Source organism: Vombatus ursinus, unplaced genomic scaffold (genome assembly GCF_900497805.2).
Source record: "Vombatus ursinus unplaced genomic scaffold, bare-nosed wombat genome assembly UNPS02000577.1, whole genome shotgun sequence".
Classification (NCBI taxonomy): domain Eukaryota; kingdom Metazoa; phylum Chordata; class Mammalia; order Diprotodontia; family Vombatidae; genus Vombatus; species Vombatus ursinus.
In genome coordinates, this window is record NW_020940355.1 from 1,501,008 (window position 1) to 1,645,186 (window position 144,179).

Consider the following 144,179-nt stretch of genomic DNA (forward strand, 5'->3'; position numbering starts at 1 on the left):
GAGAATATATTATGTTTCAGCTGAAAAAAAGAAAGCAGGGGGAGCAGTCCTGTTCTCAGACAAAGAAAAAGCAAAAATAGATTTAATTAAAAGAGATAAGGAAGGAAATTATATCTTGCTAGAAGGTACCATAAACAATGAAGTTATATCAACACTAAACATATATGCACCAAGGGATATAGTATCCAAATTCTTAGAGAAGTTAAGTGAATTATAAGAAGAAATAGACAGCAAAACTATACTAGTGGGGGACCTCAACCTCCCCCTCTGAAAACTAGATAAATCTAACCATAAAATAAACAAGAAAGAAGTTAAGGAGGTGAATAGAATTTTAGGAAAGTTAGATATGGTAGACATCTGGAGAAAACTGAATGGGGATAGAAAGGAATATACCTTTTTGTCAGTGATACATGAGACCTACACAAAAATTGACCATGTATTAGGGCATAAAACCTTAACAATCCAATGCAGAAAGGCTGACATATTAAACGCATCCTTTTCAGATCATGATGCAATAAAAATTACACGTTATAAAGGGCCATGGAAAGATAGGCTAAAAATTAGTTGGAAACTAAATAATCTAATCCTAAAGAATGAGTGGGTCAAACAACAAATCATAGAAACAATCAATAATTTCATCCAAGAGAATGACAATAATAAGACAACATATCTAAACTTATGCAATGGAGCTAAGCAGTTTTTAGGGGAAATTGCATATCTCCAAATAGTTACATGAATAAAATAAAGAAAGAGGAGATCTAGGAATTGCCCATGCAACCAAAAAACCTAGAAAAAGAACAAATTAAAAGTCCCCAATTAAATACCAAATTAAAAATTCTGAAAATCAAAGGAGAGATTAAAAAATTGAAATTAAGAAAACTGTTGAACTAATAAATAAAACTAAGGGCTGGATTTAAGAAAAAACAATAGAATAGATAAATTTTTGGTTAATTTGATTCAAAAAAGGAAGAAAAAACCAAATTACCAGTATCAAAAATGAAAAGGGTGAATCCACCACCAATGAAGAAGACATTAAAACAATAATTAGGAGCTATTGTTGCCAACTGTATGCCAATAAATTTGACAATCTAAGTAATTGTCTTTAATCTATAGACAATATAGACTAATCTATATTTACAAAACTATAAACAGAAGAGGAAATAAAATACTTAAATAATCCCATTTTAGAAAAAGAAATTGAACAAGCCATCAATGAAGTACCTGAGAAAAAATCCCCAGGGCCAGAAGGATTTAAAAGTGAATTCTACCAAACATTTAAAGAACAATTAATTCCAAAATTATATAAACTATTTGGAAAAGTAGGTGTAGGAGTCCTACCAAATTCTTTTTATGATAGAGACATGGTGCTGATACCTAAACCAGGAAGAGCCAAAACAGAGAAAGAAAATCATAGACCTATTTCACTAATGAATATTGATATAAAATTTTCAAATAAAATATTAGCAAAGATATAATAGCAATTTATCACAAGGATAATACACTATGACCAGGTAGGATTTATACCAGGAATGCAGGGTTGGGAAAACTATCAAGGTAATTGACATATCAATAACAAAACTAACAGAAATCATATGATTATCTAAGTAGATGCAGGAAAAGCATTTGACAAAATACAGCACCCATTCCTTAAAACACTAGAGAGCCTATAAATAAATGGAGTTTTCCTTAAAATGATAAGTAGCATCTATCTAAAACCATCAGCAATGTAATGGGGATAAGCTAGAAGCTTTCCCAACAAGATCAGGAATGAAACAAGGATGTCCTTTATCACCACCATTATTCAATATAGTACTGGAAATGTTAGTTGCAGCTGTAAGAGAAGAAAAAGAAATTGAAGGAATTAGAATAGGCAATGAGGAAACAAAGCTATCACTCCTTGCAGATGATATGATTATAGAATCCTAGAGAATCAACTAAAAAACTACTTGAAATAATTAACTTTAGCAAAGTTGCAGGATATAAAATAAACCCACACAAATCATTGGCATTTCTATATATTACTAGGAAAGTACAGCAGCAAGAGATAAAAAGAGAAACTTTAAGAAGTTCTCTTCAGCAGATTTTTTGTGCTTTTTTTCCACTTGACCAATTATACTTTATAAGGGGTTCTTCTCTTCGGTAGATTTTTTGTGCTGACTTTCTGAAACATATTCCATGCTTACTATAGAGGGAGAGCAAACATTCACCTTATTCCACCCTGGATCTGTGAACTGTAACTGGTTAGTGAGTGACAGAGGTTCCAGATGGCTCTCATTCCTACATCCAGCAGTAGTTCAAGGATCAGTTAGAATCTATTCCCTAGTGACCAGTCCTGGCTGTCTTTCCATCCCTCAGTGCTGAAACGCTCTCTGCTATTGGCATAGAGTGCTTCTGCCCAGTTACTGTCTATAATATCTGTAGACCTCTCTGTCTATGTTTCTAAGCTTTGCTGGGCTTGAAAAATAACTTATTTTGATTCCTTCTTGGCTTTCCTGATGAAAATTCAGTCTGGAATATTTTTTAGATCTTTTTCAATTAGGTTTGAGAATGTGGGAGGGGAGAGTTAGACTCCAATGATTCTTCTCATTCTACCATCTTGGCTTTCCCTCTACTATTAAACTTTTCAATTTATAGTGTCTGTTTCAGATAGTTTCTCTGCTGTTCGGGGTTCCCTGATATTAATATTTACCTGAGCAGACTCTTTAAAACCCTCAATCTGCAGCTCAGAATTTGATATAGATCATAAAACCAGATAAATAAATGAATTAATTACAATTGTGTGAAAAATAATAGTAGAGAGTTTCTTGGGTTTTGAGAATTGCTCCCATGTACAGTGTGTGTATATGTTTCCATAAGTATTTTCCCTAAAGATTCCATAATTTTAGCAAATTTTGTGATATCTACTTTACCCTTTCGAAGATTTAATTTAATTTGAATTTCAATGAAATTTAATTGGTTATTATGTATCAATTGAATGAATGAAATCATTAAAGAACTGATCATGAGCATAGTAGAAATACCAAATCATCTTTATCATGACTGATTTTGTGACATAAGTAGGAAAGACTTTGTTTATTGAAAGATTTACCATTGGCCCATTTCAAAGAGTTGTGTGCATTTGGAGTTGAGGAGCAAGAACAAGATATTTAAGTTTAATATATCATCACAGTGCTAACCCTTACCTGTAACATTGTGTTATGTGCTTCTGTTCTACCATTAGCAAACTATATGTAAGACTTTTTACAGTTATATATCCCCAAAATGCCCACTTTGTGACCAGTTAGGTGGCACTGACCTAACCAGGCCTGAAGTTAGGAAGATCTGAGTTCTGATCCATCCTTAGACACTTACTAGCTGTGTGACCCTGAGCAAGTAACAATCCTGTTTGCCTCACTATACTCTTCTGTAAAATGAACTGGAGAAAGAAATGATACTCAAATATCTTCACCAAATGATACTCAAGTATCTTCACCAAAAAACAACAAGAACAGCAACAAAAAACATAAACAAAAACAAAAAGAGTTGTAAAGTGTTGGACATGGCTGAAATGACTGAAAGACAACAAAAGAATACCCATTTAGTTGAATGAATTAGATGAATCAGGGCATATACAAAACTTCTCTCTCCGCATTTGTTCCTTTTATCTTCAACTTCTGAAGCATCTGTCTATTACTGATAATGGTTGAATAAATAAGCACTGACCTGTTAATTTAGCTAATGAAATTAGTAGTCACAAGTTTCAAAGTCCTAATGTTACTACAAGCAACATTTTTTCAACTTTGATAGATACAGGCATATGTGGTAGATTGTTACAAATATGGACAAACTTTATTCCATCAGCACTCTCTTTTTCCTTCTCTCTTCTTACACACACACACACACACACACACACTCACACACTCACATATACTATATACTTACACACACATATATCAGAAAAATATATAAAATATATACATACATTTATATCTACCAGAAAAAAATGAGTAGATGTTTATATGAAATAAAAAGAAGGATTCTGAAAGACCCCTCTGCTATAAAATATGTAACTCCCCTCCTCATTGATTCTGCCATGATTGCTGAAGTTCTTACCATTAGATTAACATGTGGGGCTGTACAATGCTCTCTAGAAAGGCCCTGTTAAAATCCAAACATCTCTTGGTATAACAATTATTAACACTCTAACAGGTATTTTCTTTGGCAACACATATACCGAAATTTAAATAAGAGCAACAAAAGAAAAAAAACAGTTTACTAATATCAAGTAATGTTATGAAGACATGGAAAATAGTGAGCAAGCTTTAATGATGTAGCAGAATGAGTAGAAAGGGCAGATCCAGAACAGGGGGACTTGCCCAAGTAGACTAGGCTATTAGAGAGAGAAATTTTGGAATGCTGAAGAGCAGTTTTAGTCTACTGAATAATCTTAGGGTACAGGAATTATGAGGAGGGAGAGAACGAAATGAGATTCAAAGACAAATTTTGCTTATTTGATAATTTTGTCTTATTTATTCTGAAATCTCAAGCAGATGTTTTTATGTAACATCAATCATTTCCTTTCCAAAATATTTTAAGAGCTCATATCTTATTATTGCATTTAGTTTAAAACTATAGTCAGTTTTGTGTGAGAGTATAACCTAAAATGGACTAAAAGTATACCCAGGGTTCTTCTGAGAGTTACCAAAATATGTTTATAAATGGTCAATTATAAAATACTTTCCTCCCCCTCCCTCAGAGGACTTGAGCATTTTGGCAGTTGCAGTTCAGGATGTTGCCTTTTTTAAACGAAGCAAGATGGGTCCAAAGAGAACTCCACATGAAAAAGAGCCTTTTTCCAAATTTCCAAATGGGCTTCCGGATATTGTAACTCACCTTTGAACTGAGCTGTCTCCTTGGGCACTGAGACATGAAACTTAACAACTCAAGCCCTGCGGAGTTGCTGTTACTACTCTCGCTCAAGGGAAAAGTTAGAAGGATGATTACCTACTATTGGTTACGTGTTTTCCTCTCCTTATGTGAAGGAGTGGAGGGAGGTACAGACATGAAATGTTTATTCTAGGTTTCTAGCTAACGTCTCAGTTCTGACTATGATGATGGTCAGAAAATTGGAGCCAATTCTTTTTCTTTTTTTTTCTATTAAATAACAGAATCATGAACTCATAGCTGGAAGAGACCTTAAAGGTCATGATCTCCTACTGCACATAGAAATACCCTACAAAGCATTCTTGATAACCTCTGCTGGAACACTTTCAATGGGGAACTCTGGAGTCAGCCCATTCCAGTTACAAAGTTCTTTGTGTTGCCTTGAAATCAACTTTCTTTTAACTTCCACTCACTGATCCTCATTCTGTTGTGTGAGGCCAATCAGAAGAAGAGATCAGCCATGTGATTTTATTGGCACAGGGAAACCTCAAGAAAAGAAATTCTCTTTGGCAAAGTGGATCAGAGCCTTCTTTACAACTTAGAGTCTTAGAATGTTACTTAGAGTGTTGATAGGTTCAGTGAATTGCCTGGGGTCATACAGCCAGTATGTGTCAAAAGATGGAATTGAACTCAATTCTTCCTGACTCTAATATCAATTCTCTATCTGTTATGCTATGCTGTTTCTGAAGGCAATCACACTATTTCTAATTTCTCTTCCCACAGGAACCCCTCAGTTATTTGAAAGCAATCATTTCCTTCTTATGTCTTCCCTTTACCTTCAAAGCCACCCCAATTCCTATAACCATTATTCATATGTCATGATTTCAAGTTCTTTCCAATGACCTTAGGATAAAATATAAACAATCCCTTGTATATAATTTTAAAGACCTCCTCAATCTGAATCTGATGTACCTTTTCAGTTTAAATTCACATTACTTCTCTTCATTTATTTTTTGTTGCAGCCAAACCGTTCTACTAGTTTTGCCCTTAGTTCTACATTACGTCTTCTATTTCTATGCATTTACCCAAGCCATTCCCCATGCCTCAACTCCATTTCCTCTTCATATCCGTCTCAACATCCTTCTCTTTTTTCAAGGCTTACTTTAGGTACCATTTTCTCTGTGAAATGTTTCAATTCCCTAATTTCTCCAATCATTAATATGTCTCCCTCCTCAAACAAACTTCTATCTACTTAGCTCTGAAGATACTATACATCTTCCCCCTAGTCAATAGAATGTTAGTTCCTTAAGGGCAAGGGATGTTACAGTTTGATTTTTCAGTCCCTAACACAGTGCAGAGAATGTAAAAGGTAGATGATTAATAAATGTTTGTTGATTTGAATTAAATCCAAAGCCTTAAGTCATTTTGAACATGAACTGTTGCTATTTTGAACTTGTGCAATTGAATGTTTGAACGTGAATATGTGATTTTACATTTATCCCTATTTCTTTTCATCTTATTAGATTTGTCTATCAGTCTGCCCTGATAATATATTTTTGGATAATAATTCCTTTATCCAATATCTTAGTTATCCTTGTCAGCTTTACATCATTTTCTGCAAATCTAATATGTGTGTCTTTTGGGCTTCCATTGGAGTCATTGGAAATCCTAATGTATATTTTTTTTTCAGAAAAATAAAATTCCCCTTGCCTAGCAACATGAAGGTTTGCTTACAAAATACAAATGAATAAGTAAATTTTAAAATGAGGCAATTTTTGTAGTAAATAGCAATAAATAACAAGATAGAAAATAAGTACACAAAATTCAACAGTATTTCTATAGGAATAACAAAATCTAGGAGGAAATAATAAGAAAATTCCATTCAAAATAACCACAAATTTCATAAAATTTTAGGGGACCAATAAGTATATATAACTATGGTCACAAAGCATTCTTGAAATTTTGACAAATCACTTATGACTTGGATATGCCATTATACAAAGACATTACATACATTCTTTTTATAGATTTGGCACTATACTAATCAAATTACCAATGGCAAAGAAGAAATAACAACAAAAGTCATTTGGAATAATAAAGAGTCAGGAATATCAAGGAACATAGTGAAAAAATAAAGAATGACGTAAGAGTAGCACTTTCAGACACAAAACATTAGCCTTTTTAATCTCTCTTAATTGTAGTCTTCACTCTCTGTTAGTTATTTCCCTTGTATGGTTTGTATCTAATTTTATCTTATTTTCTCTCCCATTAGATTGTAAGCTCTTTGATGGCAGGAATTGTATTTTGTCTTTCTTTGTATTGCCAGTGCTTAGTATAATGCCCGGTAGTAGGTGCTACATAAATGCTTATTAGTTGACTGACTGACTAAAAGTATATTGTAAAACAGTTATCATTAAAACTATTTGGCACTGATTAAATTTTTCCTAAGTGATCAGCAGAAGAAATTGAATAGGAAAAATATGAGAAACAAAAACAACTATGCAACTTTCAATAAATATGAAAAAATGGGAAAATTCACCTTTTTTAAAAAATGATTAAAAATTAGATAATTTGGTGGAAACAAGGTTTATGCTTACATCATGGACCACTACAATAACTTCAAAATGGATCTGCTACCTAAATATTACACCATTAAAATGAAAAAGATAATCAACTAAGGTATTTTTCATTGTTATGACTAGGAAGAGATTTCTTTTTTAGCCTATTTTTTAAAAAAAAATCTAGTTTTCCTTAACTCTTTTTTCCCTACCTAATAGTATTTTATTTTTTCCCAAGTACATGTTTTCAACATTGACTTTTATAGGATTTTGAGATCCATTTTTTTCTTGCATCTTCCCTCTTCACCCCTTCTTCAAGACAGCAAATGATCTGATATAGGTTACACATGCATAATCATGTTAAATATATTTAGGAAAAGAACTTTTAACCAAATACAGAACAAACCAATTACAAAAGAATGTTGAATACATCAAATTGTAAGTGTTTCAAATGAACAAAATCGCTGCAGATAGGGTAAGAATGAAAAGTGTCAATTAGGAAAACATTTGCATCAAGCTTCTCTGATGCAGGTTTTCGTATCCAAGATATAAAGGGAATGAGCAAAAATACATGAGACCAAGAACTACTTACCTAGTGGATAACTCATAGAATGATATGAATAAATATTTCCCAAGGAAATGCAAATCAAATAATTCTGACATTTTACCTTATAGTTATCTTGTTGGCAATGATGCCAATGATTGCTATGTAACCATAATGATCAAATGTGGCTCCAACAAAGAGTTGAAAAAATCCACTTTCCTCTCTTACTCAAAGAGTTCAGGGATATGGGTATGAGATGTCACATATATGTCAAACATGTTGATTTGTTCTTTGGTTTTCTTTAATTGATTATTTTTGGTTCCATTCATTCATTTATATATCTATATTTTTATGTATCTATTTGCTTTAGACATCATGTTGAGTAGAGGATGGAGGAGCAATGCATTCATAAATGAATGTAATGATAACAAAAAAGAGAATATATCAAGAATTGAGGTTAAATTAAATTGTAGTGGGTTTCAATCATAATTTTAAATGAACTTTTTTTTTAGGATGTTCAAAGTACACAATGTGTGTTGTTATAATGAATAAAACAGAGTTATTTCCAACTGCAGGTGCTCTAAAACAAGACCAGGCAAGCAGAGTGAACTTGACTTTGATTCCTAGGAAAATTCTAGAAAAGATTAATAAAGACAAGGTAAGCAAACATCTAGAAAAAGCAATAGTCGTCATAAAGAGTCAACATAATCAAGAACGGTTTGTTCCAGACTAAGGGATTTTTTTATGAGGTTGCTCAAGCAGGGTATCAGAGGATATCTGGTATGAGTGTAGTTTACCTAGATTTTTAGAGCAAAACATTTGATAAAATATCTCATGCTATCCTTCTTTAATTGGTGGGAAGATATTGGGTAGATAATAGAACAATTAATTGGATCTGGAACTGGTTGAAAGGCTAAACTTAATGAATATCCATTAATGGTTGAGTGGCAGTTTGGCAAAACTTCTACAAAGAAATATTAATGGAATCTAGGCTCTGTGCTGTTTAACATTTTTATCAGACTTGGATAAAGCTGCAGATGACATCCTCATCAAAGCTATGATAACACAAAGATAACACGTTGGATGACAGAGGCATCCACTTGAACATTGGAATTAAGGTAATAAGATAAAAATTTCTAAGTATAAATATAAATCTATGTAAGTGATATATCTATATTATATATCACATTAACATATGTTATTGATTAATTAAACTTGATTCTCACTAACAAGGATGTTATTTTATACACTATATATTATGTAAATATATTAATAATGAAATATGATTATATAACAAATATTTTATAGTAATATAATAAGAAATCATAAATATATTTAATAACATTATATGCATGTATGTAAACTATATTTATAAAATACAAAAATGGACTTCACAATCAGAAAATGTGGTAGATATAAGTAGATAGTGATTTGTATGGGAAAAAAATTGAAGGATTTAATTTGGCAGTAACTTCAATATGAGTCAATAATGTGATAGGCAGAAAAGGTAATGTAATCTTGGGCTACTATACACAAGATATAACTTCTGAGAAGAAGGAGGTGGTCATTCCATTGTATTCTGACCTAGTAAGTACCCATCTGTGAGATTATATTCAATTTTGAGGAAATATGGAAGAAAAATTGTAAACTGGAGAGTATCCAGGGAAGGGCAATCAGATGGTAGAGAACCTTGCATCCATTCCTTATGAGGATTACTTGAAGAAGGTGGAAAGGTTTACCCTGGAAAAGAGAAGACTCAGGGAGGAGATGATAAATGCATTTTAGTATTTTTAAATCTATGGAGAATGAAAGAAATTAGAATTATTCTGTTTGACCCCCACAAGCAGAAATAGGAATAGTGTGAAAAATGAAAATGGTCAGATTTAAGTTTGGAGTCAAGAAAAACCTTCCAAACCATGAAATCCCTTGATAAGGGTATAGAATACCCTCTGTAATTCACTCATTTGAAGTCTTCAAGCAAAGACTGACCACTTCTCACACAGATTGTGGCGGAAACTCTTTGTGGGGTGTGGATTAAAGTCATAAACTGCTTAGTTTTCCTGCAACTCTAATTTGATTACTCAATATCTTTGTATATTATTCCCCTCCTAGATTGGAAGATCCTTGAGTACAGGGATCACACTTTGTCAATTTTTTTTTAACAATAGAGAGATCAAAATTCTCCCTATATTAAGTGCTTAATTGATGTTTGTTGTTATATTCTTGCAACTTTAAATTCAAAGTTGTTTCCATTATATTACATATTCTACCATACAGAACACTATACACAGTAGGAACTTAATAAGTATTTTCATTGATAATAATCATGGGACCCAATTTTATTTTGTTAATTCAGGCTACTAGCAAGTGACTCCCCATTCACATCTACTCCTGAGATTAAACAGTTCTGATTGAACTCATTGCTTCCTATTAATAAAATTTCAAATATTCCTTTGCTATGTGAATTAAAATTCCACTGTGAATCTACCATGATAAACATCTAATTCTAGGTTTTAGAAGTTAATTAGAGACAGTCCAGTAGGAAGTGTGTCATTAAATGCACCTATGAGATTTTAGTAAAAGTGGCTTTTCTAATCTGACAGGCAAATGGAGCTTTTAATTTATGTAGGCCTCCAATTTATAAAAGTTTTAATATTTAATTTTTGCCAGAGGCATCTGCCATCATATTTCTGTTGCTTTATAAGCTCTGGCTGACCTTATTTTTTTAAGAGAGGTGAGGACAGAATGGCAGAAAGAAGTTAAGGATTTTGTTTGGAAAGAAGGTTTAAAAGAGTTTCCTCATACATCTTTGAATCTGCTCAACTGTAATATGAGTAATCTCAGTGCTCTCTAGGGTCCATTGTAGGTTTAAATTTCTATGAAAAAAATTAAATTTTTCTTTTATGTATTATATTGATATTATCACACATCACATTTCTGATTGACATGAATACTAAACAGCTATTAATAAAATGATAGTCTAACACATTGAACATTCATTTTTAATGTAAAGAATGTGTGTTAGATTTAAAGGAAGTATTATCCAAATTCACTATCTTAGTAATCTTAATGTCCTCCTGGAAAAATAGAAGATGATTCAGGAAATTCCTAAGTGATGCTATAACTGGCCAAACAAATTCTGCTGAGCCACTAGATTAACTCATTTCCATCACTTAGTTCATGTCAATTACTTCTGTGCAGATATTCCACATGGGTTCTAGGTCATCATATTTCTACATATAGTATGTATTAATCAATTTTTAAAAATCTTTTTCTGTTTTCTTTTCAAATTAACTTTGCAGACCCCCATAACTAGAGTGATCAGTTGAAAAAAAAAACATACAACCTTAATTGCAATGGTCTATTTGAAACAGGTTAGGATTCTACAATGTATTAGTAGTATTTAGTATTATTAGGATTCTGCAATGAATTAGTATTATGAACTTTCATAGCCTCTGAATTGAATCATGACGTGTTTGTCTATGTTTGTCTATGTCATTAAAAAAGAAAGAAAAGAAAAATAAAACAGGCTAAATCTTATATGACTCTACTGACACTCATAAATGTATCTGGTATTGAAGGAGAATTTAAGTACTGAAAACAATTTGCCACTTACAGTGTTTTAAGAGAAGTCTGAAAATCATTTACATAAAGAATGGGGCTGGGTGGGGGTGGGGAGAGAGAATCACATTCTGTGTAATTGCTAGCACAAAGGCTACCAGCAAGGATGAAGCACTGGTTCTGCCATTCTTAGAATGCAGGGGCAGCATGACAGTTAGGAGATTTAAGAGGGATGAGTACTACCTGCTACAATATATAATGTCGCAACCATCCTACATTTTGGGGGGATAAAATTAGATCTGGTTAGCTTCCCCTAAATTGGTAATGTGTATTCATATGTGTATTTGTGTTTGTTTTGTTTTTGTTTGTGTGTGTGTCTGTGTCTGTGTCTGTGTGTGTCTGTGTCTGTGTCTGTGTCTGTGTCTGTGTCTGTGTCTGTTTTTCACTGCATATTGCCTGATAGAAATGCAAAGGAAGGGAGAGGCAAGATGTTTGGTTTCTGTTTCCTTTCTCCAGACATTTTGTGTTTTCTAGCTGTATCTGTGACCCCCAGTAGTAATAGGTGGAAAAAGATTTCCTCTCTATTTCCTGACCACCACCAGCAACTCCCCCTCTCCTTTTGAACTCATTCTTATGTATTGTTTTTCCCCATTAGAATGTATGCTCCTTGATGGCAAGGTTTGTCTTCCTTGCTTACATTTGTATCCCTAACACATAGTAAATGAGTGCTTCAGAAATACTTGATTTATCTATATGTCTGGCAGGAATACGTTTTTCAGTGCAGGTGAAACTGGGATGATAAGATCATTCAGAGGCAGCCTCAGTGTCATTCCCCATGTGGTGCTTGCTCTAAGACCTCCCCATCATTCTAAGGTCATTTTAACATCCCAGATAAAACAATGACTATATCTATGACATACAGAGTTCCTCAATATGATTCTGCTCCAAAAGCATCCGTTGTTGTAGAATCCAAATGATTTAAAGATTAAAAATGTGGTTGGAAATAGAAATCTCTTCTGTCCCAAGAGGTTTTTAATGTTACTTTTTTATCTCAGAATGCACTCAATCACATGCAACTGAACCCCTAATTCCTCCTGTAGTCTAAAAAAATGAAATGTCTTGTTGAGGCCACCAAACAAAAGCCCTATTAGCCTCCGAAATTGTCAGATTGTAAGTGAGGCTGATTCAAGGGAAAAGAGAACCTTCATTACCCAGCATCAAGTTAGAGGCTATGTAGGCCTTCTTCACGAAATGATCATGGGCATCAGAGATCCAGACCTAGAAGGGAAGTCAGAGGCCACATAATTCAACCTTTTCATTGAAGAGGAAACTGAGGTCCAGAGAAGTTGTAATCATAGTGGTACTTTAGTGGCTAATGGAATGATTTACTGTGGTCCTGGTTGGAAATTCTCAATATGAGTGGAATATAAAGATCCATCTGCTATGTACATATACAAATCCAAATTCATTATTTATCCCCAAACTCTTCCCCTACTTTCCTACTTTCCTATTTCAGTTAATGTTAATGTACTAAATAATCAGACTTAAAATACAGATGTCATCTTTGCTGAAGATACTCCCCATTGATTCTAGGTCATCACATTTCCTCCTAAAGTATACATTAATCAATTAAAATCATTTTCTGTATTCCTTTCAAATTAACTTTACAGATCCCCATAACTTAAGTGAGCTGTTAAAAAGAACAACAAAAAAATCAAACAAAAACCCCCATAAACCTGAATTGCAACAAGCTATTCAAAACAGTTAAAGCTACCACAGTAATTTAGCTCAGTTCTCATATTCAACCACTTGCCATGTCCTGTTGACCTTACCTCTAAAACATCCTCCCGAGATATCTTCCTTCTTTTCCTTTCAATTGTCATGATCTTAGTTCAGATACAACATCTCTCCCCTACACTATGAAAATAGCATCCTAAAGCATCTTTCTACTCACACTCTTTCTTCATCCTATACTCTGTTGTCTGATTAATAAGACAAATGTATATCTCTGATCATGTTGTTCCTTCTCTCAAAATTTTGATTGACCCATTGCCAAGTGAGTGAAACCAATTGCTCCTTAGCCTAATATTTAAGGGTCTCTGTGATTTAGCTCCAACTCTACTTTATGGACATCTCACAATAGTCTCCTTAAAGGGAATGAAAAATAGTGAGAGTATTAGACCTCTAGTCTTTGTATCTGACCTAGCTCTTATACTTACAAGCTATACGACCTTACTCAAATCCTTATCTTCTCTGATTTTCAGTTGCTCAGTTATAAAGTGAAAATAATAATTGCCCTCCCTCCATCACAGAACTTTTCTGAGGAGGGTATTTTGTAAACATTAAATTGCTGTACAAAATGTCTATAAGTTTTATTATTCTCTGTTTCTAGTTCTATGCACACTCCATCTCTCAGCTCAGGGTATACTCTCTGGCTGTCCCCCATGCCTGGAATGTTCTCCCTTCTGCACTATGACCACTGACCTCCCTGGCTTCCTTTCAGTCCCAACTAAAACCCCACCTTCTACAGGAAACCTTTTCTAACCTCTCTTAATTGCAGGGCCTTTCCCCTGTTAATTATTTCCTAAATATGTTGTATATAGCTTGCTTTGTATATGTTTGTTTTCGCGTTGCCTTCCCCACTAGATTGTAAGCTTCTTGAGGGCAAGGACTATCTTTTGCTTCTTTTTGTATTAGCGCAATGTCTGGCACATAGTAGGTGTTTAATAGATGCTTATTGATTGATTATTGGTTGATTGATGATGTATTAGTCATTTTTATTCAAACTTGTCCCACCCTATCATATTGCTCCTTATACCTAGAATGCATTACTCTCTTTTTTCTCATCCTTCAAAATGTTTTAAATGCTGCTTCCTCTAGGAATTCTTCCTTGATTGTGTAGGTGAAAGCAATTTCTCTTTTCTCATGAAAAGAGCACTTTGATTTCCAAGCATTTTGATTATCTTACTGAGCACTCAACTGCTGGACATTGTATTGTACTTTATGGTGATGTGCATATCTGTCATCTCCCATTAATAGACTAAGTGAAAGGACTGGAGCTTGTTTGTCTTTTGTAGCTCCTTCAGTACTTAGAACAGTGCAGGTGCCCAATTCAATTTGTCAAAAAAAAAAAGTTAAATGCTCTATAAAAATCCTAAATTCAAGCCTTGCTACATACTCAATTTATATAGGAGGGTGATGATGGTCAAATGAAGAGTAGCAAAGAAAAAGGAAAGTTTCAAAAGATGCTGAAAAACAAGGGAATAAAGCAATAAAGGAGTCTGCTATATAGTGGAGGAAACCAAACCCCTAACAGCACAAACCCAGCTTTAGTTAAAGAACCCAGCGTAAAGATCCTTATAAACTACAGTCATTAAGAGGGCAAGATTTACCTACTGGCCTAGTAATCAACCCCCAGGTTGTAGGCATTTTTCAGAACCATACAAGCACTTCTTATGTCAGGGCATCGTTGATTATGGAGCTCACAGCACCAGACCTGGAAACAAGACAGTCAGACTAAGATTCAGGAGTTCATTAAAAACCATAAAAATAATACCGAATACAAACTGAACTGGACAAGAGAGAGGCAGCCTGACAACATGGACAGGGTACTGGAAGTTTGTTCAAATTCAGACTCAAATGTCTACTAGCTGTATGATCCTATTGTTTGCATCAATTACCTCATCTGTTGGACTCAATGGCTTTTAAACATATGCTCTAAATATACAATTTGTGATTTTAGAAGCTCTTTTCCATGAACCAAATCTAGAAACTCCTGAGGATATGGTTAATTCAGTCCATAAATAGTGAATAACCTCTTTGAAAAAGAACTATTATTGCTATTTTGAAAAAGTTTTCTTAAATTGACTCACTGAAATGGCAACAACTGAACACACTACACTGCAATGTATTCCAGCTTACTGTTTAGTTATCTTCATCTTAAATAATTATATATGGGTTTTTGTTTGTCTTTTTTTTTTTTCAGTGGAGGGCGGTAGATAGAGTTGGAAGGATGGGAAGAGATAAAAGCAGGAAGAATAAAATGCTCCCCTTTAAGAAATTGCATCATCCCAAGATTCTTCTTGAAACAAAAGGTCGATGTTTTTAATATGAGTATTTTTCTGATAATGCTGTATGCTATGAGTCATACAGAAATAACATAAACTCCAAAATTTAAAGTTGTAATTCATTCTAAGGACAAAGAAGGGATATATAGCAGGCACGAGTAGGTGGCGGTATATTTCCAATGAGGAATTTATTGAAGAGAAGCGGCATAAAGGATATCAACAGGGAGATGCACAACTAAGGGAAAAATAGGTCAACGATATGGAGAGAATGGTGGATAACCAATGGAAATCCCAAGTGTTCCATTGTCTTATTCTGAAAAGTTATTTTTGAAAAAGAAAGTGGACATTGAATAAGGGATATTTCAGTTCTAATTCTAAGTCTCCATTCCCTAATTAGAAAAGTGGAAATACTACCATTTGCAGGGTGATTGTGAAGATTGAATAAAATAACGTAAGTGAATTGTTTTGTAAATATTAAAGCACTCCTATGGCTTGTGTTAGTTATTATTATCTATGCCTCTCTCTCTCTCACCTTCTCTGTTATCTACTTTGTACCAAGTATATTAGTTAAACATCTTTCAGCTTATGATCACCATGAACACTCCAAGATGACTGAACAAATGTGGAAAGAAATTCTATTTCTGGCAGTTTTTGGATAGACAATGTAACTAGATCTTCTAGCTCTTCTGTTTGAAAGACAATGCGTGAGCCATCCTTCCACATAGTTTCTATTTCCTCTTCTGGTTCAATTATCTTGAAAATAGCAAAATTGATGTGCTTCTGTCATTTTAATGATGTGTCAGTTCATTGGTCAAAATGGTAGCATTTAGTGCACTTTAAAGTTAAACTAATTTATATGAGCATTTCCCAAACCTTATGATTATTAGCATCTTCTGTCCCCTTTTCTACAATTCCACCTCTGTTGTCATGGATGGGGACTGCAAGTCTTTGAGGTTTTTCATTTTTGATTGTTGTGTGTTTGTTTCCTGGCTTGCCATAGCTAATATCCTCACTTATAATATAAGACCATTGGTGATAAAACTCCACCTGCTTTTGTCTTCAGAGCAGTTTTAATCTCTTACCAGCATTGTGCTCCATTCTTTCTATTGGGGTAAAACATGTTCATACCATCCTTGGCATAGCCCCCAAGAACTCAGGCTCACCTAAATACCATAGGAAGAGCTCTGTTTTAGATTGAGATTTTGAATTAATATGACAATCTGATTTGCTTGGTCAAACTATTATACTTGGTCTTGACACACATGCAGGAAATGCCACCTTTGAATCTGAGTAACAACAATGATTAAAATTAAATGTAATTTTTTAAAGTTTAGTTTTTCCCTCCATAAATTAGAGCATTTTAATTAAAGTTATATTCTTTTAGAACAATCTGAATTTCTTCATCACTTTATACCACTATAAGACTGATGTTTTGTTTGGTTTTTTTTGTTACTTTATTAGCATGAAACATTATGTTTCACCTGTCAAAATACTCATTTAAATAAAGAATCCATCTCAGAAAAAAAAAAAAAACTCAGCCTAAATGATAAGTAAGTTATGTTAGGACCTACTTCCAGTGGTCACTTAGTTACATGCAGCCACTTTGACTCTTGCAAGTTTAGGTCAAACCATTCTCTATGACTTGTTCCTGTCATAAGGATACATATATGAAAACAACCTAAGTGAGGCAGACATTGTCTTAGAATTAGATTTTGATGAATAATATTAATGACAACTAGCATTTCTGCAGCACTTTAAGGTTTGCAAAGTAATCTGCACGTATTATACCTTTTGACCTTCACAATAGCCCTGTGAGATAGGTGCTATTATTATCCCCATTTTATAGATGAGTAAATTGAGGGTTCTGATTGCTGGTATTTTGCCTTAATTTTTATGTCTACCCGAATTTTAGACTTTTTGTCTATCCTATTTCCCTATGACCTAATTCCAGTATTTCTGACTTTGATTCTCTTAAAGTCAGCATTCAGACGCAGGTCTGTCTCTGACCAAGCAATGATTAATAAAATAGATCCAAAGACTTCCACCTTGAGCAAATAATATTAAACATGACAATACTATTGTACTATAAGAAGTGATGAGCATGTGGATTTCAGAAGAACCTGGAAAGACTTACACAAACTGTTGCTGAGTGAAGTGAAAAGAACCAGGAAACATTGTAGAAAGCAACAGCAACATTGTGTGATGGTTAACTGAATGCTTTAGCTCCTCTCAGTAATACAATGATCCAAGACAATTCCAAAGGACTCAGTATGGAAAATACTATCTACATTCAGAGAAAGAATTAATGCAGTCTGAATGCAGACTGAAGAATACTGTTTTCACTTTTTTTTGTGACTTTTCCCTTTCATTCTGTTTTTTCTTTTACAACATGACTAATGTGGAAATGTTTACATGATTTGACATATATAACCTATGTCAGATTGCTTGCCATCTTGGGGAGGGGGGATGAGAAGGAGGGAGGAAGAAAAAATTGAGACTCAAAATCTTATGAAAAATGAGTGTTGAAGAACTTATAAAAAGACTTTAAAAATCAAATGAGAGAGATTGAAGAAAAATAAAAAATAAGAACAAGAAAAACAAAAAGATTATGAAAAGAAAGTCAACCAATTAGAAAGGAGATCTAAAATCTTAAGGAAGGAACACCTTGAAAATTAGAATTGGGCAAGGAGAAGCCAGTGAAGTTATAAGAGCCCAAGAAATAACACAACAAATATAAAGAATGAAAAAAGAAGAGAAAGTGAAACATCTCATAAGAAAAACAACTAATCTAGAGAACAGATCAAGATGAGAAAACATAAAAATAATTGGATTACCTAGAAGCTATGATAAAAAAAACATCTTGTATAATAATACAAGAAATAACTAAACAAAATTGTCCTGAAATATTAGAACAAGAGGGGAAAATACAAATAGAAAATATCCACCAATCACCACCTGAAAGAGATATTGCAAAGAAAACCTACAGGGATATCATAGGTGCATTCCAAAACCCCCAGGTCAAGGAGAAAATATTATGAGCAACAAGAAAAAAAATTCAAATATTCCAGTACCATAATTAGAATCATACAAGACCTAGAAGCAGCTATACTAAAAGACTGCAGGTCTTAGAACACTATATATCAAGGAGGAAAAGAACTGGGGTTGGGACCAAAAATATCATACCTAACAAATTTAAACATAATCCTGAATGAAAAAAAAAGGATATTCAATGAATTGTCAAACTTTCAGGATTTTGTACCAAAAGACCTGAAATCAATCAAAAATTTGACATTTAAGATCCAAGAGAAATACAAAGTATATATCAAAGACTAATTACAAAGGACTCAATAAAGACAGACTGTTTACTTTTTATATGAGGAAATGTAAATCATGTGTCTAAGATTGTTATTAGTAATTGGGTAGTTCGAAAGAAAGATTGGGGTACAGCTAAGTGCGATGTGATACTAAATAGTAAACCATCTAGGAAAAGGTAAAAAGTTTAATTATGAGGTGCAAGAGGAAGAACTGACACAGAGGAATTAGATGGGGGAGGAGGGCTGGTAGTTCTGGAACCCTACTCTCATCAGGAATGGGTTCAAGAGGGAACAATACAAACACATATTTATATAGAAGAACATGTAAGTCTTCTAAATTCATAAAGAAATAGAAGGCTAAGGGCATAGAGAGGTGGAGAGGAGAAGTTTCAGGGTGGGGGAGAGGATAAGGGAGAGATCTTTGTTGGGGGGTAGGTTAAGTAATAGTAGGGCAAGGTAGCAGGTAGAAGTAAAGTAGATGAGTCAGGAGGGATACACACAAACATAAAAAAGATCAGGACTAGAATTTATTAGGGAAAAAAAGCAGGGGCACTAATCATGATCTCAGACAAAGCTAAGATTTAATCAAATGACAATTAAAGAGAAACTATAATATATGTTAGCCACATTAATCAATATTGCTTTGGACTATTTAAAATAACTAAACAGTATAAGGTTGGAAGATTGCTGTGGTATAGGAAATGATGAATTGGTGGACTTAGAAAAATAGGGAAGAATTTGGACCTCTGAAGGAAGATGCTATCCATCCTCAAAGAAATAGAGGACAAACAAGTATAGTATGGTATTACATAGATACATATTAATGTTTGTCTATATGTGAGTATGATTATATATAAGTATATATATGTACATATGTTTGTGTGTATGTGTATATATGTATGTATATATATGTGTGTGTGTATATATACATATACACACACAGTACACACACATACCTATATCATCCACACTTAACTGTAGCCTTCTTGGGGGGGAGGCGGGAGGGGAAAATAGAACAAAGTAAAAAGCACACAGCAAAGAACAAAAGAAAACTTACAAGGAAGCAAAGATGGACAGTTCAGAACATAATGTGTAGTATGTTTTACATAGGCTTTCTTGAAATGGAAATTTATTGCTGTACATTTTGAATGCTCTCTTACATTCTGTTGTGCACATAACAATTTTTTTTCTTTTCTTATTTTCCAAGTTTCAGTATTTAGGTTTATGATATGTTTCTTTTTCTTTTCTTATTGTACGTTTAATTTTAAAATAAATTAAGAAAAAAGAAAAAAGAATGTTGAAAACTATCTTTATGTGTAATTAGAAAAAAATAAAATACTATTTACCAAAAAAAAAAAAATGACAAGAAGCAAACAGTCCTTTCTCTAGGGATAGAGCTAAACTCAGTCTTTTAAGTGTTCGTTAGAGCTGTAACTTCTGACATACTCACCAGTTACACTTTAGAGATCCTACCCACTTACACCTCACAGTTGATTTTTCTAGATTTGACCTCTCACCTGTCTAGACATGTAATATCTTTCCCATTCTGTTTATCGCTCTAATTCTACTTCTTTCCATTTGACTTGAAATACCTACGTGCTTCTTACTATCCACTTGGCCTCCTAGTTATACACCTTCCTGGTCAGTCCTGTCCTTCCATATATGTCACATTGTAACAACCTTCTTTTCTCTTAACATAGAATATCCACATCAATTTCTAAACTTTCAGTTTTGATGTTAGTTATTGGGTGTTCCTTAAATTGCATCTTGCCTACATAGATCCTTTATTTCCTGCCTATAACGATCTTTGATGATTATATACCATCATAACACTACCTAAGACTCTGAGATAAATGTACACCTAAGAAGGCATACTCCCTTTTCTCCTGAAGACATGGGTATGTAAGATTGACTTCACTACTTGTATGGGTAATGGACCAGTCAGTTCAAACAAGTTGTTCAACCTAATAGTCTGATGTATATACTTTGATTACATAGCATACCTCGTTATTATCCAACATAATCTGTTAAAATGCATCCTTGTTACTCATTGTTTTCTATTTCTTATTGCCCGTGATGGCCACTAACATAGTATGCCACTGATTATAGTGAAAAAACAACAACTAAATAAAAATCATGATTATGGTTTGCTTTCCTTAATGTTTTCCTTTCATAAATGTTCACAGGAATTAATGTCTAAAGGTGATAAATGCCATAATTTAAGAGCTCATTGAAAGTATGATTATTTTCTAAAAACATGTTATAACTGCCCTTTGAAAGCAAATCTAGGTATAACCTATTTACCATTCCCTTTTTTAAAAAAAAATATCATTAATCCTCCTGAATTAGGTTAAGAAGTGTTAATGAGCTGATTTGGTGGTACAAAAGAGAAGTCAGAAGCAAGAAAAGATGGAAGAATCAGATAATAGTTGAGCCTCTACCTTCTTTTAAAAGAAATGGATGGGTGACAGGTGCTTTCAATAAATATGAAATAAATTAAATTGTGGAGAAATGTTTATAGACAACATAATGATAAAATATATGGAATGAGTTTTGTACAGTAATTGTATTTCAAACTTGTGTAGGTTTCTTTCATGTAATATAATTTTAGTGGTGAATTGAGGTATGTTATATATGTACACATGTATGAACATGAAGCAATGGTCCTTTGAAAGAAAGTACCCACTTGACTGACATTGACTTTGAAAAATTATGAGAACTGCACAAACAAGCTTTGTTATAACCTATTCACTGAATATCACATAGAAATGACTATATCTTTTAGTGTTGTCATCAATTTTTCCCCATTTTTTTAAAAAGGAGAACAGTAGAAATTGTACATTCCTTATAGAAACCCTTACCAAATTCTCTGGGAATAGTATTATCCCCTTCAATATACAAAAAATTACCTATATTTGAATTAGCAAATGTAGACATTTTAAAGTGCTGACGCCATGATTTTGAACTTAGCATATATAATGAATAATAGGAAAACAGTTGTGAATTAATGCTTTCATCAATGACTGTGTGTTCTATTATAATTGAAAATCATTTTAATGTTCTACATTCTCATATTAATAGTATCTACTATCCATTTGTGAGCAGACAAATATTCAAAATCAAGAATTCTAAGATTTTAGACTTAGAATTATAAGGAATCTCAAGAATGAATTAGTGAAATATCAATGCAAATCATTAATCCCATCTGTAACATGTCCAATAAATGGACGTCCAGGACTGTCTAAATGCCTCTGTTGATGTAGTATGAATTCCATTCTCACTGAAGCCCATTCCATTTTTAGAGTACTAATTGTTGTGAAACTTTTCCCTATGTTGAACTGAAGTCTGTCTCCCTGCAATTTCCACTAGTTGTTCTAATTTTGGCCTCTTGGGCCAAATAGAATGAATTTAATACTTTGTCCATATCATAACCCTCTGAACATTTTAAAACAATGATGTCTCTCCAAAATCTTTTCTTTTTCAGGCTAAAGATGCCCAAGTACCTCATCCAAATCTATGATAGCATGTTAGTACCCCACCCCCAACACTATTTTGTTAACCTTTAAAAAAATTCTCTAATTTAGCAATGTCTTTGAAAATATAACTAGACACATCTCCAGATGTAATCTGATCAGGATTGATTTGAGTTTGACTTTAATTTCACTTTCCCAGGACACTATACTTTTATTAATATAATCTGAGTTTTCATTAACTTTCTTTAGCTGGTCTACCGAAATATTGAACTTCCATTACCCTAAAATCATTGTCCCTTCTCTCACAAATTTCTTTCATTTCTAGCCATGTATTCTAGTACTTATTATGTTCCAGGCAGGCATTACACTAAGCTCTGGAGAAACAAAGAAAAAGCAAAAACATTTTTTTTTCCTTCAAGGAACTTACAATCTAATGGAGGAGACAATATAATATAAATAGGTAGATGTAACATACATAAAGTAGATGGGGATAAAATTAGAGCAGAAGAAACTAGCATCTGGGGTTTAAATCAAAGTATTTTCATTTTACAAATGTGGAAACAGTCTCAGAGATAAGGTCACAAAGTACTAAGTGGGAGAGGTCTTCAGAGTAAAAGTCTCTATGCTTTTCAACATTGCATGCTGTCTGGCATATTGCCTTAGATATGGTTTACATTACAGTATTTCTGCATGCCTGTCTCTCTTTTTAGTTACATATCTTTCTATTCTACATCCTCCTAGTTTTTTTCTTTTTTTTGGTAAGGGCTTTAGGCAGTTCTCAAGGATATGATTTTATTATCTATGACTCAGTAAGGTCAGAATTTACATATATATTATATATACACATATATATATGTATTGGCTACTAACAATTATGGGCCAGCCCATTATATCATTAGCATGGGTAATTAGCACAGGTAAATTATTGCTTGCTTTGGAGCTAATCTTAGATTTAACCTAACTTATAAGCCTAGGAAATTCAAAAATTCAATTCAACTCAGCAAACTTTTATTGCATACCTGTTATGCCCAAAGAATAATCCTGAGGGATACAAAGATAACAATGGGAGGAAAAAAACATTTCCTGCTCTCAAGGATCATATATTCCACTCAGATTAAGAGAATTTTAACTAGACCTATGAGAGCTTTACACCTACAAAATGTAAGCTGGCCATTAATATTGTAGATATTACAAAAGAGTTCTAGATGTCATGGAAACATAAACAGATTCAATAATTTGAAAGTCAGAAGACATAACTAAGAAACATATTACTCTTAGACTCACAAAAAATATTCCATCTCTGTGGAGTGGAATGAAAAGACTATAAAGCAATGTCCTTGAAAGGACCAAATGTGTGGATTAGATTATAAACATTTAGTTGGAGCATAAATGAAACCATGGAGGTCAGTAGTCTGAACAGAGGGAAGAGAGATTTCTAGGCATGGGGGGGCAGCCAGAGAGTGTGCTCAGAGAAGAAATAGTCTCTTGTTTGTGGAAGATCCAGGAGACAGTGTCACTGGATCAAATAGTACCTATTGGGGAGTTCTTACTAGACCTTGTAACCTTTTATAGAAAGACTGGAAAAGTAGGAAGGGTCCAGTTTATGAAGGGCTTTGAATGCCAAAAAGAGGATTTTGTATTTGATTCTAATGGCAACAGGAAACCATTCAAGTTTATTGAGTAGGGTTGTGACATGATCATACTTGCATTTAAGGAAAATCACTTTGGTGCCTCAATGGAAGATGGACTGAAATGGGAAAGACTTGAGGCAGATTGAATCACCAGCAGGCCATTGCAATAATCAAATTGTAAGGTGATGAGGGCCTGAATTGAAATGGTAGCAGTGTCACAGGAGAGGAAATCAGTTAACTTTTTCTCATGATCGTTATTATGATATTTTAATTTGAATTCTACAGAGGATGTAGAAGATACTGAATATTGTATTGAGTTTGTACTGGTAACAGGACATACTCAGGAGATTTAAAAAATGCCTGATAGGAACGTGTAATTAAAAACAATATTCATGTAAATATTTAGAAATAAACAAGCAGATAAACAAACAAATTTATAACAATGAAGGAACAGATAAACAAACAGATAGATGAATGAATACATTAATGAATGAATGCATAAATAAAAATTTGCTTCACCAATCTCTACCCATTGCTCCTAGGACTTCACTGTAGGGTAAAACAGAACCATTAAATCTTTTTTCTTTCTTTCTTCTTTTCCACTGTGCCTCATTCCCAGAACAATGCCAGTTCTTGCAGGTGTTAGAGGACACTGCCCCATGATAGAACCACTCCCCCACCACATCTTTCATGATGCAGCCTACCACTGATCTATGCCCTTGCCTAGTTACCTTTTCCCCTCATTTATCTCAAAATCCCCTCACTGGGTTCGTGTTTTCCCATCCCCACTTGTACCAGTTTCCTCCAGGAGTTCTAACTTTTACTCCTTCTAAGGTAGTTCAACTATACTTTTCAAGTACCAAATTTCCCACATCACTCCAAATGTAAGGTCCCCATTTCCTTTCATAGATCATCACTCTTGGCCCATAAGAAAATTCATCAGTAGAACCCCCCATCACCAAAGCAAGGCCTTTTTCTTAATTCTCTTTTTCAATCCTTCCCCCTTCTCACCCACCCCCCACATATTCATCTCTATTCTCTTGTTCTCCTTTAATGTAACAAGCCATATTGTAATCTTGTCACCCTGCCAAAAACAACAACAAAATTGATTCACTTATATGCAAGGTGCCCCTGATTCTGCCCATAATGCCCCATGCCTCCTTTTTCACTGTTTCTTCCATCTGACTTCTGCCTTCACCCCTGCCTCATTGTGTACATTTAGAAATAATTTATTTTTACTTTTTTTTAACTTATCCCTTACATGTAGTCTTATATTAACCCTAATGTGGAGCTCTTCACAATGGAACACAAGGGCTCAGACGCAGGATAATCTCTTCCAAGTTGGGAGAATGGGAAATACTTAGTCATGCCAATGAGATCTCCCTAAGGATTCCCAGGAAGCTCTTGGATGTTTTGAAATAGAAATACTCTGTTAGGAAAATCATTGACTAAAAATTCTTCGCCATCAAAGTATGCAACTCTTAAGGTTGTGGTATCCTACTAAAGCCATTTTAAAGAATGGACCTCTTCATAGAAAATAATCCTTTACATGTAGATACAAGGGGCCAGCTAGCCTTGTCTTATACAAATTTCAGCTATCATTCTTACTAAGTCTTTGTATTATATCAAAGGTAAATCCATGCGTCTTATGTCAGAACAGGCCTCTCTCTATCTCTCTACCTCATGCTACCTCTTTCTTTCTCTTTCAGTTTTTCTGTCTCTCAGTCTCTGTATCTCTCTTAGTCTCTCTGTTTCTTTCTGTCCATTTGTCTCTTTTTTGTAATTCCAAAAAAATAAAAATAAAAAAGAATCTTTAGACTGATACAATCTGTGTTCATAATCTGTGACAAGAATAATTTAGGAAAAAATCATCCTTTGAGATGGAGAAGAGTTCTTGCAATGTTCCAAATTGTTCTTGAGAATGAAGAAATTGTTCAGAACTCCATTTCAATCCATGAACGTTCTGAGCAAATAACTGTAGGCTATTCAGATACTAAATGCTTCTAAATTACTATCCTCTTCTGACACTGACCCTTTTAAGGCCTCTTCTTACTGTATCATAGCTGGCAAGAATTCTTAATTGGTTCTCGTAGATGAACTGGCAGGATTTGAGAGCAGGAATATCAAGGCAGGTAGTAAAGAAAGGAGAACTCACATTGGAACAGCTTAACACAATCATGATCTCTGTATACTCAGTGAAATACTGCATGGAAAACACTTGGAAGCTTTTCCTCCCAGTGATAGCTGTTTAAAATGGTGCACTTTGAAGGAAATTCCAAATCTGTCTCTGTGCACTGATGTCACATTTGAATGTGAGTTGTTCTCTTTGTTTCCATTCTAAAAGAGGCTACAGGATTCCCTCCTCCCTTTTCTTGTTGCCAGCTCTTTTGAGATTTGCCATGATAAACATGTATATATATTTTGTGTGTCAGATGATACCATGAAGTGCTGTCCTACTAAATCTATGTCCCTTGAGAACAAAACAAGAAGGAAGATTGAAGGTTGACGTTTGGCTTGATATACTGGGTGTATTTAATATTTAAAGTTCCCAATAGGAAAGCTATAGGATATTTGATATCAAATTGCCAGTGTACAATATCTATTATTTCATTATCTTATCCGAAGAAAATGGGGCACAAAATGAAATATACTACAAGGCAAGAAACAATTGGAATGAAACAAATTACTAATTGCAAACCCCTGTTTTGCTTATCTCCAATTCCCTGTATTTTATAAAGGCTCAAATGATAATTGTCACTCAAATTTGATTGTAGTGTTAATAAATTTTATAAAAGCTTACTTTTTCATACTTCTCTTGTGCATTATTAATGCAAAATAATACTGCACTACTTCTCTAAGTGTGCAAATATTACAAATTGATTCTGAGAGCATTTTAATGAAGTATACTTTACATTAATTTATCACAATGTCTCAATCAGGCAATTAAAGCCAATGGCCAGTCATAAATATTTTTAAAACAATTGTCAGAATAGAGTAGGAAAATATTTCACTGTGTAGAAAGCTGGCTTTGGAGTCAGGAAGGTCCAAGTTCAGATTCAGCTTCTTCCTTATAATTTCAGTCTGACCTTGCTTAAAGGAGCTACATTCTTAGCAGCCAGCCACATTGTCTTCTAGGGAAGATTTCTTCCCTGGGTGCTTGTCATACCCATGGAACCACAGATCTGGACATACACACACACACACACATACACAGAGGCAAATACACATATACATACAAATATGGAAGATTCAATAGACACACCTAACATGATAATAGTGCCTGGCACACAGTAGGTGATTGAAAAGTACTTCATGATTAAAATACATACTTATTGATTGATCACTTCAAAAGAGCTCTGTAGATAGAGCAGCAGACCTCAGGTCAGGAAGATGTGAGTTTACATCTTTCCTCAGAAACTTAGTATCTTTCTTATCCTAGGCAAGTCACTAGATTTCTGTCAGCTTCAGTTTCCACGTCTGTAAATAAGAATAAAAATAACACCTACTTTCCAGGGTTTTGTGAGGATCAAATTAGATAACACGTGTAAAGTGTTTTGCAAACCTTAATCTACTATATGAATGCTAGCTATTAGTATTATGTGGCTAGTGTATTTGTACTTTGAAAAAAACCTAGAAATAAATAAGATTGACATTGAATTTAATGATTTTTTTTCAAAATTCCATTAAATATTCAAAGTAAGTCGTGTTAACTTCTTGAGTTAGGACATATGTGGACATATAGTTATATATGTGGGACTGTCTCCAATAGTCTTACATTTCACATTCTCAATAAAATGAATCTGATTGTCTCACAGCACGAGAAGAGTCAATGTGATATAGCAGAATGAGTACTGTAGTTGGAATGAAAAGGCCTGGGTTTAAATCTTAGCTCCACTGCTTTCTAGCTGTGTGATGGGTTTTGATGGTGGGACTATCTGACCTTCACTTTCCATCTCTCTACAATGTGGATGTAAATACTACTATTCTTGTCTCAGGAGGCTCTCAGGAGAAAAGTTCTTCATCACTGTAAAATTCAGCCTAAATGTGAGCTTTTATTATGTTCAGAAATGATAGTCAGTATCACAGATAGGAAGCTCTGGGTACTTTGTGAAACTTAAATCACAGGGTATGCCAAAAATCTTAGTGCAGTTTTCAGTTTGGATAGTTTAAAACTTCACTAAGATTTTTGGGACACCCTGTATAGGAATCTCTCATCTCTTTTCAAGGGGAGTGGGTCATTGTACTTCAGTACTATTCAGACTTAGAAGATGAAGATAGTTGATCATAATCTTTGAGCTTTTCAGGAGTGAGCTACCCCTCAGACTGCTTTTCCAATAGATAAAAGCCTGATAGAAGGGAAATGTCAGGATGGTGGAAAATTACAGCATATATTCTCCCTTTCATGTCCTCATGGGAACAGGAAGAAAAAAAGAAAATGGTGACTTCAATCGTACTAGGAAATTAAATTCGTCCATTAAGAAGCATTTGGAGGTTTAAAAGGCATAATCAATTACTAGTAATAGAAACAGGGACCTGCTAGGCATGTTTATTCACTTTTTGACACAATGTTAGAAGCAAAGAACTAATTTGCCACCTGTCTACTACAAAGCTCAGACAAAGTTTTCCTTGATGATGGATCAGTTGACCCCAACTGGTCTGAAGGTTTCAGGTGTGTGATGGCATTTTTCAAAATTAAATTGGATAAGCTATTTCTATCTTCTATGATTATGAAATAAAATTTAAATATATGTAACATGGGGTAATGGAAAGACCTTTGGATTTGGAATCATAGGACGTGGATCTGAATCCCATATATTCTACTTGACACATGTGTGACATTGTGTAATAAACCAATCAACAAATATTTTTAAGTGCCTACCATCTGCCAGGCACTATGCTAAATTCTGGGAAAACAAAGTCAAAAGGAAAATAATTCCTTCCTTTCAGGTTACATTCACATGAAGAAGGGAATAGCTATACAAACAGAGGTATACAAGATAATATTCAGAGTAAAGAAAAGATAATCTTAGAGAGGAAGGCATCAGCAGCTGGATTGGCTATGAAAGGCATCTTGTAGAAAGTGATGTTTAAGCTGAGTCTTGAAGAAAACCAGTGATTCTAAGAGTAAAGAGGAAGAGCACTCCAGTCATGGAAGAAATTTAGAATGAACAGAAGGGGAATATCAGTGAAGGGATAGTAATTAATCAAATATGGCTGGACTTACCATGCGTAGAGGGAGAGTAATGTGTAAGAAGCCTAGAAAGGCAGGAAAGGACCCAGTTGTAACGAGCTTTGAATACCACAGGAACTCATATTTCAGCCTGGAGGTAATAGGAGCCACTGGAATTTATTGAGTAGAGGAGTGACACAAGAAGAACTTCACTTTAGGATATGCACTTTAGTGGCTGTATGGAAAATGGATTGGAGTGAGAGGCTTAAGGCAGGGAAACCTATTAAGAGCCTTCACGATAGCACAGGTGAGAAGTTTTTGGTTCCTGTGCAAAACTGGTTGTTATGTACATGGAAGACAATGAGACCTATAAAAGAGAAATGACAAGATTTGGCAACTGATTGAATATTTGTGGTAAGTGAAAGTAAGGAATGAGACACTCTAGGTTTCAGTTTGCTCATTCATCAAAATTCAAGAGTTGAATTAGATGATTCTAAGGTCTCTTCCAACTGAAAACATGTGACCCTTATACATTTTTCATGCAAATTAATTCGCATACAGAAAAAAAAATAACACTTCATGTGTTCCATTTTTTGATTCAGAAATAACACTGTACATAAGCCATAGCATGGAGGTGGGAGGGACAAAATGTAGGGATTTCATTCCCTTTTACTCCTTCACATTTTCAGTGTATTCATTTCCTGTGGTCATGGGGGCAGGAATCCAAAATTGTTTCTGTACTGATTAATTTCAATGAAATCAGTGACTCTTCCTGTGCTTTTGTTATCAATACCTTGAATTTCAAAAATATTGTTTTCATGTCGTTTTTCAAATGTGTCTGCAGACTCAAAAAGCATCATAAATGAATTTACGGTAGATGGCATATACTTCCTTTACACTCAAGGGAGTGGTCAGAATCTCTGTCTTTCTCGACTCAACACTATGTATTGGCTCCAGTCTGGCCTTGAAGATACCTTTCCAGGTCATTACATGAATAATAGGGAAAGGGAAGAATAGGAGCATGAAGGAAATCTCTTTTAAAATCCTATTGTGTGGCAGAAGGACTTTAAAAAAGAATTCATATGATGAAAGTTGAGATTCCAGCATCTTGGTTGTACTACATAAAATCCAAAGTATACTTTGCATATCTCCCAAGGGTGGGACTCAGCTGGAGGTATACAAACATGGGCTAAATGAAATACAAGCACTGGGAAGGTCAGAAGAAAAGACTCTCTTTATGAAAGATCATTTCTTTTGAGATAGGTGGGGAGAAGAACTTCTCCCCTTGAATCCAATCTAATCCCACTAGGAAAGGGAACCTCAATTTCCCAATGCCCTATAAAAATAGGGACAAACAGATGGATGCTCCAGGAAGAAGTTCCTTTTTCAAATATATATTTGGGGCTGGAATCCAAGAAAAGAGTTTGTTTAGAAATATTGGTGAATAAAGATTTTTAGTTTGGATTCACTGTGGGCTATAATTAATCTTACATCAGTTCTCATTTTTCATAGTTCACAAAACCCTAGATTTAGAGCTCAAATGTACCCCAAAGGTTATCTAATCCAACCCCTTCATATAACAAATGAGAGAAATGAAGTAAAGAGAGATTAAGTGACTTCCTCTAGGTCCTCTAACCAGTAAGTATCTAAGACAGCTTTTGAATTCAGATCTACCTGAGTCTAGGACCCTCTCTTCTATCATGCTGCCTCCTAAGACACAGCTAGTGTAGCCTCCTTAAAATGTCAATAGTCAATGATCCACATAGTCAAAGGAAAGAGAGGATGGCCAAATCTCACCAGAAACCACAGCTTCTGTGAAAGAGCCTCCTATTCAATGAAGAGTTACATCTAAAAAGTAATATAAATTTAAATCACAACGTTTTCCCCATTCTTTTTCTGAAGGTACCTTGGATTGACCACAGTAATCCTACTTACCAATTAAAAGCAGGAATCACCACATATCCCTCACTGTCTTTTGTCCACACACCCATCCTTATATAATCTTTCACCTCACCCATTTTCTTCTGTCCTCTTTTATTTTTTCTATAATTTAATAAAGACTGGTTGGTCTAATTCACCAAATCCAGTACCCATATGTCCTATAGACAATGATGGAGTGAGTGGGAAGAATTTTTGGTTCTCTGTGAATTTACCCTCTCTCTAGCCTACATAACTTACCCATAGTAGGTATTTTAGAAATGCTTATTGAATTGAATAGAGTACCATTTTTCTCAATATCAAGTAGAATTTAATACTTCTGGAAATGAAATGGAGGAAAAACAAGTAGGAAATAGAAAGGCAGGAAAAAATAACTTTTGTGGATTATTTTGAAGTTGTATTTTCTTTTCTTTTTTAAAATTACCTTGTTAGATTTAATGTAAATAGATTTTTTAAAAAACTGTACATAAAGGAAATCAAAATTCAAATGCAAAAATCACTCCTGTTCTTTGTATTATTGAAATGATTGTATATGTTGATATTTTCCTTTTTTTAAAAAATGTATTATTTATTTCTTTTAAACATTCTTTTCTTTTGAAATTTTGAGTTCCAAATTCTTTCTCTCCCTCCCAATCTTCCCCCACCCACTGAGAAATCAAGCAATATGATACAGGTTATAAACATGAAATCATACAAAACACATTTCCATATTAGCCATATTAGAAAAGAAAAGAAAAGATGGAAAGAAAATGAGAGAAATTGTACTGTGCCAAGCTTCAGGCTTTTTTGGGGGGGGGTGCTGTTCCAGAGTTAGTTCTGGGGGGGGATCTACAAGTTTTAGGTGCTTCTGAGGTAGTGTTATCTTGGAGAGGTGTGGTTACTTCTCTCCTGGTCTACACTCTTATCTTTACCCAGGAAGAGCCCTATGAAAATACTGTAGCCTCAAGTATTAATGTCCCTTTCCTCCCTGGAACTAACCTAGAACTTCTTATGAGCACTACAGTTTTCAATCAGCCCCACCTGCACCTAGTGCCAGCAAAGTGTCCCCTGTAATCTGTTTCTGACCTATCATCTGACTCCTTTACTGTCTCTGAGCTAAAACCTCTCAAAGCTGCTACTGCTGCTGCTGTCATAGCTGCTTCCAAGACCCATCTCTAGTGCTCCTGCCTCTCAAGACCTTTCCCCACCCCAGTGGTACAGATCTCTCCTGCCAACCTCTTAAGCTGTTTAGGCTGGAAAAATATCTCCTCATCTTTTATTGTCTATGCAACTCCAAAATTTGATTTGAGACATTATTTTAAAGTTGTTTGGAGGGGACTGTTGAGAAAGTTCAGCTGGGTTCTAGACTGTACTTCACCATTTTTGTTTGCACATTCTTTAATTGGAGCTTTACAGTGGCTCTGTGAGGTGACGACTACAAGTCTTAAAATTCCTGTTTTATGGATTAGGGAATTGTAACTTGCTGAGATTAATGGATTTATTTGCACAAGGTCACAGTTAATAAGTGCAATGGATCATTGGACCACAAATCATCCGAAATCTGAGTCCAGTCTATTAGACTTTGTTTCCTCTTCAATTAAAGTAGCAATAGTATAAACAAGGAGTGAAATTGTTGGCATTTAAAAAGACTAATTTTCCTTCTTTGTTGCTTACAGAGTTTGGCAAATTAAAGTCTTTGAATTAGATTCTGTCCTACTTATACAAGTATAACTTCAACTATCTTTACTAAATATCTATTGAAAATTCATTTGCATGATTATCATTTTCAATTCAATTCAATAAATATTTAATAAGCCCTTAATATGTGCCTGGCACATAGTAAACTCCGGGGATACAGAAAGAAGCAAAAGACAGTCTCAGAGGTGGAGCCAAGATGGCGGAATGAAAGCAGGGACTCTCCTGAGCACTTCCCCCAAACACCTTCAAATATCTCTAAAAAGTGGCTCTGAACAAATTCTAGAGTGGCAGAACCCACAAAGAGACAGAATGAGGCAGATTTGCAACTTAAGATGATCTGGAAGGTTGACAAGAAAGGTCTGTTGCACCAGCCTGAGAATGGAGCATCCAGCGTGCAGGCCACAGTGCAAACCAGGACCCAGAAAAGCTGGAGCAGGCCTGAATCACTGGCAGCAGTGGTAGTTTCCAGTCTTCTCAGGCCACAGATGCCAGAGACAACTTAGATCAGTGGGAGGGGTTGGACCAGGTAACAGAGAGAAGAACAGTCCAGTGCAGGACTGCAGGGTGGGCCAATACAGCCCCAGCCCCAGCAAACAAGGAACAGGCCTTGGGAATGACTGAATCAGCAACAATATTGGCAGCAGCAGTGGCAACAGCAGCAGTGGCTGCTCCTGGAGCTATTAGCCTACAGATTGAATGTTTGAAAGTCATTTATTTCAACTTCTAGGAGCCAAGATGATAGAAGAAGGTGTAAGTCACTCTCACACTTCCTTATTGACCTTGAAAAACTCAGAAAATATTGCCCCAGGAAAAATCCTAAAATAGTGGGGCCAGCAGAAAGACAAGGTACAACAGTCTTTTAGCTCAGGAGGTTAGGGGGATTATCCGAAAAGAGCCCTCTTGCTGTGACTGAAGGGGACCAGTACAGCAAAGAAGATGTCCCAGCAAGCCAGTGGCAAGCCCCACCTCAGAAAACCAGTACAAGAAGTTTGGGACAGTGCCTCTGTGCCCCAGAAGCAGAGATCAATTTTAAAAGCCAGAAAAAAGGCAAACAACATGAGCAAAAAGCAACATAGAAAAACAATAACAATAGAGAAGTATCTTGATGACAGGGAAGATCAAAACACAAATTCAGAAGAGGACAACATTGTCAATATACCCACATCTGAAACCTCAGAAAGGAATGTGAACTGGTCTCAAGCCCAAAAAGCCTTCTTGGAAGAGCTCAAGAAGGATTTTAAAAGTCAAATAAGAGAGGTAGAAGAAAAATTGAACAATTCCTTTAAAAAATACACTTGACAAAATAGAAACAAAAAAGTACACTGAAGAAAACAACTCCTTAAAAAGTAGAATTGGCCAAATGGAAAAGGAAGTACAAAAGCTATCTGAAGAAAACAATTCACTAAAGATTAGAATTGGACAATTGGAAGCTAATGACTATGAAACATTAAGAATCAAACAAAATCAAAAGAATGAAAAAAAAATAGAAAAAAACATAAAACACCTCATTAGAAAACAAACAAACAAACAAACAAAAAACAACTGACCTGGAAAATAGATCCAGAAGAGATAATTTAAGAATTATTGGTCTACCTGAAAGCCATGATTAAAAAAAAGTCTGGAAAGCATCTTTCAGGAAATTATCAAGGAAAACTGTCCTGATGCCCTAGAACCAGAGGGTAAAATGGTCATTGAAAGAATCCCTCGATCATCTCCTGAAAGAGATCCCAAATTAAAAACACCAAGGAATATTGTAGCCAAATTCCAGAATCATCAGGTCAAGGAGAAAATCATGCAAGCAGCTAAGAGGAAACAATTCAAATACTATGGAACCACAGTCAGGATTATGCATCTCTACATGGGAAGATGATACTTATAACTCTTGAGAACTGTATTTTTATTATTATGACATTTAGAGGGGATATACATAGACAGAGGGGGAAACGTTTAAGTTGACTTTGATGTGATGACAAAAAACCTAATGAAGTGGTAAAAAAGAACTGCAATGGGAGAAGAGGAAAGGAAGAGGCAGAAAAGGCAGAAATTGCATCACATGAAGAGGTACAAAGACATATAACAGTAGATGGAAAGAAATGAGGGAGAACTTTGAACTTTACTTTCATCAGATCATTTTTGTTTGAACTTTACTTTCATCAGATTTGGCTCAAGGAGGGAATAACATACTCAGTTAGATATAGAAATTTAGCTTGCCATATAGGCAGTAGGAGGGGAAAGAGGAAAGAAAAGGAAAGGGGGAATAGAAAGGAGAGCAGATTGAGGGAGGTGGTGGTCAAAAGCAAAACTCTAATGAGGATGGAAAGGGAGAAAAGGAGAAAGAAAAGCATAAATGGGGGGGGTAATAGGATGAAAAGAAAGACACAGATAGTGATCATAACTGTGAATGTGAATGGGATGAACTCTCCCATAAAACAGAAGTGGATAGCAGAATGGATTAAAAACCATAATCCTACAATATGTTGTTTACAAGAAACACATTTGAAATAGAGGTATACACACAGGGTAAAGGTAAAAGGCTGGAGTAGAATATATTATGCTTCAGCTGAAGAAAAAAAAGCAGGTATAGCAATCCTGATCTCAGACAAAGGAAAAGCAAAAATTGATCTAATTAAAAGAGATAAAGAAGGAAACTACATCCTGCTAAAAGGCACCAACGACAATGAAATGATATCATTACTAAACATATATGCACCAATTGGTATAGCATTCAGATTCTTAGAGCCGAAGTTCAGGGAGTTAAAGGAAGAAATAGACAGCAAAACTACACTAGTGGGGGGGCCTCAACCTCCCCCTCTCTGAACTAGATAAATCTAACCACAAAATAAACAAGAAAGAAGTTAAGGAGGTGAATAGAATTTTAGAAAAGTTAGATATGGTAGGCCTCTAGAGAAAACTGGATGGGGATAGAAAAGAATATGCTCTTTTCTCAGTGGTACATGGCACCTACACAAAAATTGACCATGTAGTAGGGCATAAAACTTTCACAATCCAATGCAGAAAGGCTGACATATTAAACGCATCCTTTTCAGATCATGATGCAATAAAAATTACACGTTATAAAGGGCCATGGAAAGATAGGCTAAAAATTAGTTGGAAACTAAATAATCTAATTTTAAAGAATGAGTGAGTCAAACAACAAATCATAGAAACAATCAATAACTTCATTCAAGAGAATGACAATAATAAGACAACATACCAAAACTTATGGGATGCAGTGAAAGCAGTGCTTATGAGAATTATGATATCTCTAAATGCTTACATGAACAAAATAGAGAAAGAGGAGATCAATGAATTGGGCATGCAACCAAAAAAGCTAGAAAAAGAACAAATTAAAAATCCCCAATTAAATACCAAATTAGAAATAATGAAAACCAAAGGACAGAGTAATAAAATTGGAATTAAAATCATTGAACTAATAAATAAAACTAAGAGCTGGTTTTATGAAAAAAAAATATATAAACCTTTGATTAATTTGATTTTTTTTAAAAAAAGAAGAAAACCAATTACCAGCACTAAAAATGAAAAAGGTGAATTCACCACTAATGAAAAGGAAATTAAAATAATAATTAGGAACTATTTTGTCCAACTGTGTGCCAATAAATTTGACAATATTAGTGAAATGGATGAATATTTACAGACAGTCTCTGCTCTCAAGGAGTTTAAAATCATCATTATCATCACATATTTTATAGTATTTTAGGTTTTTAAATTTTTTTTATTACAACATTCCCTTGATGTAAGTTATGCAATTTAATAGAGAAGAAACTGATGAGATAGAAAAAGACTAAGTATCTTACCAATGGTCATACAGCCAGTAAGAGAGATAATAGAGTGCACAATTTTCTTTAGAATCTAATTAATTGCAAAATTGAGTAAAAGTCTGAAATAAGAGAGTATTTTTTTCTACAAGTATATAGAGGCCTAGTTGTCTAGGGGATATGTATTTACTTTGAATTAACCATTACTTTCAATAAAATATTATTAGTTTTATTAAAGTTTAACTATTATTTTAGGTTATCAAGGGAAGTATTAAAAACTACAAGCTTGGGGTTAATTCATTACTATTTACATAAAAAGGTTTTAGAGGATGAATAAAAAGTAATTTGTAAAATCATTAACTATATCTGAAAACCTTAATAATGATAGCTAATATTTATATTGTGCTTAATCTATCCAGAGGTGGGGAAACTGCTATCTTGAGAGCGTATGTAGCCCTCTGGGTCCTCAAGTACCGCCCTTCAACAACTTCAGTCAAAGCACTTGAGGACCCAAAGGGCCACATGTGGCCTTGAGGCCACAGGTTCCCCACCCCTGAGACTATATACCATGAACTGGGCTACAATACTTTATAATTATTATTTCAATTGATCCTACAAAAAACCTTTGGATGTCAGTGCCCTTATTATTCCCATTTTAAAGATAAAGAAACTGAGGTAAACAGTGGTTAAACAATTTACCCAATATTATACAGCTAGTAATTCTCTGAAGTTAGATTTGAACTCAGTTCTTCCTGACTCTAGGCCCAGGACACTATCCACTGTACCACCTAGCTGCCCCTAAAACTCTATATGAGATCAGTCCTATATTCCATCAAGAAAGAGACTGTGGCAGAATGCATTATCCTGTGGCCCTCTTTGAGAGTTGGTTTTCCTCAGGTTTTTCCTTTTTATTTTAGAATATATATTGAATATTTAAAAATAGAAAGTGCTATTTAAAGAATGGCCAGATCATTTATTTACACATCAGAGAGTCTTCATGTTTTCCTCTTTCCTTGTTTTGTTTCAATGAAAAAAATAAACTGCTAGTAACAAAATTATACTAAAAAAATTATTTCACCATCAAAAGTGCTGCATTCACTAGCAGAAAGTAACTTTAGCACTGAGGTGAGTCTGGTTCTCTAATGTGGCCTCAGACACTTAGTATCAGTGTGATTCTGGGCAAGTCGCTTAACCTCTATTTGTCTCAATTTCCTCATCGATAAAATGGGACTATTGATAGCACTTACTTCCCAGATTTGTTATAAGGATCAAATGAGATAATAATTTAAAAGCACTTAGCACAGTGTCTGGCACATAATAAGCACTACATAAATGTTAGTTATTATTATGTAGTAACAGTTACACCAAAGGGTAGTTGAATGCTGAGTTTTGTGATTAATTAAGCCCTCACCTTCCACAGAGACTGACTGGAATTGCAGCTCAAAATATAATGCTTTTTCTAAGCTCTTTCCAGGATTGTTTTGAGGTACATACTGGACTTGTGATTTCTTTTATGTAATAATAATAATAACTTATAACAATAGAATTTGTAGAGTGCTTAAATATTTGCAAAATTATTTATAATTATTATCTAATTTACCCTTATTCAAACCTTTGGGACTAGGTGCGACTATAAATCCCTTTGACCAATGGAATCACAACTACTAATTGTTATTCAGAGTTGACACAATCATTAAGTACACAGCTTATTATTCTGAAGGAAGGTATATGTGACATTGGTGAGAGAGAAACATGACCTATGTCTGGTTTTCCAGGTTTCCTGGAAGTCACCTTAATGGGCTGTAGGATCTCATTCAAATGGCCTAGTGGGTTTATTACAAAACACTTCTCAAAGTCATTGGAATACTTCTCAAATCATTGGAATAATATCCAATGCTCATGGATGGGACATGCTGATATAAAAATGATAATGCTATTTAAATAAATTTAGGGAATTAATTCTATCCAAACAAACTATCAAGGGGATTCCATTAAAGAAATTCACAAAATTTATTTGGGAATGAAAAATCTAGAATCTCAAGAGATATAATGGAAAATTGTTGGAATTAAAGGAGGTTAGCACTTCCAGACCTCAAATTAACCACAAAATGTTAATTATCAAAATCATTTAGTGCTGGATAAAAATTTAAGGAGATTGGTGGATCAAGCTAGATAAACAATAATCAGAAACAAATGAATTTGATAATCTAGTATTCAACAAATGTTAGAACATAAATTACTTGGAGGAAGAACTCCACATTTAAGAATAACTGCTGGGAAAACTGGAACGCAGGCTAGCTGAAATTAGGCTTAGAATAACAATTTATACCACATGTTCCAGTAAGTCCAAAATGGATATGTGCCCTGAATATTATCACATAATTTAAAAATATTAGAAGAGGACTATAACTTATGCACTTTTGGTTAGGGAGAGAATTCTCCTGCAAAAAAGGGAAGCAATGATCATAAAAGATAGAGATAAGGGGAAAAAATGAGAAAAATTCTCTGTACATTATTATTATCAAATAAGATAATAATTTAAAAGCGTTTATCACAGTGTCTGGCACATAATAAGCACTATATAAATGTTAGTTATTATTATGTAGTAATAGTCACACCAAAGGGTAGTTGAATGCTGAGTTTTGTGATTAATTAAGCCCTCACCTTCCACAGAGACTGGCTGGAACTGCAGTTTGAAATATAATGCTTTTTCTAAGCTCTTTCTAGGATTGTTTTGAGGTACATACTGGACTTGTGATTTCTTTTACATAATAATAATAACTTATAATAATAGCATTTGTAGAGTGCTTTAATATTTGCAAAATTATTTATAATTATTATCTAATTTATCCTTATTCAAACTTTGGGACTAGGTGCTATTATAAATCCCTTTGACCAAGAGAATCACAACTACTAATTGTTACATATGTCTATATGTAAGTATATATATATATGTATATATATATGAATATACATATATATATATGAATATACAAAATATTCACACAATAAATTGAAAATAGGATGAAGGACAGGAATCGCATCTGGGGAGACAGGAAATGCTTTATGTCAGAGATGATAATTGGGTTGAGTTTTGAAGGAAAAAAGAGAATTCTAAAAGGTGGAGACAAGGAAGAAACACATTCCAGGCACAGACTACAGTACGGCCAGTATGCAAGCATTGAGACAAGAGATGTAAGGAACAGCAAGAAGGAGACTGGCTGCCCACAAAACTGGAAAGGTAGTTTGGGGTCAGGTCATGTAGAACATTAAAAGTCAGGTGGAGAAGTTTACATTCGATCCAAAAAGTAATCAGAAGATATTAGTATGTATGAAACATGAGATTTACCTAGTTAGACCTACACTGTAGGAGAATTGTTTTGGTGGTTCTGTGGAGGATGATCTAGAGGGCAGGGGGAATGACTGGAAGTAGGGAGACTAACTAGAATGATATTGGAATAGTCCAGGCGAGAGGTGATAAGGGTCTAAACCAGAATACTAGGCATGTGAGCAGAGAAAAAGAGACAGATGGGAAAGGTGATATGAAGGTAGAAATCATCAGCTTTGGCAAGTAAACAGATATATGATGGGAAGGAAAGCAAGGAGGTGAGAATAATATCAATGTTTTGAACCCTGAGTGTCTGAAAAGATAGAAGCACCTTTGAAAGAAATAGGGAAGAAAAGAATAGTAATACTTTGGGAAAAACATAATGAGTTTTACCTTGGCAAGATAAAATACATAACTTCTTTAGTATGAAAGTGAAAAAAAATTCCCTAACAAAATCAATGCAAGAGAAGATATGTATTGGAAGAAAGATATGTTTACATCATATATATTTGATAAGTAGGCAAAGGATGTGAACAAATAATTTTTTTTGACTGTTTCTAGAAGAAACCAATTTTTTTAAAATTTTTTTATTAATTTATTTTGATTTATCAATAATCACTGCCATATGTTTTTGAATTTAAAATTTTTCTCCCCCTTCCTCCCCACCACCCTCCCCAAGACGGCGCACAATCTGATATAGGCTATACATTTACATTCTTATTAAACATATTTTCACATTAGTGATGTTGTAAGTAGAAATTAAAACCAATAGGGGGAACCATCAGAAAGAGGAAACAAAACTCAACAGAAGAGAAAAAAAATAACAATTCGGCTTCCATAGTTCTCTTTTTGGGTATGGATAGCATTTTCCATCACAAGGCCTCTGGAGATGTCTTAGATCCTTGTATTGCCAGGAAGGGTTAAGTTTATCAATATTAGTCATCACACAACGTGGCTGTTATTGTGTACAACATTCTCTTGGTTCTGCTCACTTTACTCAGCATCAGACCACACAAGTCTTTCCAGGTAACAAATAATTTTAAAAGAAGAATCTGTGAACTATTGATAGCCATGTGAAAGACTGTTCCTAATAATTAATAATGAAGAATACAAATTAAAAATCCTGGAGGTTCCCCTTCATATCCATCAAGTTGAAAAATATGTTTGTCATTGGAATAGTCAGTGTTGAAGGGACTGTAGAAAGACAGGAATATTGATGTTTTGCTGGTAGAGATGAGAAATAATCCAACTAAAATGAATAGCAATCGGGAATTTTGCTTTTAAAAAGTGACCAAAATACCTTGTAACTCAGAGATCCCACTATTAGCCATATATCCCTAGTATGTAAAAAATGGAAAAAGGGTTTCATGTACAAATAAAAATGTATAGCACAACTTTCTTTACTGCCAAGGAACTGGAAATAAAATAATGCTCATAAAATGGAAAAAACAAATTGTACACAAATTGTGATAAATGAATGGAATGGAATGGAAAAGATGGAAATGAAGACTACAGGGAAGCATAGGAAAATAAATATGTTAATTCAAAGTGAAAAATAGAACAAAAGGAAATAATGTTCACAATTACAATAATTCAAATGAAAAGAACAACAAAAACTACATTGTTTAAATATAATTACCAAGATTGGTCCCAAAGAAGGGATGAAAAAATGAATCTTTCTCCCTTCTTTGAAGATATGGGGAATTATAAGTGAAGAACTTCGCATATATTGTCATATTCAATTGATGTGTTGATTTATTTAGCCAAACTGCTTTTTCACTGTCTCCCACTTACTCTTGTTATGAGGGACAGTTCTCTGGGTAAACAAAAGCGGACAGATGCATATGGAAGTGAGGATGATATGAAAATGAAAGATCAATACACATCACACACACACACACACACACACACACACACACAGACATGCACACAAAACACATAAACTCACCACATTATGAGTGCTCAAGCTGTCCATCTATTCTCACTTATTTTTTCTATCTGACCATCTTACTCCTTTTGTTATCATACATTTCCTGTATTATAAAATGTATGCTATCATCTGTACACAAAATGATCACTAATTATATGTGGCAGCTTATTTAAACCAGTCATATGGTTCTCCTTTGCCTTTGAATTATTTCATTTTGTTTTTTTCCCCAAAATTTGTGTTGTTCCATGGTTTGTAGCTATATAACATTAACAAATGAATAGTGGTAGTAAAAAGATGGGTTTTATGTCAGAAAGAAGCATGCCGACATTAATATTTATGCACTGTTTCCCAAGTGCAATTCACCTTGTTTTCTCCATATTTATCTTTTGAGAGCAGTTCATTGCCCGTCTACAGTGCCTATGCAAAATATATGTACTTGTGTATTAATTTAGCACTCTGTCCATCTAAATGCATATACCAGCATAAACAAAAGTTAATTTTCAGCCATTTGCTTTCTCCTATGCAACATGTTAAGCTCAGAATTTTTTGATTATTTATGCATTTCATTGAGACAATAAGTCTCCTATAGTTTGATGCAGTCATCTTCAAAAAGGATTATTTGGAGGACCTATTATTTCTCTTTCATTTGGACTATGGATTGGATAAAACCAGTTTCCTGGTCATTAAAACAAAAGGTTTGGATTACATGGTCTCTAGATCCCTTCTATTTCTACATCTATGATCCTATTATCACCAACATAGTAGTAAATATGACTATACTATGACTATACAGCCTCATTTGATACTGGCTGTAAGAGAAATGTTAGCCAATATTGTCTCTGTGGTCATATTTCTTGGTAGGAATCTTTTGTTGACTTAACATATTCATGCATGACATCTCTTCTTAGAAGATTACTTAACATTGAATTTTGCTCCTCTGAATTAAATCTGAGTTAGCTAATTCCTCTCATGCTACAGATTACCCAAAACATATTGAGGCAATCAGGTCTGCCTCAGGCATTTTTCTTTACCTGTTCCACTTACTGCCCTAAATTGACATTAAGAACTATGGTAGTGCAACTATGAAGTTTGGGTACCATAGTTCCTTGTTGAATCACACTTTCTTTGTGCTTCTTCTAGAATGTTTTACTCCCGGAATGATGACATCCTTTGTATTTGAATGAATATTCTATCCCTAGTTATCATTGGCTGAACTGAAAAGACAATCTCTTCCATGGCCAGTAGATTGTACTTTAGCTCACATTACTAACTTCAATCATATCACATCATTTCACTCAGTATGCTTTGAATAATAACAGAATTTCAAGGGTTGGAAGTGACTTCAATGATCATTCATCCTAATTTGTACTTTCCAAAGAATCTCTCCTGTAATACGGCCAATAAGTGGTCATTGAACTTTTGCGTAAAGACTCCCAATGAGAGGGAACACTTTACCTCCCATGGCATTATCATTGTACTTTTAGATAATTGTTAGGAAGTTCTTGCCTCTGCAACTTTTAAGCCTTAATACCATTCCTGATCTCTACGTCGAAGTAGGACAATTCTAAATGACCCCCCCATTTTGTTCTTCTAAGAAGGATAATAATAATCAAATCATCCCTGAGCTTTCTCATCTCTGGACTAAAAATTCCCATTTCTGTCTATCAATCCTGATATATCATTGACTCTAGGCACCTGTTTTCATTCTAATTAACCACTTCTAGATGTACTACAATATATCAATATTAACCCTAAAATGAAATATCCATGGCTTCATTCTTAGGTAATCAGAGGTTTGTATTCCAGGGTAAGAGTGTAAATAATACCCTGATTAATGGATGTGCTATTTGTATTTTTTTTTTGTCATTGTAGAGGCCATCTAGTGATTGCTGCCCATCCTATAACATTCAACTATTCAATCACTACCATTAATCAGAGATTTGTTGGATGGAGGACTCCATTAGATTTAGGTTTTAGTTTATGCAATGTATTAAAAAAACTTTATTCCTTTTACACTTGGACTTAAAAATTCTTTTTGGGGGGTTTATTTTTCAATGTGAATAAATTGTTAATTAATTTAGTTTTACTTTGTTCCAAGTATATATTTTTATTATTTGGTTATGGGATGGATGTGAACTTCTTTTGTTTCTACAATTCATAAACTTTTTGAATGGTAGATATTTATTATCGGCAACTATGAATATACTTTGTGTCACTTTTTAGGGATTTACATCTTTTCAAAATACTCAAAAGAAAAAGAAAAACAGAAACAATTGAAGCATGTAAGTATGGACAAAAACATACAACATAAATAAAATACATATTTTTACATTAGAAAATCAATTTCAAACTAATCACATAAAGAAAACACAACAGAGCAGAAATAGTAAATTGGTCTAGATACAATGATAGATGAGTCAAAGCATAGTTGAATCACCCGGATAGGTAAGAGTTAGCGTATTTTGAAATAAAAATTGGTTTAACTTAGTGTAATCTGGGCATGTCTAGGCATTCTCAGACACCCTAAGGGGGCTTGCCTGAGTAGGCCAGATCTCCTAAGATGGAGGCACTCTTTGGGCTTTACCATGTGGTTGAGCATTGCCATCTTTGATTTTTGCTAACTAGCTCTAGTTTTAAACCCTTTTATCTGTTCTTTGGTAAACAATTCACTTGTAGGCCATCTTCATTGTAACTAGTTTGTGTCATCTTCAGTTCATTCAACTTCCTCAGCTCAACACATGTAGGGCATACTTCAGTGACAAATTTAAGCGTAAATTCAAAGAGGAAAATGCCAAAAACAGACAAACAAACAAACAAACAAACAAACAAACAAAAAACAGTATCTAGCCTAATTATGGGTAGTGAAAACCAGTCATCATCTGACATTTTCTAACCATTCTCCTTCACCTAGAAAGCAAAACTTGTACATGGAGCAGTGAAAACAAAATACAACTAAAACATCTCTGGTTGAAACTGGGTCATCCACAGCCTGCAATATCATTGATTGGAAAACTGCCTGTCACTCACTGTCTGATGCTGTCTTCTGTTGTGAGTTACTGAATGGCCTGCTGGGGATAGCAACTCTTATAGATAAAGGACCCATCACTCATCATACCATAGAAAGTAGGATGTTGGTAGTGGCAAAATGAATACTGTTAATAACAATGGCATTTTATATTGGAATAGAGGTCTACTTATGACACAGATAAAAGTCTGTGTCAAAATTGTCTTAAATTTATAGCACCTCAGATGAAGGATGTGCTGATGTTTATTTTCATGCTACATGTAAGAAAAGGTCTTCTAAAGAAATTTACTATTAAAAAATGTTTACAGAAAGAATGTTTAACAGAACAAGTTATTTTTATTCCTTAAGCCTCCATGGCAGGAGCTATTCAAGTGATGGTGTTGTAGTTATGAAATAATATCATTATAAATTAGTCCTATCTATTTATCAGGATTACAAGGGCATTGATTTAGAACTAGAAAGAACCTCAGCAGTTACCTCATCATAAAATAACAGATTTAAAGTTGTAAAAGCAATAAAGGCTATGTAATGCAACCCACTCATTTTGGAGATGAGGAAATAAGGCCCGGAGTGTTAAGTGACTTGCCAATGTCACACAAATAGTAAGTGGAAGAGCAAGGATCAGAATCCAGGTATTCTGATTCTCAATCTCTCTTTCCTCTGTACCATTCTGTCTCCCCAGTGGATATATGCTAGTACCTTTAATTTGTGAGACTTTTTTATCCCCTAATTTGAACTGTAACTACATAATTTAGCAAGATTGTATGATTCGCCAACTTTACATATTTATATTTTCTTTTCCTCTAAATATTCCAAGTTTGGGAGTGACTTTTTTTCTAGTTTTCTGGAATCATAACCATATTCATCAACATCATCATCACCACCATCATCACCATCATCATCATCACCATCATCATCCCTATTTATTTATTCAACAATTTTTGGGGGGACCTGCTCTAGATATTAGGAGTATGCAATCATCCCCATTTTATCTGCAAAGGAATTGGATGAAAGGAAGCAAGACCATGAGGGGAAACAATTCCCTTATTGCAATGAAATATAGTACTGTTAGCTTTCATAAACTGAGTCAAGATCATGCCATCACAGATCAAGAACTGGAAAGGGATCACTGGTGGTTATCTAGTTCAAATCCCACATTTTAGGAGTTAAGCAAATGATAGCCCAGAAAGGTTAAATGATTTGGGTCCACTGTCTCCAGGCATTAAGTAGCAGAGCAAGGATTCTCATTTAGGTCCTCTCACTCCGAGTTCAGAGTTGATTCTTCCTCACTAGGAATCATGAATATGCTTATTTGGTCAGAGGAAAAGAAGCAACAAGGGACACAGGAGCTGAATAGAGTTCTTTTCAGTTAATGGTTCCCTCTTTTTTCTCCTATTAGTCATTTGTAAAAGGCAAGTGAAGCAAGGTTTTGAGACCAGTGATATGAACTTGATGTTTGTCACCTTATGATAATACAATTTCTTGTAAGCTATCATGAGTTTCTCAAAAAGAATACTTGTAGGATTATGAGAACACATTCTTGTAGTGCTTAAAATGTACCCTCTTCTTTTCACTCTTCTGTATTAGTATTATCTCTATGGAAACTGCCATTTGGGGTCTAAGACCCAGGAGAATTGTTTCATCTCTTTATCCTCTGAGGAAGGAGTCAGTGTCTATGTGACTCATTGTGTGTGTTTGGAGAAAACTGTAATACTGTCTATTTTTACTTTTTTTTTATTAAATTTTATTTTTTCAAAGATCTATCTTCCCTCCCTCTCACTTTCATCTTTCAAACTTGGAAAACAAAGAAAAACAAAACCCCTGTTATAAGCACATATAGTCAAGCAAAAATAAATTCGCACACTGGCCATGTCCCAAATGATTATCAAAATCTGCACTCTGGGTCCATCATTACTCATCACTTCTTTATCAAGAAATGGGTATCCTGTTTCATCATTAGTCCTATGGAACTGAAGTTGATCATTGTGATGAGCAGAGTTCCCAAATATTTCAAAGTTGATTGTCTTTATAAAATTATCATTATTATATAAGTTGTTTTCCTAGTTCTGCTCACTTCCTTTGCTTCAGTTCATTCAAGTTTTCCCAGGTTTCCATGAAACCAACCCCTTTATCATTTCTTATAGTACAATAGTATTCCATCACTTTCATATAAATTCAATCAGCTATTTCCCAATTGATGTGCACCTCCTCAGTGCCTTTAGAAACAGATAAGGAGTTCAAATTACTACTGACTGTATTTCTTTACCTCTTACTCAAGAGAACAGCACATATTATCCATGCTATAGAAGTGTAGGGCCAAGGGAAGGAGAGAGTACCCTCACCAATGTATGAGGCATGCTGAGAAAGTGATATGGTTTTCATATCTCCATAGTAAGATCAAATTCAATAGCACATCCTTCCATTAAGTTTCTAACCCAATCACTCAACAAAATCAAGTCTTAATACTTCACCTACATGTATTTATTGCCCTAACATTAGTTTCCAAGGAACCCTTCTCTCTTGATTTGCCTCCCACCTTTCTGATTACTTCTTTAGTATTTCCTTTGGCAGGATATCTTCTCCCTGTGCTCTTTTCCCTATCTTATTTTTTTTTCTTTCTCCCTCATCTCTTGTGAATTTATTTCAGTGGGGAGTTGATCTAGGCCCCTCTTATTTTCCCCAAGAGATTTTCTTTTACTTTAGAGTCACAGATAAATTACTCTGGGTTTCAAATATTCATTTGTCCAAATTTGTGTGGTGCTTTTATAAAAACAGCAAAAATGAGTATTTAAATTTAGCACTATGACACATAAAGATAGGGCCTGATACAACAAACTTCCTTAGTTGTCTTGTTTAGAATGCAGGCCCCTTTAGTGTAGAGAGAGTGACATCCCTTGTATTGTATAGAGAACCCAGTGCCTTGGAGAGATTGTTTAATTTATTTAATTTGTTAAAACTGTCCTCATGAACTCTTTGAAAAATGGGATGATTATTACATTTCTTCAGCAATTATCCAGAGATATTAGGAGCTGTAACTCTTGAAATCTCAAAGGGATAAGTAGGAATGATCCAGCTGCTCACTTAAGATGAGAAGTTTCTTTAGAGAGCATTATTTTTGAGTGAGACAATGGAAGCCAGTGAAAAATTGCTCAAGTGCAAAAGATGATGTGAATAATGCACTAGGAACACAACATGAGCAATGGGAAGGAATGAATATAACCTCTTCACAGGATAGTGAGGATGATGGGGTACAGGCTCAAGCTGAGACCTTTTTCTCTTACCTCAAAAGAATTTGGATCCCATTTGTTTGAGGGGAGAATGACAGGGTACAGGCTTTGGAAACCCCCTCCTTGAACTCTCCTTGAATTTTCCCACTTCTCATCAAGGAAGTCTCTAGCATTTGCCTGAGGCTATAATCCACTCAACTGACCTTTTATTGTACCTACACCCAATTTCCTAATCCTCCTTTATCCTTAACCTAGCCCAGACCCTCCATTGTCTGTTACCTAGGGATGGCCCCTGGTTATTTCCAATTTCCTTGATCCTATCTAGACCCCAGCCTACTGGCCACCCCCATCAAGATGCTCCTTAGACTCCTCCTTACAGTCATCCCAAACTAGTTGGCCACCTAGATCCCTCCCACAGTATTTCTGTATATAAGGCCCATCTTGTCTCCATTAAGGTGTTCAAATTCTTAAAATCTAGCCAATGGCTGAGATTCACTCTAGCCATTTATCAATAGGAGTTTCACAAATGTTCAGATTTCTTAAGAGTCTGGCCAAAATAATGAATCTTTAATAAATCTTGTCTTTGACTGAAAGAAGGCTTGGGTCAAATTCATTTGGGCAGGACTCGCATGTCTCTATTTCAGGGTCCTAGTACCCTTAAACCTCAACAAGGAGAGTGGCCTGATGGAAGTAGATAATTCATATTGGGGAGGAGTTGGAGATAAGGTTGGAAAGGTAGATTGGGGCCAGATTGCGGAAAGCAAAGAAGATTATACTTGGCTCTATAAGCATTGAGAAATTTAAACCTTTCTCTAGGAATTAGGTCTTGCCCTATGGATCTTATGGATTTTAGTGAATTTATTGCTCCATGGCCATCACAAATCTGACCTGAGTTCAGAAGTATAACTGCAGTGAACCATGCATTTGAGTTTTATCTTTGAATATGAAGGGCCAGTGAATGAATAGCTTTTAACAAAGAGAATGGGAGCAATTCCTTCAACTCCCTCCCATGTGGTCTCTCTAGCCCTGACAAAAGTGGCAAACTTGTTCTAACCTTCAGTAGAATCCATGGCCTTCAGAAATGAAGATTTTTGGTATCTGTTACTCTCTATATTTTATATTTTCAGCCTGAGAATAGCTACTATATTGCTGCTGCTATTTGGATTTAAGTGAGCAAGGGCTGTACAAGTCACCAGGCTTACTTTCTCCTCCAGAGCCATTTGGGTCCAGTGGCAAGATATAGATCAGGATGACTGGAGATGGCCCAGGAAGCAGTGGTGGTGAAGAGGTTCAAAGGTTTGGGGTGCTCAGACTCCAAGATTGTGACGTGGGCCCTGCCTGAATGAATTCAACTCAAATCTTCTTCCAGCCAGAGAAAAAGTTTATTAGAGATAAAACATGTAGGCCAGACTCTTAAGGAATATGAACATTAGTAATGCCCATAGGGAGTCTCAGCCTTTTGGGCATGAGAAAATCTCAGCATTTGAATGAGAGCCAGGGTGGATCTTATATATACTAAAGTAACTTTGGGTGGCCAGAGGAAGGGTGGGGGTGGTTGGTAAAAGGGTCTAGGTGAGAATTCTGTTTGGAAGGTCTGAGAGATTGAATAAACAATGGGAATAGATAATGAAGGCAACTGGAAGGTAGAAGTTTGAAAGGAACAGAAGGTGGGGTTAGGGCTTTCAAAGGGAGATAAGGGGAGTAGATAAGGAACTTAAAAGTTTAGACAAAGGGAGCCAGATTCTTTTTAGGGCTAGGGGCAAAGGTGCATCTGAATAAGATCAAAAGACGGAGCTAGGGCTTTCAAAGGGAGATAAGGGGAGTCTATAAGGAATCTAAAAGTTTATAATGGGAGCCAAATTCCTTTTGGTGAAAAGGGACAAAGGTCTTGGCTTCTGAAACTGAATGGTGGGCCCATAACCCTATCAGTGGACCTTGGCCATTTCAAACTAAGGTCTTTAACAGGTCTCAGTTTGACTAAGGTAGTGCCCATGCAGGGATTATGGCTTAATAAAAATGAAGCAAAGAATGGCTTCTTTTAAAAAAAATAGATCTGGGAGAGGAAGATGCTCAGGGTTTCTGGCAAAAATAGAAACAATTGTTATTTTCATTCATTCTGAGCCACTCAGAGCCTAAACAGTGACCAAGTTTGGTCTGGGATTGGAGTGATTTTGGGTTAAGGCTGGTCTTTAAGAGAAAGAAAAGGGAAAACAAGAAAAAAAAAGCATCAGAGATTAAAATTTACATTCCCTTTGGGCAGAACACCTTCAGGTAGGGGTATGATACCCTATATGGAGAGAGAAGAAAGAAGAAAAGGAAGGAAGGAAGGAAGGAAGGAAGGAAGGAAAGAAGGTAGGAAGAAAGGAGAAATACCAGAAAACTGCGGGACCAAGAAGTGCCACCCTGCTTCCAGTTTGCTCATGCAGGATGAGGAGCATTCTTTCATACCAAAGTACTGAATCTGAGAAGAGACCATTAATTCTTTATCTTTATGACAGCCCTCTTTGCCCTACCAACAAAGAGTCTTCATAAACGTGCCCAGCGGCCAGGAAGAAGGTAGACAAGTATTGATTTTGCAAAAAATAGAAGATACTGATGTCCTTGATCTCTTTTCAGACTTTGAAATCTTCAATCTCTGTCTCTGTCTCTGTCTCTCTCTGTCTCTCTCCCTCTCCTTCCTCTCTGTCTCTCTGTCTCTCTCTCTCTGTTTCTGTCTCTGCCTCTCTGTCTTTCTCTCTCTCTCACTCTCCTTCTGTCTCTCTGTTTCTGTCTCTCTGTCTCTAGATCATTGATCCTCAAATATGACCAAGGTTTTCTATGAGAGCTATCATAAATTATCAATATAATACTGTGAGAGGGTGAGAGATGGTAATCTCTCAGACGTGAAGCATCCTCAAAGGGTTAACAGTTTTTATTAATAGTTCTCACAAAGGGCAGCAATTAGGAGATCACTGGTCATTTGGAGAGAGATAAGGTCAGAAACCAGATAGTAAGAGAGTGGGAGGACAGAAATTGGAGGCATCTGTTGTAGATGACCTAATTGTATTGTTGAAACACTCCCTTCTGACCTTGTCAAAACCCCTCAAGACCATGTTTTTAAGCACGAAGCAGAAAGAATAGAATAGCCTTAACCCCAACCTACCCTTGCAAGACTTCCTGCCTTTTCTTGTCTCCAGGCAAACTTGTGTACTCTGTTGCTGGGGAAGATTTCTGTGAATAGATTGTGTCCCCTGAAGCTCAGCCAATGGGAGAACGGGAAGGGGGTTTTGGGAGGAGGATCTCGCTAGGATATAAATAAGCCTTGCTTTCAGTAACCAACTTGTACCTATATGAGCCATTAGGGCGATGAGTATCAATATGTGGGCTCCCTGGCCGCGCCATTGGGGTGACCAGGGGCGGTAACCCTTTCTCGTGAGAAAGCAATAAACTCTTTTCTGCTTTCAAGGTAACTAAGTCTTTGTTTTGAATTTGAGTAGTTGTCTCTGTCCCACACAATACAAAAAAGGATCACTTAAGAAAACTGAAAAGACCACTGTCTTCCTGATAGTCTATTTCTTATAAATCCCAGACCTGAAGTGTGCCCTCAGAAAAAGTCTTCATAGTGTTTTTCTCCACAAGTCAATGGCCTTTTCCTCCTCCTGTTTTGTAAGAATGCTCGCCTTTGAACCTGCTATACATATAACAGCAATTAAAAGGATCATGGTGGCAGGCCTCCCATGGAGAGCCTTTTTTCTTCTTGGAAATAGGTGGACACTTTTTAACTGTTTTGAAAGTCATTTCAAAGCTTACCCTCCAAGCAGCTGAGAAACAACTTCAGGAGACTCTTAAGACGGCATAAATAAATATCACTTTTTGTAGCAAGAATCCAAAGTTATTTTGACTTCGTAAAAAAAAAAATTTAATTCAAGGGGGATAAAGTTTACATTTTAACAACGCAAGTCCAAATCAATCCAAACAAAATGTCTGAGGCAAAAGCAATCTAATAAATAAATGGCAAAACATGGATTATGGGAAACTCAGATTTGTACTGCAGAAAAATATGACAGGCTATCAGAGGCATTTCTGTTCTTATTTCTGAAGTAGATGGTAAATAAATAAGCCTGACTACCAAATCCATTTTATGACCATGCCTCTAGAGAATAATTCTTGATGTGTACTCAAGATTAGAGCGTCTGAAAGAAAAACAAGATCTTCCCAGGAAAGCAATGGTGGATAGACATGGTAGATAATCAACCCCACAATCATTTATTGCAAGCCTATTGTGTGCCAGGCATGTTACTAGGGGAAAGGGCTACAAAGACCAATATGAAAGAGCTTCTGTTTGCAAGGAGCTTCTGGTCTATAGAGGGATGGAGAACGCACATATATAGGTGAAGAAAAAATATGCAAAATAAGCACAAGACTATATATACATACATATATATATATATATGTTTGGAAAGAGGAGGGCACTAGCAACTGTGGTAATCAAGAAAGCCTCATATACAAGGTAACATGTGAACTGAGTCTTGAAGGAAACTAGAGAGAGGTGAAAAGAGTGCCATATAGGCATGGGGTAAAGACAGTAAAAAGGCATACAGACTGGCAATGGAATGTCTATACAGGACTAACTCATACAGAGGAAGAGGAAAAAAAACTTGTTTGTCTAGAAAATAGAATGCATTTAGAATTGAAAGGTAAGTTTGGAAAAGGTTTGAAGAACATTAAGTGCCAAATAGAGTTTATATTTAATCCTAGAGACAACAGATAGCTAATCAAGTGTGAATAGAAGTGAGACAGGGTCAAATCTTAGCTTTAAGCAAATCATTTTAGCAGTATGGAGGATAGAATGGAGAAAGGAGATTTTGGAAGCAAGAAGATCATTTAGGTTGTGTTTGATAAGTTGGTCTGTCGTAGACACATTTTGGAAGCAGGGCTGTGATTCACATATGAAAATTAGATTAGGGTAGATTTTCTCAAATGCAATGATGTTCTGTGCTCATTGTGGATGTATTTGGCCTGCTGAAAATGAGAGTATATGTGTAATAGTGTGAAAAAGTGATGGTTTTAGATTTTCACAATCTGGGTCTCAATCTCTGTTCTACTGTTTACTAGCTCAGTGATGTTGAACAATTTACATAACCTCTTTGGGCCTCAGTTTCCTCACATGTAAAAGACTTAGAGTTGGATTATATGATCTCTAAGAATTCTTCCAGATTTAAGTTTTAAGAACTATAGATTAACATCCATCTTCCTGTGGTGGTGCTCCTACTTCCTTTTATGCACCCTCCCATCTGGATCTCTAGTCCCTGACATAAGGTCATGCTACGTGGTAAGAATTTACTCTATTTACCTGATACCAGTCACAAAACCATACTATCTTTCTTTGATGCTAGTTCTATTTCTCTTCATCTAGCTAACTGCTCTCTCCATTCCTTCTCTAAATCTGAGAACAACAACTGAATCAAGACTATCATTTCTCCTTGAGATTGCTTATGGTTCCATTCACCATCACTGTTCAACCTACCTTAACCACTACCGCCTCACATACATTGTTCCCTTTAGTAGAATGTAAGCTCTTTGAGAGCAAAACTGTCTTTCTTTTGTATTTTAATCCACAATACTTTACACAGTGTAAGCTCCTAAAGTGATTTTTCAATAATTCATTATAGCATAATTTTTGTTTGATTAAGTAGTATACATTTTTTTTTTCAAATTGCTCAAGACCTGTGATTTCATATGTTTAGGGCATGCCTCTTGAAGAAATTCTCTCTTTCCAATGTAGCTCTGCAACTCTTATTGAACTTTTAGTTTCAAATTTTTCTGGAATGCTGAGAGGTTGATGGCTTTGCTCTGGGTCACACAGCCGATATGTGTCAAAGGCTAAATGTGTTCCTAGGTCTTCCTAATTTCAAGACAGCCCTCTATCCATTATGCCAGACTGCCTCTCATGAACTGTACACATTGAGGATAAAATAAAGGAAATTCAACTCACACAATGGCCAAGAGTTTTAGTAAATAACTCCTTCTCATTCCTTGTGGGAGAGTGGCCAAAAAAAAAAAATGAGGACATTCTTCTGCTCCTCACTTCTTTCAATCCAATCATGACTGCTAGAGCTTTTTCTAAAGCACTCCCAAAGAATTCCACTTCCTCTTTGAGATTCACTGTGGTTGTGCTAGAGGCAAATTTAAACAGAAAGTCATTTACTTCATGGTTGCATAAAGATATCGAGTTCAGATAGATTTGATATGTCAATAGAAGAAGGCCGTACTGAATGCAAAATCAAATTACCCCTTTCCCAGTTGGGACTTCAACATCTGCCTCAGTGTAGATTGATTAGAGCAAGGCAGGTCATCAAAGGCCCTTTGTCTGTGTTTGACTGGGTGAAACAGCTGACAAGTGGCCATCAGATTACCACAGTGGGGCAGCTGCTGTGATAGGTGTTTGACAGCTGACTTCATTAGAGTCCCTAAGATGCATGCAGGAATGGATTTGTCCTTTAATTGAGCTGGGCCAGCAAACAACCCACAGAAGAAATGGGAATTAAAGTGGTTGGAGACTGAGTAAGTAACCCAAAGGGAGGACAGGTGAATCTTCGTGTCTGACATTATAGAGCGCACCCGTATACCTTTGGAAAGAAATGCTGTTGGTGGCTTGTGTGTGTTCAAATGATTTTATTCATGAGGACAATTGGTATTGTCTGTTGGAATGATTAAAGGAGTTATTTATTAATAGAAGGTATCTATTAAAAGAAGTTAGTTATTAAAAGGAGATCTTTGGCTTTAGCAGATAAGGTCTGTGATGGTAGCCCACTGATTTGCTGAAGCTGAAAGTCATCTTTTCCAACCTCAGATTCCTCATAGTACTTTGAACCCCACATTTACATTTGCTTTGTACCTTCACCATCTGTCTAAAAGTGTTATCCTTGCAATTGAACTATAAACCCCTTGAGGGCAGAGTATGCAATTTAAAAAAATATTTTGTATCTTGAATGCCTGTCACAATGTTATGCACATATTGTGGTTGTTCAGTCATTTTTCAGTTGTATCCAACTCTTTGTGACCTCACTGGGGTGGCAAAGACACTGGAGTGGTTTGCCATTTCCTTCTCCAGCTCCCTATTTTACAAATGGGGAAATTGAGACAAATGTAGTTAAGAGACTTGTCCATGGTCACACAGCTAGTAAATATCTGAGGTAAGATTTGAACTCAGAAAGATGAGTCTTCCTGACTCCAGGCCCAGCACTCTATGCACTGTGCCACCTAGCTGCCTCAGGAATGCACATAGTAGGGATTTAATGAATATTTCTCAAATTGAATCATAGAGCAGAGTGATATGAGACAAGATGAGCTTTGGAAAAAGCAGTATTTAAGGGAAAAGGAGGGTTACAAGCAGAAGGCAAAGGAGAGTTATGGTATTTCATGATATGCCAGAAGAGTTTCCTGGAAGAGAATGAATTAGAGTTCACTAAATTAGATGGTTCATACTAAATTTCATTTTTCATAAACAATCAGTTCAGGAACTTATGCTAATACTTTTGAGTGATGTGCAGATGACAAAAATGATTAAGCCATTTGAGTTTCATAAAACACATCAAAATAATGCATTATTTCACATTAATGCAAAGACAATCTAAAAACTGACTAGTGTGGATAGTATTATGCTACAGATTTGTCTTTTGGAGAAATAACTTTTAATTGAGCCATTAGCAATAAAATAAAAGAGCTCCTGTCAATTTTTTTTCATTATTCTGTGCTATACGTGTCTAAGACAAGATTCTATGTAAAATCACTATTAAGAATTTTGCATATATAAACTAAAGATTTTTTTAAAAATTTACTTTGACTACTGGAAAATTTTTGGCATATTTACACTCATACCACTAGCTACTTTACTGAAAATAGTTAAAGCTCAATATTTTAAACTGGTACTGGGATAACTAGATAAACCAACAAATACCTTATTTTACTCTATCTTTATATTCCTTTCCAGGGGTTTGCTGATAAATGAGTAACAACTGGCTACATGACATATTTTTTTAATGACATATTCTTAAAATTTAATATCCATTATTCATATTTGCTCCATCATTTCATTGAGTGTAAAAAGTAAAATAATAAATCAAGTCCTGATTTTTAGTGTTTGTTGATTTCTAATGGGTAAATGCTCACACTGAAAATTAAACAATCAGCTTTTCTGAACCAGTTTTAGATGGATCTAGCATACTCCTGTTACTTTTCCATCAATTTTTTTAAAATGATGTATTATAAAAAGGGAATGATTAATTTTAAAATGACCATTCCCTTTACCTACCTTTTCCACATTTAAAGTAATTTTAAAGAACAAATGACCAATGGCTGGAAACCAAGAGAAAAGTAAGAGATTTGGGCAATTAATTGAATTGAGAATCAGCTCATCAATAATTAAGAACTGGCTACACTAAGGCCGAGCTTCAAGTCAGAACTAGAAAAGATATTAGATGATTTCTAATTTAACTATTTTCTCATATGGATTAGGAAAACGAGGCCCAGGGAGGTTAAATGATTGGCTCAAGGTCATACAGATAATTTGTTGAAGACCTAGGCCTTTTAACTCTGTTTGAATTCTTTTTCTACAATATTACGCTAAACTAAGAATTATAAATTTAAACTAGAACAGACCTCACAGATTACCAAATCCAACCTCATTTTAGAGATGAGGAAAGAGAAACAAGGATGTTATGTGATTTGTCCCAATTCACATAGGTAGTAAATGACAGAATTGAGGTTAAAATCCTGGTGTCCTGAGTCCAAATACAAAATTCTTTTCACTGTACATTATTCCTTTCATTTTTCTTTAACAGTAGCTGTAATATTTGGTGTCAATACCAAAAAAAAAAAAGGAGAAACTAATAGAATGAAATGTATATGTTGTCCCTTTAAAATATCTTGGTATATAATTCTTGATTCACATACATGTATTGGAGCAACCAATATGTCAATGAGTAGGTACACTGTAGTTTGATTGAATAATCCTCAGTAATAGCATATACCAAGTCCATATCTCTGAGAAATGGTGTGGTATGAAAGGCTGAGGTCTTCACGTTATTCAGGTCTGTGCACTACATTTATAGTAAAATGAGTTTATGTGATGCCTTTTGTTTGGTGTAATGAACTGACATGATATAAATGATATAAACCCTGAGAGGTAAATGTGGCTCACCCAGTGGTTTGTGCTAATGTCATAAAAATCAACATGACATAAACACTGCAATTACATAATGATGACTGGCCAAAGGAAAACTAGGGTGTGGGAAAACACTGATGCTAGCTTCATTTTGAGGAGAGTTATAATATTCAACATAACAGTGTTTCTAAACATATCAGTGTCTCTAAGCAGTGTCTGAGTCAGACCTGCCTAAAACAAAAACCAATGTGAAAACCACAATCATAGTATTTACTTATGATTTCTTTGGAATTAGAATGTAGGAGTTGAAAGGGACCTTAAGGATCACGTAAGGTCACCTAAGTCACTGTCATGTAATAGAGAGAGCAATGTACTTAGCAACAGAAAACCTGAGTTTGGCTCTTCCCTTTACAACTTCTCAACTTTGTGGCCTTAAATAAGTCATTTAATTTCTCTGGGACGTCTTGTCCTCAGTCTTAAGGTAGAAGTTGTTAATGCATTTGTGATACCTTAGAGGGTTATTGCAAGAAAAACACTTTATGAACTGGAAAATAGTCTATATATTTGAGCTGTTATCTAGTTTAACCCTTTTATTTTCCAGATGAAGATTCTGAGGTCTGATAAAGTTAAATGACTTGCCCAAAGTCATAGAGCTAATTAATGATAACTTCCTTTAGAAAGGACAAACTATGACCTGGCTTCATAAGGCAACTTGTTAAGCATAAGTTCTCATATGGACCTCTATTACAAATCAATATTTTGTGTACCTACAGATTTCTTCCATTTAATGGTATTTGTATAAATTAATAACATAGATACCATTTATTTCTGTGAGATTATTCTCAAAATAGTAAGTTGTACTAACATTGGGAGAAAATGGACACAGAGGAAAAGAGAAAAAGGGAGAGACAGAGAGAGCCAGAGAGAGAGCCAGACACACGCGCGCGCACACACACACACACACACACACACACACACACACACACACACACACACACGGAGAGGGAGAGGGGAGAGAGAGAGAGAGAGAGAATGCATGCAGTGGTATGAACTGACCACAATGTTTTTCTTCCCAGCTCAGATTGTGTCTCTCCTGTAAAATGGCATACTATTTGGCATCTCTGCCTCTGTTTTCTCCCCTCTCCAAACCATCCTTCACACAGCTGCCAAAATAATCTTGCTAATTTATGGAACTGTTGAAAAACCCTCACATGCTCTGCAGTCCAGCTAAACTAAACTAAACCAGTGATTCTTTCATGTTACCCTGTCCATCTCCATACCTTCATGCAGGTCATTCTCCTCTGTGTGAAACACACTTAATACTCATCTCCATCTCTTAGAATCTTTCTTTGCCTTCAAAGCCTAACTCAGTAGCTATTTCTTCCGTGACACCTTCTTCGATCCCTCATTTGAAAGTGATTTTCTTCCTCCATCAAATTTTCTCAAGAGCACTTCCTGGCTCTCTCTTTTTCCCCTAACGTATTTCATATTGTGTTTATTAATATGCAAGCCCTGTCAATGTTAGACTCTAAATTAATTCACACAAGGGACTGTGGCTATCATCATTGTATCCTTAGTGCCAAGCACAGAACTTTGTTTATAAATGGGGTCTTAGTAAATGTTTGTAGCTGTTATTGTGAGGTACATCCTTATAGGGTTAGCAAAGATGAAGTTGGTTGTGCTCTGAAATTAACTAGGTTCTAGAATATCTTCATGCCTCTCATATTTACTTATGGAATCAAAGTTGATCCAGAATTTTCAGAGAACTTAAATTACAATATTGCTAAGACTATAAGCTCCTTCTTACCCTCAAGTTATCCAAATCCATTAAGGCCAAGTAAAATAGATCCAAATCCAGAATTTGATTGGCTGAGTTTAACATCATTACCTCCATTCCTTAAAAGTAGGGGAACTTCTAGATTTTGGTTCTGTAGCTAGATTATATCAGGGTAACCTGAACTGAGGTTGATTGTGCTGAATCAGTTTGTCTGTTATGCATTGAGGCAACCACAAGAAGATATTGGGTTAACTGGCAACCTGATTCAAGTTTTTATATATTCCAGTCCCTTGTTCTTGAGGTGGTAAAAGTGACCTCCAATATTTTGACAGATGTCTGATCTCATATGGGGGAAGGAAATGTACACTTGACCTGTGCAGATCACATTTTTCACCCTGCCCTTCCTGCACCTGTCATAATGCATCACCAACTTTCCTAAAATAATATTTCACAAAGAATTAGCAATAAAAATAACCCTAAGGTAAAGCACAAACCTTCATTTATAGAATTACATAATTCTGTTCATTATATGGGATCAAAGGATAATAGCTTCTGATTCTTCAGGCCAGGGCTATTTTCTGAGTTTTAGACATTAAAGGTGAATGTCATGAGCAGCCTTTGTCTTTCCCACACCAACATGATGGAATCATTCACTGAATCAGACACCTGGATGGCTTTCAAAATGGTTCAGACCTGGGAATATGTAAATAAAAGGTTCTCCATTTTGGTCTACCTGGAAAGACATCCGTGCCCTAGGCATAGATCTTCATGATGAGCTAGCTTGGCAGTAGCTTTTTGACATGAGATTTGCCTTCTGTTGAGCAACTACCACACTATGAGCCTGTTTCAGTATCTTTAGAGCCAAGGCTTTACTTTTTAAATTTTAACTATTGTTTTATTTTTCCAATTATCAAGAAATATGGAAAGGTTCACATGAAATATATATATATATATATAATATATGTATGTATGTATGTGTGTGTTTGTGTGTGTATGTATATATATGTATATGTATGTATGTGTGTGTATATATATACATATATATACATTATATATGTTTTATTGTTGTGAGTATGATGGAAAAAAGTTCAAAACTAAGGGAATGTTCATCAATCAGAAAATAGTTGAATAACTTGTGATTCATGAATATAATGGAATACTACAGTGCTATAAGAAACAAAGAAAATGACTGTTTCAAAGAGACATTAAAGGATTTGTATGAACTGATATAATATGAAGTGTATAGAACCAGAGCCAAGGCTTTTTACTCTGTACAAGATTTGTGCATGAGTGTGTATGCACATGTGTTCCCCTACACGTGTGTGTTCAATATAACCATAATCATTAATATTAATATTTGTCATTATTATTGTTATTAGAAAACGAGCCAGAGAATCTGACTAGACTTCTGTTAAGATCATCACTCACCTACCTACTCACAAAGATTGGCCCATTAAAAACAAAAAAGTATTAGAAAGAGTACAAGGATGGACAATTCAGGTACAAAATAAGTTCAGAAAAAGAAGAAAACAAACTTATCTGGGGTTGACGTGGTTGTACTCAGTCAAGAAGAGAGAGAGAGAGAGAGAGAGAGAGAGAGAGAGAGGGAGAGAGAGGGAGAGAGGTTGATGGAGGGAGGGAGAGAGAGAGGTTGAGTACAGATTGACTTTTTTTCCCAGAAACAGCTGATAACTCACTCTTTTCCATTCATTTATGGCTGTGAAGATTTATGATTAATTTGATCCTGTTGAGTTTGTACAGAGCTCCTGTTTATGCTTCACATTCTCATCTTGATTTGCTGGTGCATAAAGCAGGCTATGTTCTGATTTCATGTGAATTGTATCCTGGGAGGGATCAGCAAGGTGGCACAACAAATAGAGTGCTGCTCCTGGAGTTGGGAAGACTCATGTTTATGAGTTCAAATTTGACCTCAGACACTTACTAGCTGTGTGACCCTGGGCAAGTCACTTAATACTACTTGCCTTAATCCATTGGAGAAGGAAATGGCAAACCACTCCAGTATCTTTGCCAAAAAAATCCCAAAAGGGATCACTGAGAGTTAGACATGACTGAAAAATGACTTAACGATAACAACAATCCTGGGAGAGTGCAGAAGGGCTGGAGCTGTATGTATGACCCACACTCTTAGTCATCAGCACATTACTGGAGGTCTTATTGAAGGCAAAGGGGAGTAAAGAGAGAAGTATGTCATGAACTTCCCAAATCTAACACCTGTGAGGTCCTATGAAGGGAAATCTCAGCTCTATGCACTTCCTTACCTCCAGATTAGAACCAAAGGAATGGTTCTCAGTAGATCCCCTGAAGTCCCAAGTTACACCTAGTTGTCAAATGATAGATCTGCCTCCAGGGCAGGGGGACTCCTAGGGATATGAGTACAGAGTGGGGGCTCTTAAACACTTACATTTCTGGGAATTATTCTTTTAGTAACCTCACATCCTTTCCCCTATATTTCCTCAGTGTTCTTTGCAATAACCCAATGGGCTGCTCTTATTTCTTTAATATACAAAGATAATGCCAGGATGTCACCATTTGTAAAACTTTTGCTTCTTTTCTTTTTTTCCTCCTTGCTAGTAGTTTTGGATTTTCTAGCAATAATCTAATCGCACTCTTGTACCCTGTCTTTCTTGTAAACACAAGACTTGTAAGATGAATTGTTGGCTTTAGCTATCCTATGACCAAAGTAAGAGTGAAGATTGTATTGTTGTTGTTCAGTTGTGTCTCAGTCTTTGTGATCCCATTTGAGGTTTTTCTTGGCAAAGATATTGGAGTGGTTTGCCATTTACTTCTCCAGTTCATTTTACAGATGAGGCACTGAGGCAAACAGGGTTAAGTGACTTGCCCAGGGTCACACAGCTAGTAAGTGTCTGAGGCCAGATTTGAGATCAGAAAGATGAGGCTTCCTGACTGCAGGCTCGGTGCTCTATCCACTGAGCCATCTAGCTGCTCTACACACATTAATGAAAATTGTATTATTTCACTGGATAAGTAGGAGAATTAACACCTCTGGTGATATATGAACTATTCAAGGTGAAGTGCACTGAAACCTGCATCCATTATGTCATGTATCTAAAGGATATAGGCCTATGCAGAAGATGGATCTGAGGCAAGTGGGGTGAGTGGTCCATCAAACATCAGATAGCATATCTGTACTGACAAAAGGTAAACTGTTCCAGCATTTGAATAATGTGCTGCTTCTGCTGACACCATTTTTTCATTTGCTATTGAGACTACATATGAAATAAGAGATGCAGCACAAGGCCTGGTAGATAATGAAGCTAACTTCCATCATTCATTTCTTTGCTGGCTTCCTGCATTTACCATTTCAATTTTTTTTAGTCCTCCTGAAAATCCTCCAGATCCAAATTTTCTATAGAATTTCATTCCCATCTATGTATTGTTTTGTTTTTAAGTCCTAACCTCCTTAATTTACTGGCAGCCAGATGTGCGATTGCCTAGTAAGAACTTGGTGAATTTCGGTTGACTTTATAATATTTCATGATGCCAAGTAACAAAGGCAGCACGGATGAGCAAGGCTTCTCTTGCATGTGTGATAAGGGTTTTCTTCTCCATTAGTAAAGATAAGTAGGGATAACAGGGAGTCTGCCCCCACTTGTCTGAATCAGATGGTTAAGTACCTTTTACAAGTAAAAGATTAATATTCTAGCTGCCAAAAGTTTAGGAAGTTTGACTGAACTGCAATAAGAATTTCCCCCAACCCAGCAATAGCACTTCTAGGGCTGTATCCCAAAGAGATCATACAAAAGGGAAAAGAACCCACATGTACAAAAGTATTTATAGCAGCTCTTTTTGTGGTGGCAAAGAATTGGGAATTGAGAGGATGCCCATCAATTGGGGAATGACTGAACAAATTATGGTATATGAATGTAATGGAATACTACTGTGCTGTAAGAAATAATGAGCAGGCAGACATCAGAAAAACCTGGAAAGACTTGTTTGGTCTGACGTGGAGTTAAGTGAACAGAACCAGGAGAATGTTGTACACAGTAACAGTCACATTGTGCGATGACTTCTCATCAAAGCTTCTCAGCAATACAAGGATCTAAGACATCTCCAAAGGCCTTATGATGGAAAATGCTATCCACATCCAAAGAAAGAGCTATGGAGTTTGAATGCAGATTGAAGCATACTATTTGCTAATTTTTTTCATTCTGTTGTGTTTTGTTTCCTCTTTCTGGAGTTTCCTCCTATTGGTTCTAATTCTTCCTTACAACATGACTAATGTGAAAATATGTTTAATAGAAATGTATATATATATATATATATATATATATACAGAGAGAGAGAGAGAGAGAGAGAGAGAGAGAGAGAGAGAGAGAGAGACTATATCAGATTGCATGCTGTCTTAGGGAGGGAGGTGTAGAGGGAAAGGGAGAAACTCAAAAGCTTATGGAAATGATTGTTGATAAATCAAAATACATCAATAAAGTTAAAAAAAAATAAAGTTTCTCCCAACTCTGAAAAAAAAAAAAGAATTTGCCCCAGATGTTGGCCTGCATTCTGAGATAAAATGAATCAATTGATAAAGTGCTGGGTCTAGAGTCAGGAAGACCTGAGATAAAATTCAGCCTCAAACACTTCCTTACTAGCTGTGTGACCTTGGACTGACAATTTAACCTCTGTCTGCCTCAGTTTCCTCAATTGTAAAATAGGGAGAATAATCGCACCTACCTCCTATGGTTTTTGTGAATATCAAATGTGATAATATTTGTAAAGCTCTTACCACAGTGCCTGGCTCATAATAGGTGTTATATACATGCTAGTTATTTTTTCTTTTTAAATACAAAATATGAATTTGTATATCACATTTTATGAACTTATAAAAATTTTGGCTCATACATTGCCATCTTGAGTTTAGTCATGGAAAACATTAAACTATACTTTGATATAAATTGTATCTTATTTCCAGTCAAGAACATTCATCATTTTCCTTTTCTGTCGTATTAGTCAACCTGATAAGTGTGAGGTGGTGCCTCAAAGTTGTTTTAATTTGCATTTCTCTAATCAATAGTGATTTAGAGCACTTTTTCATATGGCTATGTAAATAGCTTTGATTTCTTATTCTGTCTGTTCATTGATCTACCACTCTATTTCTTACCAGCTTATTTTGATAGCATAGACTTGAACTTAGGGTCACTCACATGCTCTGATGAGGAATTAGAATAAGACTTTGATTCTGGTTGAGATACTTTCCAATTAAAAAAAATAAAATAAGGTAATTAAGCATACAATTAAAGCAAATATCATGTTAAAGACACTGATAAAGAAAAAGGCTACATGACTCTAGAGATGACAAAAAGGGAAGATGTCTAAAGATGAACAAGCTGTAATGAGGTTGGTAGATCTAATTAAATAACTGGATTTGGTCCTGTGCCTTGTGGACTGTCCTTTTCCTAATAAAGTTGCAAGTAAAGGAACAACTCTCCTTTTGACTACCCTTCAGGGGAAAGAGAGCTTTGAATACAGGGAAGTAAAGATATATATCTGGAAATCAGCTAAACAAAGAAAGAAGGGTTATAATTCTAATCAGATAACAGGATTTCTGTTTGCTTCTGACTTAGGGCAAGACAACACTGTGCTAATTGTTAATTAATGGCAACTGAGAAGATTGGATCATTTTTTTTTTTTCCTTTTGTCAGAACACTTTGGAAGCCCTGCCTAAATAAATTAAGCTTCAGGGCCTCATGTAATAGATGTTTCAGTCAATAGGCAACAAAATCAAAAGTTTTGTATATTATTTAGACACAGGTCAGTAAAAAGAAGTATTATAAAGCAGACAAAAATTTGTGGATCTCACTTCAAGCAATAAGGGAGGACAAGGAAAATGTTGCTATTTTCCAGAGCAAATGTGCTACATTTATGTTTTTGTCAGTATCTAGGAGAATCTAGACCTGTATAAAGAAAGTGAATTCTGTCTCTGTTCAAGAAGGGAACGTCAAAGGGTTGGAGGAACCTATCTCTGCTCTCCAAGTTATCAGGTATAAGGATGTGTTTATTGAATGAATGGAAAAATTGCTCAAAGTAATGAACAAAGAGTAGAGAGGATACAAAGAAATAGAGGGAAATGTAACATGCACAAAGAGGGTCCAGGGTAGTAAAATGTGTGACACAGAAATTAATCATACGTATTGAAATTATGCCAAACATATTTCCATATTATCCATATTTCAAAAAAGCAAGAAAAATAGAGAAAATTATACTTTAATTTGCACTCAGAGTTTACCAGTTCCCTCTCTATAGGTGAATATAATGTCTTTTGGAATTGTCTTGGAGCATTGTATTGATCAGAGTAGCCACTTCTTTGACAGTTGATCATCATTACAGCATTGCTGTTACTATGTACAATGATCTCTGGGGTGCTTCTCATTTCACTTTGCATCAGTTCATATAGGTATTCCTGTGCTTTTTTCTTTTTTCTGAAACCATCCTCACTCCTCATTGTTACTTATAGAGCAATAGTGCTCCATCATATGCCACAACTTCCATCATTCTCCAATTGATGAGCATCCTTGTGATTTCCAGTTTTTTGGCACCACAAAAAGAGCTGCTATAAATATGTTTGTACATATAGGTTCTTTGCATTTTTTTTTGATCTCTTTGGAATACAGACCTAACAGTGGTATTGCTGGATTAAAGGTCATAGCTGTATAATGCTTTGGCTTAGTTCCAAATTGTTCTCCAGAATGGCTGGACCAGTTCACTACTCCATCAATATTTTGTTAGTATACCTATTTTTTTTCCCTTCATCCCCTTCAGCATTTGTCATTTCTGCACTCTACGTTCAAGTCAAACTGGACTAGCTGACCAAAATCAATGCTCTATCTCCATGCCTTAATACAGCAAATTCTCAATGTCTGGGATGCATGGCCTGATCATCTTTGCATCTCAGAGTTCTTACCTTCCTTTGGTCTCTTCTCTTCAATGAAACTTTCCCCAACACCATCAACTGTTGAGTACTCAAATTACCTTGAATTTACTTCACTCCCCCATCAAATGCATACCCACTGTCTCAAAGACTGTTATGGTCTGTCAATGGGCAGAGCCCATCAGACTGCCACAGGGCCCCTTCATGTTCCAAACATTCCAACCTGAACCTCATCCACTCAGAGTGCAGATCAGAGATTTATAAGGATCTCCCCTTACAAAGAGTGAACTCTAAGAACTGCCTCCCCCACTTCCAGGCTTTGCCATAATCTCTGCTGCAACAACACAGGAACTATTGGGTCTTTCAGTCCTCCTTATCATAGATTCCTACTTTATATGTTATCTCCCCAATTCCATTGGGAGCTCTTTGAACACAGGACCTGTCTTACTTCTCTATATGCATTCTCAAAGCTTAGCACAGTGCTTGTCATATAGCAAGTGCTTAATACATTTCCTCCCATCCCATTCCATCTGTGTAGTTTTTCCAGTCCTCAGAATGTAATCTTGAGGGCACTGATGTCTCCAATTTTGACTTGGTTTCTCCAGAGCAAGAGTATATATTAAATCCCAATAAACAATAATTTCATTATATTTTATTAATGAAAAACTAATGTTTTCCTAACCTGAACTAATATAACTCTAGTGTTCAGGATGAGGTATGTAATAGATATAGTGTATCCTACACTGGTGTGCATATTTCTATGGTTCCAGATAATTTCTGGGTACCATAGTATATATAGTACATAAACAAGCTAGAGGGTATCCATAGCCTATTAGCCAGGACAACTGAAAGAGAGCAGATTAAAGATCAACTGAAGGAATGGGGATTTATAGCATAGAGAAGAGAAGCATGTTAAGGTGATATGTCATGATTTCATGATAGCAAGCTTCATGTGTTTGAAAGGCTACTATGTGGAAAAATTGAATCTATTCTACTTGGCCCTGGGGGGTGGTGGAGGGAACTAGGAACAAGAGATAGAAATAGCAAAGTCTGATGAAAACTTGATGTGAGGAAAAACTTCTAGCTATTACAGCTGTCCAAGAGACAACTAGGTGGTGCAGTGGATAGAGAACTGGTTCAGGAAGCACTGAGCTCAAATTTGACCTGAGACACTTACTAGCTGTGTGACTGTGGACAAGTGACTTAACTGCTGTCTGCCTTAGTTTCTTCAGTTGTGAAGTGAAGATAATAATAACACTTACCTCACTGGATTGTGGTGAGGATTGAATTAGGTAATATTTTTAAAGTGTTTAGCACAGTTCCTGGCACAAAGTAGGCTCTTGATAAATACTTATTACATTTCATTCCAAAAGTCAAGTGGGCTGCCTCAAGGGGTAAAGAAGTGTCTACCCCCCCCCCACAAGTGGAGGATGTAGCCAAACATAGGATATACAATAGTTTGTTAGAGGTGTTGGACATTCTTGGTGAGATCTGGCAAGGAATAGATGACCTCTGTGGCATCTTTCAATTCTTAAATCCATAAGAAGTGATTGATTAACTATCTTTGGACACTGAATTTGCCCCTAAGTTTCCTGGCAGCTAAGTCAAAAAGGAAAGAATAGAAACTTTAACTAAAGGATAATTTCCTTGGGTGCTTATGAAGACCAATGAAGTGGGCTGTGTCTTCAGTTGGCCTGTCAGTCAGTCAACAAGTATTTCTTAAGTGTTTGCCATGTGCCAGGCACTATGCAAAGGACTGGAGATACAAAGACTGGCAAAAACAAACAAAGACAGCTCGAGGAGTTCACATTCTAATAGAGAAGACAACCTGTAAAAACTGCACATAAGAGATACATACAGTGCAAACAAAAGGTAATCTCTGAAAGAAAGGAATGGCAGGGGATTGGGAGGCAGGGGGGTGGGAGGAAGGAGGAGACTCCTCCAGAAAGTGGAATTTGAGCTGAGTCTTGAAAGAAACTAGGGAATCCAGGAAACACGGGTATGGAAGGAAAGTAAAAGAAGCTTGCCGAAAATGGAATGTCGTGTGCAAAGAACAGCCAGAAAGCCAATCCCTGCATTACAGAGAATGTAGAATTATAAGTAGATTGTAAAGATAGGAAGAGGGCAGGTTCTATGGTACGTTTAATACCAATAAACTCACTGGAGTTTATCAGAGTGGGGAATATGGTTATACCTGAACTTTAAGAAAATCAATTTGGCATCTACAATTAAATACATATACACAGAGAGAATCATTACTTGAACATCTATTCTCATATCAACCCTCTACTTGAAAGCATAATATTAAATCATAATTTATTGAGCTAGACAGTATGGGTAGTAGAATAGATCAGTAGACCTGGAATCAGGTCTGGATGAAAATCCTGACTCAGACACTTAGTTATGGGACCATCAGAAAGTCACTGAACTTCCCTGGGCCTCATTTTCTTCCTAATTAAAATGTAGGGTTTAGACTCAATGATCTCTAAGGTACCTTCCAGTTCTAAATCTATGATCTTTTGACATGATGAAGACATTTCAACAGGCAATGGGGGAGAAAAAGCACTGAGGTAATATAGCCCATTTACTTTGTTTTCTGATAATCTGATTTAAGACCAATAGAAAGTAAAAAAAATCAGGAAGAATGAATAGTTTACAAATCCATTAGATTTTCTCTTTCAAATATCAGCTATCTTAACTGAACGTTTTTTAGCAGATGGTGGATTATAATCAATTTATGATTAGATTCCATAATGAATTCTTTAGATATTTATGTTGTTGATTAAAATGAAAATCATATACTTTAGAGATCAGAAAGGAGCAGAGAAAAGTTGTCATTCTGTAATAACAGTTTCAGAACTAGTATCCTCATCCAGACTAGTGACTTTCAACATGGACATGGTTAACAGAGGAGTTTGTATCCTTGAGGGAAGAGAGAGAAAGAAAGAGAGAGAAAGAGAAAGAGAGAGAGAAAGAGAAAGAGAGAGAGAGAGAGAAAGAGAGAGAGAGAGAGAGAGGGAGAGAGAGAAGGAGAGATAGACAGACAGTCACAGAGAGACAGACACTGACATGCAGAGACAGAGAAAGAAACTGAGACAAAGAAAAATGGAGAGATACAGAGATACAGAGACACACAGAAAGACAGAAAAGCAGAGAGACAGAGAAAGATAAAAAGAATTTTACCTATTAAATACTTTCACAAATTTTTGTTTGAGATCTCTGATTTCTGCATAACATTAGAAAGATAGCTTTGACAAGATTTAGGTGGTATATTACAAATTGCTTGATATGCAGAAATGAGCTGTTTAATAACTGGCTTTCTGAAAAAAAAGTACAAAAACACAATTTTAGCTTACATTACTAATATTTTCTTCATCCCTTAAGTCTAGAAAAATAACAAAACAATAAACCAAACTGATTTGTAGTATTCATCATTTTCTGAGTTGCAAATGTTCATGCTAAAAATATAATAATCAGCTTACAAGCTGGTTTGATCTGGCTCCAGCATATCCCTGCTTTTTTTTAAAAGGAGCATCAGAATGATTCCTAACAGAAATTGAGGTTGTAAGTAGAACTGTATCCCCATGGGTTCAATGGAATGAATTAACTATAAAACATTCCTCTTAGTTGCCAGATAAATTGACTTGTTGGATGGGGTTATTTAAAATTGCCCACTTAAATGTCTATCAAACGTGACATTTTTAGATTCAATGTAATTGATGCAGAGATGTCCCTTCTGCCAAAAACTAGCCAACAGGTCCAAATCCTTATGACCACTGCTAGTCTGAAGCAATAAAATCATGACATCATCTTGGAATAGTGTATTTATCTACTCTTTTGTTAGACACAGAGGACATGCATCCAATTAACTTAATGACTACACATTTTTTAAACTAGAAAATAAGGAAAGAAAATGTAGTTTAAGATAAAGATCTGTGTGACAGAATTTCAACTTGTGATTTCATATGCCGAGAGAAAATTTCCACCAACTTCAATTTTAACATCAGTATAACAGTGGAAGCGAAATATAGCTAAATAAAATAGACTGGCATCTCCAAAGATGTACAGTGTGGTCAATTAATAGCTTCTGTCTATTGAGTCAAAGGCTAGTGATAGATTGATGAATGCTGCAAAGAGCCTCAAGTTCTTCTTAACTGTTTTCTCAATGAGATGGAACAGGGCATAACAGTGATCGGTGGTGGAATAATTGTGCCTGAAACCTGCCTATTGCTCATGCAAATTTATTAGCTTGGAAAATCCAGTTACCGCTGGGATTAAGAAACTGTGGAGCAAAGTTCTTTTAATAACCTCAGAGCACTTCTCTGGAAAATCTTACCTTTTTTTTTTTTCCTCGCTTTCTCCTAGAAAATATCATTGTGCGTGCATCGGGAGCCTAAGTAACTAGGAAACCATTTCCTCAAATGACAGGTATCTACTAATATTGGTAATTATTTTCTGGTCTCCTTGAGGGAATTTAAAAGACAACCATATCCTCCCTGTAACTGGTCTCCTTACTTCACTCTTGGATATGGAATACCACACTGGATAGATCACTGGTCTGATCTCCATTATTTAATTGTTTGTTTCTTTATAAGATATCTGTCCTGCTATCTGTGAAGAAATTGATTTCTTTAAAAGCATAAGGGGGGGGATGACAACTGTAAACTGTTAAACCAGTTTAAATTCTTAAAAGAGAAAACTAGCTTCCCTCATAATACCTTCAATTAATGCATGCTTATTATTATAAAATCATAAATACAGAGTCATCAGTGACCTCAATGGCTATCTATTCTAATGCCCTTGGCTTAATTTATAGAACAGAAAGTAAGGCAACATGGATTAAGTGACTTGCCCAAAATAATTCAGGCAGTCAGGGTCTGTGGTGCAATTTGAACCCAGATCCTCTGACTTGCAGGTTGTTGCTCTTTCCTCTGTACCAAGTTGTTATTTCTCTTTTCCACTGAAGCCTTACTTTTATGACACATCGTGGAGTTGTGCTGTCCCTGGGTTCTTGGAAGCTATGCCAGCAGAGCACAATCTTCAGCAGCTCATACCAAGATGGAAAAGGCTTTTGGCATGATTCCAGTGGTGGACTGTGTCTCTATTATCAGAGAACTAGCCTTTTTAAGTTTTGAAAGGTTGGTCACCAGATAATGACCATTACTAAAAGATTACTAAATTGGGGAGGTATTACAGTTCACATGGTGGAAAGCAGGGTGACACTGTTGAAATAGATATTCCAGAAGGGTCAAAGATGTTCACCTAACAATTATACTTATATATCCAAAGCACTGTATCATGCCCTTTTACATGCATTGTCTCATTTGATTCTCACTTCTGAGACAGATATTCTTTCCACTTACAGAAAAGGAAAGTGAGATATAAGAAAGGTCAAATTATTTACCTAGGGCAAAATGCTAGGAAGTGGCAGTGTCAGGATTTAGACTTACTCTCAAGTCCAATGCAGTTCCTGATGGGGTATGGGCCCAAAGTGAGACCCTTGTCCCAATTTGGTCCCCATTTGTCTATGGGCCCTAGAAAACCCTTGGACTGTCCTTAAATTCTCCCACTTGATCAAGCAGATCTCTGGCGTTCCCCTGAGGCCATAATTCCATCAATTGGTCTTTCATTTTGACTATATGCAATCCCCTAATTCTGTTATCCTTGACCTAGCCTAGTCCTCCATTTTCTCATCTCCCAGGCCCCAGGCCACTTCCCACCCTTAATTCTATCTAGGCTCCATTTCCCTGGAATTTTGTTACCTTATAGGCTACTTGGCCACTCCTAGATCCCTAAAGATATTGTGGCAAAAAGGAAAATGGATAGAGATTCCCTACATAATGATTTGTCAAACTTTCTTGGGACCCCATTCTCAGAAAAAATTGTAGGATGCTCATAGCTACAGCCACCCCACAAATGGAAAATGGGAACCAATTAGACTTTTTGGATGACCCTCTTTTTATGATTCCCAGGGGTATAGCACCTCCCCAGGCCCTACCCTCTCCCTATTCTCCCCATTTTTCCTCAGCCCCCACTTGTTGCCCATCCCCCTCCTTACTTGCCTAACCCCCTCTTTCCCTTGCTTTTCCTCAATCCCACCCCTCTTCATTGCATATCTCCCACTCTGCAATTTTTCTTCAGACCCCTGCTCCAGAGGCGACCCCTGATCCCTGCTCAGGTTTTGGCGACACCTCCTCCCCAGGCCCTTCACCCTGAGGCAAGGACCACCCAGACCTTGGCCTAAGCCCCAGCCTCAGTGGTATCTCCTTCCTTGACCCCTCCCCCTCCTCCACGTGTCAGCTGATTTTTCCCTTTGCCAACCAGTATTCCCCAGTGCCTCACTTACAAGAAGTGGGACTTCCTATCTCCCTTCCTCCCCAGCCCCTGTTCCCACAGAGCCTTCCAGGTTCTTTCCTCTAAGGGAAGTTCCTGTCTCCCCTAATGGGATAATTAGGATGAATGTTCTATTCTCCATTTCAGATATCAATCAAGTTAAAGAAAAACTGGGTCAATACTCTGAGGATCCCACCAAATTTACTGAGGGCTTCAGGGATATGTCCCTACACTTTGAGCTTTCTTTGGGTCATTTGCATATCCTTTTCTCCACCTGTTGTACCACTGAAGAGAAGAGGAGAATCTGGGAACAGGCACAAAAATTTGGGGATCATTTTGCTACCGATGACCCCACAAAATACTCCCCAGGAACAACTGTTGTTGCCACTACTGACCCAGGATGGGATTATCAGAAGAGTGAGGATAAGGCAAAGAGAGACCACATGATAATTTGCCTGTTAAAAGGACTGAGAACAGCATTTCAAAAGCAAATAAATTTTCATAAAATTAAAGAAATTACTCAGGGAGAATAGGAAACCCTGCCCTTTTCCAAGACCGGCTGATAGAAGCTATTAAAAAGTATACGAATTTAGATCCCGACTCTATAGAAGGGGAAATAATCCTTACAATGTATTTCATTAATCAATCTGCCCCAGATATTAGGAGGAAACTGCAGAAATTGGCAATGGGACTCCAAACACTTCAGGCCCAATTACTGGAGATGGCCTTTGGAATCTTTAACAACGGAGACCTAGTTGCAGCATACGAGAAAGAACACAGAGACAGGGCTAGAGACAGAGAACATGCCCAATTCCTGGCTGCTGCCATGTCCAGGAAAAGGCCTGAGGGTGCTCCTGGTACCTAGGGCAGTTGGGGAAACTTGCTTTCAATGCCACAAAGAGGGCCACTGGTCCAAGAAGTGTCCCTCTAGTGGCCCCTGTGTCTATTATAAATCGGGTAACCTTACCTTCGACCTCCTCACACAGATTCACAATTTATTTTTGCCTTGAATGGATACTACCTGGGAAACCAAGTCCTTGTCAGCTAACATGGACAGTCTTACCCCAAGGTTTTTGAGATAGCCCTCATTTATTTGGCCAGGCTTTGGGGAGGGATTTAAGGGGTCTAGAACTAGAGGATAGTAGCTTGATTCAGTATGTGGATGATATTCTAATTTGTAGCCCCACCTGGGAGGCTTCTCCAGCTATTGCCACAGAGGTTCTTAATTTTTTGGGCACTTGAGGCTACAGGGTCTCTTTGAACAAAGTCCAGATAGCATGCCAGTCTGTAAAGTATCTGGGCCGTGAACTAACACCCACCTCTCACTCCTTAACTTCAGAGAGGAAAAAAGACAATCTTGTCTATCCCTCTCCCAGCCACTAAGAAACAACTTCTAACTTTTCTAGGCATGGCTGGATTTTGTAGAACCTGGATCCTTAATTTTGGTCTTATTGCTAAGCCCCTTTATGACTCTACCCTTGGCCCTGACTCATTCACTCTAGAGTGGGGCCCTGACCAGGCTAAAACTTTCAAGACTTTAAAAACTAAATTGACCACCATGCCAGCATTAGCTCTACCCAATCTAGAAAAGCCTTTCACTCTGTATGTGAATGAAAGGAGAGGGCAGGTTTCGGGAGTACTAACCCAGTCCTTAGGACCTGACCCCAGATCAGTTGCTTATTTTTCAAAACAATTAAACTCTGTAGCTGCTGGATGGCCTGCATGCCTCTGGGCAGTGGCTGTTACAGTCACTCTAGTTGAGGAAGCCTCTAAACGTACACTTGGCCAGTCCGTGGAAGTCCTGACTCCCCACCAGGTTCAGAGCATCCTGGCAGCAAAGGACTATCAGTGGCTGGCTAGTGGCAGGTTCACCAAATATCAAGCCTTACTCTTAGATAACCCTGACCTAATTCTTTGAGTCTACTGTACACTCAACCCAGCAACTCTGCTCTCAGATAGTGCCCTCTCAGATGCTCTAGTTCATGACTGTGAGGAGACTTTAGACAGTGTTTATGCCAGTCAATCTGATCTAAAAAATTTTCCTCTCCTGAACCCTGAATTAGTGTGGTACACAGATGGTTCAAGTTTCATTGAACAAGGGGTTAGGAGAGCTGGGTATACAGTGGTTAGCTTCCACCAAACTATAGAGGCGAAACCCCTGCCTCCTGGGACCTCTGCCCAGAAGGCAAAATTAAAAACACTCACTAGAGCCCTAGAGTTAGGGGAAAATAAAAGGGTAAATGTTTATATTGATTCAAAATATGCTTTTTATGTTCTAGATGCCCATGGAGCAATTTGGAAAGAGGTGATATCTGACAGCAAAAAATTCCCCTATCAAACATGCCCAGAAGATTTCACATCTCCTTCTAGCTGTTCAAAAGCCATCTGAGATAACTTATCTTTTGTAAAGGCCACCAAAAAGGGGAAAAAGACCAGGCCACAGGAAATTGCCTAGCAGATACTGTAGCAAAGAGTGCTGCTTGCCAATTGACCACACTGGCTCCTTTGTTCCCACAGCAACCTGACTCCTTCACACCTTCCTACAGCCCTCAAGAACAGGCTCTTGCTAAAGAAAGGGCATACTCTCTTTCCTCCTCTGTGTGATTTCAGACACCCTCAGGCCAACTCTTTATCCCAGAAGAGAGCCAGTGGAAGCTTCTTTTTGGCTTACACCAGGCCACACACCTGGGGAAGAATGCCCTCCAGTCTCTGATACATCCCATTTTTACTGACAGTAAGTTGGGAGAAACGATACAAGTTCGTCGGGCTTGCCCAACTTGTGCCCAAGTAAATCCTGAAGGAGCAGTCAAGCCTCCCACCCCCCTTTTAAAGCCTATTCAGAGGCGGGGTACCTACGCAGGTGAAGACTGGCAAATAGACTTTACACATATGCCCCCATGCAGGGGTTTCAAATTTCTTTTGATATTTGTTGATACCTTTACTAATTGAGTGGAAGCTTCTCCTTGCAGAACTGAAAAGGCTCAGGAGGTGTCTGGAGTTTTGATTAAAGGAAATTGTACCTCTTTTTGGGTTGTCTAGCTCCTTACAGTGGCCAGGCTTTCATTTCACAGATAACCCAGGGTGTGGCAAAGACACTTAAAATTACTTCCCACCTCCATTTAGCAAAATGAATCATACCCTTAAGCAAACCCTTACTAAACTGTACATAGAAACCCAAGAAGATTGGATTAAGAATCTCCCAATCAGGCTACTCAGTGGTATAACACCCTGGAAAATATCAAGTTTAGCTCCTTTGAATTTGTATGGGAGGCCCTTCCTAACCTCTGACATCCTTGTAGACCCAGAGCAGCATTTGACCACCCAATTTGCAACTCAGTTAGGAGGTGTCAGGAACACCCTAACAGAATATGCTGATAAGCATCTTTCAAAACCTTTTGGCTGTGAAAAGGAGCTCCTGCCCCAGTACAACCTGGAGATTAGGTCTATTTAAAGTCATGGAAAACTCGAAAGGGAGAACAATTAGACGTCAACTGAAAGAGACTCTACTGGAGTTATACTCACCACTCCTATGACAGTAAAACTCGAGTGCCTCCCCAGCTGGACTCATAATTCTAGGATTAAACCAGTGTCACCTCTCGGGCCCTCCCCAGAGACTCCAGAATATACCCATGAGCCCTTGGAGGATCTGAAGCTGTTGTTTAGAAAGGCCCAGGCCCCCCTCCAGCTGACAGGTGGATAAAAAGAAGTGAAATCATAATGCTCTTTTCTCTATACTTCTTTTGTAACATTTTGGCCCTCTAGAGTTGGAGCCATCAACTTCCAGATGATATATATATCAATCTCCAACTGAGTCTAAGGCCTCTAGCCCACTGGACCTGGCCTTGGGTTAGCCATACTCTGAAGTCTGACCCCTTAAACAAAATGGGAAGCAGCAAGGCAGGGACAGCTCTATGCCCCTTGTCAGCAAGAAGCAGTTTCAGAAGCCAAGACCATCACCCTTTACCTCAAAAAAATTTGGGTCCCATTTATTTGAGGGGGGAATGATGGGGTATGGGTCCAAAATGAGACCTTTGTCCCAATTTGGGCCCCAGTTGTCTTTGGGCCCTAGAAAACCCTTGGACTGTCCTTGAATTCTCCCACTTGATCAAGGAGATCTTTGGCATTCCCCTGAGGCCATAATTCCATCAATTGGCCTTTCATTTTGGCTATATGCAATCGCCTAATTCTGTTATCCTTGACCTAGCCTAGCCCTCCATTGTCTTATCTCCCTATGGCCCCAGGCTACTTCCCACCCTTAATCCTATCCATTTCCCTGGAATTCTATTACCTCTTAGACTACTTGGCCACTCCTAGATCCCTCCCACAGTTTTTCTGTATATAAGGTCCATCTTGTCTCCATTAAGATGCCCAGATTTTCTAGTCAATAGCTCACAGAGGCTCAGATTCCTTAAGAGTCTAGCTAATATAACGAATCTTCAATAAACCTTGCTTTTGGCTAAAAAAAGGCTTGGATCAAATTCTTTCGGGCAGGACCCATGTGTTGTGATTTTGGGATTCCAGGACACCTAATCTCTAGACCTCATCAGTTCCCATCACTCCATACCTTCTCTCTTTTTTAGAATAAACATAGTTTAAAGTACTCATTTTAAAATGGAAAGCTTTGACCATTTCTGAATGCAGTTCAGTTCTGAAAGAATGATTTTTTTTCTTTTTTTCTAGATAAAAAGAGATATTACAAGAAAATTAAAAAAACATGGAACATATAACTTGTCAAACTTATGGATAAGCAAATAATTTATGAATAAACAAGAGATAGAGAGCAAATTTAAGTGTGAAATAGATAATTTCAATTACATTAAATTAAATTGTTTTTGTGCAAATAAAACAGTTGAGGATGGGATTCATGCTGGACCCCTAAAGGGACCCCAAAGCCCATGAACCAAGTCTCTGCTGTTTGCCTGAGGCACCCAGCCCATCCCAGTATAATCTTTTCAATTGTCCTTCATTGTGGCTCTGACCTTCAATTTTCTATTATCTCTGACCCAGCCTAGCCCTTGTAAAATGGTGATGTTACCTCTGGACCACCCTAGGCTATTTGGCCACTCCTTAATTTCATTTAGATCCCTTCTCTGTTACCTCCTAGTCATCCCAAGCTATTGGCCAATCACTGATCACATCCAGATCTTCCCACTGTCTTTGTGTGTAAGATCCATCTTGCCCCTCATAAAATTGTTCAGATTCCTTAAGAGTCTGGCCTACTTGTCAATACAAGTGTCACAAATATGCAAGTTCTTAAAAACCCCACTTGCTTCTATTGGTGAAACGATAAAGCTTGTCTCTGTCTGAAAGAAGGCTTGAATCCAATTCTATCAAGGCAGGACCTGGGCCTTTTGCCCTTGAATTTCAGGGTTCCCAGTACCCATAGACCACAACAAAATAAATGTAGCCAAGAACTAAGGTTTTGTCCTGGTCTCAGATTCTTCCACATTCAAATGAGGTATAGTGCTTTCTAGCTTACTCTTCTATAATCACACAGTCATGATGTAGGTGTCAATGTTTATGAATATTCAGTTTAATCATTTAGTAAATGTCTACTGTATGCAAGGCATAGTTTTGGATACTAACGGTACAAAATTAAACACAACCTGGACTTATTCTCAAGGAACTTTCAGTCAGAATGGGAATTGTATGTATCATTGAGTCCTACAGGATCACCTATGTCTGAGTGGTGGGCCCCACCCAAGGGTTTGATATATTGGTTTGCATGAGCTTATTGTTACATTTTCAGTACGAGCATTTATATCTCAGAAATTGACTAACACTACCAATCAGGAATTTGTTTATTGTTTTGATGATTATCTGGGTTTAATAAAGTGGTGGAGAAAACATTAATAATGCTTGTGTTTGTTGTGGTTTGTCTTTTGTTCTTAATGATGTTGCAGTCTAGAGATTTAGAGGTGCTAGAATCCCAAAATCATGTGGGAAAGTCCAGGGTTCTTCCTTTTTGGGGTCTAAATTCCATCCTTATCAAAGAGGACCATGACATCAGGGAGATGATGACATGACTTGTAACTGAATCAGCCTCACTTTCTCCTTCAGAGCCATCTGGGTCCAGTGGTTAGATATTGATCAGGATAACTGGAGATGGCCCAGGATGCAGTGGGAAGCTTTAGCCTTTTTAAGCTAAGGTCTTTTTTAAGTTCTCATTTGAATGAGCCAATGCCCATTCAGTGAATAGGCCTTTTTAAGAAGTGAGTCAAGGGATGGCCCCTTTAATTAAAAAACAAAAATCATTTTAGAAGGATTAGTCTGTTTATGCATTTGTAGGGGGGGATTATATAACAGAATACTTATGGCAGTAACTACCAATTCGAAAGGGCAGGGTATATGAACTAATTATCTATTTTTAAGGTAAAGCTAGAATTGACAGTAGGGTTGATGCATAAATTACCTTTCCTGGAGTTGCCCATGTTATGCAGGTGCCCAAGCACTGGGTGTATAGGAAATTCAGTGGCTAGTTACTGATGTGGGTCCAAGAACTTCAATTCCATTAGTACTTGGAGGGCTGAGCTCCAGATAGGAAACAACCCTCTGGAAGGTCAGTGGGGGCAATGATCATGAGGGGTCAGACAGAGTACTCACATTCACTAGGGAGGTCATCTAGGGCTGTTCTGGGGCTCTGACTTCAGTATGAGTCTTAGGAATTTTGCTTATTGATGCTAGCGGTTTTATCCCTCAAACTGAATTTTGATGGGTAGGGCTAAGATACACTACTTAAAAAACCCCCATGAACAACTGGTCCACAGTCACTGGATGGGGTAAAAAGGATAATGGTGTTCCAAATGAGGCTCAGGGGTAGGGGAAAAGGAGTTTAATATTCTCTTGGCCCAAAGGAATAGGCATAGGAAGCCATACCTCTGAATAGTCCTTGCAAAGAGATCTCAGCAGAGTCAGCAACCTGAAGACAGGCTTGGCATGCCTTTCTATGTTCCTCTCCATATATTATTGATATCTTTTTTGTTTTTATATAATTTTAATTTCCAAATAAATCTCTTCTCTAACCACTAGTTAAACTATCTGTTACCATAATAAATAATTAAATAAATAAGCAAATAGATAAAAAAAATAATAAGCAAGTAAATAGATACTTAAATAAATGCATAAAGATAAGTAAGTAGGAAGATAAAGGGGTATGTAAATTAAAAACAGACAAGCAAATACATTAATGAATAGGTATATAAACAAGTAGATGAAGGGAAAAAAGTCCAGCAAGCTAATAAACATATAAACCAAGTCTTACAGTATATGGAGTGCTCAACACACAGAGTCCCCCAACACTCCAAAAAAGATAAATATGAGACAGATTTTGGAAACAGAAATGACTGTTGGGGTGAAGCCAAGATGGCAAAGTAAAGGCAGGGACTCACCTGAGCTCTCAGCCAAACTCCTCCAAATACCTTCAAAAAGTGACTTTAAACAAATTCTAGAGCAGAAGAACCCACAAAAAGATGGAGTGAAACAAATTTCCATTATAAGGCAACTTGAAAGGTCCATTGCACCAGGGTGAGAGAGGAGCACAGTCCAGTGAAGGCCATGCCAGTGCAGACCTGGCCCTTGCAAACCTGGAGTAGGCCTTGGGGCAACTGAATCACTGGCAGTAGTGGTGTTTTCCAGACTTCTCAGCCCACAGATGTGAAAGGCAACTTAGAAGGTCAGCAGGAAAGGTCTGTCACCCCTATGCAAGAGTGAAAACAGCTGCACAAAACACCTGAAGCTTGGGACAGTTCATTCTCTGGGAGCAGAGCCTTACCTAAACAAAGAGTTAAAAATCAGTTAATATGGGGAAATGAGCAAACAATGGGGAAAAAATTACTATAGCATGTTATTATGGTGACAAGGAAAATCAAAACATATACTCAGAAGAAGACAACAAAGTCAAAGTTTCTACATCCAAAGCCTCTAAGAAAAATATGAATTAGTCTTAAGCCATAGAAGAGCTCAAAAAGGATTTTGAAAATCAAGAAAGAGGTGGAGGAAAAATTGGGAAGAGAAATGAGAGTGATGCAAGAAAATCATGAAAAATGAGTCAACAGCTTGGTAAAGGAGACACAAAAAAAGATTGATGAAAATAAAACCTTAAAGAACAGACTAGGCCAAATGGTAAAAGAGGTCCAAAAAGTCATTGAGGAGAAGAATACCTTAAAAAGCAGAATTAGACAAATAGAAAAGGAGATCCAAAAGCTCACTGAAGAAAATAATTCCTTAAAAATTAGAATGGAGTAAATGGAAGCTATGACTTCATGAGAAATCAAGAATCAAGAAAACAAAACCAAAAGAATGAAAAAAAAATAGAAGATAGTGTGAAATATCTCATTGGAAAAACAACTGACTTGGAAAACAGATGCAGGAAAGATAATTTAAAAATTATTAGACTGCCTGAAAGCCATGATAAAAAAAAAAGAACCTAGATATCATCTTTCAAGTAATTATCAAGGAAAATTACCTTGATATTCTAGAACCAGATGGTAAAATAGAAATTGAAAGAATCCACCAATCACCTTCTGAAAGAGATCATAAAATGAAAACTCCCAGGAATAATTTAGCCAAATTTCAGAGTTCCCAGGTCAAGGAGAAAATATTGCAAGCAGCCAGAAAGAAATAATTCAAGTATTTTGGAGCCACAGTCAGGATAACGCAAGATTTAGCAGCTTTTACATTAAATAATTTGAAAGCTTGGAATATGATATTCTGGAAAGCAAAGGAGCTAAGATTACAACCAAGAATCACCTACCCAGCAAAACTGAGTATAATCCATGAGGGGAAAAAATGGATATTCAATGAAATAGAGGAATTTCAAGCATTATTGATGAAAATCCCAGAACTGAATACAAAACTTGATTTTCAAATACAAGACTCAAGAAAAACATAAAAAGGTAAACAGGAAAGGGGAATTATAAGAGACTAAATAAGTTTAAACTGTTCACATTCCTACATGAGAAGATATTTGTAACTCGTAAGACCTTTCTCATTATTAGGGTAGTTAGAAGGAATATATATACATATATATGCATATGTATATGTATTCCTCCTATACACATACATACAGAGGGCATATATATACACATACATACAGAAGGCACAGGTTCAATATGAAGGGATGATATCTAAGAAATAAAATTAAAGATGAAAGAGGAATGTACTGGGAGAAAGAGAAAGGGAGAGTTAGAATGGGATAAATTATCTCACATAAAATAGGCAAGAAAAAAACTTTTACAGTGGGGGTGGGGAAAGGGGAAAGGTGAGCAGAAGTGAGTGAACATTACTCTCATCAGAATTGCCTCAAAGAGGTAATGACATACACACTCAAATGGGTATAGAAATCTATCTTGCTATACAGGAAAGTAGGGGGAAAGGGATAAGAGGAAGGGGTGGGCGATAGAAGGGAAAGCAGATTTGGGGAAAGAATAGTCAGAATCAAAACACTTTTGAGAAGGAACAGGGTAAAAGGAGAGAGAAAATAGAATAAATTATTCTATAGGAATAGGATGAAGGGAAATACAGTTAGCAATAGTAACTGTGAAAAAAAATGAAGTAAGTTTCTCTGATAAAGGCCTTATTTCTAAAACATATAGAGAACTGGGTCAAATTTATAAAAATGAGAGCCATTCCCAAATTGATAAATGATCAAAAGATATGATCAGTTTTCTGATGAAGTAATCAAAGCTAGCTATAGCCATATGAAAAAAATATTCCAACTCACTATTGATTAGAGAAATGCAAATTAGATGGGCATGACAAATGTTGGAGGGTGTGTGTGAAAAATGAGACATGAATACATTTGTGGTGGAGTTGTGAAATGATTCAATCATTATGTAGAGCAGTTTGGAACTATGCCCAAAGGGCTATGAAGCCATGCATATCCTTTGACCTAGCAACATTGCTGCTAGGCCTGTATTCCTCCCTCCCCCCAGAAAAGGAAAAAAGTACAAAAAATATTTATAGCAGCTCTTTTTGGGGGGCAAATAATTAGAATTTGAGGGGATGCCCATCAATTGGTGAATGGCTGAACAAATTGCAGTATGTGATTATTGTACTATAGGAAATGATGTGTAGGATCCTCTCAGAAAAACCTGGAAAGATGTTTATGAGCTGATGCAAAGTGAAATGTACTGTGTACAAAGTAAGTGATATAGTTAGATGATCAGCTGTGAATGACTTAGCTATTCTTAGCAATACAATGATTCTAGAGAACTCTGAAAGATTTATGATGAAAAATGCTATCCATTCCCACACAAAGAACTGATGGTGTCTGAATGCAAATTGAAGCACACAATTTTTTTTACCTTTTTGTTACTTTATTGTTCTTGAGGTTTTTTTTTTGTTTGTTTTTTTTGGTCTATGTTTTTTATTACATCATGACTATTATGGAAGTGTTTTGCATGACTACACATGTATAACCTATATTAAATTGTTTGACTTCTCAGTGGAGGATGGGATGGGGAGGGAGGAAGGGAGAGAATTTGGAACAAAAAGTCTTAAATATCAATGTTAAAAATTGCTTTTACATGTAACTGGGGAAAAATAAAATATTAAAGAAACAAATAAACAAACAAACAGGTAAGACTAAGTTAAAGTTCTCTGCACCAGTGAAATCACATGTCCAATACTCCAATAAAAAAATAGAAGATTTTTTTTATGTTTACTTCAACAACAAAAAAAGACTGTTCTTGGCAACTGATTGGATGTGTCAAATGAGAGCAAGAGAAGAGTTAGCTATAGGGACCTTAAGATTACAGATTTGTGATAGTAAGAGGATCACAGTGCTATCAGCAGAGCTAAAGAAGTTGTGTGTGCTTCTGTGAAAGATCATAAATCAGTTTTGGAAATGGTGAATTTGGGGCAAAAGAACTATATATAGGTGGATTTGTCCATCAGTCAGTTGAAAATATGGTGATTGTAATGAAAGGAAATACATGAAAATTGCACAGAAAGAGGTGGAGAGATCCGAATATTTCCCATACCTCTAACACCCTAACAAAAAGAAACAATAAGCAAGATAAGAAAGCATACATCACACACACACACAATTCTTATGTTTTCTTTTATTTGAATTCTTTAAATTAGAAAATGATGGGGATGGGGTGAGGGTACGTGAGACAGAGGCTGCTAAAGTTACCTTTGATAATATCCACCTACCAGGCCCAAATAAATTTCATCAGTTAAACAATCAATGAGTATTTATTAAGCACCTACTATGTTTGAGTCATTGTTGTAGGTGATGGGATTCAAGAACAAATATAAAACATGTCCAGTTTAGCTGCCCTAAAATAGCTTACATTCTGATAAGAGAAAACAACATGGACACACACACACACACACACACACACAATACAAAGTAATTTGGAGGATGAAGGTGTAGCTGCTGCAAAGTGGGTAAGGGTCAGGAAGACTTAAGGAAGAATTGGCACTTGACCTGAGCTTTGAAAGAAAGCCAGAAATTCTAAGAGGTGGAGGTGAAAGATACCATAATCGATCTTTATGACAGCCAATATAAAAGCACAGTGACAAAAATGTGGTGTATAGGGGATAACAAGTAGGCAAGTAGATTCAGTAGAAGTGTAGAGTTTATGAAGAAGAGTAATGTGCCATAAGTCTGGGAAAAGAGCTGGAGCCATATGGTGAAATACTACTCACATATAACAAAATATTCATAGCCACAGATTTTATGGAGCAAAACAATAAGAAATTTACAGGTGCCATTTATCAGAGAAAAATGAGCAAATTGTTGTATATGAATATAAAGAAATTTATTTTGCTACTAGAATAATGTGTATGAGGAATTCAGAGAAACATATAAATATTTGTTTGAATGAATACAATGTGGAATAATCAGAACAAGCAAACAAACAAGCAAAACAAGATACACAATGGCAACAATGTAACTAAAAGGAACACCAAAATAAAGACCAAAGATGTGTAACTATAACCAACTATAGGAGTGCAGAACATTGCTTTTACTTTCAGATGTGTTTACTCTGATTGTTGATTCTGCTTATTCAAGTTGGTTGGTGGCTGGGTGGATTGAAGAGATATATCCAGAAATGACTATAATGTTAGTGAAAAGATAGGACAAACAAGAAGAGGAAAAAGGACCAGGAGGAAGAGGAGGAGAAAGAAAAAAAGAAGAATATTATCATCAATATCATTATCATCATCATCATCATCATCATCATCATCATCATCATCATCATCATTTTCATCATCATCATCTACAGACTACATTGGGAGGCATAGTGTCCAGGTCTAGGGATATTATTGTCTGCCTGTACTTTGAACTGATATGACCACATCTGAAGTGTTTCATTTGGTGCTCTGTGTCACATTTTAGGAAGGCCATTAATGAGCTAGAGAGTTCAGCAGAAGGTAGCCAGAATGCTGAAAGGCTTTGAGTTCACACCATATGAGGCATAGTTGAATGAACTGGAAATGTTTAGTCCAGGATGGGGGAGGGGAAGGAAAACAATTTAAGGGGAGATACGAAAGCTGTCTATAAATGTTTGAGGAGTTGTCACGTGAAAGAGGGAATGCATTTGGTCTAATTGGCCCAGTTTTGCTTTCTGGGTTACGTTTTAGATTTTTTGTTTTTTTGTTTTTTTTGTTTTTTTGTTTTTTGAAAACTCAAATAAGGATTTATTTGGACAGCTCCCACAGTGAAATTACTATAAACCACAATTCATTAAAAGAAGTGGCAGCAACATCAAGAGGTACAGACTCAATGGGGAAAAAATACTGGTAAAATATTGGATAAGTTGAGAGCCTAGGCTGTGACCATATTAGAATTCAGGAAGGCATGTTATTTGTAGAGACAAAGAATGAAGGGGTGGTGGTGGTGGTTAGGGGACCATTTTAAACTCCTCTGGCTTTATATGAACTTATATATAGATGAGGGTGCTTGCCTGCATCTTCATTGTACCTTTCCAACCCTCCCCAATTCCTTAAAAATCAGATTTAAGTTCTTCTCATTTAGATTTAGGAAGAATAAGTAGTTGTTCCTATGCCATGTCAGAAGAGAGTGGACTGGATTTTAACCTTGTTCACAAATACAAATTCTTTGTATTAGAAGTCATACCAAAATATTCTTACATTCTAATACAGGGCAATTTGTTCTATAAGAACAAATATAGGTAATAATTGGAAGTTGTAGAAATTTAAGCTTTATTTGAAGGAGTCATCCTAACAATTAGAGCTGATTTCAAAAATGTGGAATGGGCTACCTCAAGGGGTACTGGGTATCTGCTTAATATAGGTCTTCAAGGACAAACTAGATTTCTACTTTTTGGATATGTTGTACAAGAGCATTTTATTTTGCTAGGGGTTGGAAAAGATGGTCTTTAAGGTCCGTTCCAAGTTAGAGACGATTGGTTGTGTGATTTCCATAATGCTTTCTGTATTCTCAGTAGATCTTGTTTGCTTCCTGAGAGAACTCTCTTAATAATTCCTGGATTTACTGTGTTTCTATTTCAGAAGAGCCAACATGGTCTAATTAAGGGTTTTTTCCCCCTCTCAGTTGAAATTTTTTTTTTTTTTGAGCTCTTAGCATTCTAGGCTATGATAAACTTGAAGCCAATTTCTGACTAAGTTTTTAGGATAGCATGTTTTCACCACCTATAGACATATGTCATCCCTCCCTCCCCTGGTCACATATACGCATTATTTGTTCAGATAACTGCTTTCCAGACACTACCAGAGAAACATTATCTCAAAATGAATATACCTCTGCATGGGGAATTCTTATTTTACAATGAAGAAATTGCAGAGTTGGACATGAACTTTTGACTTTAACAATAGTCAGCACCCATTCCATTATATGGTACTGCCTCTACTCTCTAGTGTAAATTCAGTTTAAGACATTTTCTGCCAGAGTACAATGTTTTGACCAGTACAGAGTGCAAATTATGTCCTTATTCCATGTCACAATGCCAACCACTTAATCTTAGTCTCCCCGATTGGAACCTTTGAGATCTGGGATACAAGGACTTAATCTTTAATTTCCAAATTCTTCTTGACATCTTCTCAAAGCTATCTTCTTGCTTTCAGCTGCTATGGACTCAAATGTCCTAGTAGAGTTGTTCAGTGCCTCTTTTCAAGAGTGATTATCCTTAAAGATTAATTAAGGATCATCAATGTGGAGATTCCTTCCCCCAACAAATTGCAGTACAGCTCTAATTTAGTGCATGTGGCTCAGAGAGTTTCTTGGGGATCAGAGAGGTTGCATGACCTCCCTAGTCACATAGCTTTAAAGTGAGATGAGACCATGTTCTCATGGTAGCACTCTATCCATTACATAGCACTGCCTTATGCCTGATGCATAGTAGGCCCTTCACAAATTGTCCTTAGGAGATAGAGTATAGTGCAAAAGTAAGAGGGTAGAAAGAGTGTAAAGAGTACAAAGATAGAAAAGGATGATGAATTTAGACTCATAAAAGATGGATTAAAATCTTTTCTCTTACTACATATGTGATCTCAGACAAGTCACCTAAGCTCCCTGGATCTCATTTTTCTCTTCTGCAAAATGAGTAGAGTTGGGGTAGGTAGCTTCTTAAGGGCCTTCAAACTCTAGAGCTGAGATCCATTTGAAACATACTTTACAAGTCCCACAGAGAATATGTCACATAGAGTAACATATGAATGGCAAAGAACAACAGATGTCCTTTTTTCCTTTTGTCCTTTAAAAATACTCCTCTGCATTCCCACTCCTGGTAGTTACAAGAGGTTTGCATTTAGACAGGTGGGAATAATAATGGCCATGGTAAACTATAATGAATCCCAAATCCTGGCTCAGGACCTGACTTAGAATAGGCAAAGTGCTATATATTTTGTCAGAACACTCTGTACCTTCATAGAAAGATCCCAGCAGATTAAGTGTATCTGTTATGGTGATGGAATCTTCCCATAACATTTAGGCAGGTTACATACGAAGAGGTGTAGAGGTTTTGGGGTACTCTTAGATGCACAGAGCCACCCCAAGATCACAAGAGGTTTTGGGGTGCTGGGAAAAGCCCCAGATTGTGGCACCGGGTCTGCCTGAATGAATTCAACCCAAATCTTCTTCCAGTCAGAGAAAAAGTTTATTAAAGATAAAGCATATAGGCCAGACTCCCAAGGAACCCAAACATCAGTGATCTAAATGGGGGGCTAGAGTGGATAGGCCAGGTGATGCCCATGAGGACAAGCTGGCATGAGAGTCTCAGCCTCTGGGCGTGAGAGGTTCTCAGTATCTGAATGGGGGCTAAGGTGGATCTTAAGTTAGGTGATGCCCATAAGGATGAGTGGGCATGAGACAGTCTCAGTCTTTTGGGCATGAGAAAAGCTCAGTTTCTGAATGGGGGCTAGGGGCTAAGGTGACGCCCATAAGGATGAGTGGGCATGAGAAAACCTCAGCCTCTGGGCTTGAGAGATTCTCAGCATCAGAATGGGGGCAAAAATGATTCTTAAGTACAGAAAGACTGTGGGAGGGATCTAGGAGTGGCCAAGTAGCTTGGGGTGACGGGAGGAAGGGCCTAGGGAGATCTGGATGGGAGTGGCTAGTAAGCTGGGGTGAACAGAACTCCTGGGTCCTGGACCTCTTGGCACCTACCTAGGATTAAGGGTGGGAAATGGTCAGGAGCCACAGGAAGATAAAACAACGGAGGGGAGATTGGGTGTAGCCACAATGAAAGGCCAGTTGAAGGGGGGAGGTGGTTGAGAAAAAGGGTGTAGGTGGGGAAGGTTGGAAGGTCTGAGAGATTTGAATAAACCATGAGAAAAGATAATGAAGGGAACTGCAAGGTAGAAGTTTGCTTTCAAAGGGAGATAAAGAGAGACAAACAGGAGCCAGGTTCTTTTCAGGGCAAGGGAGGAAAGTGCATCTGAATAAGATTAAAAGGCGAGGCTGCAAAGGTCTCAGCTTCTGAAACTGAGTGAAATCCTAGTCACACAGAGGTGGTTTACTCTAGATTATTTTGCTAAATCTTAGTTGGCACCTTTAGAATGACATTTCTTTAATCTCCTAGGGTTTTATACGGGGTGAGGTAAGTGGAAAAAGTAGAAAAGAAATAACTGATGATAATAACTATATAATGAGATGACTGAAAGAAAATGACCTTTGTTTAGTACTAACTGCTTAGTTATGCAACATGGGCCTATGGGGTGCTCAGGGAGGACTAGCACCTCTGATATGAGGGCTTACTGTACCCTTTTCAGGGCTGCTCATCCACCTTTGGTGTCTCCTTGTCACCCAATTCTTACCTGTGGCTCCTAGAAGCTGTAGCATGTGAAGAAGCCACACCCCAGTAAAAACTACTGGGTAGAAGGTCTAAACCAGGTTAAGGATAACCTCTATTAGAGAGCTGGGGGGAGATCTACCTCAAGCATATAAAGACTTCCCCTGCACAGAATAGGTGGATGAGAACAATGTGTTCCAATGGCCATGAAGGCAGTTGAAGCAGGTGCTGTGGAGCACTTAGAGCTTGGTCAAACACTGAAGGTGCCAAGGTCATCCATCTCTTCCCAGGCCATTACCAGTCTTCTTGACTTTTGTCTTGCCACTGTATTTCAATGACTGGAAGAATAAGTGAGGCTGACAACTTTGTGCAACACTGCCTCACTTCAATCACACACAAATCAAGATATCACCCATCATATTGTGATAGCATAGGTCCTCTTTGAAAATGAAGGATGAACAGCAACAACATTTTTGACCTTGTTTTCCATATACCCTCCAAACTACCCAATGTTCTGGAAACTGCATTCTCAGTTTTTGAACATTACACGGACTCTGGTACAGACCTCAGGTTCTCCACCCCTTATTTTTTACTCCTTTCCAAATGTCTGACCTCCTTTTTATGATTGTTCATGCCCTTGATATCTTTTACTTCTATTCTCAGTAATATGCTGTAGTACTAACAGCCATCATGCTTTTTTGAATATTAAAGAATGAACATTAAAAAGAGGGGTGATTCAGAAAAGATGGAATATTGCTTGATTGCGGGGGCAAATTCCACCAAGGTTAGGAAAAATTTAGTCCATACTATTGACATATGCCCAAACGTATAGCTGCTGTCTGAGACAGGATTTGAACTGAGGTTTTCCTGACCCCTAAGTTATCTACTACATCACCTAGATTCCTTAGTATGAGCTGTTAGAGCTCCCATTTCCCCACTGGCTACTTTCCCAAGTCCTTGTTCAGATCTACACATTCCTGGCACAGTCCCTAAAGCCCACCCTTAATTAGCAAACCTTATAACCAAGCTTCTGCTATAAGACTTCTTTTCAGAAATTCATAGTCCAAGGGGCAGCTAGGTGGCGCAGTGGATAGAGCTCCAGCCTTGGAGTCAGGAGGACCTGAGTTCAAATCTGACCTCAGACACTTGACACTTACTAGCTGTCTGACCCTGGACAAGTCACTTAACCTGATTGCCTCACCAAAAAGGAAAAAAAAAAGGGAGAAATTCATAGTCCATGGCAGCATACAAGGAGGAACAAAGAGGATGACAAGAAAGATTACATGATGAAAGTATTTGAAATGTAGATTAATAAGGCATCCCTCAGAACAATTTCACATGATTTTTAAATTCTGTTGACACTAACAGTGAAGAGATTATCCAATTTTACCATATACATCTTCATGTCAAAATAAGGAAATGTCAGAGAAAACAGGGTCACAATGTGTCCCTCTGATTGAAGCCTTCTCTCTTTGCCATCCCTGCCCACCTCACAGAATGTTTTAATACTCAAGCACTCCCCAGTTTTTGTGTGGGTAAGCTAAATGCAGTGGAAGGAAAAAGTCACAGGTAAGGTGAATATTAGCAGAGTTTGAGTTAGTATTTTTCAAAGTATAATATATTTCTAGAAGAGTCCTGAAAAAAAAATAGCCCAAGTTCCTTAATTCAATTCAACTGTTTGTTAAGCACTTGCTGCCTACAAGATACTATGCTAGGCACTAGAGATACAAAATCTGATTAAACAGTCCCTGCCCTTGAGGAGCTTACATTCTACTTGAGAAGTTACAATGATATTTACAAAGAAAAGTAAATACAAATGATCAATAATCTGAGGAGAGAAAATCCTAAAGATTGAAAGTGGTGGCACCTGAGACGAATCTTGCTAAAGACAATGATCCTGCAGGGCAAGAGTGAGGAGAGCATGCTTGGGCATTCTAAGCCAGAGGAATGACTTTTGCAAATGCACAGAAACAAGTCATGAAATGTAGAGTCCAGAAAACACTATGTCACAATAGGAGAGATATGAAACTAGGCTGGAAATTAAGATAGGAAACCTATTATGTTGGACTGTGCTAAGCCCTACGTAATATTTTATCCTATAGACAAAGAAACCAAGAAGGTTTTTAACTGGGGATGTGACCCAATTGTAGCTATTCCTCAGGAAGATTATTTTCTGCAGATGTGTGGAGGATTTATTGGAGAGATGAGGGGTTGGAGGGAGGGATAGCATTTAAGCTATTATAAGCAATCAGGTGGTTAGATGATGAGATCCTGAATCAGAGTGACTTCTGAATGAGTGAAGAAGGGCAGTCATGCAAGAGATTTTTAGTTATATTAGATGGGACCTGTGAAGGTAGCACAGAAAATATAAATAATTGGATATAGGGAATGAAATAAAAGAAAAGCCAAGGATAATACCAAAGTTACAAATCTGGGTGACTGGGCAACTGATTGTGCATACAGTGGATGTAAAGAAGTTAAGAGGAGGTGGGAGGGGGAGAAGAGAATTTTCTTTTAACATATCAAGTTGCCATACTCTTCAGGGTTCAAATATCATCCTGATCCCAGGACCAAAGCTCTATCCATTGCATCACCAGCTGTATTGGCATTAGAAGCCATTTTCAAGAACCTGCAGCAGGGAGAAAAACTATTTTTTTTTCCTGGGAGTTTGACAGTAAATTCAAGAGGGTAGCAGGGATATGTGAAAGATTTGTTTGCATGTTTCTTCACTTTTAAGGACATGTTAGACCTGATTATGTTTATAAGTAACTGAGATGAAGTCACTCCATAGTGAAAATAACAAAGAGGGAGGAGGAGGAAGGACCTAGCAGGGGACATGGTAGAGTATGAGTTCCAAGTCACAAGTAAACGACAGACTTATCAAGGAGTAGACCCCTCTTTTCCTTAGAGATGGGAGTAAACAAGAAAAAAAAGATGAATAGAAATATAAGGGGAGTAGTTAAGATGAGGAAAAGGGCAAAGAAGAATCTCACAGAAGCCTCAATTTTCTCAGTAAATATCTCAGATGTCTGTTTTGAAAAAAGAGTAGGAGTGGCTTTGTTGTGGGAGTCATGGAATGAGGTCCTTGCATATACTAATATGAGTGAGACATGACCTTTCATCTCAAGGCACTTAAAAAATGGAAGAGCAGAAATTTTCTGTACCTGAGAAGTCACTTCATAGATGCAATATTGAAGTCACATTATTCCAACAACTTAACAATAAATTGTGGAATATAAGCCAAAAATGGTTGGGCAGATAACTAGCATAGGTAGATGAAAATTCAGAACAAATGAATCATCAGCTCAAAAATATCATATTCACAAGTCACAGGGAAGAAATAGTTTGTGCCCAAAAGGGGTTTCTCACAATTCATGACAGACTGTCATCTTCCATTAACAGAAAAGTTAGGCCAAAGAAGCTGTAAAATTAAGAAGAATTTAAATTATGGGCTCTTGAGCAAAAGTTTCAAAGACTTCTCTTGCTCTTTTTTAACTGAAAGATAAACATATCTCCAGAGGAGAAAGGCCGCCTCCTTAGGTTGCTCCATTCCAGAAATGTGAGAGTTGCTTAGCTGTGTTAATATCCATGCCTATCCCTGAAAATTTTCTCTGCTTTTACTTAACTTTTTACATTACATGATCTGGTGTGCCAACCTCCTGCACAGCAGCTGGGAGCATTTTAAAGTAAGCTGTGACCCAAAATAACAGTAACTAAAAGTCAAGATCATGGTGCGTGTGTATGTGTGTGTGTGTGTGTATGTGTGTATGTGTTTCCATGCAAATAATCACCATCATATTTTGACATACTTAAGGGCAGATCTCAGCAGAGAGCAAAAGGGAAAAGAGTGAGACACCCAATCTGCCCTGCAATTTTTCATCAGCTGTTGTGGAAATGATAGCTCATGTTTAAAGGTGGCTTCTATATCACCATAACACATGGCTTACCAAATTGGCTTTCCAAATGGATATAGCCATCTGGGCTCTATGTGGTACAAGTGATCAGAACAACATATAAAAAACTTGTAGTAGACCAGATTTCTTACTAACCACCACTGGGAAAAGTAAACGCTGCTTTGACCCAAAGGAGAATAACATTTACATCTGTATGGTAGCAATGTTATCACATTACAAGAAAGAATCCTGCACATGAAATCAGAAGAACTGGGTTTGAGTCTTAGCTCTGGTGCTTCAACCAAATACAAAACATTTTGTTGCCAACTGATTGATAAAAAATTTGAGTAAAAAATGATAAAGTAAATTGGGCAACCCCTCTGAGTTTCAGTTTTGCTTCCTGGCTCTTATTCTTCTGATATTCAGACTATACCTCTGATGCCAACTTACCCTAGAATTTCATACAGTACTTGAAGTTTTCTCAATCTGAAACATTCCTCCATTTTGTTGACCTTCTATTCCCAATGATGAAGTTCATCTTGGGGGGGGGGTCTCTATTTTATAGAGGCAGCAGGGTAGCAGACTGGATGGAGCCCTGGGCCTGGAGAAAGAACTGAATTCAAATTCAGCCTCAGACATTTACTAGCTCTGTGACTCTTAACAAGTCACTTAACCTCTGTCTCAGTTTCTTCATTTATAAAATGAAGAAAATAATAAAATAAAATAAAAATATAATAAAGAAAAATATAAATAAAAGAAAAAGAAAAAGAAAAGAAAAACCTCCAAGGGTTGTTATAAGTATCAACTGAGATAATAATTGTAAAGTGCTTAGCGTAGTGCCTGGCACAAGCTGCATAGATATTAGTTATTTTTACAAGGGCCCAGTCTGGCCCTCCTTTATTCCCCTCTGTCTGCTTCTGACTTGTAGAACAACACTATGAACGCATATCTGTACCTTATTCCTGCACACTTTTTAGCTCCCTTTCGTGAATTGTCTTCCCCTAATAGAATATAACCTCCTTGAAGTCAGAGACACTCTTTCTTTTCGCTTATATTTGTATTCTCAGTACTCAGCACAGTGCCAGGCACATAAGTGCTTAATACATGCTTTGTTGCCTTGCCTTTCTTAATTTTTAAAATTGTACAACACCAACCTCAAAGTAAAAAACCCTCCATATCCAGGGGCTATCATTATTAATATGGAACAGACGTGGAAAGGTAGCAGGAATAAAGGATATAAGCTTATTTTCTGGCAGACATAGTGGTGTTGATTATGAAGAGGCAGTAGTAGAAAACCAAAAAGGAAACAGAATACATGAGACCTGGGAAACTTAGGGAACTTATGGCAGAGGATAGGGTTTGGAGATGGATAGCAGGAGAAGGGAGGAGGGGTAGAGAGGGAAAAAGAGAGGTAGCAAAAGGAGGAGAGAAAGAAAGAGGTAAAGAGTGAGAGAGAGACAGAGAGACAGAGAGACAGAGAGAGAAAGAGAGAGAGAGAGAGAGAGAGAGAGAGAGAGAGAGAGAGAGAGAGAGAGAGAGAGAGAGAGGTGGAGACAGAAAGAGAAGATGATGCTTCATTTGCTTTGCTTGACTGTTATTGGCTTCCAAGATTGCATCAAAGTGAAGGTCATTAATCTTCCAGTCTATTTGTCGTCTTAAGAGTATGCCCATTAGGGCCAATGGCACTTAGAATGTTTATGTTTTATGACTCCATACAATCCTAAAAACCATACCTGCCTCACAAAGTATTTATGAAAAAAATCACTTAGCAACCTTAAAATGCTACATCAACATCAGTTATTATTATTATTATTTTGATTGCACAGTATTATAATTATATAGACCTTAATAGTCTTTGAGTACAGTTGCTTCCTTTTGCAGATGAGGAAAGGGTGCCCAGAGAAGTTACATAACTTACTTGTCCATTTTACTAGGTTTTTATAAGAGACTACTTTCTGTTGTTTGACTCTTCATGACCCTATTTTGTGTTTTCTTGGCAAAAATACTAGAATGATTTACTATTTCCTTCTCCAGCTCATTTTACAGGTGAGGAAACTGAGGGCAATCAGGGTTAAGTGATTTGTCCAAGGTCAAAGAGCTAGTGTCTGAGGTCAGATCAGGTCCTCCTGACTCCAGGTTCAGTACTCTATCCACTATGGCATCTAGCTGCCCCATCAGAGACTACTATAAAATGTAAAAACCTAGGAAAATGGACAAGCAAGTTATGTAACCTCTCTGGATCCCATTTACTCATCTTATCAGAGACTACTATCATATATGGGCAGCTAAGCAATGTAGTGATTAGAGCACTAGACCTGGAGTTAGGTGAAGCTGAGTTCAAATTTGATCTGAGACACTAGCTATATGACCCTGGGCAAGTTACTTAACCCTCTTTGCCTAAAGTTTCCTCATCTGTTAAATGAGCTGGAGAAGGAATTGGCAAACCACTTGAGTATTTTTGCCAAAAAAACCCCCAAAAGGGTCATGAAGAGTTGGACAAATCCGAAATGTCTGAACAACAACAGCAACAACACTATGAAGTATATGTACATGAGTACTCTCTCAAAAGGATCTATAATCTCACCAGTTTGAGAGCTCTCTCAATGGTTCAGATCACCCCTAGTATAGCCTGCCCACTCTATTCCAGACATATTCATGTCCTCCCATAAATCCAATGTAAAAGGTACATTAGATACACTAGAGGCCTTCATCAATGCTTCGTCCTGTTTTGAGGAGCTTCGGGGAGCCCTCTGGCTCTTGCCCTTACCACATGATCAATCCATCTTCTCCTTCTATGAGAGAATTAATTTCTTGATGATTTCTTTCATTTTTCTTCTTCTGTGTTCCTCCTGGGTTATATGTTGCTGATGGGACCACCTCTCAGGTGTCTCTCCATTGCTCTGTATGTAATATTAATTTTTAATTCTTTGCATTCTGTGTCTCTTTGCCATATAGCAACACTGGCAAGATGTCTATATTAAATAGATGGGTTTTGGTTTCCATGGGAAACAAAGGTCATAAACGTGCTTTGCAATTTCCCAAAGGCTATCAAGCCTGAACTATGTACAGCTCCTGTTGAACTGTGGGTTCAATTGGTTGTATGTATCTGTTCTCACTATATAAATAGCACTATTGAGGGATACTTTCTATCACTTGTAACATTCTAATCAGGGCAAAATATATTCTCCAGCCATTTGGTCTTCCTTGTCAAACCAAACTCTTTTGATCAGTTACATACCTCAGGAATGTTCTACGACTTGATGAAACCATCATAATGACATTTGCAAATATATACATATATACACATACATATACATATATTATATATATACACACACATACACATATACTATATATAATATAATCAATATATAACAAATATATATGCACATATACATACATACACACACATATACACACTTATACATGCACACATATATGTATATATGTACACACATACACATATACACATAAATATTATATATAATAAACATACACATATATATTCCTAATTCCCTCATACAGAGGTGTGTATATATACATATGTATATATATATGTATGTATACATGTAAACATGTATATAGAGTTTACACACATACATATCTCTAACCCCTCATATAAAAGTGGGTATGTATATATGCATTATATGTATATACACACATATGCATATATGCAAACATACATATACACACACGTGTGTGCGCGCACACATATGCATATACACACATCTTATACATATACACATAAATACTATATATAATGAACATACACATATATATCCTTAATTCCCTCATATAGAAGTGTTTATGTATATACATATTATATATATATATGTATATGCACAAATACATTCACATATATAGATATATACATATATGTATTGTATGTATTTAATAAATTATGTCACTAGGCATATAAGATGAGAAATATCATGGTCTCTGCCCTCATAGAGTATAGAATCTAATAAGGAGCAGTGGATGCACCATAGACAGTCCCCTCTTCTCCCTCAAGAACTCCATCTTAAAGAGTACAGTTGTTGTAGGGAAGCGGGAGCCAGACATCATGGGTACCTGCTGCCAACCACTACTCTACAGTGGACTCAGATGTTGAGCACACTTTGGACATGTCTTTATTGCTGACTTCAGTAGCAAGAATAAAGCAGAACCTGCAAGGCCTAATATCACTTATTGAGAGCCTGAGAAAATCTAGCCAAGGTAGCAGCAGCAAATGGCACAGTGGGGCAGAGGAATCTAGGTGATAACAGTGGAACAGAGTGCTGGACCTTGAGCCAAGAAGAAAGGAAGGAAGGAAATAAACATTTATTAGGAGCCTGCTATGTGTTAGACAGTGTGTTAAGTGCTTTACAAATGTTATTTCATTTGATTCTCACAACTCTGAGAGGTAGATGCTATCATGACTCCCATTTTACCTTTGAGGAAACTGAAACTGAAGTCACCAAAGTGACTTGTCTGGGGTCATACGATAAGTAAATGTTTGAGGCTGCATTTAAACTCCAGTCTTCCTACTTTCAGGACTAGTGCTCTATCCAGTGCACTATCTAGCCATCTACGGAAATCTTGAGGTCAAATGCTGCCCCTGGCACGGAGTAGCTGTGTGAACCTGGGCAAGTCACTTAACCATGGTCTATTTCAGTTTCCTGCATAGTGAAATGGGGATAATAATAGCATCTACCAGCTGAGTAGATTGTGTAATAGTATTTGCAAAATTCTTTGGAAACTTTAAAACCACTCTATGAGTGCAGATTATTATTATGTTGTTGTTGGTGGTGGTTATTGTTGTCATTTTCCTGACCCAATGAGATAAAGTTGTTCTTGGAGTATTTCTAGAACCAGGATGACTTCAGGATGAGGGAGGTGCTGAAGCAGAGAAGGTTTGTAAATGGATTATCTCATTGAAATCTTCAAAAAGATGAAAAAAAAGAAAGAGATAAAAAATCAATGGAATAACAAGCTCATTTAGCATAGAACCACAGTTAGAAGTAAAATTATAAAGAAGGCTTAGAACATCATAACTTTGTTTCTTTGACTACCACTACTAACTTTTATTTCAGAAACTACCTGAAAGGGAGTGAATTTCTGTTATTGAGCCAAGATAAAATGTTGAGACTAGGTAAATGCTTGTGTGATGGTCTCATCAAAATGAAGGGTTGTAGGGGCAGCTAGGTGGCACAGTGGATAGAGCACCATCCCTGGAGCCAAGAGGACCTGAGTTCAAATCCAGCCTCAGACACATAGTACTTCCTAGCTGTGTGACTCTGAATTGCCTCACTAAAACAAAAGAAAAAGAAAAAGAAAAAAGAATGAAACGTTGTTCCCCAATTGATAAATGGTCAAAGGAAATGAACAGGCAATTTTCAGAGGAAGAAATTAAAGCTATCTATAGTCATGTAAAAATGTTCTAAATCACTGTTGATTAGAGAAATGCAAATCAAAATAACTCTGTGGTACTATATAACATCTATCAGATTGGCTCACATATCAAAACAGGAAAATGATAAATGTTGGAGATGTGGGAAAATTGGAACACTAATGCATTGTTGGGGGAATTGTGAAGTGATTCAATCATTCTGGAGAGCAACTTGGAACTATATCCAAAGGGCTATAAAATTGTGAGTATCCTTTGACCCAGAAATAGCACTTCTAGGTCTGTATCCCAGAGATATCATAAAAACAGGAAAAAAAAACCATAAAAATGTACAAAAATATTTATAGCAGCTCTTATTGTGGTGTCAAAGAACTGGAAGTTAAGAAGATGTCCATCATTTGGGGAATGGCTTAACAAGTTGTGGTATATGAATGTAACAGAATACTATTGTGCTATGTGAAATGATGAGCCGACAGACTTCAGGCAAACCTGGAAAGACTTATATGAACTGATGTTGACTGCAATGAGCATAACCAGGAGGACATTGTACCCAGTAACAGCCACGTTGTGAGGTGACTGATTTTTATAAACTTAGTTCTTTTCAGCAATGCCAGAATCTAAAACAATTCCAAAAGACTCATGATAGAAAATGTTATTCACATCCAGAGAAAGAACTTTGGAGTCTGAATATAAATGGAAGCACACTATTTGCTCTCCTTTTCTTTTGTTGTTTGTTTTGTTTCTTCTTTCAAGTGGTTCCTCCTGTTAACTCTAATTCTTTTTTACATCATGACTAAATGTAAAAATATGTTCAATATGAATGTATAAGTAGAGCCTATATCAGATTGCATACCATCTTAGGGAGGGGAGAGAAGAGGGAGAGGGAGAAAATTCAAAACTCAAAATCTTATGGAAATGAATGTTGAAAACTAAAAATAAATAAATTATTTTAAAAAATGAAGGATTGTGATGCTGACTCTTAGTCAAAGGTACATAAGTTATGGCTTCTAATTCAAATAAAGTGATTTGCTCCAGGGGGTGGAGGATGGAGCTGAATCAAAAATGAGGATAATATGTATACTAATTAGACTAGTAGCAAATGATTTAGTGTCTAGAAGACAACAAATATAGTGGTCTGAGAGATTCAAGGAGTAAGGGTTTACTTTGAGATGGGGGAATTAGGAAAGATAAGATGAAGAAGGTGATACCTGAGTGAACTTTTGAAAGTGGAGAAGTCCAATAGTAATAAATGGATAGAAAACAAACAAATAAACAAAGGAACTATTTTTTTGATAAAGAAAATAATGAAAACCCATGAAATACTCTAATTTATCAAGAGTAATATTAACTAGTATTTCTCTAGCATTTTAAATTTTGCAAAGTATTTTAGAAATATTATCTTATTTGATTCTTACAACACACTGAAGAAGCAGGTGCTATTATCATCATCAATATATAGATGAGAAAACCGAGACTCAGAGAAGGTTACCCAGTTAGTAAATGTCTGAGGCCAAATTTGAACTCAGCTCTTCATGAATTCCAAATGTAATCCACTATCCACTGTGCCACCTAACTGCCTAAGGAGTACATAAAGCATTGTACTATAAAATAAGACTGGAAAGGTAGCTTGGAGCCAAATTGCTGAGGACATTAAAAGGTGGGATAGGAAATTTGTGTTCTATTGAGTGTACAATGTCCACCATTGCCTGTTATGCAACTTATTTTATTATACAGTTGTCTAGAGCAACGAAAAATGATTTGCCTAAGGGCACAGCATGTGTCAGTAGCACAACTTGAACCCAAGTTACACTGACTTCAAGACCATCTCTTTACCCATTATGCAGCACTACCTTATGTAATCAGAGGTAGAATTCACTAAATTTGGCAAATGTTATCATATGAAGATAATGGAAAGGGAAAAAGCCAGGAATAAATCCAGATTTTACCTGGTAGAAATAGCATCAAAAGGAAATTTAGGAAAGGGGAAAGTTTTAGAATGGATACAAGTTCTGTTTGGAACATGTTGAATTGCCACATCAATGAGAGATGTGAGTGGAGATGTCCAACATATTGTTGGATATAAGACTAGAACATAAGAAAGGGGCTGGATCTAGGGATATAGATGTTGTAGTCATCTGTAGAAAGAGGATAATTGATGTTATAGATTTTGATGAGATTGCTCTGTGAGAGAATATGTTGGAAAAAGGAAATTTAGAGTAAGTAACAGGCTTCTGGGGCAAGAAACCCTAGAGAGAAAAAAAGGTTCCCTGTAATATCTAAGAGGAAACACAAGGAAAAAATGGACCATGCTGGCAAACAGGGTAGCAATACATTTTCCTAAAATGCATCTATTGTGGAGTTAATAGTCAATTTTTTTATGAATCTCAGGTTGACACACACTGTAATTTCCTCCATTTTGTGGAGAATTGGAAGTTTGCTATGACAACGGGAAGGGACCATAAGGTTATAAAGCACACTCCACACAAAGCAGCACATGAGCAGTCTGAGATTATGGTCTTGTAATTCACCCTGCTGTGTGTACTCAGTCATTTTTATTGTGGCCATTTGGAAACCTTCCTTTCCTCTGATTTTTAGTGTCACATTCATGCTTACAAATGAAATAAACATATTACTAATGAGGTATCTGCACCAGAATGAAATGGTAGCTTGACCAATAAAGCAACATTACAAACAGTTTGCAAGATTTATGAGTCCACAAAAATATAAACAACCTCTTAGAATTTGCAACTGGAATGTACACCATTTTTAAGTGGGAGAGATTCCACAGATGTGGAGAAGTAGAAATGTTATCCTGATTTTCAAAACTGGAAGAGGCCATATTTGCAACTTTACAGGTCAGAGAGCTTGACTTCAATCCATGGGAAATTTCTTTTGAAGAGATTCTTAATAAATATCCAAAGACAGATAGTGAGGTTGGAAAGGGTCCGTCATCCTGGGTTCATCAAGAACAGATCACACCCTATCTAATCTCATTTCCTTTGTTTTTTTTGACAGTATTAATAGAGTGGTACATTAGAAGAAAGCTTACACACAATTTAGGAAAGCATTTTACAAAATGACTCATATTGTCCTTGTGGATAGGGTCGGGGGTGGAGAGGTTACTTTTTTTGGGGGGGATAGCTGAAAAAAAAATCTGAGCTAGTCAATAAAACTTGGATGGATCCAGAAATAAGTAAATTATTTTACCCAATATAGCTTAATACAATTTTAGAGAGAGGTGGCAAATGAAGTACCCAAGAAGTTTGTAGTTAACCTTATGGTGATATTTTTTGTCAAAAAGTGAAGGGTTAAAGGAAAAGCTCATCAGATTTGCAGGTGATAGAAGAGGAAAAGGGAAGGGAAGGAAGCATTTATTAAATACCTACTATGTGCCAAGTACTATGGCAATCTCTTTACAAATATTATATCATGTGATCATCACTATCATCCTATAAGGCATGCTACTATTACCCATTTTATACCTGAGGAAACTGAGTTAAACAGAGTGTAAGGACCTTGGCCAGGGTCACATAACTATTCTTCCTGATTTCAGGATAAGCACTCTACATATCGTGTCATCTATCTACCTAGTCATAGTATTTGAAATAGTAGCTTTCAGATGAGGTATAGGGAACAGAGCCTAGTTGATGGAGTACAGGCCAGGATTCAGTTACACTTTCCCAACATTCCCCTCCAAATAACTTTAAAATAATACCTCAAATCAAATTTTGGAGAGGTAGAGCCAACAAAAGTCAGAGGGAGGCATTTTTTTTTCCACCCTGACAACTTAGGAGGTTTAAAGAAGACGTCTGTAAAACTAGGGTGGATGCAGGCCCAGACCATAGCAGAAGCAACAGTGATAGGCCTAGGAGGCAGCTATGATAGCAGCAGTAGCAGCATCAGCTTTGGGAGCTCTCAGCCCAGAAATAGTAAGGGGATTAGACATCTGGTCAGAAGGAGATTACAGGGTACCTTTTGCTGACATTGAGTGCAGCTGGTATTGATTGGCAATTCTATTGCCCATAAACAGTTCTAGGTTGCAGTTCCAGGACAAAGAGAAGCACTTGTGGATCAGTCACAAGGAAGAAGGTGCTGTGGTCATAGTTCATTTGCAGCTGTGGAAGGGTAAGGGAATGGATGGCATGGGTGGACTTGGGAGGACTGCTAATACTTGTAGCTTCAGGAGAGCAGGAGACCTGGTTACAGTTGTAGGGTCATGAAGAGAACTAGTGCTTGTGGCTTCAGTGGAGCAGGAGCCCTTCCCAGGGAACGAACAGGGCACAAACCAGGACAGAAGCGACCACACCTCTCCCAGGATACTACCACCTTGAAAGCACCCAAAACTTTCAGACTCCCAGAACTAGCCCTGAAAACAGTAGCACAAAAAGTCCTGAAGTCTCCCTATCCCCAGGTGATGAGAGTCCAACTTTAAGATAAAGTTCAAAATAAACAAATACCTGGGAAAACGAGCAAAAAAATGAAAACAACAACAAAGAACTTGATCATAAAAAGCTTCCATGGTGGCAGGAAAGACCAAAACATAAACTTAGAAGAAAATAGTAATGTGAAAACAGCTACAAACAAAGTCTCAAAGAAAAATGCTAATTGAACCTCAGACCAGCAAGAATTCTGGAACAGTTAAAGAAAAAGATAAAAGTGACAGAAGAAAAATTGAGAAAAGAAATTAGAGTGATGCAAGAAAATATTAAAAGAGAATTAACATCTTGGTGAAGGAAGCAAAAAAAATACTGAAGAAAATCGCACATTAAAAAAACAGAATTGGCCTAATGGTAAGAAAGGCACACACAAAAAATCACTGGGAAAAAAAAAACTTTTTTAAAAGCATAATAAGCTAAATGGAAAAAAGATGGCACAAAAAATCACTGAAGAAAAAAAAATCCTTAAAAAGCAGAATTGGACAATGGAAAAAGAGATACAAAAATAATCATTGACAAAAATAATTTCTCAAAAAATATAATTAGGTAAATGAAAAGTAATGACTCCATGAGACTTCAAGAAACAATAAAATAAGATCAAAAGAATTTAAAAAATCAAAGAAACTGTGAAATATCTCAACAAAAAAAAATGATGTGGAAAATAGAATGAGGAGAGATAATTTAAGAATTATTAAAATACTTAGAACCCATGATAAAAAGAAAAGAGCCTAGACATCATATTTCAAGAAATTATCAAAGAAAACTGCACTGATATCTTAGATCTAGAAGGCAAAATGGAAATTGAAAGACTCTGACTCATTTTTATATACTACCAACAATAACCAGCAGGAAGAGATAGAAAGAGAAATTCCATTTAAAATAAAGACAATGTAAATTGCTTGGAAGTCTACCTGCCAAGACAAACTCAGGGATTATGTGGATTACAGAACACTTTTCACCGAAATAAAGACAGATCTAAACAATTGGAGAAATATTAATTGCTCATGGCCAGGCTGAGCCAATATAATAAAAATAACAATTCTACCTAAATCAATTTATTTATTCAGTGCCATGCTAATCAAACTGTCAAATGTGTGTGTGTGTGTGTATGTGTGTGTGTGTGTGTGTGTGTGTGTGTGTGTGTGTGTTTCCATTCTGGAAAACAATTTGGAACCATGCCCAAAGGGTTAGACAACGTGTACACCCTTTGACCCAGAAATACATTTATTACTATCCCAAAGAGATCAAAGAAAAGGGAAAAGGACCTATATTTACAAAAAAAAAATATTTGTGGCAGCTCTTTTTGTGATGACAAAAAATTGGAAATCGAGGGAATCAATCAGGGAATGGCTGAGCAAGTCATGGTATATGATTGTGATAGAATACTCTTGTGCTATAAGAATTGAAGGACAGGATGGTTTCAGAAAAACCTGGGAAGACTCACATGAACTGATGCAAAATAAAGTGAGCAGAACCAGAACATTGTACACAGTAATAGCAATACTATAAAGATGATTAACTACTCTGATCAAGTAAATGACCCAAGGCAATTCCAAAGGACCCATGATGAAAAATGTTATCCACCTTCAGAGACAGGATGAATGAACTCTGAATGTAGTAAAAAAAAAAGCACCCTTTTTTTACTCTCTTTATTTTTATTATTTTATTTTGTTTGTGTTTTCATTTGTAACATGGCTAATATGGAAAAACGTTTTGCATGATTTCATATGTATAGTCAATATCAAATTGCATGCTTTCTCAAGCAGTGTGGAGAGATGAGAGTTGGAAGTTAGAACTCAAAGTTTAAAAAAAGGATTGGTAAAATTTTTCACGTTATTGGAAAATATTAAATTAAATAAATAAAAGGAAAAGAAAAAGAAAGAAAGCACCCACTCACCTTCTGAAAGAGATTCCCAAATGAAAATTGCTATGAATACCATAGCCAAGTTCCAGAGCTCCCAGGTCAAGGAGAAAATCTTGCAAGCAGCCAGAAAGAAACAATTCAAATGTCATGGAGTCACAGTCAGGATCGAACAAGCTTTAGTAGCTTCCTTATTAAAGGAGCAGAATGTGATATTCCTGAAGGCAAAGGAGCTAAGATTACAACCAAGAATAACTTACCCAGTAAAACTGAGTATAATCCTTCAGAGGAAAGAAAAAAAAGTGGATATTTAATGAAATAAAGGACTTTCGAGCATTTCTGATGAGAAGACCAGAGCTTAATAGAAAATCTGACATTCAAACAGAAGACTCAAGAGAAACATAAAAAGGTAAACATGATAGAGTATTCATGAGGGACTCAATAAAGTTAAAAAATGTTTGCATTTTTATATGAAAACATGATACATGTAACTCCTAAGAACTTTATCATTATTAGGGCAGTTAGAAGCAGTCTACATACAAGAGGACAGAGATGTGAGTCAATTATGTTGGGATGATCTCCAAAAAACAGAGAGGGGAGGGGAAAGAGAGAGAGAGAAGGAGAGAGAGAGAGAGACTTGGTTGTGTATAGAAATTTGACTTACCTAATATGGAAATTGGAGAGGAAAGAGATAAGAGATATGGGATGGAGTGTGAAAAAAGACAGAATAGATTAAGGGAGGCAGTGGTCAAAAGTAAAACAGACTTTTGAAAAGAATTAGGATAAAGAGAGAGAAAATGAATAGAAGAAAACAGGGTAGAGGGAAATAGTAATCATAACTGTAAATGTGAATGGGGTGAGCTAACCGATGAAAATGAAAGCAGAGAACAGAATGGATTAGAAGCCAGAATCCAACTATATACAGCATACAAGAGACACATTTGAAACAGAAAGATACACAGAGAGTTGAAATAAAGGGCTGGAGGAGAATCTATTATGTTTCAGTTGAAGTTAAAAAAAAAAGGAAGGGCAATCATGATCTCAGACAAAACAAAAGCAAAAATAGACCTAATTAAAGAAATAAACAAGGAAACTTGAATTTTGCTTAAAAAATACCATAGACAGTGAAATAATATTGAAAAAAATTATAGCTTGTTTCTCTGGTAAAGGGTGTCATTTCTCAAATATATAGGGAACTAAATCAAATTTATAAAAATCAGAGCTGTTCTACAATTGATAAATGATCAAAGGATATAAACAGGCAGTTTTCAGAAGAAGAAATCAATTCATAAGAAAAAAATGTTCAAAATCACTATTGATTAGAGAAAGGAAAATGAAAAGAACTCTGCGGTACCACCTTAAACCTATCTGAAATGACAAATGCTGGAGGGAATGAGGAAAAATAGGAACATTAGTGAATTGTTGATGGTATAATGAACTGGTCCAATCATTCTGGAGAACAATTTGGACTCATGCCCAAAGGGCTATAAAATAGTGTATACCCACAAAGTGAAGTGAGAAGAATTAGGAGATCATTGTGCACAGTAACAGCAAGGTTGTAATGATGACCAACTGTGAAAGACATTCTCTCTGATCAATACAATGATCTGACAATTCCAAATGATTCATGATGAAAAAAAATGTTATCCAGAGAGAGAAAACTAGTGAACTTTGAGTGCAAATTAAAGTATTATTTTTTCAATTTTTAAAAAATTTTTATTGTGCTCTTGCTAATATGGAAATAGTTATCCCTTCCACATTGCGCTTTTCCATTGTGGTTTCCATATATCACAAGTTGGCATAAGCAATTAAATGGAAATTTTGGGGGAATTTTGCAGAAGCCACAAATGACACAGAAAAACTTGAGATAATAATTGTAAAGCACTTAGCATAGCATCTTGCACATAGTAAAAGTTATATAAATGTTAGGTAGTAGTAGGAGAAGGAGTAGGAGTAGTAATTGGAGTAGGAGTAGGAGTAGTAACATGAACCATTTGGTAGTCTGGTAAAATCTATGGACTTTTTCACAGAATATGTGTGTGTGTTTGTGTGTGTGTGCATGTGTGTGTGTGTGCATACTTTATAATTGAAGGAAATGTTGAATTCTATTTAGAGTTTAGTGAAGTTAGAGGTGTATTTTTTTCTTGTCAAGTTCACGGAACTCTTGAGTGTCCATGGACTCCAGGTTAAAAATCTGTTTTAGAATTTTTAATTTTATAATATAACATTATAACAGACAACATAAAATTCCCCTTTAAAAACAATCTGGTGTTTTTAGTAACATTGGTCTAGATTAGAATAAGGGAATTGATAACTCAGAAACATTCCATCCTGGCCAAAGTATATCTGTCATGTTGTGATCAGTTTAGGGAGCCTTGTGCTAATAAAAATTTTAATAAGTTGGAGATTGTGCAGAGAAATGTGATCAGAATAATTAGGAGACTTTATACCATGTTGTGGGCAACTAGGTGGCACAGTGGATTGAATGCTTGCCAGGCCTGAAGTCAGGAAGACTTACCCTCTTGAGTTCAAATCTGGCCTTAGACACTTACTAGTTGTGTGGCTCTGGGCAAATCATTTACCCTTGTTTGCCTCAGTTTCCTCATTTGTAAAATGAGCTGAAGAAAGAAATGGCAAACCATCCCACTATCTTTGCCAAAAACAAAAGCAAACAAACAAACAAACAAAAACAAGTAGGGTCAATAAGAATCAGACAGGACAGAAAACAACTGAACAATAACAAAAACCATGTCACAGGAATATTTCTTGAAAAGACTGGAATGATTTAGCCTGGAGAAAAAGAGGTAGTGTTGTAACAGTTGTCTGCAAGTATTTGAACATCTATTGTGCAGAAGAGGTGATAGTCTAATTCTTCTTGGCTGTAGAGGAAAGAATTTAGAACAATGAATGGAAGTTGAAGAGGGATATATTTGGGTTTGATATGAAGCAATGCAACCCTGGGTTCAAATCTAGACCATTTGTGCAAGACTTTCCTTGGAGAAAATGAGACTTGATGTTGCCTACCTCCACAAGAAGCAGAGTTTGTGTGAAAATTCAGGAGAAAAGAGGTGACCTTCTTCCTTCTTGCTTTTAAAGAGGACACACAATTTTCCAAATGACTCATGATGGAAAAAAAAATATTATCCACCTCCAGAGAGAGATAGTCTCTTAATTATTCAGGTCACATTTCTCTGCACAGTCGCCAACTTATTAATATCTTTATTAACACATGGCTCCCTTAACTGATCACAATATGACAGATATACTTTGGCCTGTTTGGGGGAGAAATTCGTGAAAAAAGTGAACAGACTTTGAAAAGCTCACATATAGGAGAAAGCCAACTCTCCAATATGTTCCTAATTTCCAACTTGTCTCCCTAGAGATTTTAGGGATTTTCCCCTTGGGGGAGCTCAGTCTCTCAGTCTCTCTCCCTGTCTCTTTCTGTCTCTGTCTCTGTCTCTCTATCTCTGTCTTTCTCTGTTTCTCTTTGCCCCTGTCTCTATGTCTGTCTGTCTCTCTTACAAAAAACTCCCTCCCAGTGGAAGAACCTTAGATTTCTGTTTGCTGTTTTAATAAATAGGATTACTTGTTCTTCACTACTTGTGATAGCTTTTGTGTAAAAAATATTTGGTGAGGGGAGGGGGAAGGCATAAGCCTTAAAACATGAGCTCGGAATACTACTTCTTTAAAGGATAATGACTGAACCTAACAAAAAAAAAAAGATTTCCCTTAGTCCAGCAATATTTAGGGGAGAGGCAGCAAATAAATAAACATGTATATATAGTACCCACTATGTGCCAGGCAACAGAAAATAAGGACTTGCCCAGGGTTACAGAGGTAAGTATCTGAGGTGAAATTTTAACTCAGGTCTTCCTAACATGAGGCTCAGCACTGCATCTACTGCACTACCTAGTTACCTCTAACAGAGAAAGATAATTCCAGTCTGGTACCTCCTCTCTGAGAAATCCAGATTAACCAGCCTCATGATCCCTTCTGCTCTGCTCCAGACAGAAATCAAAGTGAGCAAGATTCCTGAAATATCTATCAACAACTGTCCATGAGCCTCATTTAGACAAACCCATGTGGACATACATATAATCTACATGAGTGACACACACATTCATTTCTAACAATCAGAGCTTTTAAAAAAATGGAATGTGTTTCATTGGGAGGGGAGGAGATTCCCGTTCTATAAAGGGAGTTGAGCCACCATATATTGGGTATATTGTAGAGGGATATAAGATACACAAGTACAAGTTGGATGAGATATTCCAATTCTGAGATTCTATACTACTCTAAATTCCAGGATTCACTCAGGAATGTTGAATATTATGGTGTATTAAATTACCCCTTTTATGTGAACATCAACAAATACAGAAGAAACTGAATACAACCCTTCACAAAGTCATATGGAACTAAATGGAAGTTAACCTAATTTTACTTGTCTCCTGCTGCCTAATATTTTGCTGGCTTCAGGCCAATGAATGCTTGCTGATGATTAAAACCATAATATCAAATATTTGGCACAGCATACATTTATCTACCCACCAAATATGATTTGATACAACTTTAGCCAGAGGTGAATAAAATGTTAATTTCCAAGGGAAAACAATGAATTAATTGCAATGTAGTCAGTCTTCAGGTGATAATGTCTCTACTGCAATTATCTTTGTTGGGGTGCGGGCTTCTACTACCCAGTTAGGTAATACACAGATTATTTATCTGAGTCTTGGAGCCTAAAGCAGCCTTTATCAGCCTATGTAGGCGGGATATAAGTTCAATAGAGATTTAATTATGAACACCTCGAAGGAAAAAAAAATCCAGCATATTTCCTAGTGAGTATTTGAAAAGTGATAAATGTTGATTAAATTGTTTCTTCTATAGAACATGAGTCATTTTCCCATTTGATTTCTTGGACATAAATTGGTTAAGGGCATCAAGGGTTTTTTTGTTTTGTTTTGTTTTTCCTGTCATTTGGTTGTTGTTCATTTGTTTCCATCACATCTAATTCTTCATGACCCCATTTGGGGTTTGCTTGAAAAAGATACTGGAGTGATATGCTATTCCTCCTTCAGCTCATTTTACAGATGAGGAAACTGAGGCAAATAGGGTTGAGTGACTGGCCCAGAGTCACATAGCTAGTAAGTGTCTGAAGCTAGATTTGAACTCAGGAAAATGAGTCTTCTTGACTCCAGGCCCAGTTGGCACTTTATCCACTGGGCCACCTAGCTGCCCTTTCTGTCATTACTACCATAAAATCTACTACCACTACAACTAGCTCAAATTTATGTAATTCTTTAAGGTTTGTAAAATGTTTTAAATACATTATCTCATTTGTCTTTATACCCTTTTATGAGATCAGTATTATTATTATACACATATTACAGATGAGGATACTGAGGTTCAGAATGGTAAACTTGACCAATTTCATCTATCCACTGACAAAGGCAGGAATTGAGCCCAAGTTGCTGTTTTCTGACTACAGGCTCAGGACTCTACCTCTTACAAGTATGCCTACTGCTAGAAGTAATTAGATTTCATTTTTCTCTTTTCAGGATTTTTAGTACTTAATGACTGTCTCAGAGAGGTAACATTACATAATGCTTAAAGAGCTGGTCTCAAAGTTAGGAACACCTAGGATCAATTCAAGCCTCTCACATATGTTGGCACTGTGACTCTGGACAAATTACCCTCTCAGTGCCCCAGGCAACTCCTTGGACTCAAACTCATTAAAGAAATTGGCTGCTTATGCCTAGTAGTTCAGCAAAGGACAGGTGAGCTGGTGATCTCAGTGTAGTTGAGCTGAGTACATATATGGGGCTGGTACAGGCTGCAGTGAAATCCTAGGTTCAAACAAACAAACAAAAAAAAGTTCTAGCATTTAGCAAACATTAATACACTTCTTTGTGCTATCTTTTGCATTTTTTTTTGGTATTTACTTATATGTATTATCTTTCCCTATTAGAATCTAAGCTTCTCAGAGGCAAGAACAGTCTTTTTATTTATATCCCTACAATTGACACAGTTTCTGGCACAGAGTAAGTGTTCACTCTTATTGTTTTTGTTTTTCTTTCATTGTTTAATTAACTAATTCATTAACTCCTGTTAATTAGATTAGATCACTTGAAAGGACTATATTTTATTCTGGGAGCACAAATAATGATTTGATTAGATTATCCTCTAGGTATCTTAGAGTCAAGGTGCCTTTTTGTCAGGTAACTAGAGATTGTGAGGGGTAGATAAGGTGATGGGAGGACTTGTTTAATAAGTAAGGAGTTCATGAATAAATCATTCAGGGATGTGTGTGTGGGAAGGATGTGGGCAGCACCTTTCAACAACCTGTTCCTTACCTTCCAGGGAAGAGAGTCCTAACCTCTGTCACCATGACTCTACCACGTCAAAGCACTTTGCAGAGTTGACAGCTGCCAAGGCAACAACTAATAGAGAAGAACAGATTTTTAAAAAGGTTTAAGGATTTTTCCTTTTTCACTTCTAGGATTAGAGTTCTCCATTTTTGGTCTGTTTCACGAACTCTTTCCCTAGCAAGAGTGAAAAACACATGATCAGGACACAGTTCCTTCTTTAGCCTCTAAATGATTTACCTCAATGGTGTCAAGCTCAAGTAGAAAGGGGCAGGGGGTGCACTGAACTGTACATATGAATTCCTGCAGGCTACATATTGACTTATTTAGTTTGTTAAATATTTCCCAATTACATTTTAATCTGGCTTGGGCCACCCTTGGGATTGTTGTGGACCACGTGTGGCTTGCAAGCACCTGTTTGACACAACTGATTTACATAATCCAGTTGAAAATAAGGCAAACTTTCATAGGATCATGGAATCTGAGCTGGAAATGACCATAGGAATCATGTAGTCCAACCACCATATTTTATAGATGAGGAAACTAAGACATGAACAGAGAGGTAAAGGGACCTGCCAAACACAGGTGATGGTATCAAGTATGATGATTAAGGTTTCTGGGATGTTTAATTTGAGTTACAGCTAGCTGCCTTGTTTGATTTTCAGAACTACCAATACATCAGAATGAAAGTTAAAATTGATTCTAATCTCAAGTTATGAAACTCCTTCATATTGATATAATGTAAAAAATCTGATTTGGAACATTTAGTTTTCTGTCATCCTTATCAGTAACAGTCAACAAACCACAGCAGCTTCTAAGCTAGAAGTCTGTCATTGCTGCTAAATTTTTAAAAAGTCCTAGGCTTAAGCAGTAAAACCCAAGGCTCCTTAGTTCATTGAGGCCTAGAGTAGCAAGTCTAAAGGAGAACTTGATAAATAGGTGAATTTTCCATACTAAACTTGTACACTAGATTAGCACACTCTGAATTTCCATGTTATCTATGAACCTGAAAAGAAGAATACTTATTTTTTTCAAAAAATATCAGCCATTGAATAAAGAAGGATTTTGTGTCCAGTTCCTATAAAGTGGTATTTCCCCCCTTTTTGACCTTGTAAAATCCTTCAAGTACATTTTAATCCAAAGTACAATTTATTCTCAAGTGGTAATAAAGTAATAAATAAAACTACTTCTGAGCAAGGCTCTGTCTAACTCCACATGCAAAGAATCATAGCCTGCCGACTTCTCCATAATAGTCTATGATTCAGACTTTAGGAGATCAAAGTTGAAAATATACAAATGACTTTCACAGCTAATTTGGAGCAAAGAAATTAAGAAGTAAATCATCCTGGTTAGGATTGTGTCAGCCTAAAGAAAGTGAGGTCTGAAGACTTGAAATACAACTTTTTGGCCTTTCTACATATCTGAGCACACACATTTCTTTTTGGAAATACTGTGAGGGCAATATCCCTCTTCCCCAAAAGCAAGCCAATGTAGAGGCATATAGAGGACTTCTTGGCTATTCTTATGGGATCTAATGTGTGTCATCAGATAAGAATCCCTTATGTTCCTTCTGTGAGTACAAGGCATGCAGTGTGCTGATGCCTCCAGGGTTTTGAGGCCTAAGAGAGGGTGATGGCAAGGGAAGAGCCTTCACTTGTAGTGCTAGGGCAATTTCCTTTTCTATCCAATGTTCTTTTCCAAGCAAAACTAGGAGCACTGGGTGTAAACATTATGCTTAGGCAGATTAGGTCCTAGATATGTTTACCTGTTCCCTGTAGCTTAATAGCATAAACTGTAGGATCTTAAATTACTTTACCCAGGGCCAGGAGTAGGCAAAACTCTGAGGTAGGTAGAATTTCCTTCTTTAAGGCCTTCCTTCCTTCATCTTTAATCTCCGCCCCCCCCATTTTTTTTAAACTTTCTGTTACATCGTTCATCATTATTCCTACCCAATGTCCTTAAGCTGCCATCTGCCTGCTACCATCTTTTACCCTACTTTGTACCTCACCCAGAATTGTTCCCCTAAATTACTTCTCTCTCTATTCTCTTTGGAATTCCAATTTCTTTAATGAAGCAGATATTATTTAGATATTAAAGTAAAAGCAGGATGATAAAATTCATTCATACTATGGTAAGAATGACATGTTTTCAGGATTTTTTTTAAATTTTAAGATAATTTCATTAAGTACATTTCTAATTATTGGCATTATTAGCATTGGGACAAAATGAACCAAAGACTGTCTTCAGTGCCTGAGATGTTTTTGAGCAGGGAGGTCTTCTCAGTACCTTCAAAGTCATACAAGGAAGTATCGTGTAGTAGAAAGAGGCCAACACTAGGACTCAGAAGTCTTGTGTGCTAATTCTAACCTAACTAGTAACTCATTAGGTCCTTGGGAAAAACATGTTTCTGGAACTCAATGAAGTTTCTGGATTAGTTCAATTCCTGGGTTCCTTTGAACTCTAATGCCCTATTCTATTAGACTCTATGCTATTAGTCTAACTGTGCTAGTGAAAGACATTTTTCTTACAGCTGGTATGAAACTTAGTGAGCATCTTCTAGCCCAACCTCTTCATTAAAGATGAGGGCATAGCAGTTAATGAATTTGCACCATGTTCAAATGGCTAATAAAAGGAAGTTATGGGACCAGAAGAACCCAGATCTCCCAGTTCCTAGCTTTTCTCACACATAGCCTTGCACATAGTAGGGACTTAGTAAATATTCATTAAATTGAATTGGATGAAAAGAACCAATTCTTGCTGCAACCAATATGTTGTTTTTCTTCATTCCTATCAGTTATGTTGAACTCTTTATGACCCCATTTGGGATTTTCTTGGCAAAGATACTAGAGTGATTTTGCATTTCCTTCTCCAGCTCATTTTGCGCATGAGGAACTGAGGCAAACAAGGTTAAGTGATTTGCCCAGGGTCACACTGCTAATAAGTTTCTGAAGGCTGATTTGAATTCATGAAAATGAGTCTTCTTGACTCCAGGTATGGCACTCTACCCACTGTGCCACCTAGCTGTCCTTGTAACTACTATACCATGCAACTATATTTATTGGATTTTAGAAATAGGATATCACATTCCTTCATGTAGAGTAACTAGTTTGAGATTAAACATCAATCTTTGTTATGGAAATCCCAATAGATTTTCCCTTCACGAGAATCTGAATCATATTGTGTGTGTGTGTTTGTGTGTGTGTGTGTGTGTGTGTGTATGTGAGGTGTTTTTTAACCCTGACAGAGGTAATATGCATAAACATTGAGGAATAAATGTAAAAATTTTTAGAAGATTACATATTGAGCTATTTATTTCTTTTTCCTTATTCTTCCCATATAGTCTGACCACTGACTGTTCTTTTAAATGCATGCGTGTGTTCTTTTTCTGTCTGTCTCTATCCATCCATCCATATATGTGCATATATGCATTTGTGTATGTTGTCTACATAAAAAAATTAGCATTGGTAGTGGGGGGGGTATGTCCTCACTAGGAACTCCCTCTACCAATAAAATCATAGTCTGAAGTAGATATTATCCATATAATACATAATAATAGAAATATAACTATCATTAAATATTATAATTTTTATTCATATTTATAACATAATCTTATTCAAAATATAAAGTATTAGTTTAATAATATATAATAATAATATAACACTTATATAGTCTAGACATGGTTTCATTGATGTAGGGCACCCCTATTTAGGACTCTCTCCCCCACACAAGTGCAGATTGGTAACTGTTCTACAGTTTAGCCCTTAGAATTGCCTGGGGCATTGAGCAGTCAAGAGATTTATCCAAATTTACATAGCCAGTTTGTGTCAGAGTTTGGACATGAACCTGGGTCATCCTGATTTCAAGGTCAGCCATTTTATTCTTTACGTACCAAGCTGCCTCTCATGTTTATGTATTAACAGTATTTCTTATAATCTTTGCGTACAGGAGTCAAATTATTCACTTAAGAGAAAACCTGAGGCAGTTCAGAATGCTTGCATTTATCAAAGATGCTTCCCAATATCCCAACTGTTAAAGTCATCACCTCTAAAGCCATGAATGACATGACCTGAAATAATTGAATAGCACTTTTCTGGCTACAGTGACCAGCAAGGGCTGTTTCAATACCACAATAATTGCTGACATCAGGGATTCATTTTAAAATGAGTATTGCTTTGTCTGCTGAATTATTATACATTTAATTGTTCCATTTATGCACGTGCAAGTCAACATGCATCATAAGAGAGGTTTCAAAAGGCCTGTCGTCAGGCTGTTTCTTACTTTTTGCTCTTTTACATAACATAAAAGTCCCCAAAGAGTTGTCAGCATTACAAAATAATGATTAAGTAGCTATTTTTTTTAAGTCTTCCTGAAAAAAAAAGTGGAAAAATCAAAAATATTCAAATCAAAGACCCTACCATGCCAGCAATCCAAAAAAAACCCCCCAAAAAACCAAAAGGCATCCTGTCCCCTATCCCCTCAAACTCACTCCTCTGGGTGATATCCCCACCTTATCTCTGGGGATTGGACACTTCAGTGGCGCTAAGTGCCAATTGTCAATCTGAACATCCCCTTTTATCATAAAAACCAAGATGTCCTTGGTGTTCTGGCACTTGTGTCAGACCCCTAAACATTTGTTTCATCTTTTGTATTTGAATATAAATTCTGGTAAAAAAAAAAACCTTCAGATATTACAATAAAAACACACACAGGAGGGGGAAAAAAAAAGACCTATCTCCATTGAGCTTAACAATCAGCAGGGCCCAAATTACCTCTTATTAGCATTTATTTTACAAAAGAGGCAGGGTATAATTTGGTGATAGATTCAGATTTGGAGAGGAACTATAATCAGCCTCCTGAAGTGCTCTGCCTGAAGTACATGGCTGCTATTTTTTGTAATTATATTTCTTCTCCCCCCTCCTTGTCTATGTCGTCTTTCAATCCTATCTCCCAAGCCTCTCTCTACCCTCCCCCTTCATCTCCTTCTTTCTGTACCCCCCCCCTTTTCTCTCCTTTTCTCTCTCTTGGCCTCTTTGAATAATGCAGTTGCTTTCAATAGCCCAGGCAGTCCTGAAGATTAGGGAGCCTGTTTGTGGAGATGGGGGCCAGTTGAATAGGAGCAGGAGGCCCCACTCCCCTGGAAAACAAGGCTCTGGGAACTAGGCCAACTGTGAAGAGCATGTGCTGCAAGTAACTGAATAGGCAAGCAGCAGGCCGGCCCATATGTCAGACTGTGCCACAAAGACTCCTCTGCACATCTACCATGACAAACAGGATTACCGAAGACAATTAATCTGGCACGCTTTATCAAAATCAAGCACTGACCCCCAACCTCTCCCCTCAGTGTGCAGCAGATGCCACGCTCCGATTCAATAGAGCTCAAGTGTTTCCTTTCTCACTTCTGAAAGGAATCCAAGGCCTGAATAGGGTTGGCGTGGACTAATTGCCACCACTGTCTGATGGTGACAGTCCTAATCAAATAAGATGAGCTCACCTTTTCTCTAGGTTTTAATAGAGAGACTGTCTACAGCTTCCTGTCAGCTGCAGAGAAAAAAGAAATGCATCAATTTTACTTTCACCTTCTTGTCTGGTGAAAGTAGCTGGTTGGGAGAAAGCAAGATGGAGCCACTTAGTCTGTTCGGGCTACCATGTTGTCAATAGGATGCTGACAAAATGAAGGATGCCTAGAGAGAGATGGGTAAATAAGACAGTAAGGGGGAGGGGAGCTGGAGACAGGCAAAAAGGGTTGCTTGAAAAAATTGGGGATGTTTAGCCTGAAAAAAAAGAAGAGTCCAGGAGACACAATAGCTGTCTTCAATGATTTGAAAAACTGTCATGTGGAAGAAAGATTAGACTTATCCCACTTGGCCTCAGAGGTCCAAACTTGAGGAGCAATGGGTCAAAGTTCTTAAGAGGAGGATTTCAGCTAAACAGAAGAAAGAAATGAAAAAAAGAAAAGAAAACTTTCTAACAATTAGAGCAATCCAAAAGTTGAATTAGCTTCTATAATAGGTAATGAGTTTCTTACTATCGGTGATCATTAAGCAGAGACTCCTACAACTATTTAATAGAGTATAGTATTCTGCACTACAATACACCTCTTAAAAGCACCTGCTGGGTACAAAAACCCTTTGACCACAATGTTACAAGTGGATGTCCTGTTCAGGTCAAATTTTAATTCAATGAGCTGTAGGTACCTTTGAGATTCTATGACTCTATGATTATCTATTCTTGGAATGTTTGCAGCCTGTCCTAGCAAGTACAATAACAAAAGACTTGAAATTTTTCTTACTTCCCATGGATTACCTGAGCTCTCTCCAGATATTTAATTTTGAAGCAAAGTTTGGGAGATAGGAGGCAAAGACTTTTAAAAAAAAGTGATACTGTCTCAAACCAACATTTTCTGATTTTATTCAATTATTAATAGTGTAGATACATTTCACAGAATGCCAAGTGTTGGGTTTATGGGGACTGTTTTCAAACTTGAGACCTTCTCATAAAAGATACCCCGGCACTTGCTATCCAATCTTTCCCCTGGGAAACATAGAATTTGCCTCATCTTATCCTATGACTAGGGTCTTTTATGAGGAAATTGGGATAAAGTTTGTATCTAAGTCTCTATAGCTATGGGTAAACAGGAATGCAATTCTAATGCAAGCACTCAGGTTAATAAATATAGGTCCACTACAGGACAGACTTCATTTTATCCCATAGAAAGAGATAATACAACCAAAGGGATCAGTGAAACCATAAATAGACAACATAAATCTCCTTTATTCTCCAGTGAGTTCCACTTCTCCACAGGAACCAGTGGTCTTCCATACTTATGGTGCTACCCCAAGTTTTGGGAGATTCCTTGAAAAAGGAATTTTGCAATTGGAGTTGGTAGAGAGGAAAAGCTGCTTCCCATTAGACCTTTACAATCCTCCTAATGCAGGACAGTTGTGAAGAGCAAAGCTAAGATTCACTCCTCTTTATCATTATTCATTCTCTTATTGCTCCTACAGCTATGGGGTCAAGTGTTTGCTTTTCATCCTTCTTGAGGACTGGGTTCAATAAGTCTTCTGCAACCATCCCATTTCTCTCTAGCTGGCTATGTCTAAGACATTTTGCTACTCTGGCTGTTCCTCTGACCACTAGCATCACTTGACTAAAAAACCTCTACCTCTCCATTCCTTCTGATCACGAAACTGAGAATTTACCTGGATGGCTGTTGAGATGTACAGGCTTTATTACTCAGGGTCCCAAGCACACACAGTCCGTGTCCTGTATTCTCAGCTTTTCTGGTACTATGCACATACTCTCAGACCCACACCCCTCTCATCTTCAACTCATCTCTAGTTCACTGATCTGCCTCTGACAGATATGTCTGTTTTCTTTAATAGGCTGGAGTCCAAGGGTATTGTTCATTCTCTAATGGGCTAGGCCCAATCAATCATCTCCAATGGCTAGTCTGTAGAATTCACAAAAAGAAATCTTTAACAAAAGAACACATACTTCATCCTTTAACCTCATTAAATCGACCAGGCCATGTATTCATACCCTATCATGTGAATATACTTGATCATCACATCATTATACATGGAGATGTCTTTAGGCTAGTCTGGTTGTATTCTTTGTAATAGCATGTTTTAACACTTATTGTGCCAAATGCTCCCCAATGAGATACAATTAACATAAATTTCAGGTTTGTAGGAGAATCATGCAGTTTCTGTAGATAAATTGGCATCTCAAAATTTTTGTGGAAAGGACCTGTCTTTTGTTCTCTTCAGTCTAAGATCATCAGAATGTTGACAGTGAAGCACGTAAGCTAGTAGGCCAGAGGACAGAGAGCAGCCAGACTTTCTTGACACATGATTCTTCCCACTTGAAATGCCTTAGAAGGGAGAGGAGGGGAACATGGATAGCTTGATTCCCTGAGGTAACAGTGATCTTCCTTTCCTCAAATGTGCTTAGGCACCTGGTGCCTTTTGCCCCTATTTCCCACAATCTGTATTGTATTACACTTTCCTTAGTGCATATTGTATCATTCCAGTAAACTATAAGCACCTTAGGGTAGAGATTATGTCATTTTTCATTTTTGTATTTAGAAAGCAGAAAGGAAGAGGAGAGCCAATTGCATTACTTTTAGGAAATGGTAACAGATTTTCTATTGCTTGTATTAGATGTATTATCAAAGGAAAGTTTTTAACTGTAGATTTTAAAGAAAAGGGAGAGGAGTACATTGTGTAGTGGAGTACATTGGAATGAGTACTGACCTGAGAGTCCAGCTTCTAGTCTGCTGCTTACAAAATGCATGGCTTAGACACTTAACCATGGTACTCAGCTTTCTAGCTGAGTAAACTCACTTGCCTTATAAAGGTAACTAAGTGGTAGCATAGTGAATAGACCAGTGGACCTGAGTTGGATAAACCTGAATTCAAATCCACCCTCAGACACTTCCTAGCTAAGTGACCTTGGGCAAGTAACTTAATTTCCCCATGCCTCATCAGTTTCCTCATCTGAAAAATGGGGATATCTACTTTCCAGAGTTGTTGTGAGGAGGAAATAACACAATATTTGTAAAAAGTTTTCCAAAACTTAAAAGAGCTACATAAATATTCACTATTATTATTATTAGTATAGTCCTAATATTCTGACATCCTGTAAAAAAGGACTTCTAGAAGTAAAACATCACCATATGTGTTTTTAGAAGAAAATTGAACACATATAATAATTTTCCTTTGCTTTCATTCATAGTAAACTGACATAAAGGTCTCAAATATTCAGAGACCTGTGATATCATTGATAAAGCTGTTCCCTTCATTATGAAAGATCATGGCCCATCTGTGACTTCTCATCCTGTACCATGTCCTCCTACAAGTTCACCACAGGGATTTTTCTATGCAATTGGTTGGATGCTTTTCTCACTTTGTTTTGACATTTAGGGGATTCCAATAAAGTGTCTGGGCAGTATTGGTTATTCTTCACTCTTACTACTTATTACATCTTCTCTTTCACTCATAAGTTTCTTGGATGAGACCTAAGGTTCCTTTTATTCATAATTCCTTATGAAGCCACTTCATCAAGGCCACCATTCTTCTCTCCTTTTCCCTTTGGGAAGTTCTCAATTTCAACTGTTCAGAGTCTTTAGTGTTCCATGATTCATGGACATATAACACTGAAAAATAAAAACATTATTGTTATTATCAAGATGAACCTATCTTTTGAGGGGTATCTTTGTCTCATTCAAAGAACTTTTTAATTTGTCAAAAGAAAACAGCACACTCTCCTCCTTATCATTAATTCTGGACCCCACCCATTTATTTAAATACACATACATGATAATTAAGTGCTTACTATGTTCCTCATATAGCGCTCAGTGTTGAGGGAATGCAGGTAAGTCAAACAGTCTCTGATCTAAAGGAGCTTATGTACTAATAGGGCAAGAGAACACATATCTAGAAAGTAGTGGCCAGGGAACAGTGTTTTGGTCAGGAAAGTAACAAAAATGTTGACTGGAGTCTTAGGGAATTGGTTGATAAATCCACTTGCAAGAATAATTCTGTTATTATCTGCTTCTGTTCTTAGAGCTACAGTTAGAAAGAGTGAAGGATATTTCCATGGTGGCACGGCTTGGAGATGATCAGGAAGTAGGAAGATGGGTCAGATTCTGAGCTGAACATGTTGGATGCTTACTAAAGAAGTCCAGAGTCCTAGGGTGGGAGCTGTAATTCCCAGTCAGAGATGGAGTTTGGAGCACAGGAGCATAGCAACTTGAAGATGCCTGGCAAGCAGTTTTATTTTTCAATGAATTCTACATAATTTTGACATTTTCATAGGAGAAACTTTGTTGGAGGAAATCTTAAATTGCAGTGTTTTCTTCTACCAAAATCTTATTTTTAAGTCAACAAATAAAAGAAAAGAGAGATTTGTTATTCTTCACACCTTTCAATCAATTTTGTGATGGCAAAGATGTGACCTATTATGGAATATAATTTTCTAAAGCATAACTTCTATACCTCCAGTAAGGATATCTTTCATGTATGTATAAATAATCTTAATAAAATTTTACACAAATTACAAAATAGAAATGCTTGTTAGTAATTCTTAATGTTCTCCCAATCATCTTTTTGTTTGTTCTTTGGCAATAAAAAGGTATGATATTTTTATTTTCATGCCTTTAATTTCTTCCTCTCCTTCAGATATTTTGACAATTGATTTCTCATAACTCTCAAAATTATTTTGGCTCCAGTATGGGTATCTTTTGTGTATATTTGTTGTGTCCATCTACTTCTCATTCATTTTTTCCAAATATTTACATTTCTTCTAGGAATATATTCTGGACTGGGATTTTAGAGTGTTGGCAAGGTGGGGATTCAATTCCTTGATGGCGAAAAGAGTTTGTTAAAAGGAAAAATTTTATAGCCCTTTTTCACATTTAATGTATTTTTTGTGTCTTTCATTTTCATCTTTAAATGGCTCTGGAATAACTTCATTTATTTGGATGTTTATAAAGAGTTTTTTTTCTGATTGATTCTCTTTGTTTTTTCAGGTGATATTTTATTAGGTGATACGATATTGCACTACACTTATCCACAAAATTTTAAAAACAAGATTACATTTGAAATCAATTATTTCCTTTGTCTTCTGCATCACTTTAATTGGCAAGTAGGACAAGTGGTTTCTTTCTAACATAGTTTTTAGGTCCTCTCACTTCTCTTGTTATGGTAATTGATTTGCATTGCTTAAATTTCTTTATGAAATAATGTAAGTAGAGCTGATAATCTTTCCTTCACTCAGTTCTCATTTTTTTTTTTGGTCATCAGTAACTCATCTAACGAGTCCTAATTAATCTTGTTTGAATTGTAGATGCTATCTTTTTTTGGCCCTTTTTATTTTTAGATTGTATTAATTTTGAATTTTGCTTAAATAAGTCAGTATTCTAATTATATGAAAATAGCTGATTCAGGAATGACTACTATATCAATAACACATCATTTCCTCTCAATATGTAATTAATTTAATTGTTTGTGATGTTTTTGGTACTTAAAATGTTAAATGCCTTCCGATTCTTTTCCCAGAGAAATTATTCACGATATCTAGCTATATAGCTGATGAGTTTTTTTTAACTCTTTTATTCCTTATTCACAAGTTATGTTTTCCACCATATTTTTCACTTTCTTCACCTACTTGTACTATAGAGAATAGTTTTCATTATGGATGTCAAATATACTGGCTTTTTTATTTTACTTAGGTCTATTTTATATATTTACAGAGATCTTCATTCTGAGTGGGTTGCCTTGCTTCATCCTCAGTCTTTGATCCAACATTCATCTTCTATCTCAGGGCTCTGGGCTGAATTGTGAGAATTTTCCATATTTGGATTGGCCCAATCCAAGCATACTGCTCTGTATCCATCTTTATGCCATATAACCACATGTGTACTCTTTAGGTTGATCATTTCTATGAAAACCTACAACATCTTCTAGAAATAACACCCAAAAAAATATCACATTCATCAGAGGGGATTGGAATGCTCAAGTAGAAAATCAAAGATCATTAGAATAATGGCAAGCTTGGCTTTGAAGTACAAAACAAAATAGGAGAGAGTTTTGTCAAGATAATTCACTGTTCATAATAAAAAGTTTTTTTTTTCAACAACGCAAAGGTGACTTTACACATGAACATCACCAGCTAGTCAATATAGATATCAGATTGATTATATACTTTGCAGCTGAAGTTGGAAAAGCTCTACATAGTCAGTTAAAGTAAGACCTGGAGCTGACTGTGGATCAGATCATGAGCTTCTTATTGCAAAATTAAGACTTAAATTGAAGAAAGTAGGGAAAACCATCAGAGTATACAGGTATGACCTAAATAATATCCCTTGTGAATATGAAGTGGAGGTGATGAATAGACTTAAGGGATCAGATATGGTAGATATCATGCCTGAAGAACTATGGAGGCAGCAGCAGCAGCGGCAGCAGCAGCAACAACAACAATAACAACAACAACAACATGTTACAAACAAAAAAAAAGGAGTAAAAAAAGCAAAATGGCTGTCTGATGGGGCTTTACAAATAGCCGTGGAAAAAAGAAAAGCAAAAGAGAAAGGAGAAAGGGAAAGATATATCCAACTGAATGCATAATTTCAAAGAATAGCAAGGAGAGATAAGAAGGTTTTCTTAAATGAACAATGTAAAGAAATAGAAGAAAGAAATATAATTGGAAAGACAAGAAATATCTTCAAGAACATTAGAGATATGAAGGGAAAGTTCCATGCAAAAAATGGGCATGATAAAGACAAAAATGGTAGGGGTTTAACAAAAGCAGATGAGATTAAGGAGAGGTGGCAAGAATCCACAAAAGAGCTATACAAGAAAGATCTTAACATCACCAATAACCATGATGATGTGTTTACTGATCTCACACCAGATCTCATGGAGAATAGAGTCAGGTGGTCCTTAAGAAGCATTGTTAGCAACAAAGCTGGTGGAGGTGACAGAAATCCAGCTGAGCTATTTAAAACCCTAAAAGATGACGCACTTAGTGCTGCACTCAATAGGCAGACAAATTTGGAAAAACATAACAGTGACCAGTGGATTGGAAAAGATTTGTTTATGTACCAATCCTAAAGAAGGGCAATGCCCAAGAATGTTCAAATTACTGAACAATTGTGCTCATTTCACACACCAGTAAGGTTTTGCTTAAGATTCAGCAAGTTAGGCTTCAGCCATAAGTGAACCAAGAATAACCAGAAGAGCCAGCTGGTGTTTGAAAAGACAAGGAATTAGAGACCAAATTGCCAATGTTTGCTAGATTATGGAAAAAGTGAGAAAGTTCCACAGAAACTTCTTGTGCTTCATCTATTGCACTAAAACTTTTGACTGTGTAGAACACAATGAAATGTGGCAAGTCCTCAAAGAGATGGGAGTACCAAATCATCTTACTTGTCTCATGTATGCAAACCAAGAAGCAATAGTTAGAACCAAACATGGAACAACTGATTGGTTTATGATTGGAAAAGCAGTACAACAAGGTGGTATATTGTCACTTTATTTGTCTAACCTATATGCAGAGTACATCAAGTAAAATGCCAGGTTGGATGAATCAAAAGCCTTGTGACTCCATTTACCATTCCCATGACTTCACAAATGAAAACATGTTTTCCTGGCCACTATTCTAATTCCAGTTTAATTATGTCCATTTCCTTTTCAAAACCATTTGATACAAAGGGATTTTTTCCCCCTATTCATTTCATTAGCAAGTAGAATTTTTGGAATTTGTATAAGGCTCAAACATTTCCTCCAAACGACTAAGGGAGCATACTTTTCTCCTTTTACCTCAGTTTCAGAGGAGAGTAGGCTCAGACTTAATACAGTTTTTTTCTCTTTTTTCCATAGCATTGGTCCCATTGATCCTACCAAGTTTGTATCCAAATGCCCAAATCCAGCATAGTTGCTGAAAGAATCCTCACCTAAGCTACTCAGTTAATGTTCAACTGAATTGTGAAGATTATTTTTCAAGGCACCAATGCTTGACTGGCTTCATAATCCCAGCATAGATTTTATTTCCAGACTCTTTGATTTCTGGACTTTCAGTGATTGTTTTCCTGTCATTTTGAAACTCACAGGAAACTCAAATTTATTTTACCTGATAGGAAAAAATAAAACAAAACAAATTGTCCAGACAAAAGAATTGAGGCATCTATCTGCATGCAGGCCCCAAAGGCTTCTCCCTTTCCCATCTTATCTTTCAATGGATGCTGTCTAGCAGGGGACAAAGTCAACTAAAGAGAAGTCAAACCAATAGAAAAGAGCTATTCTGTGCATTTAAAATATTTATTGATGCTATTTTTATCATTTCTATCCTTACTCAACAATAACCTTCCCCTCAACCACACTGAGTAGAAACCCTCCCTAGGAACATACACATACACATAAACACACATATAAAGAAAGTTGTTTTCTTGGTTCTGCTCTTTTCATTCTGGATCAGTTCATATGAGTCTATTCTTTATTTTATATATACATGCATATACATATATACATTATATATGTGTATATATATATGCATGTATGTGTGTGTATATGTATATTTTACATATATATAATTTCATTTTTATGGCACAATGAAACCCATTATATTCATATGTCAGAATTTGTTTACATTCATATATCACTCTTAGTTAACCATTTGATTGGCACTTGTTTTATTTACGATTCTTTGCTAAAACAGAGTGTTGCTATAAATGTTTTCAAACATATAAGTCTTCTGTCTTTCATCTCTTTTTGGTATATACCTGATAGAACCCAGAACAAAGGTTAAGTAGAGTTTTAATGACTTTTGTCACCCAATCTGTTTCTTTGACTCTTAGGAGCAGTTAGATCACACTAACCAAGGTTTAACCCAATCAATGGTACATAAGAACCAACATTTCAAGGTTTTTATTATTACTGTTGTCATGATGATAATAATAACAATGATAATAATGTTAGCACTTGTTTTGATGTTAGCAATTAATTAGCCCATTAATTAAAGAATGAATAAATAAATTACAGTAGTATAAGTAGATTATTTCTGTACCATAAAGAATACTAAATATGACAAATTCAGAAAATCATAGAAAAGCTTTTATAAACGGATATGATATGAATTAAGTTAAAACATGAAAACAATATACATACAACAATTAAAATGTCAAGGACAAAAACAAATTTAAAATTTATGCAATAGAAAGAGCACTGATTTTTAATTAGAGGGCCTATATTCAAATCCTGACTCTAGGCAAGTCACCTCACCTCTTTGGGCCTCAGTTTCCTTTCTGTAAAATGAAGGAATTGGTATAGATAGCCTCTAGTCCAACTCCCTTCTAGCTTTAGATCTATGAGACATTAAAAAGTGAACACTATGTACTTATAATGACCAAGCCTGACCACATGTAATTCCTTTCATTCTTTGAAGAGGTGGGAAGCCAAGGGTGTGAAACATTCCATATGTTTTCAGAATCAATTAATGTGCCAGTTTTGCTAAGCCATTTCTTCTTTGTTATAAGGGATGGCTTATGGTAAGATTGGGTAAAATTCTTAAAAAAATTATTTTCAGAAAGTAATGTGTTATAAAGGTAATAGATAGAAACTTTCTAAAATAAATTATAAAATGGCAGGAGAGAAGTTAAAACAGGGGTGAATATCTCTGTTCCATATAAGAAGTTCTATATATATATATATATATATATATATATACATATATATATATATATATTTTAACACATATGCCTGTGCTGAGATCACTTGTTATATGTGGTAAGGTACTTGAAAGGTAGGAGCAGTGTGAATTTCATTTGCTATTGTCAGGACTCAGCACGGTGCCATTGATTTTCTGGACCCTTTTTGTCACTGAATTTAATGCTAAAAATAATATTTAGTACAAGACTCTGCTTTTGTTACGCATGAGGAAAGTGAGCTACAGGAGCGAAATTACTTGGTCGAACACCAGTCCTCTAACTACAAATCCAGTGTTCAAAACTCTTCAGTGAAACACAAATGCCCAGACCTGGCATTTAAAACTCCATACCTAACTTTGTCAAACTAATCTCATATCACTCCCCTTTATGCACACTGTGTTGAAGATAAACTAGCTGACTAGTTTTTTGCTCCCTGCATTTATCTTCCTCCATCCCAGGTCTTTACCTTTATATTACCTGTCCTCCATGCCTGGAACTCACTCCCCACCTCCTAATTCCTCCCACTCCTGCCGCCCCTCACCTCCAGCTCTGGCTCAACCCAAGTAGTACACTCCCAAATGAAGCTTTGCCTGATTCCCACACATAATACTGTCCCTTTCTTCCTGAAATTATTCTGTTTATTTATATATGTGATATGTCCCTTCCAACCCAGTAGGTTATGTTTCTTGAGGACAAGTACTATTTTATGTAGTTTTTGTGTCCCTAGTACCTAACAGAGTACCCAGTACACTGTAGGTGCTTAATAAATATATGTAGAACTGAATGGAAGCAGATCTATCTTCCTGCTCACTTTATAATGCTCTCTCAAAAATGTCAGGCACTTCCAGATAAATCCAAATTGAATTTTTATAACGGAAGAAACAATGTAAGTTGTAAATATATTAGCAATAAATAATAAAACAAGACATGATGTAGTTTTGAATGGATAGGGATTTTAGTTACCAAGACAAAAATTGCTTTGAAGAAGAATCATAGTTCTTTTTAAAATTAGGAATAACTTTTAAAATTATTATTTTTTTATCAATAGTAAAAGGTAAAATTGGGCCTTGGTCAACATACTGTTTCACCCATAAGACCTTGACATCAGGCTTTGATATATGAAAACTTAATAAAATTTGCTATTCTTTTTTTTCCCTTCCACTGTTTAACACCATAGTGACTGGTTTCCTTGACACTCAAGGAGTGTCTCCCAGTATAAAGGAGCAGCTGCTGTGTGCTTATCTTGGGCTTAAACCAACTCACCAGAGTGAAGGGATATTTTAAAAATTCTACTAGGCTGACAGCTGTTCCTAGGGGCAGTTTCACTGTCTCCCTTCTATCTTTCAGGAATGCTGACTTGAAGTGCTACTACACAGCAAAATAATGGTCAAAGCCATGAGATTTGAAATAAATGTATGATATAAATGTACAAAAGTTACCAATATCGTTGATGATTTTAATAACAGAGTGTAGTTCTCCTTTTATGAAAAAGAAGAAAGTAATTCTAAACACTCAAAATATATGGGTATACTCACAGGTGCATTATGTTCTTAAGCAACAGATGTTTACTTGCCATTCAGTTGACTGAATATTTTTGGATGCTGAAACTAATTTCCTTTCCTTCTTTACGATTTAAGTCTTATAATAAGACTTATTGCTCACTGATATACTTGCTTAGCACTGCATGTAAAAGGAGGACACTTGCTATTTCAAAGACAGATCTCAGGTAAGATTAGGGCTCTTGGGAATTGATAGGAATGTGGAGTTGGGGGAAAATGTGAAGAGCTATAGAGCTGACAGTGACTTCAGAGGTCATCGAGTTCATCACCTAGCCCCCCTAACTTTACAAATGAAAGGACTAAGATTTAGAGGACTGAAATGAATTGACCAAGGTCTCAGGACAAGTCAAACTAGAATTCAGATTCCTGGTCTCTCCACCTAATTGTCTTTCTACCACACCATGTTTCTAGAAAAGAATATCCTGTCAAGAAGCTAAGTCCTTGCTTTCTGGATTGAGAAGCAGAAGATGGAGTACTGTGTTGAGTGCACTTCTGTGTTCTTGGATTGTTTTTTGGAATCATAGAAGCACAGTAGCCAGTAGTTGCTACAGGTGCTTATAATAGAAAACAAAAATAAAACCCAGCAGCTTAGAGCAATGACAGGGATGATGAGTTTTGGGGGTTAGTTATTTCTGAGGGTCACCATCTTTTAGGAATACCCAATCACTTCAGTGAAACATTCCTTCATTACTTCATTCCTTCCTTCCTTCTTTCCTTCCTTCCTTCCTTCCTGCTTTCCTTCCATTCTTTATTCCTTTCTTTCTCTTTATTTCCTTCTATATGCATGTATATAAGAATTCATTTACTTATTTGTTTTCTCATCCATTTATTTATTTTTGTACACATATCTGTCTGTATGTCTGTCTGTTTGTCCATTGGATGCCTAGGGCTTTGCCACTGTGAGAACATTAGGAGATTAAGCAACTGTTCAAGTGCTGTCCCATTTCATGGGAGAAATCCAGTGGAGGAAAGTCTTGGACCCCTTTTTGAATACAGAAAACCTTGTGGTAACCTGCTATAGTTTGAACAATGGGATGTTCCTTTACACCCCCCCGCTTTTTATCTGCCATCTTTTGAATCTTTAAACATCCAGTGAACACCAAGATAAACTGCTGTTCATATAATTCACTGTCAAAAGCATTGAGCATGCTTTAGTAGGATGGCAGTAGTAATGGTCTTTTCGAGTGCTGCTGCACAAAAACTGAGCCTATCAAGATTTTTTGGCAGGCTTGCCTTTAAGTTGTCATGTTATATATTGCTGAAGTGCAATTCAGGATCCATATAAATCAACTAAGGAGGCTCAGGGATCTTGAGGAGTGGGCTGCAATACTAGCACAGGGGCTTAACTAAAAAGGTAGTGTTTTAACATTGTCAAGTAGACTAGGCACACACACACACACACACTCACACACACATATACATGTTATTTCTATAATCATTGAGTTGTCTTTTAGTTTCTTGACGTAACGGATATTGTTTAGTGTTTCCTACTCAAAGGGAAAACATAGACAGGTATGAAAGGTTATACTGATATACCTTCTAGGAAATGAAAATAGGTAGGGAAAAAGAAACCAAGGAGTGAGCTAAAATTTTGTAGAGAGGATCTCTAGACAGAGCTATAGAAAGGATTTTGACAACTTTCCTTTCTCTGCAGAACATCTTTGTATAAGTAGTAAAACCACATTCAAAACTCAGCCTCAAAAGTCCAGGAGATAGAATCAATTCAGTTTGCTTCTAAGAAAATATGATGTTTTGGACAAAGTACTTAATTAAGAATCCAATGAATGGGCTTCCAATCTCTATTCTCTTTCTAGCTAGCAGTGTGATTTTGGGTGAATTGCTCAATTCCCAGAGTTGATCCCTTCCAGCTCTACAATTCTATTCTGCTTTATATCATGGTTAGATATATCCCCACGCCTAGCTATTCCCCATGCCTAGAATAGAGTCCCTTTTAGCTCCCCTCTTAGATTCTTTCAAGGCTTGAATCAAATACTACTTTCTAAATGAAGCCCTTCAAGATCTCTCTGGCCTCCTCCGGGTAGTGCTCTCTTCCTATTGAAGTTGTTGTTGTTATTGTTATAGTCATATATTGTTATTGTTATGGTGGTTGTTGTCATAGAAATTGTTGTTGTTCACTTGTTTTTCAGTCATGTCCAACTCTTTGTGACTTCATTTGGGGTTTTCTTGGCAAGATACTGGGGTGCTTTGCCATTTCCCTCTTCAGCTCATTTTATAGATGAGGAACTGAAATAAACAGAATTAAGTTGACTTGCCCAAAATTAAGTTGACTTGACATAGCTAGCAAGTGTCTGAGGCCAGATTTGAACTCAGCAAGATGAGTTTTCCTGATTCTAAGCACAGTACTTTATCCACTGTGCCACCTAACTGTCTTTCTATAGAAATTACTGCATTTTAAATTCACTATATAGATTATGATTCCTTTCCTAACCCAGGAGAACATGAACCCTTTGAAGACAAGGATTTTTTGTTTGGTTAATGTTTCTTCAATACAAGAATTACTTCCATTACCTCCTCTTAATGCCTTAGCATATAGAAAAGTTACTTTTATCTGATGGGCACATATGCCACTTTTATCAGAGCTACCTGGTGAGGAGAAAACATATTGGAATGAAGAAACAAATTATCTCCATCTAAACCATTAACCAAATCAATATAAATGAAATGTGAACACTTCACAACATAAATCCTATTTAATTTTATACATGGCCCCTCACTTGACTCTGTATTGTTGCCTGATGTAGCACAAATCCATTAGCTCTTCTGTTAGAGTGGTTCTCCTGAAATTAATTTAGCCTAAATTTGACATACATGATCCAGAATGAGGGCAATTATCACAATCACTTTATGAAAGAATGCCCTTCACATGAGAAAAAGCAAAATTTAGTCAAATTGATTCATTTGACACCTGGCAAGGAAAGGAGGTGTTTCTTTTGTGTTGGTAGTATAGGAATATATCTGAAACTTCATGTCTGGGACTTGCTAAATAATGCCACATTTTCCATTCTTTCCATGGTATCTTATTTTTTTTTCATACCCGTACCCCACAGATGAGAAATAAAACTTCATGCATGACTTCTAATATCATTAAGATCTTTGTGAAAGTTCATTCCATCATAGCAGATGCATTTTAATTGCCACTTCTTCTCATAGAGCTCTAAAGCCCTGCTTTTATAGCTTCAAATTAAACCTTTTGTTATTAACGGCAAGATCCGTCAGTGTTCTAATAAGTAAGATATGAAAAAACAAATTTGTCGTTTTAAGATGTGCAAATTAGAAGGTAGCAAAAATGGCTTTGTAGAGAAAAATGCTGATTTTCTTACCCTCTCTGCTGTTCACAGTGGCGAGGGGGAGATGCCTGAGTCTCTCATACACCCTCCCTCTATTTTCTGTTTTCTAGTCATCTTGTCCATTCCCCTGATTTCAAGGATCAGCCTATACACATGGCATAGAGTTTGGATCAACCACTTGCCCAATTCAAATTGAGACCAAAATCTAGCTACAGGACAGAGTGTCACAGATGATCAAAATAATTTAGCTTTTTATATAGAATATTTTACTTGACTTTCACAACAAGACAGTGAGATGGATAGGGGAAGTGAACAAGTAGTTATGTAGCACCAGGAGCTATGCTAAGCACTTTACAAATATTATCTCGTTTGATCCTCACAAAAACCCTGTGAGGAAGGTAGTATTATTATCCCCATTTTACAATGGAAGAAACTGATGCCAGTGGAGGTTAAGTGATTCGCTGCATGTTACATTGCTAGTAAGTGTCTAAGGATGGATTTCAACTCAGGTCTTCTTGACTCTAGGCCCAATGCTCTATCTATTGTACACCTAGATGCCTATCACTGAGTTCAATTGATATGTATCCCCATTTTATAGTCAAGGAAACTGAGGATCCAAGAAGTAACTTAATTGTAGACACATAGTGAATAACTGTCAGAGGCAGAAAAAAGTTGACATGAAACTGGTTGTCTTTTCACCTTTTTTTTTTTTTTAAAGTTATGTCTTTTCTCTCAAACCTATCATTCTTATCTAATTTCTGAGTATATTTGGGTAAATGTAACTGAATTATTTGCAAATTAAGACACTATAAGTTAATTATTGATGTGTCTTTTTCTTGATTCTCTGTTCACGTGCCATTTTTAATGTCTCCCTTTTAAAATAAAAATATGAATAACCCTTGAGAAAACCTTTCAGCTCTCTTCCTTAGTATTCATTATGGAGGCACAAGCTGGAATATATCCGGAAGGGTGCAAACGGGATGCTCATATTTCAAGCTCTTATCAGCTCTTCAAAGAATATTTATTGAATGCCTACTATGCCAAAAGCACCTTGCAAATCCCTGTCGTAAGTCCTAGGATTTATGCAAAGATGCCCTCAATGAGCTTACAATTTGATAAGGGACTTAAGACTCTCCTTCATCTTCCTTGATACCATGAAAACTACATAATGATTAATCAGTATCTTGTTGTCATTTGAATTTTTTATATTTACGTCCAAATTGTCCTTCTTCCATCTCATTCCTGACTCTGGAAATCACTATAATTATCTTGACAGTTCACGCTGCAAACAATAAAATGAAGCAAAAAAAAAAAAAACTTGTGTTATATTCAAAATTCATTTAAATGACAGGGAACAAAGTAAACTGTAAGTGAAGCTTTCGTTACCTAGGTTCCAGTTAGAAAATCTTAACTTCCAAGACTATTTCATTAAAAAATGTGTATAACTTTTGACCAGTCCTCATGACCTCAAGGGTTCTTGTACTATTAAAAATACATTTCCAGTCAACTAATATCCCTTTTATATTTCAAAGAACTCTGATTTCCCTGGTAGGGATATTCTCTCGAAAAAGAAGAAGACAACTGCTCTTTTCCTTTGGAGATGATTATTAGTTATAATAGCTGAAAAATATCATCATGAGTTGACTGATGTGCTGATGTTGAGGTTTTCCAAATTTAGCTAGCTTGTATTTGAAATCTTTCAACCTTGGCAATGTCGAGTCCTGAAGTAACTCAAAGGCATGAATTGAGGAATAAAGCATCTTTAATTGAGATAAAGGGTAGGATACCTGCCTCCCTGGTGGATATCCAATGAATAGCAAGGCTGTATTGCTTTGAATTTTATTAAGACATCCCACTATTCATTAAAGGCCCTCCTCTCTGATATTTTGTAAGAGGCTTTTTCTTGATATTACTCCAGCAAATCTAGTACTAAAGAAAGGGGAAAAAAAGGAAAGATCTTTTTAACAGTAGCAAAACTAAATAACTGTCTATCCCTTGGACCCCTTTTTGAGGATCTATTTTCTCTCCAATTGTGCTTTTGTGGCATGAGCTAAGTATAAAACACTCTTCTCTGCAGCAATGACAGTGAACTGGCCATTTTACCCATGGATCCTTCTTTGAAGAAATGAAAATTGAGTTATGATTTGTCCAAATACCATGCCTTGACTATCAGCTCAGAATAAAGCTAAATGAGAAGCTCTATAAGGCACATATTTATTTGCCACTTAATGTATAACCTACCAATAGAGCAGGTTAATAATTCTACAAGCAGTTTTAGACAGTAACAGGAAGGTTACATGTACTTAAGCACCTCCCACAAACTCACTTAGTTTCTCTTTCCATTCTTTCTTCTGCTCGTGTGTTATTCCATTGTTTATACGTGGTCTTTTCTTTTTGGCAGGTGAGCGATAATATGTGAACATAAGCACCCATAATTCTATCCTGTCAAATTTCCCTAGCCAGGGGGGGCCCCCTGAAGCTCCTGACACTTCTTCCATTCTGTGATTGCCCTAGTGTGACTTCTTGTCTTTTTTCCTTCATGTCCCTTCTGCTACACTTACTGACACTTAGCCCCCATACATGGAGGTTAACTTCCAACACTTTTTGCTAAAATTCTGTTGATAGCCAATCAGTGAGCAATGTCCAGTTATGGGAGTCACAAGGTTAAACTTCACTTTAAATAAGCTTTTGGTGGTTGGTCATTGTATACATACATATATACATATACACACATGTGTATATATGCACATGCAGAATATACATGGGCATGTACATACAAAATATATGCACATATGTATACATAAGTTTATTCATGTAATTTATCTTTTTCCTCCATTTATAATGCTTTTCACACGTACATTGGCATGAGTTTTACTTTTCCTAAAAATTCTTCTGTGTCTTTCAGGTTCTCATGTCAATCTTAATAGTGAACCCATAAATTTTCATTTAATAATAGCTAGTTTTATTTTATAAGAAACATCACAAATAACATTCTCAGATCAAAACCAAGGCCAAGGACCTTTCTGATCTGTACAAAACTAATCCCCATTAATATCTCATTCCATTGCCACATTACAGTTTGGAGGCAAACCTGAATTCCTAAACCCTCTCAGATTGAAGTAAAAGCTCTGTGACAGCTAGGTGGCACAATGAACAGAGAGCTGGACCTAGAAGTCAGAAAGACCTAAATTCAAGTCTTGCCTCAGACATTTACTAGCTGTGTCACTTTACCTCTATCTTAATCTATTGGTGGAGGAAATGGTAAACCATTCCAGTAGCCTTACTAAGAAAACCCTGCAAACAGTATTAGTGTGCTACGGTCTACAGGGTCATGGAGAATTGGACATGACTGAATGACTGAATGTACCTATACCAGGTTTGGAGAAGGAATCAAATAAAACAAAAAAAATTGTAAAATTCTTATCTCAATGCTTGAAACATAGTAGGTGCTAGATAAACGGTAGCTATAATCATCATCATCATCATCATTTCTACAAAGGGAGAAAGTATTTAAGAATAATGAAAGATTTAAGAGCTATAATTTCAAGACCACCTTTCCTAAATTTGTAGAGAATATGTAAGAAGTGATGCTTCAGATCATATTTATAGCCCTCTTGCTCCCTTTTTCTTTTCTACTTGGAAAATTATTGTCCCAGCTGGACTTCACAAGCAATGTTCCATGTCTGTGTAGGATTAATCCACTCTGATATATAACTCTAGTCTTAAGATTGAGGTTTCATGGTTACTGACTAAGTACAGTCTCTCTTGGGGCAGCTAGATGGTACATTGTCTAGAGCATTGGGCCTGAAGTGGTGAGGATCCATTATTACAGATGTTGTTTTATCCATATTAATAATTATATTATGTTTATACTTATATAATATTATATGATGTGATATGATATGACATGATGTGGGTAAGCTATAGAGGTGCTCTAACATGAATGAAATATTGAGAGACCCAGAGGAAGGTCTATTCTATAATAGATAGAAACTTTATAGAGGATTAAAAAAGGATTTGGCCAAAATCTTTTTGTTGACTGAAGAGATGTTATTGCTTGCGTTTGTCCTATGATCAAGTATCTTACAGATCACAGATCTATCAAAGTAGCACAGTATTATTTGGCCAAGAAAATTGTGATTGTATTTCTCATTTGTGTATAGTACGTCACTCATTGCACATTTTGACTACATAGTTCTTATTCCAATAGTCTTCTGCAATTCTGAACCAGTGGTCAGGATGAATAAAATCTTATGGAACTGAGCTGTGAGTATATTGAAAAAGATTACATGTGGAAGAAAATTAATTTTCTTCACAAATAGTCACTTATTTTATATACATATATGCATACATATTAAATTGAATTTTATTGTTTTCAATTAACAAACATTTATTTTCTTTCCCTCATCTTCTTCCTCCTGAAAAAAGAAAAACAAAAACATTTAAAAAAACAAATATTATGCAATAGATATTAAACAGCAAGTAGTAAGAAGTAATGGATACTGTGCTGGAATTTTTATTGAGCCTCAAACATTTTAGTTTTGTTTTCTTTTTCTAAATTTAGCATCTACTAGGTTTCCATCATTATTATGCATTGTGGTGACAACAACAACAATAATAATGACATTTTTTAGGAGGTTTTAAGGCTTACAAAGTGCTTTACAAATTTTATCTCATTTTATCCTCACAAGAATTCTGGGAGGTAGGTGATCTTACTATCTATCCCTATTTGACAGATAAGAAAACTGAGTAAAAGAGATTTTAAATGACCTACCGCAGGTCAGACAGCTTGTGATTGATTGTCCGAGGCTTGATCTGAACATTCTTACTCCAGGTCCAGTGCTCTATCCACTATGCTATCTAGCTGCCTTATAGAGAAAATAATAAAGTAGGATATGACTTCTGGCTTTAAGAAGCATCAAAGCTGGGTAAGAAGAAATGGTTAACTTATGGGAAAACATTAAAAAAATGATTAAAAAAGTATATAATCTAGTGCCAAATTGTGTGATGTGAATAAAAAAAGTGTTCTAAAACTTCAGAGAAAGACGTCAATACAAATTGTAGTAGTTGAGAAAAGCTTCTGGGGGTAAGGAGTCTGGGAGTTGAACTTGACTCAGAAGGATAGGAAGAAAGGGAGAGGTCATTCCAGGCAGAGGAAAGAATATGAATTAAAGTTAGAGTTAGGAATGAGAATGTTCTGTCTTTTAGCCCAACAATAGCATAGATTTCCCGTTGGGAAGGAATGGGGAAAAGTTGGGTTGGAAGAGGGTAGACATTTTTTAAATGTATGCTGATACCTCCAATGTTTGACCATCAATCATAGACAATAGAACATTCACTCTATATCTCTGAGCAATGTCATTCACTAAAACCCTATTCTGATGTCTCTCCATAGCATGGAAGTAAGCCTGTATTTTTGATGGCCATACCAATGAGACAATCTAACTTCTGGAAAGTCTTACAGGAAGGTAAGAAAATAAAAATCTGGTGATAGATTATGTGCATATAATCTAAGTTTTGCCACAGTATGAGAGCTCTTTAGCCATAGCAACTCTGAGAGTATATCTGTTAAAAATACCATGAGGTTGTGGTCTGCTTTGTAAGAGGAAATGTCAATACCCACAACATTAGAGATCTTCGATGTTTTGAAGTACTACAATCAAGACCTAAGTAGCATTCAAAAATGGTATATCAACTTTCTTGAACTTACTAGCAGAAACATGGCCCTTGGAATATGATTCTGTGGAGAATCTCTCATTTTCCAAAATATCTGTCTCTTCCTCTCCAACCCTCCCCACCTTTTTTTTGGCTGGGGTGTTATTCTTTCTTTTTTTCCTTTTCTTTTCTTTTTTTTTTTTTTTTGGCAATTGAGCTTAAGTAACTTGCCCAGTGTCACACAGCTGGTAAGTGTCAAGTGTTTGGTTTGAGGCCGGATTTGAACTCAGGTCCTCCTGACATCAGGATCAGTGCTCTATCCACTGTGGCACCTAGCTGCCCCAATGGGGTGTTATTTTCTGATGTAAAATCTGTAAATTCAAAGTTACTTCAAAGGCTTTATAATCCAACCCATAACTGAACATGAAATCTCCTCTGAAGAATCCTTAATAAGTGATCCAACCTCTTCTTAGGCTTCCAATAAGAGGAAACTGCCAACATTCCAAGACAAAGAATTTGTAGTTTAAATAGCTTTAATTAATCAGTTTCCTTCCTTATGGGTGGTGCAGAGAAAAGAACATAATTTTCCACATGTTCTGACCAAGGCAAATTATTACTACCCTCATTCTATACACTATATTTCTATTAATGGAAACTAAAATTGAATTAAACTGTATTTTGTTTGTCTAGTTTTGCATTTTGGCAGGACTGTTGTGTCATATTGTTGATTCTTATTGAGGTTATAACCCATCGGAACACTAAGCTCTTTGTCATATGAACTGTGGCATGGCCATTTCTGCTCCATTGTTTACTTGTACAATTGATTTTTTTAAAAAGCCAATTGGTGGCTGCTACATTTACCCCTATTAGCTTTCATTGTATTAGATTTCGTTGATTTATCTAGCGTGTGGGCATCTATTAGGATCCTGATTCTGTCTTCCAGAGTGTTCAATATACTTCCCTGTTGCATGCCATTTGCAACTTTAATAAACATTGAACCTCCAATGGTTAAGGACCTCTGGCAAGAGTAGAGCCTGTTTTCATAACAAATGTAAACAAAAAGCACAATGATGAGCAAGCAGAATTTACTAGCCAAAGGCTAAAATATTTAGTTAGTGTTTTTAAATTTCAAATTAAGCTCTGACCTGTCAGGAAAGGAACAATAAATTTTTATTTAAAAAACAAAAAGTTGAGTTTTGTAACTGGCTGCCATCAGAATGTAAATATGGCTTTTCTGAAGACTCACCAGCAACTGATTTGAAGATATTTTGATACATTTAACACCCCATGTAGGCAGTGGGCTCAACTGTTTTTGAGCAGTTACTAACACCTAATTATTCTTAAAGATTTTTAAAATGCTAACAGTTTTTAAATGCTAATAATTTTTAAATTATGCTAATAATTTTAAAAATACTATAGATAGATTTCCTGGGGGTGCTCCACTAGGTGATTCCATAAGTTCTGAATTAACCTAACTACACTATCATCTACCCCACCAAAAGATCATGGGAGATTATGGCAAATTTATTGCTGACATTCTTGTAATTCAGTAGACAATATTGTAAAAATGTGCTAACTTTGGAATCAAATGAAATGAGCTTATGTCCTGACTCTGCTGCCTGCAGCCTGTGTGACTATGGCCATGATCCTTTGCCTCTCTAGGCTTCAATTTCCTTATTTGTAATATGAGAGATTTGACCTCTAATGTTCCTTCCAATTCCAGGACTATGAATTTATTATTCTCCAAAAGCTGTTGATAGACCTCTGGACCTAAAGTCAAGAAGACCTGAGTTCAAATTTGGTATCAGATACTTACTAGCTATGTAAGGCTAGACAAATCACTTAATCTCTCTCTTCCTCAGTTTCCTCAACTATAAAATGGGAATAATAATAGCAACTAGCTCACAAAGTTGTTATATGGATCAATTAATTTAACCTTAGTTCAGTGTCTGGTACATTGCGGGTGTTCAATAAACACTTGTTCCTTTCCCTTCTCCTTTCAGAAAAAAAAATAAGATCAGTTTGATATAACCTCGATACCAGAATTACTGTTTCCTTTTTTCTGTCCTCACAAACCATGCTTTTAATATTTCAAACTAGTATGTTTTCCAGATTCAAAGTCAAACTTGCCAACCTATTGTTTAATCTGTATATTACTGTCTCTTTTATTAAAAATCAGCATGGATAACATTTAGCTGTCTCTAGATCCTATGGAAATTTTCCTAAAGATTATGATATTGGTGATGGGCTGTATGACTCTTGTCCAAGGACAAACCAAGCTAAGTTCAGAGTGGTTCATCAAGAGAAGTATTGGCCAGTAGGTTAGTGCGTGTGTGTGTGTGTGTGTGTGTGTGTGTGTGTGTGTGTGTGTGTGTAAACAGATATGCACACACACACAGCCATAGCAACTCTTTTGTTCAGGGAATGCAAAACACCGATAAATTGGGGAACTTTTGAAATCAGAAGTATTTCAATGCTTAGAATAAATGGAGAGTAAAACTTGTGGTAATTTTCCTTCTGTTATAGATTACTGATTGAGGGATTGGCTCTTTAATAGTTGCCTTCTCCCCATCCCTTCCTGACTTACTCCTGCTACAATAGATTTATCTCTTCAACAAACAAAATAAAATAAATTTTTTTTTGGTTATGATGAAAAAAGCAAAGCACTTAAAAATACCAATGGGTCATTGTTCATATGCTCTTCTCAATCACAAATAACTGTTTATTAGTATTAAGTCTTTCAGATTCTAATAAGATTGGCAAACTGTGGGAGGTAAGATTGTTTATTGAACAGTAGCCATGATCTGCTTAGCTGAGTGGACATGTGGTAAATGGCCTGTGGTACAGTTGTACCTGCAACAGGGTGGTAAAGCTAAGCTTGAGACAGGTTCCAGTTAGCAGTCAGAGAGCACAAATTGCAGGGAACATCTAATTGGAGATGACTTGATATAGATGTTGACTAACTCTCCTATTCCCGAGTCTTCCCTCTCTTTACTGCAAATAAAAGAACATGATCAGTCCCAGTCAAAAAAGCATTCTTTTTAATACATATTTTTCAAAATGAAGAATAACTTTTTATCTCTATGCTACCAATTGAAAGTTAGTTTTAAAAGGGGACAGGGTAGATTTGACTATTAAACCCAAATATCCCTCTTTGAGATATACACAGAAACAGGAATATTCCTTTAAACCAGGGGTGGGGAACCTGCAGCCTCCAGGCCACATGTGGCCCTCTAGATCCTCAAGTGTGGCCCTTTGACTGAATCCAAACTTTTCAGAACAAACTCCCTTAATAAAAGGATTTGTTCTGTAAAAAAAGACCACACCCAACGACCTAGAAGGCCACATGTGGCCTTGAGGCTGCTTTAAACCAAGATGCAATCAAATTTTGATGTAAAACTTGGAGAGGGTCTTTATAGTTTGACTTCAGATGGTCTCTGATATTTAATTCACCCTCAATTTTCCCAAAGCATTCACATACTTTCTACTTTCATAGGACTTACACCCTTAGAATGAAATGCTTTGAATTAGCTATATAGTACTTCCACTGAACCATCCATCACTTTAATGCTACTTGAATTTCCATCTTTAGTACTCTCTTGCTAGTATCTTCCTAATTCCCAGCAAAGAAAAGTTAGAGATAGAAGATAATTTTGATGATTCCCTTTTATTTTGGAAAAGTGAGCTAAACTGAAAAATATAATACAATGTGTATAAAAGATAAAAATTTCCAGGGAAGTGAGATCTAGGGTATAAATCTGGATATGATACTAACCAATAGTTATTTCATTTTGGATTTTTTTGTTTATTCTATCCTGAGAAAGTTATTAAATCCTCTGGTCCCTCTTTTTATAGTAGTAAAATGATGAGATTGGATCAGGTCTCTAGGGTCCCTTACAGATAGCTAGGTAGCAGACTGATTAGAGTACTGGGTTTGGAATCAAGAAGACTCATCTTTATAAGTTCAAATCTGGCCTCAGACACTTACTAACTATGTGACCCTGGGCAAGTCACTTAACTCTATGTGCCTGAGTTTCCTCATCTGTAAAATTAATTGGAGAAGGAAATGGCAAACCATTCCAATATATTTGCTAAGAAAAGGACAAATAGGGTCACAAAGAGTCAGACACAACTAACCAACTAAAAAAATCCATTCAAGATCCATAATTTTATGCCTATATAATTCTAAACTTTCCAAATCTGCTCTTCTCTACCAGCTACAAACATGGCAGAGACCAGTAGGACTTATAGAAATTGATAACTTAGGGTGTCTCCTTTTCAATTGTTTTTTTTTTTAGCATCTTAGCTTAACTAAGTCAGGATGATTATTTCACATTGTTCATTTCATATTTCAATAAATATACATAAACACACAAAAGAGATGGAGTGTTTGTAACTTACTTTTGGACTTATGCATAATACTTAGAACTCTTCCTTCTTTTTTCATTCTCAGAAAAAAGGGTATCTTGACTGTTTTTTTAATGACCTGGAATAGTTCAGAGTGCAGAACTCTACATGGTTGCTCTTAGAGTATTGTTTACATTTCTGAAGGAGCTGAATGTATTCATGAAAAAGTAGTTTTAAACAATTTGGACTGTGACTCTCACTCAATCCTTTAAACATGCACAAGAGAAAAAAAACCCACCTAAAAACAAGGCTGCTGCTTTAGAGAGTAACAAATGTAAGATTTAAAAGTGGGCATTCAAGGAATAAACACTTCAGAGAAAAAAGAGCAAGAGTGACTGTCAAAAATAATCACCCTATTTAGAAGCCAGGATTGAGAAATGAAGTTGTCAGTTTCTGTTATCTTTGCCAGGCAATGGCAAAAGTACAGGGGTAGAGAAGTGAGGGAAGTAGCAGTGGATGGAAGAAGGGAAAGGAAAAATTCTGCCAGCAATTTAAATAACCTAATAGCAAAGCATATTACTTTTTTTGTACTAGGATATGTGAGGGCCATTCCAAAACCAGATTTCTACAAAGCCAAATAGAAACCATTTACTGTGTCTCTTAAGCATTCTATTCTTCCTAGAATTCATGCATATTCCCAGCCCTTACATCTGTCCCTTTGTCCTAATCTGAAACTGAGTTTCACTTTGCCTCTCTTTTCTGGACTGAAATACTAGTAATAAATAGCATGGTGGAAAGCTGGCTTTTTTTTATCTCTGGCATTTTGAAAGAAAACAGAGCAGTGGCCTTATATTTATTTGTACTTTTTGCTGGCCATAAGTGATTTTTGATGAACAGCATGCCTGGTAAGCATCGGATAGAAATCCAAAACTTTGGTAGCGCAAATCCTAACTGTGGTGAGAAATCACTGTGAGATATTACCAACAAGATTACATGAAATTGGAGCTTTAAAGGCCAGGGGAAAACTTATCAGCACCTACCTCACAAGGTTGTGAAGATAAAATGAGATTATAAAGGTAAAGAACTTTGCAAATTTTAAATTCCTATAAATATGCTAGCTGTTTTGTCTGGATATAGTAGCTCTATTTGGAAGTCATTTGATAAAAATTGAAATCACCCACCCTTGACAAATAGGTCTATGTGATCCAATGAGCAGAACACAGCTATATTTTCTACCTTTCCATGGCCACTCTTGTCCTGAAATTCATGTCATGCCTTAAAGTCTTAAAAAGTATCCTTGATTTTTCCCACCAGATTCTTCTCATTAAAGACTCTTATCGTACTATAAGAATGATTGAAAACACATCCAACCATTAGTCACAAAAATAAACAAATAAATCAACAGATAAATCAATCAATAAAAAATAAATAAGTAAAAAAAAATCTGCAAACATAGCTTGCATTTCCCATCCTTGAAACCATTGTTTTGATATTCTCACTAACCCCAGAGGAGGAGAATAACCACCATTAGGTTGCAAAAAGAAGAGACACAATCTACTTCATCATCTGCTCATGGGATTATTGTTTAGTAATACCAACTAGATTAGATCAAGGCCACCATTATAAAATCTTCAAAATTAAATCAAGATATACTTTCATACTAAGTGTCTTCAATACAATGCTGGGGATAGAGACAGATGGGGTTGGGGTGGGGCAGAACATGGGTAAACATAGTTCAGATTTAAAAATTTTTCACAAACAAAACCAATGCAGCCAAAATTAATAGGAAAGCAGTAAATTGGGGAAAACATTTATAATAAGTTTCTCTGATGAAGGTTTCATTTCTCAAAAATATATAAATAACTGAACTAAATTTATTAAAAAAAGATCCATTCTCTAGTTGATAAATGGTCAAAGGATATGAAAGTTTTCAGAAGAAAAAAAATTGAAGCTAAATGTAAAATCTTGTAAAATGCTCTAATTCATGAATAATTAAAGAAATGTACATTTCAAAAACCAGTGAATACCATTTTATATTCATCAGACTGGCTATGATGACAGAACAGTAAAATGACAAATTCTGGAGGGGTTGTGAAAAAAAATAAGTACACTAATGCACCATTGCTAAAGCTGTAAACAAATTCAATCATTTTGGAGAACAATTTGGAAGTATACCCAAAGGGTTATAAAACTACGTATACCCTTTGACCCAACAACACCACTACTACCCCAAAGATTTCAAAGAAAAGGGAAAAGGACCCACATGTACAAAAATATTTGTGGCAACCCTTTTTTGTGGTGGCAAAGAATTGGAAATTGAGGAGATGCCCATCAACTGGGGAATGATTTAACAACTTACAGCAGATGATTGTGATGGAATGCTATTGTGCTGTCAGAATTGACAAAGTAGATGATTTCAGGAAAACCCAGGAAGATTTATGTGAGCTATTGCAAAGTACAGTGAGCAGAACTAGAAAACATTGTAGGCAGTAACAACAGTATTGTAATGACAGTAAGTTGTGAAAGACATGGATACTCTGATCAATACAATTATCCGTGACAATCCTAAAGGACTCATGAGCAAAAATGTATCTATCTCCAGAATGTAGATTGAAGCATATTTTCTTTCATTTTGTTACTTTATTTTTCTTTTGTAACATGGCTTATGTGGAAATGTTTTACATGACATCTTACGTATGATGGATATGGTATTTCTTGCCCTATCAATTGGTGGAAGATAGGCAGGAGGGAGAGAATTCAGAAGTGAAAATAAAATCTAAGAAATAATTTAATTTAATTTTTAAAATCACTCCACAGTTCATGCATAAGAAAAGAGATAGATCAAAAACATTCAAACTATATAAAAGCATCATTATTTTCTCGTTAAATTTTCTTGGAGGAGAATAAGGAGGGACTACTAAATAACAACACAAAAAAATGAAAGCCACTACATTTTAGAAAAAAAGGCAACAGATGAATTTCATATTTTAGGGCTTATTTTAAAATCAGTTGTGTGTAAGAAGACCATTAACTTGCTAGAACAAAACCCAAAATCAATACCATTAGGAAAATATTTTTAAAAATGAGGTTATATGACACATAATTGAGGCTTCTCCAACCTGATTTATTCACACAAACCATTGATACAAAAAAAGGGAGCAGGTAATGGATAAAAGAATAGATATTGACACAGTATCCCCATTTCCTAAGGAAGATTAACTTTGATGAATAAACCAGCAAAATGAAGAGACCAAATTTCTATCAAGTAAGTCAGCCAACACTTGATCTCTCTGCCAAGTGGAAAGAGATGACAGCCAATGGTAACACCAGTTTAAAATATGAACTCATTTTTTTTTTTTTTTTTTGTAATTTACAGAGGAGGATGTTGGAAGATCATGAGATCATGAGAAATACTACATCATAAAACAGGGAGAAACAGTATTGGGGTTGGGGAAAGTTTGCAGAAAGTTTGGCAAGAGAACTAAGTCAAATCACCCTAAGGATATCTAAAGATGAAACAGGAAGGTGCAAAACAGATAAAAATAGGAAATATCTGAAAATACTTCTAAAAAATGTTGTTTATTTTTTTTCCATCAGTGAGAATGGGGCAAACATATTAGGGCTCTGGCATATTCCTTAATGTGCTGCATGAAGAAATAAAATAACACTAAAAGTAAATAGAACAAAAACTAAAACTCAAAGA